The sequence below is a fragment of the Mangifera indica genome, chromosome 19 (assembly GCF_011075055.1).
Source record: "Mangifera indica cultivar Alphonso chromosome 19, CATAS_Mindica_2.1, whole genome shotgun sequence".
In the NCBI taxonomy this organism is placed as follows: domain Eukaryota; kingdom Viridiplantae; phylum Streptophyta; class Magnoliopsida; order Sapindales; family Anacardiaceae; genus Mangifera; species Mangifera indica.
In genome coordinates this window covers 8,305,790-8,416,241 of record NC_058155.1, presented here as the reverse complement: position 1 = coordinate 8,416,241, position 110,452 = coordinate 8,305,790, and the positions used below count along the sequence as shown (strand labels likewise).

Below are 110,452 nucleotides of genomic sequence, written 5' to 3'. Positions count from 1 at the left end.
AAGTCAAAAAATGGGGTCAGAAGAAAATGCAGTAAACATGTGATAAGTTAATATAAGCAGTAAGGCTAGCTTAAAATGGTAGAACTTTTTATCAGAACAGGGGAAGGTGAAGAAAAAGTTTCTCTGTGAAGCGTGAAAAACAGAGGGGCAGAACAGAACAGAAGGCATAAGTTATTTTAGGGTAATTACTGTAGTGGGACAAACACAGCACATGGGGTACCTACCTACTGGACCATTGGAAAAAAATAAAGTGCTTTTTTCCTTTAGCTGTAAATCATTTGATACATATTTCCTCCGCAAGCTTGAAAATTGCTGTGGTTTTAAATTATGCTTTCACAGTAGATCATTCTTTTTTAGGAATTATATGTAATGATATTATCAGAACTCATGAAATTAAAAATTAGTATTTCTTATTTTTTGTTTTAGAGCCGTTCGGTTAAAGAGAATAAAAGATTATCTTAATAATTTATTTTTTATTATTGATATTATTTTATTTAATTTATAAGTAATAAAAAATTAGGATAATTTTATATTATCAGTCGTAGTGTGACAAGTAATATAAGAGATAATAAGATTACTAATCTTAAATTTTTTATAATTTTATCTTTATTTATTAATTTTTTAAGATAAAAATATTTTTATTTTTAATTAATATAATAGGTAACATAATAATATTTTTAAATAATTATATCAATGATATTTAAGTAAAATAATATTTTTGTATTCTTTTATTAACTCTAACCAAACATAATAATTATTTATACTTATAAATATTTATTTAATATAATAATAATTTATACTCATTAATCTTTTAAGTAATCTATCTTTTTAATAATCTTTTATTTTTAATAATGAAACATTATTCAAACCAAATGATCTATAATATAGTTCTTTTAAACTTTTTACCATTCTTATGGATAAAAATACCCTTCATTTTCTTAGGTTTAACCCTAAGAAGATGTGCGATATAATAATTCAAAAAGGTGCATCAAGGATTAGTTGATTGTTCTAATTCTTTATGCTTGCCCAATCATCTCGCCATCGATATCATGGTTTCTGATTTGATTTAACCTTGTAAACATTTCATCCATGATGAAATTGAACAATTAGTTGTTTTAGGACATTGTCTTCGCAATGCCTCACCGAACTTGTAGCTTTGGCATGATTCAATAGTGGCATTGCCTTCTCTTCATATGCCCGTATGGTCAAGGGATCGATTGAAAGATGTTAGAGACTTATCTTAGTCCAATTGAAAATCAAGAACATAAACAATAAGATAGAAAAAGTGGTGCAACAAAATCCCCTAAAGACAACTAAAGTTAAATTAAGAGTTTGATAATGTCTCATCTATAAGGGTTTTATTCTTTCCAATTCTCTTACATCCGAATGAGAAATTCAAATAAAAAAGACAAAGCTAGAACAAGAATATAGGTAGTGTTAATCGTCATTTCGTACAATAAAATGAGTAATTAGATATCTTTTTAATGATAGATAAGAGATTAGTGATAAACCCAAAAAAGATAAAAAAGATTAATTCACTTTTATCAATTTTAAAAAATTAGTAATTTTATATCCTTTACATATAAAAAATAAGTAATATAATATATTAAAATAGCAAAATAATCATTAAAAATTTACACTAAGTCATCGAGAATATTTGGAGGCAGAGGAATGTTTACAAAATATACTGCAAGAATTTCTCCTCAACAGAGATGGGAAAGCCTATAATCCAGGAATTTTTGGTAAAAGTCTTGGCAACCTATGCTTACTGCTCACAGCAGAGGCCTAACTAGCCAGACATCAACCTGGAATATTCAAAATTTTGTTGACAGGAACTGTAAAAATGAAAAAGTGCACTATTCTGTTCAGATTAATGTAATATTTCCACACTAACATGATTGATGGCCATCATTTGTGGAAAGGTCGATTCATTGTAAATGATTTAGTGAAATAAGATTGTAAGGATTTTAACAGGAGAACACTGTTTGATTCCCCTTATAGATAAATTTTAAAAGAGGGTAATATTATACATATTTATTTTTAAATATATAAATTAATATATTAAAATATATTATTATGTAATTAAATATTATTTTATTTTTAATTTAAAATTATTATATTATTAAATAATATATATTAAATTTATATTTTTAAAATAAAATAAATATAAATAATTTTATTATTTAAAATATAATGACTCCATCCTTAACTCTTTATTGAATAATTCGAAAGTCGGCTTCATTGTATAGTTGTGTTTTGTGATAAGACAAAAAGTATTTAGTGTAAGTAAGAAAAAGGGCAACGCCATTAAATATAATTTCTCGTATTTGTTTTAGAAGAAAATGCGGTCTAATCAGAGACCATTTTCGTTGAAATGGATGAGATGATTATGATAAATCATTAAGGACTAATAAATAATTTAAAATGTGTTATTAGAGCCGGGTCGTATCTCATGAAAATACAAGTATGAAGTATGAAACCCCATCCAGTCCCAAATTTGCGCCATTGATAGAACCAATCACAAAAAATTTCAAAAACTAACTTTGCATCCAAATTAATAATGGGATCTTTAATGCCACTTGCTCAATTCCCTAAAGCCTAAACCGTAATAACAATGAATTTCGAGAATAATGTTATAAGAAAAATAATATTATATATATATATATATATATATATATATATATATATATATATATATATATATCTATTTTAAATACATAAATAAATATATACTTATATATATTATCACGTGATTGAATGTTATTTTATCTTTAATTCAAAATCATCTAATCACATAATGATACATAAAAATGTGTAATTATTTGTATACTTAAAATGAATACGTATAATTTTATTATTAAAAGAATAATTACATTATAATTAATATATATTTCAACTCAAATGGTTTTACTATAAAAAAAAATACCTTTAATCTAATGCATACATCATTTTAATTTTTGCTCATCTTTTTTAGATTTGTCAAGTTTTGGCATTTGATAGTTTTTTGAAATTTATGACAAATTAAAACTCATTTGTCAAACACTTAAAACTCATCTAACCCTTTCGCTGTATTTACAATCTCTAATGGTATTTATATAAATAACTTATTAACTTTTAGACAAGAATCTAAAAAATGGAAGGATTTCAATTATTTTCACAAAATCTAGCATTACTTATGTCTTGGATCTTCTTTATAATGTTTATACTTTGTATCATGGTATGTTTTATACTCTCCTAAATTTGAAACCTTTATGTGATCTCACTTTGTATTGTTGACTCTTTAATAGTTTAGTTTATTTAACTATCACTTGACCTAACATTTTTCTTTGTTGTTAGGTTAGTTTATATTTGTTTCACACACAGCTCGTTATTTGATTGTGCTTTAAATCCTTCATTATATTTAATGTATAATATGATATGACATTCGATCTTCATCCACTTTTTCTTTTCATCTATTTGCTTATTCATATGTTGATTAAGCTAGGACCATAACAAGTGTAATTCTTTCAGTGGTTATTGTATATTTTCTTTGGACATTGTTTGATTCCCTAGCATACTGGCAAACATATTATTTCACATTCTAGTTCTGAATTAAAGTATAAAGCTCTCGCTAATACCACTTATAAACTCATATGGTTGTTGTGGCTACTTGAGGTTATAGGAGTTCCACATGATGGTAGTACTCCATTTTCTTGTGACAACAAGAGTGCCATAGACATTGCTTACATCTTCCATGAGCATTCCAAATACATTGAGATTAATTATCACTCTATTATTGATCATATTTGAAAGGACCCCCTACATCTCTTTAAGATTTGATCATTGGATCAGATTACTAACATTTTTACAAAGCTTTTTCAACCTGCACAGTTATATCATCTTATCTCCAAACTCAGTCTAGTTTAAATACTACCATCTCGAGTTTGAGGGAATGTTAAGTTATAATGGTTAATTTACTGATTCGCTTGATTTAGTATTTTTTTTGTTCGTTACATAGTTTCCTTGTGTAGGATTTGCTCTTCTGTATATATTCATTATAACATGTTATAACTCATATCTACAAATACACTATTTTCTCAGGAACTCAAGCAATTTTTCGGTTATTTATACAAAAAGCATAGGGTGAAAAACATTTTTTTCCTTTTTTTTTTTTAAATCTTATTCAATTGGTGAACTCATTTTAAATAGAACGACGCATCAAAGACAGTAAAATGATGAGGAGGAAGTTTGTCTAGAGCGGAAAGTGACCGGACAAGAATAATTGGTGACAGTAATATTGAATTCAACCTCTAAATTGAAAATGAAAACAACTTGCTCATTTCCCATTTTCAATTTTCCACTATTCCTTCAAAGCAATGTTGATACGAAAATGGAAAATGTGTAATACTAAACGTGAACCCAAGGCAGCATATATAAATCATGGCTATAAGATTTTGAAATCTCACAACCAAGAAATGAAGAAATTAAACATGCTCAACCACCTATCCATTATAGACTAGAGAACAGCTATACAGGCTATATCCTCATTATTATCTCCCTCTAGAATAGGTTGAAATCCGAAAATATAATATATTTCACCGAATAATAATAAAAACAGACTCTCCCAGTATAACTTAAGTAGCAATAATGAGGATTTCATATTAAAAAAAAAAGGTATAAATTCAAATTTTTTAAATAACATTTTAACATGAAACTCTTAATTTACTTATGATAGTAATTATACGACCGATTACTCCTTGAAAGAGCAATTTAGCTCAACTGGGGTTCTTTGACTTAAAAAAAAAAAACCCAAACAATTCATTATTGTTATCTTTTTATTTGATTTAAAAGTTATAACTTGAGATCAATTGTTACATATTAATTTGCAGGGTATAGGAGATCATGGTGCCCCCAAGTATCATCACATACGATGTTTGAGTTGGATCGACTTCACAACTACTGTATCAAATAAATAAAAAAATTAATTTTGAAATATCGTGGAAATGCTAGGAATCTCCATTCTTTATTACTCAAACTATTTTTTAGAGTCTACACACCTTTCAGGTTGGAAGGTGCAACAATCTATGGACAAGTCTAAAACAGTGACTGCAATGTCAAAGTTTCACCTGGCTCTGCTGTACCCAACATTACTTCTATCAATTCATTTCATTACTTCTTCTACAATCTTGTAAACTCGTATTTGGAGAACAGAGAACAATCACAAAATTATGTCACCAAGAAATTAATTGGCATTGTTTAACAATTGCTGCAACATATGAAAATCTTAGCTCAAAATGCAATGCATTATTCTCCAGTAAAGATGATCTATTCTATGTCGTCTCAGCTATAGAAGGACAGTACACAATGTCCATCAATTACAATATCTTCAAACAAAATTAGTAACATAAACATCACACTACAAATTTGGCTGCAGAGGGTTTGGATTCTTCATTAACTGCTTCCCCTAGCACACCAAAAGGATTGAAATCAACTACAGATTGAAATTAAACCACAAAATGTTCTATTTTATTCAGCTTTGTTTGTTCAGCTAACAAAAATCCATTGTACTCAGTGACATAGCATTTCCCTGATGAGATTTTAAACCCTAAAAGAAATTATATAATATTTAATCCATTACAGAATCTACACACAGGTTACCTAGAATGATTGTGGATTGAAGTTCAGATTTTGTTACTGAAATTATTACTATTTTTTTGTTAGAAAAATTAAAGATTGATGTTGGAGATTACCAGTAGAGGGTGTTGGGGCTTCGCCGTAGATGGATTTGAGTGTGGCAAGTGGAACCAAGAGGGATTCAGAGGCGGCTTCAGCGAAGAGTTGTTGTTTCCAATCCCACATGGTCTTCTTGATGGCTTTGTTGGCGTTCACCAGCGACTCCTTTTCCGATTCAAGAGCTTTTATGTCTTTTTGCTGATTCACCGATCTCACGGTTATGGCCAGAAGCGACACAGCCAGGAAAGTGTTAACTACGGCGTCGCTGTTTACTGCTTTGATCGCTAAATTCGAGAGTTTGTTTGCAAATTCCATTGAATCTCGAGAGTTGGAGGCTTTGACTTTGAATAAGGGTTTTGTAAAAGGAAGAGGAAGAGCTATTGTCTTGTTTTGCCAAAGGTGACGATGAAGAACCCGGTGATGGACTTATGGGCTTCGAGCCCAATTTATGATTAGATGTGAACCTAGTTAAACAATTGTCTTCGATTTCCTTGAGAAAAAGAAAAAGAGTGTCTCAGTTTTGATTATTACCTCATAAAATTTATACAAATTGCATGTAATAACTGTAGGTATTTATTTTGAGTATACAAATAAGTATATATTTTATGTGTATTTTTATATAATTGAATGATTTTAAATCAATGATAATTTATATAGTTGTTTGTATATAAATGTAGATATTGAAACTCATATTATTTGTTAAGTTCTAATTTACTATACTTATATACCACTCAATTTACTCACTTGTTAAGGTTTAATCTAAAAACATTTTGAATTGGTACGTTGTTACTTATATTCAGGAACAAGTTGGACTGTTATAACGATTTGAACTGTTAGGCTCATTGTTTGAAAGTTGGATTATTAGGCCCAATATCTGATTTGTGCTCTAAATTTATGTCATAAATATATTGAATCTATAAGTGTGAAGATTGAAAATTGTATTACATAAAATCAATTAGGTTATTTTAAAGTTCAATGTCTTATATATATACTATTTACTTATGTTATTTTTATTAGGCGTGAGACTTTAATCTGTAACACGGGTGCCCCTTCAGCTGCTTCAGAGCTTGCTATTTCTGTCAATCAAAGTTGTGTAAAAAAATTCAGCCCATTGTTTGTGGGTTCTTAAAATCTTGTCTTATGGACAAAGATGCTACATGGGGTGTGCTCAGAGACTTGTATCATGAACTTATGTTTAAAATTTTTCGATGTGCTCCCCAAGTGCTTCTTGTCTTCTTCCCAAACTTGATTCAAGTATTATCTGTATGGCTTCTCTCTTTACTGTTTTCAGCTTTTGTGTCTTGTTTGCTAATTAGCATGGATTGAGCATTGTGGGTCTTAGGTTCTTCTTTTCAAACTACTGCTTTTTGTGCTCTTTTTCCTGTCCAAAGAATTGTGTCCCTGTGTGTGTGTTCGTTAAAATTCATGGATGTTGATCAGGCTGATACCCAGATAAAAGCACTTAATTTAATTGGAGAACTCTTTGCCCAACCAAAAAATGGTGTTGCAGAAAGAAACATCTTTTTTGTAGGGTTCAAGAAAAAGGTTCTTTGACAAATCTCCCGAAGTCAGGACAAGAGTTCTGCAACGTATATGTCTGTATGTATGTATATGTGTGTGTTAATTTGTGGTAATAAATAATTATAATCGAATCAGATTGCTCTTTTGGATAAGGACTGACCCCATAACCACTAAAACAGATAACATAAAAATTTAATTTTGAAATATAGTCGAAGAGGATTTGAATTCATGTTTACTTATATATGAAATATTTTCTATTATCACTAAAATTATTCATGTCTTGTGCAACTATTTTGCTGATCAATTTGGGGCAAATCCCATGATCAATTATTTTATTGAGCAACTATTTTGTTCTGCAACTAGGGGTGTGTGTGGTTTAGTTTGGTGAATTTGAGAGTTTTTTCAAATCAAACTAAAAAAAAATTGTTTGAAAAATTTTTAAGCGGAATAAACCATTTTAAGTTTCAAACCAAACTGAAAAAATACGATTTGAGTTGGTTTTGATTACGGTTTAAAACAATTAAAATCATTAACTTCTAAATATGTATTATTTAATAAAATTAATAAAATTATAGTTTTTTTCAAACATAATATAAATATGTAAAATAAACATGTAAAAATTTGACAAAATAAATATAAAAAAATTGTACACTTAATTATTTATTAAAATTTTTTATCAAATATAAGTATATATTTGTACTTTAAAAAAATACAATTTACAATTTAGTTCAATTTAAAAATCACTCAAATCGCAACCAAACTTAAAATTATTTTTTAAAAATTTATCAACCAAAATTAAACTATTTTATAAACTAAACCATAAATTTTATATAATTCGATCTAATTTTATAATTTGAATCAAATTATATCTTCCTTTGTTTCATTTGCTTTCTACAAATAATGTCGTAATGGTATGTCGATAAATTTCAAGGTTTCTTTGTATGAAGGTCATTCCGGAATCAGAATAATTTCATTTGATGTGATTAATAAAATTTAGTCAATCCCTCCAAATTTTGATATTTTAATTAATAAAATCCTCTTATAAAAATTAAAGAAAAATGTTTGTTTATTAGGCTGAAAATTTTGTTGAAATGGCATTATCCAGAAAACATGACAACTTCCTGGGCACGGTTCATGAACCGATGGTTTCGGTTTGAAACTACTAATTCACGATTCAAAAAAATAAAAACTCTGAACCAAAATTGTAATATGATGATTTGTAATCGGTTTGAAACCGATGGTTTTGATTTATGACCTTGATTTGAAATCGATAGTTTCGATTCGAAATTAACATTAAACAATCAATTTTAATACATGATCTTGATTTAATTTTTAAATTATTAATTACAATAATTGAAAATTAAAAGAAAGACTTTGACTTAATTTTTCAATTAAGCTTCCTACGTATCTTCTTGGTGTTTAGAAAAATCAAACCCTATATAGTTCTTTTACTTTTGCATATCTAATAGTTGATAGTATCCATTTACTTTATCATTCACTTTCACTATCTTAATTATTATTTCTCGTCATCAAACTATTCGTAGTTAAATCAAGTGATTCTTCATTGAAGTCCACTTTTATATGTTGTTGGCATAATTTGACTCTTATCCAATGATCCACGCATACTTAGGTTTCAATAGATTCAGAAGTCAAACTTGATTGCCTCTCATCCAATATATTACCCTCTTGACTAAAAATTTGTTCTACTGCGATAGTTGATATTGGTGCTGTCAATATTTGTTTAACAATAGCTGCTAATGTTGAAAAAGTTGATGCATGTCGACTCTACCATTTTAAAATTAGAAAGTTTTTACCTATATTATTGTTACTAAACTAAAAAATAGTAGTTAAATAAATATCAAGCTTTGAGGTAGAGTTTCATGTTTCTCTTGGTCTTTTACCTTTTTGCATCATAATACGATCATTATAACTCATATTTTGGGTTGATGATAGGGCAATAGGTGGTAGAGAGGAGAAGAACCACCTTGATTACCATAAATTAATAAATATTTAGTGTAAATTTTTTTAATTAAATTCAAAATGTTAGTGATAGTTAATGGAATATTAACTTCATCCTCACATTCTAATTGCAAAAATTCATAATATAATGTCAAATAATCTGTAACACCATCTAATTTAAATTTAGGATAAAAAATAAGCAACAAAAAAAATTTTTGAAATTGTTCTATAGTAAATTAATCATTTTGTTTTCATTAAAAAAATAATTTTTTATAAAATAATATCTTGTTTAGCTTCTTGTAAAATCCAATAATATTAACAGTTTCATTTAAAGACAAATAAGAAGTGGGATAATAAACTCCACTTAAAGTATAAGTTACATTATTAAAATTTCTTAATACATTTAAAATTATTTTACAAATATCCTAATGTTGTGGATATAATGTAACTTGTGGCACATATTGTGCAATAAATTAGCATAATAAATCTCTATAATCAAAAAACTCATTAAGTAATTCATATATTGAATTCCAACGAGTCGACACGTCTTTAAGAAATCTTTTTGGTCTTCTATTACGTTGTTTACAAAATTTACTTCATTCTTTCATAGTTTGGGATGTGTTCATAAAAATGAAATTACTGTTTTTATTAGTCTAATATAATTATTAAGACAATGTAAATCATCTTGTACACATAAATTTAATACATGACATGCATATCTAATGTGAAAAAATCTACCACCTAAATTAGGTTTGTAACTTTTAATTAAATCATTTACTGAGACAGTATTTGAACGTACATTATCAAATGAAATTGAAAAAATTTTATAAAGTAATTTATATTTTTCTAATATTTCTTTAATTATTCTATAAATATTATCAGCCGTATGTCGGTCATCAAACACCCTAAATGCTAAAATTTTTTTTTGTAATTGAAAATTGTCATCTATCAAATGACAAATTATACTCATATAAGAGTGAACTTGTCAATAAGACTTCAAATATCACTACATATAGATACACGTCTATCAAAATTTGTAAAAAATTGAATTAATTTTTTTTTGTTTTTTATATAAACTAAATAATGTTTTTTTTAATGTGTTTCTTGGAATAGTTTTATGTGCATAATTTAATGCGGTTTTATAATAATTATTAAAACCTAAATTTTCACCAAAACTAAATACTAATTATTTATTGTTACAATTTTTATAAATTCTTTTTTACTTTTATTATCACTATACATAAATAAAGATTTGTGTGTAGAACTATACCCGGTTATTTGTGTTTAACCTCGACTTTGCCCCTTTTTTTCGGATGCTTTGACTCTAAGTGCCTTTTGAACGTTCCATATCCACTTCCTTGTTTGAATTTATAAATTTGTCTATAATAATTACAAACAACTTCGAAATTACCATCTTCTTTTTGTATTTTCTTGAAATGAATCTTGAAAATATCGGATATAGGAATTTTTTGAGAGTGTTGTTCCATCTCCATCTATTGTTGATGTTGTTGTTGTTGCTTTACCTCTATATATTGACTTTCACTTTCTTGTGTTGAAAAATCATCTATAAATTGATTTTCATTCATATTTGATATATGTGAATATTGACCAAATCTCTTATTACCAGAAGAATTTATACTATTTACCATTTTTAATAATAAATAAAATTAATTATATAAATAAATTATATAATTAATTACGTAAGATAATAAAAAATAATAAATAAAATTAATTATAGAAATAAATTCTATAATTAATTATGAATTGTATAATAAAAATAGAAATTAGAATTAATAAAAAATTAAGAAAAAATTTAATTAAATTTGAGAGAATTTGATTGAAAGATTGAGAGAGTATTAAAAATTGAAAGAATAAGAATGAGAGTTTGAATGATTGAGTGAGAGAGTGGAAAGATTGAAATTTGATGGATATATATATAGGAAATTTTTTTTAAAAAAAATTTTAAAAAATTGGAGGTGAAAATGAAATTAAGAACTTTTGCAGGGGAGAGTGGTCCCTTGCAAAAGTTATGCGAAATGCAGGGGACCACTGTCCCCTCCAATGCAAAAGTTATGCGAAATGCAGGGGACCACTGTCCCCTCCAATGCAAAAGTTCTGCAAAATGCAAGTAGGGCCGGATTCGAACTGAGCCGAGCCGAGCTCGGGCTCGGCTTGACTTTTTAAGGGTCGGCTCGAGCTCGACTCGAGCCGAGTTCGGCTCGTTTTCAGGTCGGTTGGGTAATGGCTCGATTCGGCTCGTTTATTATATCAAAACGACACCGTTTTGTATATATATATAGATCAAAACGACGCTGTTTTGTATAAAAAATTTTTTAAAAAATATACCGAATCAATCCGAGCCAGCTCGGGCTCGGCTCGAGCTCGATCGAGCCGAGCTGAGCCCGACTCGTTTCGGGCTCGAACCGAGCCGAGCCGAGCTCGAGCTCGAGCTAGCTCGGCTCGAATCCAGCCCTAAATGCAAGGGACCACGGTCCCCTGCATATTTGAAAATTTATGTAGGACCGTTGGTCCATTTATTAAATTTAAAAAAATAAAAAAAATAAAAAAATTTAAATTTTTCGATTCAGTATAATAAATCATCAGTTTATATATCAGTTCATAAATTAGATGTGAAACGATGGTTTTATGGTTCAAAATTAAGTAAACCAAAATTAAATGCTTAAATTTGGTTTCGATTTTGATTCAGTTCAATTTTGAGTTTATCGGTTCTAATTTTATCCGAACAAGTTTCGATTCAGTTCACGGATCGAACTAGCCCATGGCCAGGTCTGATGACAGGGGCCAGCTTGTACAGCATTTGGGCCTCATGCACCAAATCACATCCACCATTTTCGGCACATGAATGTACGGTGTAGATTAAGAGTTGAAAACTCAAATAGTCCACGTGTGTGGTTCATACCTAAACAATTGTTTCCACCCATTTCATCAATTAAAAAAATGAAAAAAAAATTAAACGCTCAAGAGTGATCACATTTTCCCACCCTAAGTTTTGCAAAAAAACTTTTTCACCTTAAATTACATTTTTTAATCCAAAATTAAATTATATTAACCAACAATCATTGTAATTATTATATTATTCTTAATTGTTTCTTTTTTAGAATTTACATATTACACCTTAACAAAACATAAAATGGTGTAGCATCTAATCTCTAAGATAATACGCATTTTAGCTTGTAAGCGAGAGAAAAAAAACTCTTTTTCAAAGATTTTATATAAATTATAAACTTTTATATGAAATCTGAATAATTATCTTAGCATTGAAACAGGCTGATACAACCCATCAAGGCCTATCTTTTGGAGAGCCTTGGCATAATACGGTCTGTGATATAGCAAGATGTATCAAATTAGATATGATCATTCATCCATTTTGGATTTTAGATAAGAAAATAAAATTTCTGCCTTCATGGGGTGTAAAGCGGAACTTGACATGATCCACCAGAATTTGCCTTCTAGAAAACCTTGATATGACACGGCCTGTGGTATGGCTGGATACATTAAATTAGACAGGGCCGACACGGGCTTTGGATTTTAGGTAAGGAAATGTGATTTTTGCCTTTAAGGGGTGGAAAGGGGTTGTAGGCCAACCCTTGGGTGGAAACATGTAATTCAGCCAACGCTGAAAACTAGTCTTACTCAGAACCACTACCTGTATCTCCAAATCACTCCGCTCTCGATATTTCCGCCGAATTTTTAAAACCCCCCTCGTTTCAATCGCGAACTACCACTTTAACCCATCGAGTCTTTCGCTTCTTTCTTCTTCTTCTTGTAATGCTGATGACTTGAATTCGCTTTTGTTTCTCTTCAGGGCGCCGCATTGCTGATCTGGGTTCTTTGTTGCTGGTATTTTCCTATCACTTCAATTTTTTTTTCTTGAGATGGGTCTCTTTTCTTTTCTTTTTGGCTTTTTTGTTTCATAAATTGGTTGTGCATCTTTTCGGTAATGTGTGAGGCTGATCAAACTTCTGTATTAGTGCATACAGCACAGTTTTTTTCTTTGTGGGATTTATCATTCATGTGGTGGTTTTTGTTATGGTTTTTGTACTCTTCTCTTACTTGTGTTATGACTTTTGGTTGTTTTTACATTACGTTTTGGGGATCGATGTCGTGTAAAAAGCTTCTTCCTTTTGTTGGAAGAAGGTTAATTGCTTGTTAAGTTTTGACTGAAGTTGAATGCCTGAATATAAGAGGGGTTAAAGAAAGTCAATTCCTATAGTTGACTTAGGCGTATCTCGTGTTTGTGTTTCAGAGTTTTAGTAAAATTGAAAATTATCCTCAGAAATGAATTTCCTTTTGATGCTGATTTTAATGATGCGGTGGAAGAACAAAGAGTCGCAGAGATTGGTCTCGTTACTGTGTAAAATTTTTGATTGAGAGAAAGTTATGTTTTGCTACTTTTTCTTTTTGTTATACTTACGGACTGACTGAAATAAGCTGCATTTCTTTAGAAAGATGTTTGATTGAGAGAAAGTTACGACTTTCAACTTCTTCTTCGTCTTTCAGTTGCCGACTGATGAAACAAGCTGACTTCCTCTTTAGAAAGATAATCTGCCATGGCTATGAGTTTCAGACATTTACACCGGTTTACACTTAATATTAAAATTATTCTTCTTGAAAGCCTGATGTTTAATAGGGGTGTTCAAAATCGGTAAACTGAACTGGTTTATCAATTTTTTTAACTAAACCAAATTTTTCGTTTGAAAAAAATATGAACTGAAACCGAATTGATTTAAAGATTAGCTGATTTTGAGCTAAAATGAAAATACCAATTAAGCGAACTAAATTTTTGGTTAGCTGGTTTTTGAACCGAATTTTAAAAAATTATCTTATTTTATTATTTTTTCCAATTTTTTTGAAAATATGTTCAATATTTTATTTATTTTTTATTCAACTTTTTAAAAACCGGTTTTGAAAATATAATAAACCATTAATTGAATCAAAAAACCGGATTTTCTATATTTTTAAACCGATATACAAACCGGTTTTGAAAATAACTTATTTTTCGGTTCAGTTTGGTTATCGGATAATTTTGAACACCCTTATTGTCTAATAGTGTAGTGGCTGGTGTATATTATATAGATTTCAAGGTCAATAAATATAGTTAGTGTTTTGTAGTAAAAAGACTGAAAAAAAAAAAGTCTTACGACCTAGCCATTTTATCTCAAACTTAACTTGGTCTGCTCAGCTTAACTATAAAGCTTAAAATATTAGTTGACAATTTGGTTTCATCTAATAGTGTCTTTGCTAGACTCAATTACCATTTTTGCTGATCATCTTTTAATTAAAATGGTTGAATTTGATTCTGTTATTAGGATTTAAACTGGTATATTTTTCTGGGGCTAAACAATCTCTGAAGATGACTCCCTATGTTGTTGGAGTCCTTGTTCCTCTAGTTTTCACTGTTCTGTTTCGGAATTCCAAGAATTCAAAGAAACGAGGAGTGCCCATTGATGCTGGTGGAGAACCTGGTTATGCAATAAGAAACTCGCAGTTTCCTTCCCCTGTAATCTCAGCTTGGGAAGGTATTTTTACTCTTGCAGAACGATTTGAACTTTCATGCAAGCAACACTATAATAGGCGCTTGCTTGGAACTCGGAAATTAATTTCAAGGGAGAATGAAGTCACTGAAGATGGAAGATCCTTTGAGAAGCTTCATTTGGGAGAGTATGAGTGGCTAACTTATGGTGAAGCATTTGAAACTGTGTGCAACTTTGCTTCTGGCCTAGCTCAACTTGGGCACAGAAAGGAGGAAAGGGTCGCAATTTTTGCTGATACAAGAGCAGAATGGTTTCTTGCGTTGCAGGTATTACCTTATTTATCACTGAATATCATAAGTTGCAGAATTTTTTGAGAATTTGTTAATAATCAGTTCTACAGAGACACAACTTATTGTCCCATTTGCTTGCTGTGGTATCATGATATAATTGATGTGGTTTTCTTGTATTAGGGTTGCTTTAGACGCAGTGTCACTGTGGTGACTATTTATGCATCTTTGGGAGAGGAGGCTCTGTGTCATTCATTGAATGAGGTTCTTTTTTTTATCTCTTGCTCTATTTGTAAAAGAAGTGGTCAACAGAAGTGAATGCTCAAATCATTGCTTGTATACATGTTTGAACTGTTAGTTGTAATCTGAGGGAACAGATTTATGTCTTTGTTCTTTGCATACTTACATGTATTTTGTTTGAGCAACTGAGCCTGACTCACTACTTTGAACAACTACAGCATGGTTTATTAAAATTTCTTTAGCTCTTTTCCTTCTTGCTGGTTAATTATACTGACAGTCTTATTTAGATAGATTATGGCAATTTGAGGCTGATCTCTTAAAGTAATATTATATCATAGATTATGTATTAGGACCATCTATAAGTTATTTTGCAAACTTTCCTAAAGCAATAAAATTGTTTCATTTGCTTATAGTTTTTTGAATTGTGAATTTTTATCTTTTGTTTAGGTTTCAACATTCCTGTTTCGATGCATAGATCTTGGTCTTTAGCTAGCTAATGACACTAGTGCATGGTTATTTGGTAGGTAAAGCAATTTCAGTTTAGTTTAATCTAAGAATTAAAAATTAAAAAAAAAATTGTGCCGGTAAAATTTGTTTTTTTTGTATGGTTGGCAATTTCCTCAATTTTAGCATTCCATATGTTTTCCTTCATATTATGAAAGTACAATTTTTCTTCCCCACATTCTGATTTCTCTTGTTTAAATTAGAGCTATCATGTCTAGATTACTATTTTTTCCTGCTTGTTGGAACATTTAATTAAATGAAAATGGAAAGAAAATTACCTTATAGACCATTGGAGTTAGCATGGAGGCCTTTTATTTGTGTTACTGCTATCCAATGTCTAATTTTACTTTTCATTCTTTTTCTTTAGACACAGGTTACAACCGTTATTTGTGGGAGCAAAGAATTGAAAAAGCTTGTAGATATAAGTGGACAGCTTGACACTGTGAAGCGTTTGATATGTATGGATGTTGACATTCCATCTAATGTCTCATCAGTTGAGCAAAGTGGTCAGTGGAAGATGATTTCATTTGCTGATGTATTGAGTCTTGGCAGAGAAAATCCTATCGATGCTGAGTTACCTGCTCCATCTGATATTGCGGTTATAATGTATACAAGCGGGAGTACTGGATTGCCTAAGGTTAAGCAATTTTATATTTTATGAATCTTGTACTTTCTCATAAGCTTGAGTCTTTTAACTGGTTTCTAATTGATTTCTCAATCATTGACTAATTTCTAGATCGGATAGACTAGTTTGGTTTTGCTGCTTTAATCCAATCTCAAGCTTGTGCAATCATTTTATTCCAATCCATTCTCTTTTAGAACTCCAAATTCTTGGAACTGAATCGTTATCCAAGTGCAAACTGTATCATTCATTTATGACAAATATTTATAGTAATTGTGAATGATAAATTTAGTTTTTCTGTCATATGTCTGGCTTATAACCTCCATTAATATTGGAATAGTTCTTGTCATTTTGGATTTTTTACAGCTAGCTACAATTTTTTCTGAGATGTTTGAATTTTATGATATTTTTTTTCGGTTGAATGAGATTGAATTTCTATTGAATCAACCACATCCATGAAACCAATTTTGTGCAGGGTGTGATGATGACACATGCCAATGTCCTATCTGTATTTTCTGCGGTCATGACACTTGTCCCTAACCTTGCAAACAAGGATGTTTATATGGCATACCTTCCTCTGGCTCACATCCTTGAATTAGCAGCTGAGGTATATAGCATTTAGTACAATTTGTGGGTCTTTCTTCCATTCATTTTCATAAAAGTTAATCTGTTTTTTTATTTCTTTGTGAGTTAACTTTTTCTAACTTTGTGTATTGCAGAATGTAATTTCTGCTGTTGGAAGTGCCATAGGATATGGTACCCCTTTGACTCTTACTGATACATCAAACAAAATAAAGAGAGGAACAAAGGGGGATGCTACTGTATTAAAGCCAACTCTTATGGCAGCTGTCCCTGCAATACTTGACCGTGTTCGAGATGGCGTGCGGAAGAATGTTAGTTACTATCTTGATTGATATATATTTGTTTGTGTTATCCTGATTACTGAACAAGGTCTCGTGCATTGATGCTGAAATATGTCAAACACTTCAGGTAGATGCAAAAGGTGGACTTGCCAAGAAATTGTTTGACTTGGCATATTCTCGTAGGATGTCTGCAATAAATTGTAGTTGGTTTGGATTTTGGGGCCTGGAAAAGCTTCTGTGGAACTTTCTTGTGTTTAGAAAGGTTCGAGCAATTCTTGGAGGTCGGGTGCGGTTTGTGCTTTCAGGAGGTGCTCCACTTTCTGGTGATACTCAAAGATTCATTAACATTTGTCTTGGGTACGTGTGCCTAGAGTATATTTTATCTGATCTTTACTAAGGTTATGAGCACACATGAGTTTTGTCGTGCCATGCTTATATACTTGAAACTTACATATCCATCATCTAAATTTGACTGTGATATAAAAGCACTGAAGTGCTACTAAGTCCTGATGATTATTAGGTTCAAGGAGGACTAGACTGTTCTTTACAAGACAATGATTTAAGTTTGTTATTTGCCCTCTTAACACATTACAATTTAATACTTGTGGATATTCATTTTTAGTTTTAGAAGATGTCTATTTTTGATTTTATGTTGCACTTAGTTACTTAATTCCCTATAAATGTCTTTATATTCCTCCTAAAAGAAGTATTAACTTCAACTTTGAATTTGATTCAATTAATCTGTAAAATTAGAAGTTGATGCAAATAGTCATTGGGGCAGAAGGTAGTGTTTGGCTCGTGCTTGCTCACCTACCTTAGAGCTCAAGCTCGAGCTTGAGACAAGAATGGATGATTTGAGTTCAACTTGAAAAATTATTATACACCCTTTAATTTTTAAAATATTATACGCAAACCCCATAATTTATGTATTTATCAATCACCCCCAATATTCAAAGTCAAGGAGCAGACTTTTAGAAGTGTAAATACAAGATTTGAAGCTATTACAACTATATTGATATTTTGCTCAAGCCAAATCGTGAGTTTGCGAGCTCACTGAGTTAGCCAACTTCAAGCTCAAGCTCAGCTTGAGAGCCAACCTCGAGCAACTTGACTCGTTTATGCCCTTAGTTCTTTTAGATGTTAATATAGAAAACAGTGCCTAGACAAACAGACCTCTGCAGCCACTACTTGGCTCTGTTTTATGCTACAATGTTGCTGATCATGGAGCTAGTCCATTAGTCTATTCCCTTATTTGTTTTATTGTAATGGATAATGAGGTTTAATTTGCCAATATTATTGATCTTTGCAACTCTCCTGGAGCGGTTTGTAGGTGTATAAGTTTTAGTTTTTGATAGAGAATTAGGTTGAAGCTTGTTAGAGCCAGGGATTTAGGTGACCTGCAAGGGAAGGTAATAGGAAGCACAGGTGGCACACATGGGAAGTTATGAAAACATAGAAACATGGAAAGAATAAGAGGAGGATTAAGGATGGAGAGAAGGAAACATGGAACATGACGAAAACATGCATGGGCAGTTATAAAATGAGCAAGTATAAAAGAGAGATTGGGGAAGAAGAGATGAGAGAAGAAATTGGCGTTTGCTTGGGCAGCTTTTGGCTGATTAAGGGAGAGAGTTGGCTTCTCAAATGCTAGATAAGAGCAGTGTCCTTCGCTGGGGTGGTGTTGTATTTGGTCAGGGAATATTTCGTGATTGTCAAATGTAGTTTATTACACTTACTTTCCTTGTTGACTCTATTGGTTGATTGTTCCAATTAGTTGTTTATAGAGTTTGTCGGGTTCCTTACAATGCCATGGTGATCAGTGACCTGTTACTATATAATTAGATTAATGTGAGGAGATTCCAGGCTTGAGGACACTTTGAAATGGATGTGTTAAGGTGAAAACTTATAGCATAAGGTTAGCAAACCTGGTTGTGGCCCATAACTCCTCAATTCAAGCTATTTAGATGTATATCTTAATCAACAGGACACATTGGTACTTGGACAGAATTAGGCAAAAACTTTCAATTATGATAGTGCATTAATTTAGGATACATTGGTACTTGGACAGTGCTGTAATAGTTAGTGAACATATATCTTCTGGAGCATAATTTCTCGTTTATTTTCATTCTAATATTTGTAAGCCTAACATAATTGATGCTATATTCCAGTGCTCCAATATGCCAAGGATATGGTCTTACCGAGACTTGTGCTGGTGGTACCTTCTCTGAGGTTGATGATATGTCTGTTGGTCGCGCTGGTGCTCCGCTTGCTTGCTCATTTATTAAGGTACGAAAGTAACTGATAATCCTTCCTCTGGGCATTTTATGGGAAAGTGATGGACAAATATTATGCACTTTTCCTGGGGAACTTTGCTAAGAGTACTTCATTCATTTATTCCTGTTCTATGTTATTGTTTCAACTTCATGTGGACAATTTCATGCACAAAGTACACCACAGCACCTCTTTCCTCATTTCTCTGCTTCTCCTTATCTTTATGTGCCTTTGCATGCACATGCACACTTGTTCCCCCTTGGATGTGTTTTCCTGTATGTAAGTACATATACTTGTGCTGAACCTTTCAGTTTCTCCTTGCTCTCTTTATCTAACCTTTAAAAAATCATCTACTGTAGTCAAACTTGATTTATTTTCTTCACTTGAGACTCACTAGCTAGTGCTTCTTTAATGAGATTTTCTCTTTTAATATGATTTATTGTACTTGCAGTTTGATCATCTCATTGTGATTGTTTATCAGTGGTTCTATTTTCAGTCATAATTATATAAGGTCTTACTTTTTCAGCTAGTAAATTGGTCTGAAGGTGGTTATTTAACTACTGATTTGCCAATGCCCCGTGGAGAAATAGTAATTGGTGGTCCAAATGTCACAGTCGGATATTTCAAAAATGAAGAGAAAACAAAGGAAGTGTACAAGGTCTGAGTTTCATAAATATTGACTAACTGCTATGGAAAGAAATTTGGGAGTTTCCAATATGACAATCTTTTATGTGGTTGAAGGTCGATGAGAGAGGAATGAGGTGGTTCTATACAGGTGATATAGGGCAGTTCCATGCTGATGGTTGCCTTGAGATAATTGACCGCAAGAAAGACATAGTCAAGCTTCAGCATGGAGAATATGTCTCCTTAGGAAAGGTAAAAGTATTGCTTTTAGAACATGTGTCATCAAATGAGCTTAAGGACTAATATGATTTGTCCTGCAGGTTGAGGCTGCTATCATAGTGAGTCCATACGTGGACAACATAATGTTGTATGCCGATCCATTTCATAGTTACTGTGTTGCTCTCGTGGTGGCTGCTCAGGCTGCTCTGGAAGCTTGGGCTGCCAAGCAAGGGATTAGTTTTAATGATTTTGCTGCATTGTGTGAAAAAGAAGAATCAGTGAAGGAAGTGCATGCATCTCTCGTAAAGGTAAACTTTTAGGAATTCATATTTAACATGATGGCAAGGAGTCTTATTTTTCAAGTTTTAAAAGTGTCTTCATGTGCTCTTATGTTCTTGTGAACTCTTCTCATCATTTATATGGCACAAAACACTTAAAAAAGCACTTGTAGCACGCTGTTGAGAGCTCATATTATTGAACACATTAAGTTGTTTTGTCGAAATGCCCGGCTGAGCGGCAGCCATGGTCATATTATTGAACAATTTTGAATACTCTCTCTTAAGCTTTTGAGTACAGTATGTAAAATCTGAAAGACGTTATTTGCTTCAGTTGTAATAACCTCTGATATTTTGGTTATTTCATGATTTACAGGCAGGTAAGAATGCACGTTTGGAGAAGTTTGAGATCCCAGCGAAGATCAAATTGCTTTCTGAGCCATGGACTCCCGAATCAGGTTTGGTCACCGCAGCTCTTAAGCTTAAAAGAGAGAATATTAGGAAGGCATTTGGCGACGACCTTGCAAGATTATATGGATGATAACAATACTCGGTTCTGTTTCAAACTCTGCCCGGGTGCTACTTACCTTCAATCATCTCAAATCTTTCTCTTGCTCTGTGTTTTTGAAGTTGATTTCCCTTATTAATCTTACTTGTAGGTTTCCCATCACAAGCCTACACATTTTCCTTTGACTGCTTCCACTTTGACCTTGTTTAGGCAATATGAAATTAATTAGGTGAAATTTGGTTCCACATAAGTCATATTTTTTCTCTCCCTATCTTACTGTCTACTGAAATTATATTAAGTCAAACATTTATGTCATGGCCAAAAATAAGCCTATGCTATTTCTTATGGACCAAGGCTTGTCATTCAATTTCCCTTGACTTACTGGCACCTATTAAATTAAACCATGCTAAATAGAATTACAAGTTCAAAGGCGACACCTAATTGCTTTAACTAGTGACATTTTAACTAACTATATTCATAATTCAATAGAAGAAGTTTCTAGGCAACATTGAAGTCTTAAGCCCAATTTGAAAACCTATCAAACACCTCATGTTTGTCAATTATCTTGTAAGGTGATTGATTTTGCCCCAAAAGGACCGGTGCCCATTTATAAAAAATTCTTAAATTAAGGAGCTAAATTGATGGAAATGTTGGTTGAGCTTGGAGAAGACTACAAATACAAACCCACAAAGGCTACACAATTCTTTTGGTCCATGATGTGAACTTGACTTGAAGCCAACCAAAATGGAAAAACCCCATTCTTCTTCCCATGTGTTCATTAGTTTGTTTGTTTCAATCACTTTACACCTTTTTATTATGTAGTTTCATTGACACTCTAAAAAAGCATTTCTCTTCTACCTTTTCATTCTTTTTCTCCCAATGTATGATTGATTTATATTTTAAGAAATTCTATTTAAATTATTTGGAAAAAGGGATTAAATTGGATATCCCCTGAACTAGATCAAGAAAATCTAATCCAATTTGAGAAAACTGATTTGACTATAGAGTTAACAGCAAAATGGCTCAAGTGGGCTGTGAAACTTTTGTATAAATTTTCTAAATCCACCTATAAATTATAGAAATTTAAAAATAAACCTCAAGTGAAGGATATATATCAGAATTGTTGTAAAATGGTATGAATATGGCTTGACAAAGAAGAAAATTTAAGAGGAGCCTTGATTTTGAAGCACCAAAATAATAATAATAATAATAAATGTGCTTCAAGAAGCAGTTTGGAAACCCCAGAACCACAGGATTGATGCCAAGCATTATAGCTGTGCTTTGTGTTACATCAATGGTCTACCCTTGTGAGTTTTTTATATTTCAAAATCAAGTGGGGGGTCACATTTTTTTCTTGAAACCCCACATTTACAATTTTCATGCCTAACACTGTGCCCAACCCTTTTCTTATAATTAAAATTATAGTTCAAAATCAACTTGGAATCACAAATTTTCCATCACCCTTTTGAGAATTCCAACACTTCTTCTTTTCTTAATTGGGATTATGTTTGCCTTATTTAAGGTGCTAATTATATCTACATTTAACCTAATTTCACTCTAATGCTGTTACAACAACATCAACCAAAATCAACAATACCCACACTTCATTTTCTGGTAGGATGCATATTTGTGAAGGAGGTAAAGGGCATCATGTGGACATCAACATCACTTGACCCATCTTCAATTTTTTTTTTTTAACCAAATCTCAAATATAAAAAGATTATTATATGTGTACTATATTACTTATACATTATAAAGTAATTCGTTTTAATTTACAACTTTTTTAGTATACAATAATAAAACTCTTATCATATTATTATAATATGATAAAAATAATATGGAATAATCACTAAGAGATAATTTGACTAATAAAAACTATAAAATTCTCGTACAAGTTTAAGAGAAAACATAAATTAAAGATTCATTTGTACTAGAGTAAAATGAGACTCGTAAATTACCTAATTTGTGAGTTACCCAAACCAGCATTAGACTCACGACTTTACAAGCCCGGTGTGGTCGGTAAGATAAAATGTCCCTAAATTGCAATCTTAAACAAGAATGACCATACTCAACTGTTGAGTCTTCCAAACTGAGATGTTTAACTGGTAGGTCATCTTTGTGTTTCTCTCTAGAATTACTAGTCAAATTGCTTTGCACCATTTGGATATATATATGGTTATATATTGGAACAAGTATCAACTCATTTCTCTTCTCTCTCCTTTTTGAGTTCACATGTTTCCCCAAAGATTTCTTCTGGCTCTCTTCTTCTAAACACATGCACCCCCTTCACAATAACATGAATAACATCCATGGGTATGGAGAAGACAGCAATTCTGGCTGTTATTTTCATCCCAAAGAGGTTGTTGTTGGAGTTTGTGCACTTTGCTTGAAGGAAAAGCTTCTTGTTTTGGCCGCAAAGCAAGGCCACACCTACCACCACCACCACCATTACCATTCTTCTTCTTCGGCAAAAACAAGTCATCATCGTAATTCCAGTTCTAACAAAATTAATGCCTCCGACAACAAGAAACCTCCCATTAATCTTTCCAAAATCTTTGCTTTGGGATCTTTTCTCAATCGCTTCGAATTTGGCCATTATAAATCTGATGTTCCTGATGACCATGATGCATGTAGCAGCAGTCAAGAAGGTAAATTTATTTTATGTTATTTTTGTATTTTTTTTAATTATGATTTGGTTGTTTTTCTGGAAAGAATAACATTTATGGTGTTCTTCACCTTAATTTAAATAAATAAATCAAACTTCACGTGTGTGTTTGTTGCTATGTACAGAAGACTTCACGGCTATTATTATTGTTTGTGTTATGACAAAAGAGAAATAGAATCTTTTCTTCTCTGTAATTATTTGGATTATTTTGCATTAGCTTATTGTTTTATGAGAAAGATGTACAGTAATAAAGAGGGTAGATGGGAAAGATAACAAAATCTTATCCTAGATAGCTTGGGTGGCAATCGAAAATGTTTCATATATAAGATTACATAGGTTCAAAACCCCTACGACGTTTTAAGATTAAACTTTTGACTCATCTAACCCAGTAATTAAGCAACATTAATTTTTCTATTTATAGCATAATTAAGCCATGAAAATGAAAAAGAAAAACATTATGTTTATGATGTCAAATCTTGTTAATCATGTTTCTAAACCCTGAACAAGTGGTTTTTATGCATTCTAAACAAATTGATTAATGTCTTTTTGCCTTTTGTGATAAATAAATTGGGTCTTGCAGACTCATTCATCTCAATGAAATTTGAAGACAGTGGGGTGGCCTCATGGGAGAAGGCAAACACAGTCTCAAATAAGGTTTCACTGGAGCATTGCAGCATGTACTGGAATAACCAAAACATGAACACCAAAGAATCCGTTGTTCATAACGAGAAGAGTGTGATAGAACATGCAAAGGTGCCACGTGGCTCGTCGTCGCTGAGGTGGCAAAAGCGAATTGGGCACTTGTTGCAGCTAGTGAAGTGGAAGAGATCAAACAAGAGGAATGTGCCTCATGTAGATCATGGAGTCAAGGTGAGGAAAGGGTGGATAAGAAGCCTCACAAAGAGAGCACCAAATAATAAAGCACCAGGGACTGTATAGAGAAAGGAACAATAGGCTCAAAATTCTTACCATTATTGAGATGGTAAGAGTCAAAATTGCTCTATTGAAAGTGGGTTTTTTTTTTTTTTTCTTCTAATTAAAAAATATGATGGGATCCTTGTATTTTTCTGTTTCAATTTTTTATTATATAAACAGAAAAGGGTGTAAAAGAGTTGTTCCAATTGTGTTTATGGGTTTCAGAATTTGCATAGTTAGTGGCAAGCATACAGATCTAACAATCATTAGAAAGATGAGAGTCCTATTATTCATCTCCCCATTCTAAAACTTACTCAAACTCAAAGACCCCATTTTAGGGGCACTTGGTGGAAATAGTGGGGCATATTTAAGGGCCCAAAATTATATAGATGTAGCTGTTGGTGGGAGAATATCCTGTTTCTTCTTCGAATTTTTTCCTTTAAATTTATTTTAAAGAATTTGAATAAAGTGAGGAAAATGAAATCAGAGAGTTGTTTCACATTATTTATTTTTCTACATTAATTTTTTTAACAGTTGTATCATATTGATTTAATATATCTTAAAATATATATATTTTTTATTTATATTATATCATATATCATATAATATTGATAACTATATATATTATGGTCGTGGCAAAGACAAGTTGTCCGAATTGGTTTGCCCATGCCTCCCGCCATAAGGGATCTTTAATTCTCCAATAGGACCACAATGGGTGGGTGTTGAAAATAAAAAAAGGTCTTAAATGAAGTGGACGAAAATGATAGGACATAAATAATCTTGACCCAATGTAACATGCTAGAGAAGCATAGACCTCATTTGTTCATAGCTCTAATTTGCTTCCATTGACTACACACATGACAGCACTTAATCAAATGAATAGACTCTTCTCCACAAGAAAAGTATTTGTCCATTTAATAATATAAAACAATGTTAGACTCCAAAGTTAATAAAATTGGTAAAGCTGCAAGATTCTTCAGACGAAGAATTGAGTTCAAGCTAATTAGTGAAATCTTGAATTATGGATTTAATTATTGTACCTCAAATTTTACCTATTGAATGAAGTCTGATGAGGTTTCTCAACCATTAAAAATATATATATATAGTTTTATTGAATAATATAATTATGTCGGTATTTGAATTTGTTTGCCATCAATTTTTATTGCAACAAAAAAAAAATCCCATATATATAAACAATTCTACATTCATAGTTTAATTTATTAATTCACATCTATAAAATCACATTTTCGTCTTAACAATTTCTGACTTTCTTTAGTTATAATTTTCAAGGTTTAGGTGTAATTTTAGAAATTTATTAGATTTGTGTTGACCCAAACCTGAACACAAGTCAGTCAACTCACAAATTTCTATATATTTGCATAAGAAGGTTAACTATGACTTGGTGGGTTTGATTAATTAGCATATAATTTTACATTAATTAACCCTTGATTTTGATTTAAAGTTCACAAAAGTTTCATATATTTGTGATGTAGCTACAGCCGTAATTGTTGACTTGGAACTAAAGTATGAAATTTCATCGCAGCTCCGAGCTCTCTGATAGAGTCTGCATGTTCACTTTGTTTCATAGCTAGTCTTTCATGACATTTGTTTAAGGTATACTCTTCATATTTTTGTACTAATTTTTATTTATAAATTTCTTAATTAAAAAAAAAAAAGCTCATTAACCATCCAAAAATGAGGAGTATGTATGGAAGGAAGTGTTTATCAAAAGCAAGAAAACATATTTGGAATCAAATATATATATTTTTTATATATAATTTGAGTTTATTATATGATTGAATATTATTTTATTTTTTAATTTAAAATTATTTAATTATATAATGATATATTATCTGTATATATAAATTATATAAAAAATATATATACACATAATTTTATTGATTTCGAATAATGGAATTATTGATGCTCGGGGAAGGAGGACCTCCTTCTCTTTTGATGTTGGTCACAACAATAAAGGAAAGCAGCTTTTATTTTTGCTTTGGTTGGAAGTGCTTCTCTTGGAAGCTGAAGCTGAAGCTGATGAATAAGTCAAACAACTTTAAAGGACACATTACTTTCTTCCACCTCCACCGCATAAAGAAAGAAAAATGCCATCCTGAATTTTCCATAATTTTTATCAAAACTGATGCCTTTCAGACTTTTAAACTCTTTGGTAGGTCTCTGTTTGCCTAAAGCTATCTACCCAAAGCCTGCTAAAAATTCTCCTTTTTCCCTTCTTCTTCTCATCTTGCTTTTAATTTCTTAAACAATCCACATGATAATATCCTCATTGTTATTTCATTTCTTCATTTTAATAATTGAATACATTTCTCAAGTCTCTGCTCTTTTCCCATTTCCAGCTGAGGGATTTAAGTGCTTTTTAATATTTTTTATTTTTATTATCCCTTCATTTTATTTCTTGTTTAGAGGAATCTTCTGCCTTTTGCCTTTGCTTTTATATTTCTTATTCAAAAGATTAAAACAGAAAAAAAAAAATCTTTCACATGTTGAGAATCAACAAATATTGCTCCCAGCTATTTTCTAGATTTCTTTCAACAAAAATATTGGATTTATTTCTTATTACTAAATTACATAGATTGAAACTCGTCAATATAGTTATCAATAACTTAAGATATACGATACGTATCATACGATATAATATAAATAGAAAATAATATATATCTTACTGTATATCGAATTAATATGATACAGTAAATATATCATATAATACAATATATAATATCGATACAAAACGATATATTTTTTAAGAACAATGAAGATATAATAAGGGTGTATATAAAAAATTTTTAAATTTTAAAAGTGTTTTTGATATTTTTCAAAATAATAATTATCATAACGTGTTAATTAATTTTATATTATTATATTAATATTTTATTATATTATTTTTCAAAAAATGTATCTTAAAAAATGATAGGATACGCTATATATGACATAAAAAATTTTATTCTCAATACATGACATGATATGTGATTCGACTATCACGCAATCAACCCAATTTGAGTCTTCTTCTTCACTTGTATGCACAGTCACGACACAAATTGGACATGTGAGAAAGTAGACAAGACTGGTTCACCTTCTATGTTTCTCTGGCTCTCACCATCTTCCTTTTAACTTGAGAACTCTCCTCCGATTTGAACTGTCTTTTACAATACATTTATCTATTCCTTTAATAATTATTTCACCTTAATCCCAACCCTAATCCTAATCCCTAATCCAACTCAAGACAATGAGAAAAACGAAGAAAATAATTAATTAATTAATGGTTTTGGTACACTTCATTCTTCTATCTTCTTTGAAATGTTTCAAACTTTTTTCACATGACCATATTTAATGCGAGATTCTTTTGTTACATGCCATTTTCAAGCTGACAGGTGGATCCCAAAATGCTCCACTTTGACTAATCTGATTAAGAACAAATTACTTATTAATTATTCATGGCAAAACGTCTGTTATCCGTCCTATTTTTGTTTGAATGACAAGTTTATCCTTGAACTTTTAAAAAAACACTTTCTCATGTTTCTTTTCATTTTTCTGGCAATTTTAATAGTAAAAGGGCATTTAAGTAATTTTACCATTTAATTTTAAATCTTAAGCATAATTATGTTATTTATTTTTTTGGTTTTTTATATTTTTTTCTTCTTTAGTAAAATAACTTTTCTCATCTTTACTATCAACAACACAAACTCTCTCATCACCATTAATGACTTTGTCACCTCTCTTCTCTTAGTGCTCATCATCTTGTGTCTCTTCCATGCTTTCTCTCCTAATATGGTCGTTGAGCTGGATTGTTAGTAATTTTTAAGGAACTCACAAGTCTCCACATTAGGATTCTTTACGACTAAGACAAAAACCCAATCGACTATATATTTTTGGCACACAAAGTCACAATTTTTCTTAGCCAAGACTCTAGAGTTCAAAAAGATTCTTCTTGGAAGACAATCCAACTACGAGAATTCATCTTAAACCTTGCCTATTGGATAGATTTGAATTGAGGAGGGGGTTATGATTGATAGATTGAATTGAGGAAGGCTTTGATTGAAAGATTAAGTTGACAGAGGTAAAGGAGAGTTGAAGACGCAGGGGGTTTGGTCGTTAAAGACTTTGATTGAGAGATTGAATTGAGGGAGATACTTTGATTGAAAAGACTGAGTTGAGAGAGGTGAATGAGAGTTTATAGTCAATTCTAAAAACCAATGATTGTTGAGTTTGACTATTATGGCACGACTAGTTCACAATATGATGAAATTTGGCTTTAGAATTTTAATTTGATGATTCATTCTTTATATATCCGTTTCACTTGTTCTCTGGAATTATCATAAATACTTAATTTATATTTTTAAGTTCGATCATTGAAAATGTTCAATAAAAAAGTGGGTTATTGATAAAGAATCAATTCAAACTTGTGCAGATATAGATGTGTATTTTTCTTTCTCCAATACTTTCATTTGGTCAACAATCAACTACAATTCTTTATAGTTCTCCAATACTTGTACAGGGTTGACAAAGTTAAGCCGTCTCAAGGGAATTAAATAGTCAAATCTTCAAATGTTACTCAGTTATAGCTTACATATTAATCAATATAGGTAGAACCTTGACCACGAACTATGGTTAAGGAGACGTTACTGAAATCATGAAAACTAATTGGGAGATTGAATGAAAAATGAAGGAAATAACAAGGTTTTCAGGTGAGGAGAAGATTGGTGAAGTTGAGAGAGATGAGTTATTATGGCAAAATGTGTAAAAGGTGGGTATATAAGTCATTTAACCTATCACACCAATATTCAAACTTAAAAAAAATCAACTACTAAATGTATTTTCATCTTTTTAGTATTTATCTTAAAATTTAATGAAATTTACTGATAAAACTTGATGAAACATGGGAAAGGATTGGTTTTAAAGGTCAAGGGTGGGAAAATGTCTTTTTTTAAGTTTAGGGCAGGGGAGTTAACTCAGTAAAAACAAGGTGGTAAAGTGCCATTCTGGGTTAATTGATCTACACGCTGCCTAGCTAGGTGTTCAAAATTCAAAATCCCTATAAATTGTTTCTGATTAGTTTTAATTTGAAGGGGTTGGACCACAACTATGTTAGGTTATGGATTAGATTGATGTTGAGTCAAATTAGTTATAAGCCAAAATGTTTAATAATTTTTTAATTCAAAATTTGGTGGGAAAAAAATTATGGATAAATATAATAAAAATATATACATAAATAATAATGAGTAATTATATAATTAATTATTGATTTTTTTAATTTTCAATTATTTAATTATTATTTATATATAAAATTATATAAATAACTCTACTTTATAAATAATGATTATATCTTGGTTTGATCAATCATATAATCTTGATTTCATCATTTAATTACTGATTTAGGGCAACTATCGAGACTAGCAATTAACCGATTAGAAAGCTGTCATAATTGACCTTTTGTTGTCATTTTAATGCATGACTGTATTTGTTTCCAAATCTGCCACACTTCCCAATTGAAAATTAGTAATGAAAATTAAGCAGGCCAATCCAACCCAATGGGCTCTCAGTGATCCAAATTCTGAGATAAAACCCAATGACACAACCCAAACAAACTTTGCTGCTGCCTCCGTTATCTGAATAATATTTTATATCATAATTTGCACGAACAGAGGAGTGTCCGCACAAGCATTTCAATGTTTTATGATTATTAAGTATTTTATAATATACTAATGTAATTAATATATATAAAATATATATATATCTTTAAATATATCGAATTAATATAATAGAATAAATATATTATATAATAAAGTATATATCCTGTTTCAATTCATATTATTAGTATAAATTGATATATTTTAAGAGTGATTTGTGATATTTTTTATTATAATAATTTTATTATTTTATTTTTTAAAAGATTACGACAATGGTGCCATTAACTACATCACTCTTGCACTTCTACTTCCCGCGATAACAAGAAGGAGATACAGGCGGAAGCTGAAATCCTGCGCTTCCTCACCGTCTTCCAGAATTAGTTTGCATATTGCAAGCAATGTTTAGTGTTGGATTAAAATTTAATTAGGCGAGGTTAAATGCCGGATTTTCAGTTGTGGGCTTAGTGTTTCCGTACTGTCTGCGTGGGCTTAATGTTTTCATAGTTTTAGTACATGTGTGGTACCTAAGCTTCCCACATTACACAGGGATGAGAAAAAAACCAAACAGAAACTGGAATTATAGGTACCTAACTGCTGGTTTCGATTTCATCCAAAACCAGTTTATCGTAAGTAGGTTCCAATTCCGATTTTGTGAAAGCAGTTGATTTCACAAATGAGAGAGAATACTCATGATTTTGTATTCAGCAAGAGTATCCATGGCATAACTGAACATGCCAAAAGAGGATTTGATAACCATGGTGGTAGTATCTACCATGATTACAATTTGTAAATAATGAGTAAAATATGTTACCTGTAAAAGTTAGTATCTGAAAATTAATTCTGTATGGAATAAAATTGAGGAGCTAACTCAATCAACCACATATAATCAATTCTAGTAACCAAAAAAAAAAAAAAAGGTTTCTGGTAGGAAACAATCTTGTAGGTTATAGGTTTCGGTTTTTATTGTTACAAACCGATCAATTTTGGTTTTAGTTGTATAAGTTTTTACAAAGTATCCAAATTTACTTACCCCTAATATTATATGAGCGAGACTTGATCTCATAAGTTTAAAGTTTTATAACACCAACAAAAATATATTTTCTCGTAAAATTTTGAAATGATATGTTTCTAAGAAGGTTGTTGCAAGAGACACCCATGAGATGATCAATGTCCATAGTAAGGTGCACCCATAGAGAGGTGTCATGCAAACAGTATATGCACCAACAGAGAGATGTTATTAGAATCCTATCATGTGCACTTACAGTAAATGTATTCCCATTAAGATGAGTTCAATTATATTGTGAATACAATAACTTATGGTCAAGGTGTCACATTCTTGCTCAACCTAGTCCAATCGGTACAATTAAGTAAAGTTTTCAGATAAAAATGTTTTCATGAAAAAACTTTCACCAAAAATTATAAATGAATTTTACATAAATTACATTCTATGTCATCCAAGTCTCAGTTCATATGTGTACCCAAAATGACCAAAATTGAAATTGAGGCATATAAGTTTAGAAGGTGGAAAGGAATGAAGAGAAATGAAATGTATAATCTAGTGTCCTGTACTTACTGAGTGATTATCATTCACTTCTTACCCTTAATATTTTGCAGATAAACATGTGCAGATAATGATTATGTAGAGACAAGTAGGAGAATGCAGATAACATACTGTGGAGTTATTGATGAGCTATGCTGTGTTTTTGATACTCATGTTATGTTATGATTTAGTTATGCTACACATGTCATTTTAGATTGTGACATCTTTTGTAAGCTATCCCTAATTTGGATTTTAATAACATGAGATTGTTTCAAGAATTATGAAGGTTTTTTTTTTTCCATAAAATATGATATTTAAGTTCTAATCATGCATAAGTCAAGTTGATAGTTACTCTATCCTAGGGATAATACTTTTAGAGATGAGTACTACGATAATATATACTTTAACTTAGGCTACCACTATCATAATATTCCATGGTATCATAGTTTCTAGTAAATGTTAGGGTGGTTTGCACTGCAAACTAAAAGCCTAAAATATTATTAAAATGGGAGGCAAATCCAAATTTTGACTTGAAAGAATTGTCTCACTTGCCTATCCCTTGAGTAGTTGAGCCGGGTAGCAATATAGTTAGTACTATACTTGGCAGCAGCCAAAGAGAGAATGGAAATGACCAGAGAGGTTGAAGCATAAACTGCTGCAAAAGCTAATTGTTGCATTTAACTCAATCCAAAAATATCACTCTTTCTTACATTCAAATTTGGAAATGCTCACTGACTTAGGCAAACCATTCAACTCCCTTCAAAATTCCACTTCGCTTTGCTTTTGATTTAGTTTCTGATACTTCCATATACAGGTCTTGTAGATAAATACAGAGAGAAAAAGAAGTACACTTGAAACACCTATACAAAAAATAATCACACGGAAAACTCTTAGTGTAGTTGTTGCTGACTGACATTTGAAATATCATACCTGATGAAGAAGACTATGGTACTTCATATCATGAGAATAGTGAGGTGCCAGATCCATCGGCTGAGGAAGGCTGTAAGGCTCGTATTCTAACATTATATTTTCTCTGACCAGAACCATAATTACCCGAGGATGAATTAGATTCATCTGGCACAGGTGGGTAAACTAAGGTTTTGTCATCGTAAGCATTTCCAATATGGTTACCACACTTTCGGCAAAGAAGTTTGGTTCTGTGGCGGAAAAAACCCCATGTGTTTTTGGAAAGGTAGGGAATGCATTGCAGCTCATCAACCTGTGTGAATCTGCTCTCATCTATGCTTACAAATGATATGATCCCTCGCTTCATAGATTTTCCATATTTTGAACCAATTGTTGAGATGTTTCGATTAGAGGAGCTAAGGTTTAGCTCATAGCCGCAAGAACCACAGCTGCACAAAAGAATGCTGTCATGTTCTATCTTCTGAAATATATTCAAGATTAAAGAATTACAGACAGAAAAAATCCCACAATGTTGGAATACCAATAGACTTTTTACTCACAATATTATTTATTTCTAGAACTTATTTTAGATTGTTATATTCTTCTTGACATTTGTAGCTCAGTCTATCAATCATTCAAACCACGGTGAAGAATTGCAGCTGATCTAATTCTCACCCGTTCCACAACAAAATAATTATTAAGGAATCATAATCACAAGATAATAAACACATCAAATTATGAGTTTAGAGACAATGCAAGAAGACTTGGAATAAAGTTCTGACATTTATTGCCTTCCTCATAAGCAATGTCAAAATATTTATTTAAGGACACCAATTTAAACAGAAAAAAAAATATTCACTCAGATAGAAGGAAACTTGGAAGTTAGAACAAACTGTGCTCAATTCCATGTGTTTCTAAGGTCCATCTCACTACAGGATTCTATTTTCCCACTTGCCCTTAGTTTATAACATCCAAACAAAGGAAAGAAGAAAGCCAAGAATAAGAAAACATTGTACATATCTCAAAATAGAGATATATTGAGTAATAGGTCCCAGTTAAAAAATCAATTATTGAGATAAACTTGCATTGATTAGGAAACATTTAGCAAGATTATTTGAATGTTTGAATGATCAACTTGTTTACTTTTTTTTAATCACAACTATCAAGGCAAGTAGTTTGGCACTATCAAAATAAATGATTTGGATTATATGATAGCAAAATTCCAATAGCAGCCCTCCTAGATTAGTTGCAATACAGATGTTGAGAAACAATTTAAGAAAGAGTAATAACGGCATTTGAAAAAGAAAAAAGAAACTTTATACAGGAGAAAAGGGATGCATTTGGACATAACTAAATCAATGCCCTTAGTCTGGCTGACAAGAGAAAAACAATGTCCTTAGGGCACTCAATTGCAAAGAGCCTAGCCAGCAGTCATTGCATTCATCGACAACATCAATTTGGTATTATAGCTAGACATTTCTGCCATATTGAATCTTCCCAGTGTTTTAAATATAGTTATTAACCCATGGTGTTTTAAATGCAAAATACCACCCTAAATGAATGAAACTTGGGAAACATTAGACTAGTTCACTTTCACTGATATAGCTTGTATGTAACATGTAAATTGCCCAATGTACAATAATTTTGACTAGTCAGATGTAAACTAGCCATTCAAAACCCAATGGCCTAAAAAATGCTCAGAATTAGTGTAAAATAGGCACTTTATTGAAGCCATAGAAAAACCATGTATGGCATCATGAACAAAAGCTATGATACCAAATGTTCCCATTAGTTCTGTATAGCACATGGAGTTGCCAATTCATCATGCATGGGTAATCAATAAAACAGACTCCGTCAAATGAACCAATCTAATGATATCTTCAAACATCCATTTTAAATTTTCACTAAAGTAGCTGTGGCTACCATTTCTTGCACTGACCCCACATCAAAAAAAACACATGAATTTAAAAATGTCTACAGATAAGTTCAGTTTTATACAATTCCTCCTCATCATCCAAACAAGCCTCAAAGTTAATTCAGCTTAAGAGTATTAGATTGCAAACACCTTTAAAGTATTATGGAATCCCGAAGACACATCCACAAAAGCATGAGATAGTTATATCAATACCATATAAAAATCAGTACAGTTCAACTACAGCTAATTAATCATTTACTACAATCATCGAGAATATACATCAACCAAAACTAAAGCAGTTAGCTCCATTGACCTAATCCAAACTTAAAGCTTTACTTAATTATGCTAATCTTTGATCATTCCTATTTAAACCAATTAAAAAAGAAAATCCATACCATAAATTCCAGTCTAAAATTAAAAAGAAAAAGAAAAAGAAGAAACTTGTATACATAAAGAAAAAGAGAGAGGACCTGTAGCTAACATGTCTCTGAGAAGCCGACGAAGAGAAGGAGTGATGATGATTTTCATTAACAATCGCTGATGATTTATCCATTACTTCGCAGAAATCAACGGCTCTGATTGAGACAGTTACTTTGAAAAGTAACGGAACTGAAAGTACATATAAACTAATCTTAAGAGTCTGACGACGAACCTGTCCCGCCTGAATTGGGTCGCTCAAACGCCGTGCAAGTTCAAGGCTTAGATGTACCAAACTGTAACAGTTGGAAGATTCGGTTGACGGGGAGAGAACTTCGAGGAGAAGGAAAAAGCTAAAGCTAAGAGGAGACCATGTTATGTATCGGGTGGTCCTCTCTGTCCCTTTCTTTGTCATTTCGCATGGGCTATAACAGAGACAAGAAAGTTTTTAATGAATTAATTAGAGATTTTCTTTTCCTACCTAATGTTTGGCTTTAAAAACTTTTCCACCCATTAACTAAGGTTAAATTCAAATAGAATTTATTTGAGTTTGAGCTTAAACGAGTCTAAAATAAATTCGACTCAAGTGAGATCAAGCTCAAGCCCTAGAGTTCAGTATTTTTGAATTTGAGCTTTAGGAGTGTTCAACTTGTAAAACTCACGAGTTTGAAATTTTTGATATGAATTGACTAAATAATATTATTTTAACCAATATATATCAAAACATCATCGTTTCAGTATAAAGTCGAGCTCAAAGCTCGAACTCATGCTGAACTTGAGTTCAATTTCCCTCAAATAAGCTGAGTTTGAACATTTTTGACATGAGCTCGATGAATTCGAACTCGAACTTTAGCTTGACCTATTAAAAGGAGTCAAGCTCGAGCTTCAATAAGCTTAAATTCGGTTCGGTTCAGTTCGAATCTAACCGTACCACTAACTACATAAAACCACATTTTTTATCTCAAAATTTAACTTGGTTAAAAGAAATTTGATTATACATGGTACAAAGTGTTATTTTAATTTCTCTGATGCTTTAAGGCTATAAAGTTGCCACATATATAAAAGGTAAGAAAATGACCTTACAGAGCAGCTTGAATGATGAAGCAAAAGAAACTTTTGTGAAAAGTTAGGGTTCGTCTAGTGTAATCTCTATCTCATATGAAAACCCTAGACTAATAAACTTGAAATCAAATAGTCAGTTATTAGTAAAATCCTAAATTATCTAATATAGTAATTATGAATCTAGTTATTATACTTTATATTTTACTTGTTCGATAAAATCAGATAGGGTTCGCTAGTTAAAAAAAAAAGAAGAAGTGAAATTTAGATAAAATATGCCTAGATTTTGCACACAAACGAGGCGTTAATTCCTATGATAAAATATGTCTTAAAATCTTGTAAATTAACTCCTATGCTACAAGGTAGAACTCCTTTTTCATTGACCTCATAGGTATGACACTTTCAAGATTTGATTAATGGGTGACAAGCTAGAGGTGCCATGACCAACACACCACCTACCTGCCAATCATCTAGGAATGTGGGATAGAGGTGTTACTTGATTGAATTGTAATATAATTTGTAGAAAATTGTTTTATGAATTCAATAATTGATACAAAGAGATAAATATTAAAAGAAGAAATAAAGATAAGAAAAACATAAGCAATAGGAGGTAGATAAGAAATAGCAATACGACAATAGAACTAATCTCTTCGCTTTGCAATCCGAAAACAATGAAAAGAACTTCATATGGTAATATATCTTATTTCATTTTGTGTTTATAAGACAAAACAATAGTGTGTTATCAAATCAAGAAATAATTATCAATATAATTATCTTGTTGTTGTACATATTGACTAAATTAGGAATAAATCTCTAAATCGGTATTTAAATTAGATACACTAAGATAGAGAATATGCATTTAACTCCACCACTCTATCTTTCATATTATAAAAGACCACCACATAAGTAGGGGAAGGAAATAGAGATGACAATTTAAATCTGAATTTAGGGTCTTCAATCCTTTCTAATAGAAACAAAGAAAGGGACGAAAAACATCTCTGCAATCGGGGACGAGTCAAGGACAAGGATACATGTGTCCCCTCCACACCCCGCCCTTGTCCCTGTTCCTATCCCCGACCTTTTATATCAATATTTTTGCTTAAAACACTAATATATCTTTATAGTTTTAGACTATTTATATTTTTTAAATTTATTTATATTTTTGTTGTACATATTAAAGTTGTCAATATATGATATTTGTAATATTTGAAATAGTGAGTTGGTTTTAATTTTAGTTAATTTTATTATTTAATATATTTATGTTATATTTAGAGGGAGAGAAGGATATTTTTTCCCACAAGGACAAGACGTGGAGAAGATTTTTCTTCACAAGGAAAAGATAGAGAATCGTTTTTATCCTCGTAACAAGAATCAACCAAAGATGAGGATGGGGATTGAAATCTCCTACCCGCCTCTTCTGGTTGTCATCCCTAGAAGGAAGACAAGAAGGCGTTGAAAATAAAGATCCAAGAGAGAAATTTTTCACCTCACTAAAAATTCAAGATGTATTATTTCTTTCTTGTAATCGCTATACAAACTCCATCTAACCATATTCCCTAGAGCTAAATAACGTAATCATGCAATAAGTTTCTAAGTAGTGAACTAAACTATGTTAAAATTTTTTTTCATCTTCATTAATCTCTTTCATTAATATAATGGATAGTAGCTATTTTTGCCTAAAACTCAAAATTATGTATTTTAGTTTATGATAAAAAATCTCATCAAAACTCTAAAATGTAGTTCCTTCGTAATAAATTTAAAAACTTACAAATCAATTCAGGTAATATTGGTTTCTTTCTCATTTTCATTGAACAACTCATGGAGCTTACTCATTACCTCTATCCATATAGATCAAGATCATTTAATCATTATTTTGTTAGGTTTTGGCCTAGTGAAATGATTTACAAATTCAATAGGTGAAAAATTATTTTCCCACCATGCTTGGGGCAGAAAAGAAATCACTCATAATTAATTAAAGCAAAGTTATTAATTAAGATGCAAAATTTTAAATAATTTATTAATTAGCATTAATATGTTATTTGTCATTATTCTGTTTCCCTTTTTCAGAAAGTTAAATCTAAGCAAGGGTTCAATATTTCTTGATTGATTGACTTATAACTCGAGTAATATTATATGTATATATATTTTAGATATAATTTAAATATATAAATAATATATTATTATATAATTAAATATTATTTTATCTTTAATTAAAATTAATCTAATTATATAATATATATTTAAAATATATTAAAAAAAAATGTACATACTTCTATTTTATAACTTTTGTCCTCTCATTGATAAAGTTAAAAAAATTTGCACCTTAATAATAATTAAGTAACAGATGAAGGTCATGATGTTGTGTTTATTTTACACACGTAATCTCATTTTACTAATGAGGGTGGTTGGTTGCCCATCAAACAACTTTTGCAAAAGCTTGGAGGAGTATCATTACTTAAATTATTCGGTTTCGTGTCAATAATTAAAGGGTGACTTTGGAGATTTGACATTTTTTAAAATCAATTTATTTTAATATTAATTTTTATTATAGTGATTTTTTGTTCAGGATAAAGATTCCATTCGATTTAATCTTCCACAATCATTAAAACATGTCTATTGTAAGAACGAAATGAAATAAAAAATGTTGACCCATTCTATAGTCAATTTAAGGATAAATATATGATATATTTACTGACTATTTGCCAATTCCTTTATTTGAGTATGAGCTCTAAGGTAAATTTAATAATTAGTTTGTTCTGGGGGGTATACGATCCGATTTAATGTGGATTAAGAAGGTTTTTTAACTAAATAATAAAACGATTTAAAAAATTTCAAACCAAATCAAATTAAAAAAAAAGGATTTAATATAAAATTTGATTTAAACCTATTAAAAATTATTTATTTTTAAATAAGTTGTATTTAATCATTAATAATTGAATTATAGTTTTTTAAAAGATGAAATAAAAAAAATGTAAAATAGATATATCATATACATATAAAAAAATAATACACTTAATTGTTTATTAAAAATTTTGTCAAATATGATTTTTATATATATATATTTAAAAATTACAGTTTATAGTTTAGTTTGGTTTAAAAACTATAGAAATCGTAATCTAAACTGTAAACCATTTTTTCTGAAATTTATTAAACAAAATCAAACTATTTTATAAACTAAACTAAAACAAATTACTATTTTTGAATGATTCGATCTGATTTATAGTTTAAACCGAATAATACACCTTCCTAGTTTGTTTTGTTAGTGGTAATACATTTTCTAAAATAGAGTTAAACATGAGAGAGTAAAAAACAGAGTATAGGATTTTACATAAATAAAATGCAAGTTTGTTTATGTAAACATAATCAGCGCTTAAAGACTATCTATTCTGCCTCTTCGTCAGTGACAAATTTACCTGTTCCAGGATTCAATGCAGCAATGAAGAAGAAGACAACGTTAAACAACACAAGGGGTTCAAGTTCATTAACAGGAATTCCAGTCTCAATGTTGAGTTGAGCTAGAGCTCCCTTCCCCGTTATGATTTCTCCGATCAAAGAAAATGCAATGCCCAACTGAGCCAATCTTCCTACAAACAGCTCATTCGCCTTTGTGAATCCGAACAAGGGACCTAATTGTTCCACATAATTAAAACAATGTCACACTAAAAAGTAAAGTATCATTATACGATTGCGTTGTATGATTAATGTATCTATTTATGTACTAAAAAATATGTCTATATAGTTTTATTATTTGTTTATTACCTCCTTCTTTGAGACCCAATGCAGCTCTGAAGCTTTTTCCAGGAGGAATCACAGGTCCAGTGGCTGGTTCATCGTCAACAAATTTTCCACGGTCTCCCAAGGCTCCAATGGCTCCAAGCAGGGTGAAAAGGATGAAAAATAATAGAAGGGGTTCAGCTTCATAGATTGGAATTCCTGTCTCTAGATTTAATTGAGCTAGAATCCCCTTTCCTGTTATTCCCTCTCCCAACAAAGAAGCCTAAATACATTCGGAAAAAAAAAAAAAAAAAGCTTAGGACTCACAAATTTTGCAATTTCCGTTTAATCATCTTATCTTTCTTGCAACATAATACTACATTAGATCTTGGGATATTTGTATTTTTAGTAAAACTATACATACTTATTTTAAATACGTAAATAGATATACATTTAATATATATCATCAAATAATTAAGTTATTTTAAATTATGAATAAAATAACACACAATTCATATAATAACACATAAATATATATCTATTTATATATTTAAAATGAGTACACATAACATTTGCTATTATATTTTTGCAACAAAAAGGGTCATTCTCCATACCATATTACTCACACTATTTTCTAGATTTAAATCATAAACAATCTACTAATACAAGCTTTAATGGAATATCAAATTGCAAGAAAAAGTGTCAAGTGAATTAAGAGCAATTTGGTAGGTAGAACTCACAGCAAAGCCAATCATGGCAACACGACCCACAAAGAGCTCATTTTGCTTTGTAAAACCGATCCCTCCAGAGGTGCCAAAGATACCATCTTCAACCTGAGGTTTTGGCTTCGCCACAGCCTGCAATCATACACAATTAAAAATCACATCAAAACAAATTAACTTTACACCAAGAAGAGATCGACCAACAAAGCCTTAACCTTCGTGGGAGGGGCCTTGGTTTTTGATTTGAAGAGAGCAAAAGCAGTGAATGGTTTAGACGAAAAAGCAACAGAAGCATTATCAGACAGGGGGTTAAACAGAAGATGGGAAAATGGTTTCGGCCTTAATCTCTGAGTTTGGAATGCGAGTAAAGGATCGCCCTTTGTGGAAACACCAGGCATGAACAACATAGTTTGAGCCATAAGTAACTGCTAGACTTTCTTCACCTTAATTTTTATTCTCTAGGTTTCTTTTAAAGGCCTATTTTAAGCAGAGAGAAATGTGTGCATTAAATTGAAGAAGAAGCCCGGATACGATATTATGGGCACATAGAGCGTCCACGTCTGTGTACTTTGTGATGCTCAAGATAATGTTTCTTGCCTCAAGTTTTAGGGGTGTGATTTCGTTCAAATTGTAAGACAGAAATAGAACTATTTAAAAGTTATGATTTAATTTAAGTGGGTTTGTAAAATTGTTTAATTTAAGTTAATAAAATTTTAAAAAATAATTTTCAATTTGAGAGATTAAAATCGAACCGAATTATAAATTATATTTTATGTTCTTTTTTGACAGAATTTTTTAATAAGTAATTAGTTATACAACTTATATTTTTATATTTATTTTGTTATATATATATATATATATATGTTTATATTAATTCTAGAAAATTATAATTCAATTAATTTTATTAAATAATATATATTTAAAATTAATAATTTTAATAGATTCAATCATAATTTAAATCAAATAAAATTATGTTTTTTCAATTTAATTTTATTTGATTTAAAATTTAAAATAGTTTAATTTAATTTAAAAAATTTTCAAACATTTTATTTCAGTTTAGCTTAAAAAGAGAAAACCCTATTGAACGATAATAAATCAAACTATACACACACGAATGAAGTTTTATGTATATGTGTTGTAAAATTAAGTAGCATTTAGCAGTATAATAAATATGTGTATTCAATATTGGTACATAATTTATGTATATAAATAATTTATTATTATATAATTGAGTGATCATAAATTAAAAATAAAATAATATTTAATTATAAAATAATATATTATTTATATATATAAATTATACACAAAAAAAATAATACACACAATATTACCCTTAAAAATAAATCTTACTGGTTAAAGCTTAATTATGGCTGAGTGAGGCGTTGTGAAGAAGCAATGAATGTTAACAAAAGACACGTGTCAAATGCAATCTCCTGTCCTAGGTCCCACTCCAAGTAATGAGGAGTCGACCGACTTGCTCTTACTCGGTTTTTTTAATAATGACACGTGTTCAGTTTCTTTGACTAGAATACAAGTTGGTGATAAGGATATCTAGGTTGGCAAGTCATAATTTGACACCTCGACCATAAACATCCACATAAAATTCCTTATTGCCGTTCCTCAGATTTGGCCAGTGAACTTGTTTAGTAACGAGACATTCTGGTCTCTGATGTTTGCTGATGAGATACAAGGACTCAAACGTCATTAAAGTATTTTAAAGGGTTATGGGATGTTAGGAAAAACTTTAAGGATAAATTCTAAAAATTATCCGCATCAACATTTAACAGAGTGATACATTATTATTGCATATCCAAGCCAACTTTTGTTTATGACTTTCAGTGGGCTTGGGCTCTAACCTTTGGGTTTCAGAATAGAAGACAAGCCCAGTATAATCGCAACTAAGAGGAGTTTCAAATCCTATTAAAGGTTGTTGATGTATTTTAAAAGTTTTTTTGAATCAAACTAAAAAAGAGTTAAGAAATTTTCTAAATCAAACCAAATTAAAAAATATGATTTGAATTATAGTTTAAATTTATTAAAACCATTCATTTCTAAATATATATAATTTAATAAAATTAATTGATTATAATTTTATAGAGCATAATATAAATATGTAAAATTAATATAAAACATATATAAATACATATAACAAAATAAAAAAATAAATATAAAAAAATTATATACCTAATTGTTTATTAGAAAATTATGTTATATATATGTGTGTGTATTAAAAAAAATACAGTTTACATTTTGCTCTGATTTGAAAATCGCTAAAACTGAAACAAAAATTGAAAATTGTTTTTAAAAATTTATCAACCAAAATCAAACAATTATATAAACAAAATTATAATTTTTAAATGATTTTATCTAATTGTATAGTTTGAATTAAGTTATGCACACCTCTAAATCTAATTTAATTCAATAAATAATACTATATATATAAATAATGAGTATAAACTTATAAATAAATAATAATATATGCTTATATAATTAGTTATCATTTAATTATTTAAATATATGATAATATATTATATTTATATATAAATTTATATTTATTATTTATATGTATAATTTTATTATAATTTAATAAAAATATTTTATTTTGGTGCGTAAAGTGGAATTATTTTGTCAAATGTAATCGAATTCAGTTTAATTTCAATGTAAAATGAAATTGATTTTCAATTATTAAAATAATCTTGATTGGATCCTAGTCTACATCAACATGAAGTGTTCTTCCCGTTGGAAATAATAATAAATTCCAACTAAGCCTATGGCAAACTAGTTCAATAGGCTAGCACATAAAATTATGAACAAAAAAATAGAACTGAACGATAAGTCTTCTGTAAAGGGCCCAGCACTCCGACACGTGGTTCAATAATGAACAAATGATTGAATACATGGCATTGCCTCCTAATCTTCTTTCCCTTTCTCATTCTGCGATGGTAATTAAAAATGTTGTGAATGACATGTCCCACCCAAGGTTTAGCCTAAAAATCATTTTTCACCCTTAGTTAGCATAAATAATATTTTTACCCAAAAATATAACATAAATAACAATTTCCCATATAAAATTAAATTTTATTAATGAAATAATAGTATCGAGAAGTGAAATTACTATTTTATTTCTACTTTTTTATTTTTCAAAATTATTAAATAATTTTAAATTAATAAAAATTAAAAATGACATTTTCAATATTCATATTGTATAAGGTCTTAGTTGATTTTTTTTTCTTTTTTCTTATAGATACAAGTGTTTATTGTACAATCGCATATTAAGAAATAAAATATAATTTTTAAAAATATCAAAGGTTTTATGAAATTTTTGATAGGGTTATTTGAATTTTAAAAAAAGTGTGGAGGTCTATTATAAATTTTTGAAATATTGTTTGTAGGGCTGGATTCGAGCCGAGCCGAGCTCGGCTCGCAGCCAGCTCGGGCTCGGCTCGAGTTCGACTCGAGCCGAATTCGGCTCGGCTCGAGTTCGGCTCGTTTTCAGTTCGGCTCGGTAACGGCTCGGCTCGGCTCGTTTTTTATATCAAAACGACATCGTTTTGTATATATATAAAAATCAAAACGACGCCGTTTTGTATAAAAATTTTTTTAAAAAATATACCGAGCCAACCCGAGCCAGCTCGGGCTCGGCTCGAGCTCGATCGAACCGAACTGAGCCCGGCTCGTTTCGGGCTCGAATCCAGCCCTAATTGTTTGCGCCCTAATATAACAATATTTTTTAAGAGTTAAATTGTTATATTTAAAATATTTGAGTTTGATAAAAAAATTGTTATATTTTATTTTTAAAATTAATAAATAATAAAATTATTATTTTACCCTTACCCTATATATATATTTTTTGAGTTTCAATTTGGGTAAAAGAGCGTTATTTATGCAAACTAAGGGTAGAAAGGTGTTCGTAAACCAAATCTTGTGTGGGAATATGTTATTCACCCTTTAAAATGCCTGAGACGGAAATTCGATTTAAAGTAACGTCTTTTTGTGCCTTTTTTAATTCCCAGAAACATCTGACTTCTTTTAAAATTTCAATTCAAACAGGCATATCATACGCCCGCTCCTTAATATTAACAAAGGAAACAATAAAAATATTCAACCATATTCGTAGCCAGGCAAATAAATCCAGCGCACCTTTTGACTTTTCTTTTTTCATTTTAAATATATTTATATAATAAATAAATAAATCCAAATTCAATAATTTTGGTGACACCATTTTCCACTGCTTGTTAATTTGAAATTATTGCAGATTCTGTAATTTGATGCCTAAAATGGTAGGTTAGGTTTATAACCCACAACGCAAGATTTGATTAAAGCAAACGAGATTTAAGGTCTCTTGTTTTAGAAGAAACTGGAATTCATAAATGATTTGACATTGAATCATTTAAATATGACATGAATAGAGGAAGGTAGGAGCAACCCTAGGCCGTCTGGGTGCAAGCAACGTTAATTGCAAGAAAAAGTTTGTAAGGCTGGAAAAGATAATTCCCGCTCAAGGATAGGTGAAAATTCAAATTCACGTTTGATAATTTTAAAATTTTATTAATTTTATTTAGTTAAAAATATTAAAAAATAAACATTTATTTTATTTTCTTCTTTAACTGTAAATTTTAATATTTTTTCTAAGAATAATATTAATATTTTTAACTAAATAATATTTTTATTTTTATTTTTATTAATAAATTTTAATAAAAAATAAATATTAGGTGGAAATAAGTCTTCTAGACTTTGTTTAATTATTATGTGAAAAAAAAAAAGGAATAACTCAGAATTAGTTTGGATTACCCATGCTAAAATTATTACAACCGTACGTGAAATAATTATCTTATTACGGACAAAATTAAATTGTTAATTCTTGAATGGATTTAACATGCTACCAGGAAATTTTAAATTAAAAAAAAAAAAAAATCGGAAAGTAGGGGAAGATATTTGAGTTTTTGCTGGGCCCCAATATAATAAAGGCACTGAGCCTCCACCAGCCTTTGCTGCCTCCGCATTAGATCACTTGTATTCCAATCCTGTATGACCATTCCCATAATAGTAACAATGGCAGGTTAAAAATAAATAAGGGCAAAGGACTATTGCCCACCCAAGCTTTAGCTTAATTTTAAAAGGTATTTATGATAATTTAATTTAAATATTTATTTATAAATTAATTTTTATTATAATTTTTTTTTAAATAATGAAAAATCATTATTTTATTACTAGAGCTTAAAAAGTTATATCATTTTATCTCTATAGGTTGAAAAACTACTAATTTTTTTTATAATTAAATTTTAAAAACTTATCATTTTCTTTTTAAGGTTTGAAAAATCTTTTCCAGTCAATAAATTCGATAGTCGTTGGTGGTCAGAACAACAGGAAGATGACATCTAGATGACTTTTCATCGTCTTTAGATCAACATTTTGTCATTGATTTAAACAACAAAAAAGCAAAGGACATTATCTAGATTAACGACACTTTTCGATGAAGTATTGTCCAAATCAACAATGTTTCGTCACCTAGAAGTGTCATCCATCTAGAGATGACGCTTTGTCTAGATGATAAAACATTATGATTTTACGTCTAGATGATGAAAACGTTTTGTTGTTTAGAGATTATCCTTTTGTAGTTTCAATAATTTATAATTTGTCAGATTTGTTGGTTGAAAAATCTTTTTAAACCCTAAAAAAGGAAATAGTAACTTTTAAAATTAATTTTAAAAAAAAATTATTAATTTTTTAAATTATATAAATAAAAATGATATAATTTTTTTAAAATTTTAAAATAAAATAATAATTTTATTATTATTTTTAAAATTAAATTATAAATAAATATTTAAAAATTTAAATTAACACAAGAGTTATTAAAATTAAACTAAAACTTACGCGGAAAATACTGGTTTGCCCAATAAATAAATAGGCTCGTTTTCATTTCCACGGCGGGGGAGCTTCCAATGCGTTGTGAACCGTTCGATGAAAGCATTGGTTTGGCACACTACTCAACTCACACCTAATAATAACGTCCATATCATAAGATTCCTCTACTATGTCAGTGAAGCCAAGGAACACAAAAAGTTAAATAAATAAATAAATCTAGGCCGGAGACTTAGTCCACCCTCCCCTAATTTCTTAAATCTTAAATATTTATTTATAAATTTTAAAAATTAATAATTTTTTATATTAAATTTTAAAAAATAATTTTTTCTTTGAAATTTATTTTTCATTTTTTGACGTTTTCTCCCTCTTAGTGATTTCTTTCCCTCTAACAATCTCTGTATTGATTTAAGTCATATCTTTTTGATGATTTTTCCAAACAAAGACAAAAGATCTTAATTTGAGTTTATTTTAAAATTAAGTTAAATTTAAATTAGAAAAATTTTAATTTGATTTGACTTACAAATTAGATGAATAATTTAATTTGATTTAAATTTAACTCGTAACTTGATTCTAATTAGATTAAATAATTATTAAAATAATATTATTTCAACATAAATCATAAATTTAAATTATAAATTTGAGTTTTAAATATAAATTATAAACTTTAATTAAATTATTTTTCATTTAAAGTGGATTTAAATCATCTTTAATTACAACTCAACAAATTTAAAATAAATGTCAATAAAATTATTTTTTAATTTAAAGTGAAACTTCAGCTAAACTTATTTGAAAAGGAAAGCCTGAGACAGCCACGGAAATAAGGGAACTCAAAACGAGAGAGAGAGAGATTTTGTCTGAAAATTCAAAATACCATTAATGGAGGTACAGTAATTAGTAATCTAATCCTTGCATCGGCGGGAATAAGAACAACTCTACTGCAAGAGCTTTTTCAAACAAACAAAAATGATAAATTAATTATAATATTTTAAACAACAAAAAGCTGAAAAGTTCATTCATTCTCTTTGAGTTCGCAGCTTCACATTCAGAGTCACATGCTGTACCCTTTTTAAATATTTTCAAAAACTACATACAGGAGCATTGTCAAAAGTAAAGAAAACAAGAGTAACAGAAACCCACATTATCTGATTGATTATACATCACCTGACATTCCACAGATATTTGCAGAGTTAATTTATTGTTGTTGTTATTTATAACAATTTTTGAAGCTGAAAACGTCTTTTGGTTTCATTTATTTCTTTTCCCCATCCTCTCCATGGGTTTGTTACGGCCTCCAGTCAAAGGTATTTGATCTGGGTCTATATATAAGAGTCCTGTATCTTCTGTTTTAAATGAAGCGTAAAAAGTTTTGAGCTTTATAGCTTTGATGGTACACCCATATCTGGGATGCTTTCATTAATCTTCTGCTACTGTTTCATAGACTGATTTAATTTTCACAAAATTGGATTCGTGTTTTTATGAAATGGGTAGTTCCCGTATTGTGTTTCAAGTAATGGGTATCCATTGATTTCACAGCTGAATGTTGTTTCAGGTAGCTTTCGATGGGTATTTTTTTTTTTGGTGTTATTGAGGCTTGAAATTCCTTGTTTTGGTTCAAATACGCGGCTGTAGATTTGTTTCTGCCCTATGTTCTTTTTTTTCAAAATGCTATATTTGGCTCTGTGAAAAGGACTATCCGTTGTTGAGTTGTTTAGCAAATTTTTTAGGTTTGAAGCAAAGCTGAGAAAATGATAAGCCAACTCATCCTTTTGTTTAATGTTTGAGATAGTTGAAGAGGTTCCTTGCTCTGTTTTATATAAGTGAAATGGCTAATATGACGTACAAACAGCGAGGAAATTTTGTTTCTTCTCTTCTTCTGCAACTTCAAAGTTAATTTAAGATGGGTTACTGGTGGAGTAATGGTTTGCTGATTCTTTGGCAGATGAACAATATGTGATGTGCTAATTGTTGTTGGACTACAAGACAGCGCAATGGAAAAGCGAAAATGGTTATGGAAGAGGAAGTCTTCTGAGAGAAGTCCTGGCGAAACGGAGAGTTCAGGGTCGATTTCTTCACATTCGGAGAGATTCTCCGATGACCAGGTGAGTAATTGACACCTCTTCATTCCGAATTTATTGATCACTGCAAGAAAAAAAAATTGAGACGTTGTTCTTCAAGACTTTGACCAAACTATCCGAGGTTTTAATACCTTAGAGATTGCAGTTAAATTTCCTTCAAAAAAGTTGTATTTCAAGTAAATTTTAGAGATATTGCATGTATTCCTTTATTTCTTAGTCAATTCCATGATTTTGACCATATTGGTGGACTATGCATAATGTCCATGTTCTGTTTTGAAGTCATTTGATTCTTTCAAAAACTTCCTTCACTGACCTCTCATGATCTTTTTTTCATAAATATTTTCATGGGGATGTAAACACTTGTTTTCGCATGCTTGTTTATCAGTTGTTAGATCATCTAAACTTTTGCAGTTCTTTCACCATAATCTGGGAACTGGTTACTTATCTCCACACAAGCAAAGTTTTTGCTGTTTTGATGTAATGACAGTTTTGTGTGGATCTCAGTAAGTCTACACATATCTGTGGACCAAAATTATGTTTTTTGAGTTGCAATTCTGTTGAAAGTTTCCCTCCCTGGTTCGTTCTCTTTCTCATAGAGAATTTAGATTGCCTATTTCTGTGAGGGCAAATGGATAAAGAGAAGAACACAGATATATCCTAGGATATGTTGAAACCTTCTCGGGAAATCTATGCTTGAAAGGGAGTCGTTTCAGTGAAAAGTGAAGGTTCTTTGTCTTCTGTTGGATGCCTGATTAGATAGTCAAATTCCTTCATAAGAGGTAGAGAAATCACAATGGATTTCCCATGGACACCATTGTTTCAAAATATCTCTTATAATCTCTACTCTAACTTTAGTTATATTCCTTCTTTTCCTCTAATTAAGACAACTAAATTGTTGTTGAATAGTCTAGTCCCTTCATGATCTTGTCATTTTTCTGATTTCATGAATTTATTGAATGTTAATTGTATTAATTTTGTCTTTTTTCAAAATGCTGAAGCAGGAAGCTTTGAAGGCATCTCCTAATCACAGTTCTCAATCTCCTGAAGTCACATCAAAAGCTGTATCTGTTGGAGAAGATATTAATGATAGTGTTAGGACTCTAACAGAAAAGTTATCTGCTGCTCTGGTGAATGTTAGTGCCAAAGAGGAGTTGGTGAAGCAGCATGCCAAAGTTGCAGAAGAAGCTATTGCAGGTATTAGTGATGTTGTAACTCGGGCAGAGATCTCTTCTACTTTTCATGGTGTTCTATTGCTCAATAATGGACTATTGTTTACACTTAAGGATTGCTAATGTCCTTAACAATTAAACCTGAGAGCCCATACTAAATGGAATTCCAGCGAGGCATTATGATGTTGCATTGTTCTAAGTTTCTTTTTAATTATATTCCTAATCTCATCATATCCTATAAATTGTCATCATTTAATTTTTAGGCTGGGAAAAGGCTGAAAATGAAGTGGTTGTCTTAAAGCAGAAACTTGAGGCTGCAGTACAGCAGAACTCAACACTGGAAGCTAGGGTGAGCCATCTTGATGGGGCCCTCAAGGAATGTGTTAGGCAACTAAGACAAGGAAGAGAAGAGCAGGAGCAAAAGATCCAAGAAGCTGTTGAGAAGAAAACCCGTGAGTGGGAGGCCATGAAACTTGAACTGGAGAGCCAGCTTCTTGAGCTCCAGAGCAAAGCAGAATCTGTTAAATCTGAACCTCCTGTCCAGAATGATCCTGATCTTTCCCACATGCTTGAACTTTTGAAAAAAGAGAACTCAGCCCTCAAAAATGAGCTCCTTTCTCAAACTGAGGAGTTAGAAATCAGAGCAATTGAAAGAGACTTGAGTGCCCAAGTTGCTGAAACCGCCAGCAAGCAACATTTAGAGAGCATAAAGAAGGTTGCCAAGCTTGAGGCTGAGTGCAGGAAGTTAAAAGCAATGGCTTGTAGATCTTCATCAACTAATGACCTTAAATCTGGTGCTGCCTCCTCAATTTGTGTTGAATCGCTTGTGGATAGTCAATCAGAATTTGGGGAACGGCTAAACTTGGTGGAGTTTGATACCCACAAAATAAGTGGCTCTGAAGTGAATAAGTCTGAGCTAAGTTGTTCTGACTCATGGGCATCAGCCCTAATTGTGGAGCTTGATCAGTTTAAAACTTGTAATAGAAATCTCCCTGCCTGTTCAATGGAAATTGATCTAATGGATGATTTTCTTGAGATGGAGCGACTTGCTGCAATGCATAATAATGGAAGTGGAAATAATTTAGAATCAGAAGCTGTTACCAAGCAATCTATTGATGCAGAAAGTTTGTTAAGAGCTGAACTTGAAGCAATGATTCACCGAACTGCTGAACTGGAAGAAAAAGTAGAAAAGATGATGGCTGAGAAAGGTGCATTAGAAGAAATAATTGAAAAGATGGAAGCAGAGAAAGGTATACTGGAAGAAAAAATTGAATATAAGGAAGCAGAGAAAGGTGAACTGCTAGAAAAAATGGAAAAGTTGGAAGCAGAAAAAGGTGAACTGGAAGGAGAAATGGAAAAGATGGAAGCAGAGAAAGCTGTACAGGAAGAAGCGATGGAAAAGATGGAAGCAGAGAAAGGCGTACTGGAAGAAGAAATGGAAAAGGTGGAAGCAGAGAAAGGCATACTGGAAGAAGAAATGGAAAAGATGGAAGCAGAGAAAGGTGAAATGGAATTAAAACTGGAAAAGATGGAAGCAGAGAAAGGTGAAATGGAATTAAAACTGGAAAAGATGGAATCAGAGAAAGGTGAATTGGAAGAGCATATTAAAAAAATGAAAGTAGAGAAAGCTGAACTGGAATTGTCTCTAACAAAAAGTGAAGATTGTGTTGAGGCATCAGAGCTTCTGTTGCGGGAGAATAAAATGAAGTTGGAGGAGCTTGAAAGGCAGATAAATTTGACAAATGAATCGAAGCAGGCCATTGAGTCTAAATTTGTCAATACCGAAGTGGAGGTTCAAACATTGTCAGCAAAGATTGACTCATTAGAAGACGAGGTTGAAAAGGAGAGGGCTTTGTCTGCACAGATTACAGTAAAGTGTCAGAAATTGGAAGAAGAGCTGTGGAGAACGAAACAGGAAGTTGAGCTCCAACAAATTGCAAAGTCGAACACTGAAGTAAAGATAAAACAGGTATCATCAGGGACTTTATCTACACTGTTTCTTTATGCACATTTAACTGACGATGTGAAATTGTACACTACATATAAATGATATTTGATTTGCTTATGACAGGAGGACCTAGATGTGGCTTCTGGGAAACTCGCTGAGTGCCAGAAAACAATAGCATCTCTAGGGAAGCAGCTAAAGTCTCTGGCAACATTGGAAGACTTCCTGATTGATACTGCAAGCATACCCAAATTCCCTAGGGAAGGATTATCGGTTCCTAAAGCTGGTGGAGAACCATGGAAGTTACATTCAAATGAAACATTTTCACCCAAAAGAGAACTTACTGCCTCAAGTATAGCTGCCAAGATTACTGTTCCTTCATTAAACAATAGTGATGGTAAAACACCACCCTCTATATTGTCATCTACTTCATCTGCTGTGTCATCAAATCATGTCAATCATGATAAGAACCGGAATGGGTTTGCCAAGTTCTTCTCTCGGACTAAGAATGGAATACAACTAGAACTCTAGCCATGATAAAAGTGAAAAGGATTTATCAACTGTAAACCAGGGAATTTGTGTCATTTAGATATGCTGATTAAATACTTTTTAGTCAGCTGATATTGTTCTTATTTTATTTTCTTCATTTATGCATGAAAAGTGGTCCATAAATCAAAACTTTTCAAGCTTATAGTATGGTTAGAGCCATTTTCATTGCTTCATTTATTAATGTTGATTGATAAACGGCAGATGGTGAACATTTTGAGAGTGTTTTGGACATGTTGAAAGTGTTGCTGTTTTCAATTTCATTTTATGGTATTTGATTTGGCTGAACATATTGGACTATTTACAAAGGCTCTCAAATAGATGGAAAAAGATTGTGAAAAAAAGAAAGGAGGATCTGAAGATGGAATGATGTTTGTTGGTTTTTAAATCGTGATGTCTCTGTACAGTGCAAACTGGGAAGCATTTGAATCCTTAGTTCCCATTTGAAAGTGGAAATAAAAAATGTAAAGTAGATGTTTGTTTCAAGGATGTAAGCTCTCATTTCACTGACCAAAAGTGGCAACTTACCACGTGCTCGTTGCAGGAACCGAAAACGTGGTGGGGTGAGAGAGGCTCGAACTCTCGACCTCAGGATCACTCTTAATAGCTATGAGACCTACGCGCTAGCCAACTGCGCCACCACCCCGCTTGTCAAATCCACGTAATATGTAAATAATTAAATTTTTTACTTGGTTCTTGTAAATACTTTGATTTGATCTTTTGTCTCATTTCTCGGTGGTACATAAAATTAACCCTGGTTTGGCTCTTGGTCGGACCCCCGCTTACATTTGTCTTTTTGCAGGGAAAAAAGTTTTTCACTATTCCTAATCAATGAATCCACCCTAACCTTTTTTGGCCATATCTTTGTTTTTTTTTTTTTAAACGAAAAACATATCCGAATTAGATAGTTTTTTATTATATTGGACAAATCAAACCTTAAATATAATAATTAATCTCCCAATCATTGTTTTAAATAAATAAAAATTTTAATTTTAAAATATCCTAAAAGAGATTTAAACCTATATCATCTTATATATAGAATCTAAACTCCTTCATTGCCACTCTCAAACAACTCCTTGCAGGCCATTTCTATTAGCATGGATTAAACAATGAATCCACCCTGATCCTTAGAATTGGTTATCATTGCAGGATAGACAGCACTCATTACATTTTCAATTTACTAAGTAGAGGGTCGTTGCATCCTCCAGGCATCTTAGATAGCAACTGCCTGCTTAAAATTTTGCCTGAAAGAAAAATATAAAAGATAATTTGGTATGTAATGAAGGTCAAAAGCTAGCAATAAGAGGTGTGAGCTTAAGTAATACAATTTTGTTGTCAAGACAGGATTTACAATATATTTTTCGCCATCTGTATAAACTAAATTGTCTGAAATAAATCAATATATTCATGGGTAATGACTTCTTGTTATTATACAGAGCACTATTCCTTTCACCATAAGCTGAAGTGTTCTTCCTTTACAAAAACAATGAAAAAAATGGAATATCTATGATACAATTACTAACTCTTTTTTGGGGCCTTGATTGTATCAGTCAATCAGCATGATGATTATTCATCTGTGCTGGTGTTTTCTCCTTCCTGAAAGCCTTGAAGAGATCAATGGCAAGGAAAAAATTAAGCAAGTTCATGCCAAACATCCCAAACAAAGCAAGTGGCAACTCGATGCCCTTTTCAAACTTGGAAGCATCTTTAATCAGCTTGACAGTGATCAGAACATGAGATGCAAACCTCGCAAGAACAAACATGGTCCAATTGAGAATCCACTCCACCCTAACAATTCTACTCTTGGCATCACGAATCCCGGCCATCCGTCTTACTTTCCTCACATGTAAAAATATGGAATGTAGCTGTATCAACCAAACAAGTTCATCATCAGTACAATACATAACTGGCAGCTGATGCAAGAACAAAAAGCGGGATTTAAACAAGCAGAAAGAGGGTTTTGGAGAGGGGAAAAGATAAAACTGTAGATGGAAACAACTTTGGGAAGATACTGATACATACCTCACAAATGAGAGTAAGAATAAGGTAGTTGATAGTAATATTTCGGTATAAAGCAAGAGTGAAGCAAATCAGCAGCAACAGATGATGCACAAGGATGGAAGGAATCAATCCACTGTATAACCGGTAGTGCAGCATATCCCACTGATCATATGCAAAGTAACCACAGGAGAAGCATAAAGCCGGGTATGCCCATGGCCAAGTACCACCAACCAACTGTGAGTGCTCAAACATTGTTTGTGAACCATTTCTTACCCATTGATTAACTAAAATCAATACCACTGCAGAGGAAATGGAAGCATTTTTTAATTAACAGGCAACAAGAGTTGAGATGAACTACTTGACAGAAAAATGAGAAAAAAGATAAGAGTAAAAGATTTGAGCCAGCCTTCAAAGAAATTACTTATAGAACAAATCACTTAAACAACCTTAATAATTGTCTTAAACTGCCTAAGGTTGAAAGATCTTTTTTTCCTTTTAATGCCATGCTTTTGTCCTCAAATTGGCAAAATTTCATTCCAGTATCATGTGCTTGGCTTAGAAATTCATCGTATATCAAAGACCAGTAACCGATTTATATCTAATAAAACATGTTCTTGCTAGATTAGATCAACACAATCATCCGCTCGTCAAGTTCTTCTTAAGTATAATTTCAAACACAGGTTTAAAAAAACTCACACTCATCAACTAAATCTTCCCTAGTGTAACTTCAAATAATTCAATTCTCAACTTCATGTCAATGATAACAACAAGAATATCAAGTGCAAGAACTTCATCACCAACAACAAAGCCAAGAATTAACAAAAATTCACATTTCCTCAGCCACAAAGATAACTTAATTACCACAATGACCACTTAAATGAATAATAATAGCCACATCTTTTTAACTTGAGCTAAAATAATTAATTATCAACACAACCATCTCAGGAATGAAAAACAAAAACAAAAAAATTATAGTGTATATTGAAGAGCAAAAGTAATTGTAACCTGAAACGGAAGTGACAGTAGAATGAAGAAGAGAGACAGCGGTATTAACAAAGAGAGGGTCCCGAGAGACCGCAAATCTGACAACCCAGTTGGAAAATTGGAAAAAGAAAGCACCATAGACGATCCAAAGCAGCTCTTTGCGCTTGTTGAACACTATTTCGAACAAAACGGAGACCATCCACAGAAGCAGAGTGGCAAAAAAGAAGACACCAGCCTTGTTGTTATGACTTTGATTATAGCTCGTTCTTGCCATTGAAAAACCTCTCCAAACTAACCAAAATTAAGAAAGGTAACACCTGATAGTTAATTGTGGCTTTTATTCGAATCTGTTGGGATGGGATGGCAGTTATGGTCTGCACTCTGAAGACGAGCGTTGGAAGATGGATTTATTTTTTCTTATTTTGACCTTTGGTCTGTCAGCCACCCGTAAAGTTATACCCACCCGTGAAGAATGATGGATCCGACCCGAATGCATGAGTATCCGTTTTGCTCCGGAGGAAAATTATATTTCTTAAGAAAAGCATAACTCAAAAGATAATATTTGTTTATTCTTTTCTTGCAGCTTAAAATTGCTCAAAGATGATATTTATGTTAAACGTTACCGTTTTCTAAAAACAATATTTGAACATAATAACTGTAAAAATGTGTTTAATAGTTTATTTTATATAAATATGAAATATTGTGGTGTAATAGACTATCATAATATATAAATTTTTTTTATAATGAATGTTTTTAATATCATAGTTATTTATGGGATTTTCTGTTGTTTTTATTGTGTTAGAAAATAAAAATAATGTGAATAAGTATTACATATTTTTACAAAATGAAATAGAATAAAAAACTTGAATAATGTTATGTGTATCTATTTTTAGTATATAAATATATGTATACATAGATGTATCATTATATAACTGAATATTACTTTATCGTTAAATTAAAATCATTAAATCTATGATATCATATCTATGTGTGAATATATTTATATATCAAAGGTATGTATTTATAATTTATTGTAATTGGATGACCAAAATACTATAAAGGAATTGAAATTATTTAGTACGCAAATTTTAGTTTTGATTCGTACCTGAAATTGATTAACCTAACATAGGTTTCGATTTTAATTTTTGTAAACACCTTTAATTAATATTCCTTATTGACAAGGTCTTGTACTTCAACACCATCAAATAGGAAGCACAAAAACATTGGGAGGGATGGTTTCCAAGTTTTTGAAAGATTTTAGAAACGAAAACGCCCTGACATGTTGGGAATGTTTCAAAAAATATATAAAATTGAATTAGAAAAATAGAACATTTTTCTTCTCAAATTTGAATTCCCTACCTTGCAATATATGTTATATTTTCTAATTATGTCAGAGTAATGATATATATACATATTTTTACATATAGATAAATATATCATCATATGAGTAAATAATTTTAAATTAAAGGTAAAATAATATCAAATCACATAATAATATATTATTTATATATTTATTTTATATATCAAAAGTGTATACACATAATTATATTGTTTTGTTAAACCCCCTTTTACCAACCTCTAAGGAGCGTTTGGTTTAAGTATACAAAAATTATTTAATAATTTATCTTTTATTACTAACATTATTTTAATTGATTTATTGGAATATAAAATATTCTAATACTAATGTTGATGCGTTGATGTAGTATATAATATAAAATATAATTTGATTACCAACTCCACTTACATATTAAAAACTTATTATGATAATCTTGATTTTATTATAATTTTATCTGAACTTATTAATATTTTAGATAAAAATACTTTTATTTTCAGTTAATGTATCAAATAAAATGAAAATTATTTTAAAATAATTATATTAAAAGACGTTTAAATAAAAAAAATAATTTAGTATTAATTTTTTAATTAAACCAAACACAATAATTATTTATATTTATTAATTTTTATTAAATACAATAATAATTTATTTTCAATAATTTTTTTAATAACCTATTTTTGTACTAATTTTTCATGATAAAAAGGTTAGGATGTTGGTGTGTGGAGGTGGTAGGGCATGGGATGGCAGGCCAGCTCTCCATTTCTTCTTGCTTGACATTCAATTCCTCTTGTATGTGTCTACATATTTAGGCAAATGTAAAATTCCCCATGAATGAATGTCTGATTTTATTTATTTTTTATTAAATTTTTATATTTAAGTTTATTTTTGTATTTATATATATAATAATAAAACTAAATAAATATATTTTTAATACACAATTTAAATATATAAATAATATATCATTATGTGATTAAAAAATTTTAAATTAAAGATAAAATAACACCTAATCATATAATGACATATTATTTGTATATAAAATTATGTATAAAAAATATATATACATATCATTACTCATAGATGTGTTTATGTTAAAATACTTATAATGTTTAATTTTAATTAATTTAATAATTAAATGTAATATTTGTTTGAATTCTTTTATTTAAATTTTTATATATAAATAAATATTTATAATATTATATAACATAATGAAATCCATAACATCAATAAAATGTGTACAATCTGAAAATACAAAGCATGGACATGAATTGAAACATGACAATCACTAGTCCCTCTTCATGCATTGTCTCAACCAATAGACTCATTACTTCCCCACAACCACTCATAATTCATCTCTTACTTACAAAATAATATAAAAGGTTGTTTATATATGAAAACATTGAATAAGTAGGCAATTTTAAGTCTCTTAATCTTCTTAAAAGAAAACATGTCATCTGGAAGAGCCTCGTTACCATCTAAAGCTCTAGAATACTCTTGATGAACTAAGATAGTATGAATTTTACTTTTTCACATATTAAAGTCACATTTCCCATCAAATCTTTGGATATTAATCTTTGTTTGACCCATTGTTTCAAGCATAATAATAGATATGTTTTTTTCTAAAAACAAAGAAACCAAGATAACAAAGAAAACAAGAAATAACAAAATACTTAAAAAGGAAATATCCAAAATGGCTATGATACCATTTGTTGGTTTCTTAAAAGATCTATATATTCAAATTCTAGTAATTATAACATGCAAAAAATTATTTAAAGCTTAAAGAAATATTGCATAAAGGATATTTTCTCAGTTTGAATTTTTTAAACGAAATCCTACATCTAAGATATAAGAGATCTTCTAATTGAATATATTAGAAAAACAAAATATTACAAATTATAGTATAAAAAAACATTAAGTTTTCTCACAATACAACAAATCCTAACAGAAAAGAATAAGTATACAATTAGTAGAATTTTATCTTGTTGAAATTTTAGCACAAGATTTACCAAATCAAACAACATCATAAGATATTAACAAGAATCAAAACACAATAATATTTACTTAGTTTAGATTTCGTAAATGAAATCTTACATCTAAGACAACAGTATTCCTCTAATAAATCCACTAATATAACATCTAAGTATAATGTTTGTACAATAGTTTATTCAAATTGATAGGAGGATTAATAAAACATTAACCTTAACAGAGAAGGAATTAGTAAAAAGAAGCTAAAAATTTCTCACAAAACAAACTAAAATCAACAAATCAAGAAAACAGACAAAACCCTAACAACACCCGCAAAGACGACTAAACTCAAAAGATAAGAGTTTATTGAATGTGCAACAAGCAAAATAACCAGGGTAAAACGCTACTTTTATGTGTTTGGTTAAAATTATCATAACCAAGAACGTCCATGACTTATTCACAATATTATAAGACTGTCATTAAAGCCAAAGACTCATTTACCCTTAAACTACTTAAGACAATACACTCAACATATCAAATTCCATTGACTCAAATAACTCTAGTATTTTTATACTCAAGGTTAGAAAAATATCCAAGCTATCACATGACTATTTTTGATCATGCTAGGAAATGAAATATCAACCTCACTTTATTGAATTGCAATTATGCCCTTCAATTAAAAGTTTGAGACACACAAATCTCACATGTGTTGGATAGTGGAATTAAGGTCACCCTTCCAAATATATTTTGCATCATTATGATTTGTTAGTTGTACCTTCTTTAGTTTTGGTGTGCTTAAACCTCCATGAGAAAAAATCTTCAAATTGGGGCATTGACTCACAATCACTTGTTTTAAGCATGGAAATCGGAAAGCATAATTGGCATAGTAGAAACATGTGAAGCTTTTCAAACAATGAAGCTCCAATGTTTTCAGTTGATTGAAAACAATCTACTCTTCTGTTGTCTCTATCTCAAACTCAGTTGTCATAACCTTTGTCAGCAACTCGCATTCTATGATTTTGATTGTTTTGATTTGGACAAGAGTTTTTGCTGCTGAGCATCCTAGTACACTTGCCAATCCATTACAACAGTAGACTTCCAAATGCTTTATGTTTTTGAAGCAAATGTATGAGGATGACATTAAATATGTCAAACGATGACATCTGAATACTCTCAAAGTTTGAAGATTCCGGAGAAATGTTTCCATTTGGGATTCTTGTTTCCTTGCATATCCTTCATGTGGGAGCATTTCTTGGAAAGTACAATCACATAGACCAAGTTTTTCCAGATTGTGCGATTTTTGAAGGAGATCAAACTGAAATCCGATAGAATCATCATCAAAGCTACTCAGCACAAGAAATTTAATTTTCCAAAAGCTTCTTGGGGGAACACGATCAAGACATAAGGATGTTACGTTATTGGGATTTAAACCCAATAATTCCAAATTAGGTATGACCTGAAAATCGATGAACAAGTAAAAACATGTGACCAATAAGCAGTAGTCTGTTTCATTAGTTACTTTATATAAAATCGTAAGTGACTGCAATGAACAATTAGAAAAGCTATGAAATGAAAAAATACGAGGCATAATATCCTATCTACTTTTAAAGAAGAAAGGTGAAACTTTAAACCACTTATCTTTTTCCAATTAATTATATATATGTTTTAAATAAATATAATATTGCAATTTTATTGTAAGCATGACAAACTGCATTCCACAATAAATGAACAGAGACGAATTATTTTTCATGACAAATTTCCACTCGAATGGTTTAACGAGAAGAGAAAAATTTTATACAAATTAAACTTAATGACTATGCCGCAGTCTTTGGCGGCAATAGGAGAAGTCATACCTTTTCAAACGAAAATAGGGCAGGTTGGCTCTCTCCATCGTAAGCATGTACTTTTATCTTCTTACAAAAGTACACCAACAATTCCTTAAGCATTGGCCACTCTGCTGTATAGGACCCCATGTAGAAATGTTTGAGCTCTGGTAAATTGTCCAGCTTGAGCCGCGTTAATTGAGGAAAAAAAAATTTTGGAGTCCCATCTACTTCCTGCTCGGCAACAATAGCCTCCAAACCGCAAGAGAATAGCCAAAGGTTTTTGAGTTGCAAAAGACTAGTAGCTGTAGAAACTGGAAACAGACTTTTTATATTCCAACAGTTCCCAACAGTTAATGTTTCTAGATTCTGAAAGGTAAGAAGTCCTTGAGCACTATTAGATGGAACAATAGTCACCAAATTTTCACAGAATTCAACTCTCACTTCTTTTAATTTGCAAAAAGAATTTCCACGGAGTTGGTTGCGCCAGATCAACTTCAATTTACCCAAGTGTAAGAGTATCATCTCCTCCAACCTTGGAAACACAACCTGCAAATTAACATAAATTAAAATGAAAAAACATATCACTTTCAACTATGCATACATAACAAGTGAATTTCTAATTAGCGTAGATAACAGTAATAATATAGTAAATACAAAGGATAATAAAATGCAAAAACAAAAAAAAAAAAAAAGAGAAAAAGAGTTTCAAATAAACAAACCTTTTCACAGAAGAGAGGTGCAATATGGTCTGGTTGGTGCTTCATATCAGCAAAAACGAATGTCTCAATCTCTGGACATCTGGCTACTATAATACTTTTCAAGGATGGACAAGCCAAACTATTAATTCCTGAACAAAATCTGGTCAAGTTTGGCAACGACTCAAGACTAACGGAGTTGAGTTGTGGGATAAAAAAATTATCAATCTCTGCATCATTTCCCCCCTCTTTCCTGATGATTTCTTCTATCAAAGCACAATTTTTAACTTTTATATCTTGGAGTTGAACAAGGCTTTGGATGACGGACGGTGTAAATATATATCTCAATCCATTACAATCGTGCACTTTAAGAGACTTCAAATTCTTCAAGTTTAAAACATCTTGATGACTTCTCTTTGAAATATGTCCATCAACATTTAGCGGACTATCTGTATCAAACACTTGTGTCGATGAATCACAACTCCTTCGAGTATTTCAAGATTTTTGAAGTTGTTTAACACACGAGATGGAATTGCACTTGATGATTCCAAAAATGCGTCCAAAACCAGCGACTTTAAATTATAAAATAAGCCATCTGGAACTTCAGATTTAAAAATTTTTTCTTCGAATTCAGGGAATTTGGAGAGTTCCAGATCCTTTATGTTGCCGAAACCGACCTATCAAACACAAAATATTGGGTTAGCGTGTGTTAAAAGAGACCAAAGTGTAAAATAAAAAAAAGAGGAATTTTAAGCTTAAAGATATGAATTAATATCTTGGTCCTTCAAATTTTTAACATTTATAAAAAAAGAAAATTGTGAATAAACACCATATTTGTAAACATGTGTTGGATAGTGGAATTAAGGTCATCTTTTCAAAAAGACTCTATCTTGATCTTCTTTGTTCGCTGTACTTTGTTTAATTTTGGTGTGTTTAAACCTCCTTGAGAAAAAGTCTTTATATTGGGGCATTGACTCACAATTATTTGTTCTAAGCATGGGAATCAAAATGCGTAATTGGCAAAGCAAAAACATGTGAGACTTTTTAAACAATAAAGTTTCAACATTTTCAACTGGTTAAAAACAATCTCCTCTTTTGTTGTATTTACCTCAGTCACTATAACTTTTATCACTGATTCACTTTTGATTATTGAGATTGTTGTGAGATGGACAAGAGTTGTTATCGCTGAGCATGCTAATATATTTTTCAATCCATTACAATGGTAAACTACTAAATTCTTAATGTTCTTGAAGCAGATGACTGAGGATGGCATCAAATATTCCAAACAATCGCATCTCCATACTTTTAGAGTTTCAAGAATTTGGAGAAAGGTTTCCATTTGGGAATTGTGTTTCCTTGTATATCCTTCATTCGGCGAAAGTTCTTGGAATGTACAATCAACTAGTTCAAGTGTTTCCAAATGGTGCAATTTTTTAAGGAGACCAAACTGTAATCCTTCTGAATGATCATCAAACCTATGCAGTGCAAGATATTTAATTTTCCTAAAGCTCCAAGCTGGAATACGGTCGAGACATGAGGACGTTATGTAATCAGCATTTAAACGCAATGATTCCAAATTGGGTATAACCTGAAAATCGATGAACAAATAAATACAAGTGACCAACAAGCAACAGTTTGTTTCATTAGTTACTTTACATGAAATCATAAGCAACTGCAATTAACAATTAGAAAAACTATGAAATGAAAAAAAACAAATTCCCATATATTTAATATTTACACTTCTCCACCTTCATATGTCAAAATGCAATTAATTTCATCCAAAAAGATTGGATTTCAAGTGCAAGAGAGTAAATATTTAAATTCTTTAATATTTCAAAATTAAAATCTGAATTTAAATTATATAATAATTGTGGGATTAATTATTATAATTGAAATTTTATCTGTTTAATGTAATCTATTTACCCTTTAAAAATCCGACTATGAAATTGGCAATAGCGGGCAAGGAAATAAAACAATCTCTATTTCTTCCTATATATTAATTTTTTCAGTTTCTCTTTTCAATTCTTAAGCTTTCCGATCTTAATCTCTTCGCGTTCACAGGGAGTGTACTCACTCCATGAATGATTTTTTTTTGGAAATAATTAAAAAAAAAGAAAAAGTTGTTCTTGGTTCAATCTTGTCACTTCATTTCTGGGTGTTAAATTCCTTTTGCATTCTGATAATTCTTGGTTCATGTTTTTGTTTAAGTTGTTCTTCTGGATTCTTATAGTTTGATGCAAAATTGTTGCATTTTTTTTATTTTTTTTAATTTTAAATGAGATCATGTTTTGGCTGAGAGAATGTGATTTACCTATTTAACAGAGAGAAAACTTTTTTAAGTAAATCACTACATATATGAATTAAAAGTAGTGTTATATATATAATTTTATACACAAACAATAACATGTTATTAAATAATTAGATAGTTTTAAATTAAAATTAAATAACACTCAATCATATGATGTATACTATTGTTTGTATATAAAATTAAATATATTATTAGATAGTTTTCTTACATGTAGTACATGTTGATGTTGTTTCTCATCACCAACCAATATACACCATTTAGAATGTTGTATAAGATAGAGTATAATAGCAATCATCAGAGCCTAAAAAGATTTGGGTAAGTCTATTTAGGTGTTTGGAAATTCTTTGAGAAGTTTGTGTGTAATGCCCAAATTATGCAAAGGAAATGTTATTTTCTTAAATTCTTAAATGTCAGGAGAATCGGTGTAGGCATCTGCTATGAAGCTTCCTCCATAGTGTGACTCGACCCTCTATCTTCGACTGCATCAACTTCTATTTCAACAAACGATCCTGATTTTTCAACTTTTTCGATTGAAGTCGAAGTTACATTCGCGCTTGTGCTGCTTGCTCTGGCTTTCACTCATTCTGGAGTAGTGTTTTCGTTCAATGAAAGAAAAGGTGTATGCGAAATTTATTATTTTCTTGCGAAACAAACGGAGATGATGGGAAATGTGATTTGATGCAGGGGAATTGATTTTAATTTGGACGGGAGTTAGAAAGGCCTTTGGATTTGGTAAGAAAGTTGGTGGGAGATTTGATTTTGATTCAGAAATAAAAATTTTAAATTTTATTATTTTATAATAATTTACCTTAAAAATTAGATTTTCATTATTTTATAAATGGTTTATTTTACACTTGTATTTATATATATGTATTTAAATTTTTAAAATTTAGCAGACGAACCTGTGTTAATACCTCAAACCTTGGGTGGGGAAAAGTCTTTATGGACTACTTTTCATGATAAAAGATTTTTCAAATCAACCTCATCCTAAAATAAAATAAAAAAATCCTACTTCCTTTAATCAGAAAGTTGGCGTAGGGAGGCGGTGGGGGTATCATAAGATCACAGGCTAGCTCTCCGTTTCTTCTTGCTTGACCTTCAATTCCTCTTGCATGTGTCTACATATTCAAGTATCTGTAAAATTCTCCACGAATATGAATATCTGATTTTATTTATTTTTTATTAAATTTTTATACTTAAGTTTATTTCGGTATCTTTGTAGATATATTTATGTCAAATTACTTATCACATTTTATTTTAAATTAATTTAATAATTAACATAAAAAATCGCATATGTGCGAAAACATTAAGTATACAATTTAAGTCTCTCAATCTTCTTAAAAGAAAACATGTCATCTAAAAGTGCCTTTTCACCACCTAGAGCCTTAACTTATTCTTGATGAACTAAGTTAGCGTAAATTTTACTTCACATATTAAAGTTACATTTTCCATCAAATCTTTCGATATTAATCCTTGTTTGACCTATTGTTTCAATCATAATAATATATATGTTCTTTTCTAAAAGCAAAGAAACCAAGATAACAAAAAAAACAAGAAATGACATAATACCGAAAAAAGAAAATATTCAAAATGGTTATGGTACCATTTGTTGGTTTCTTTAAAGATCAATAAATTCATATTCTAGTAATCACAACATGCAAAAAGTTATTTAAATCATAAAGAAATATTGCACAAAGGATATTTACTCAATTCAAATTTTTTAAACCAAGTCTTACATCCAAGACATAGGAGATCTTTTACTCAAATCTACTAGAAAAACAAAATATTACATTTTACAGTATAACAAAACATAAAGTTTTCTCACAATGCAAGAAATCTTATTAGAGAAAAACAAGTAAACAATTGGTAGAATTCTATCTTGTTGAAATTTTAGCGCAAGATTTATCGAATCGAACAACATTAATAATATAATGACAAAATCAAAACGCAATAGTATTTACTTGGTTCGGATTTCATAAATGAAATCCTACATCCAAGGCAAAGATATTTCTCTAGTCAATCCACTAAAATAATGTTCCAGTACAAAGCTTATAAAATAGTTTATCTAAATTGACAAGATTAATAAATCATTAACCCTAACAAAAAAGAAACTAGTAAAAATAAGCCAGAAATTTCTCACCAGAAAAACCAAAATCAACAAACTAAGAAATCAAACAAAACCCTAATAACACCTAGAGAGACAACTAAACTCAAATGAGAAGATCTTATCAAATGTGCAAAAAGCAAAATAACCAGGGTAAAACCCTACTTTTATATGCTTTGTTAAAAATATCATACCCAAGAATGCCTATGACTTATTCACAATATTACAAGACTATCAATAAAGCCAAAAAGACTCATTTACCCTCAAATTGTTTAAGAAAACACATTTAACATATCAAATTCCACTGACTCAAATAACTCTGGTTCTTTTATAATCAAGGATAGAAAAATATCTAAGCCACCAAATGACTGTTTTTAACCCTACCAGGAAATGAAATGTCAACCTTGCTTTAATGAATTACGATTATGCCCTTCAGGTAAAAGTTTAAGACACACAAATCCCACACATGTGTTGGATAGTGGAATTAAGGTCACCCTTCCAAATATATTCTGCATCAATAATCTCTGTTAGTTGTACCTTCTTTAGTTTTGGTGTGCTTAAACCTCCATGAGAAAAAATCTTCAAATTGGGACATTGACTCACAATCACTTTTTCTAAGCATGGGAATCGAAAAGTGTAATTGGCAGAGCAAAAGGATGTGAGGCTTTTCAAGCAATGAAGCTCCAACATTTCCAGTTGGTTGAAAACAATCTCCTCTTTTGTTGTCTCTATCTTAGACTCAGTTGTTATAACCTCTGTAACCAATTCACATTCTTTGATTCTGATTGTTCTGATTTGGACAAGAGTTTTTGCTACTGAGCATGCTAGTATATTTGCCAATCCATTACAACAGTTGACTTTTAAATGCTTTATGTTTTTGAAACAAATGTATGAGGATGACATCAAAGATGTTAAACGATGACATTTGTCTACCCACAAAGTGTGAAGATTTTGGAGAAACGTTTTCATCTGACAATTTTGTTTCCTTGTACATCCTTCATATGGGAGTAGTTCTTGGAATGTACAATCATATAGATAGAGTCTTTCCAAATTGTGCAATTTTTGAAGGAGACCAAACTGAAATCCTACTGAATAATCATCCAAGCTTTGCAGTCCAAGAAATTTAAGTTTCCCAAAGCTCTTAGCTGGAATACGGTCAAGACATGAGGATGTTTCGTTATCGGCATTTAAACCCAATGTTTCCAAATTGGGTATGACCTGAAAATCGATGAACAAGTAAATACAAATGACCAACAAGTAGCAGTCTGTTTCATTAGTAACTTTAAATGAAATCATAAGTGCATGCAATTAACAATTTGAAAAGCTATGAAATGAAAAAATACGAGGCAAAAAATCCTATCTACTTTTAAAGAAGAAAGGTGACACTTCCACCCATTTATCTTTTTTAAATTAATTATATATATGTTTTAAATAAATATAATTTGCAATTTGTCTGTAAACATGACAAATTGCCACTCTATTAATAATTAACAAAGACAAATTATTTTTCATTGAAACATGACAAATTTCAACTCGACTAATTTAAAGAGAAAAGAAAAAACTTAAACAAATTAAACTTAAATGACTATGCTGCAGTTTTCAGGGGCAACAGGAGAAGTCATACCTTTTCAAACCAAAATAAGGCAGGTTGGCCCTTTCCCTCTAAAGCATATACTTTTATCTTCGTACAACCGTACACAAGCAATTCCTTAAGCATTGGCCACTCTGCTGTATAGGACCCCATGTAGAAATATTTGAGCTCTGGTAACCCAGAAAGTTTAAGCCGCGTTAATTGAGGAAACAAAAATCTTGGAGTCCCATCTACTTCCTGCTTGCCAACAATTTCCTCCAAACCGCAATAGCGTAGCGTCAGTCGTTTGAGTTGCAAAAGACTAGTAGCTATGGAAACTGGAAACAGACTTTTTATATTCCAACAGTTATCAATAGTTAATGTTTCCAGATTCTGAAAGGTAAGAAGTCCTTGAGTACTATGAGATGGAACAATAGTCACCAAATTTTCACAGAATTTAACTCTCACTTCTTTTAATTTGCAAAAAGAATCTCCATGGAGTTGGTTGTTCCATATCAACTGCAACTTACTCAAGTGTAAAAGTATCATCTGCTCCAACCTTGGAAAAGCAACCTACAAATTAACATAAATTAAAATAGAAAACATATCACTTTCAACTATGCATACAAAACAAGTAAATTTCTAACTAGCGTAGATAACAGTAATAATATCATAATTACAATGGATAATAAAATGCGAAAAAAGTTATTCTGAGAAAAAGAGTTTCAATTAATCAAACCTTTTCACAGAAGAGAGGTGTAATATGGTCTGATTGGTGCTTCATATCAGCAAAAACGAATGTCTCAATCTCTGGACAGCTGGCTACTCTAATACCTTTCAAGGATGGACAAGCCAAACTATTAATTCCCGAACAGAATCTCGTCAAGTTTGGCAATGATTCAAGACTAATGGACTTGAGTTGTGGGATAAAAATTTTATCAGTCTCTGCATCATTTTCTCCTTCTTTCCTGATGATTTCTTCTATCAAAGCACAATTTTTAACTTCTATATCTTGGAGTTGAACAAGGCCTAGGATGACGGACGGTGTAAATATATATCTCAATCCATTACAATCATGCACTTTAAGAGACTTCAAATTCTTCAAGTTTAAAACATCTTGATGACTTCTCTTTGAAGCATGTCCATCAACATTTAGCGGACTTTCTGTATCAAACAGCTGTGTCAACGAATCACGACTTCTTACTTCAAGTATTTCAAGATTTTTTAAGCCGCTTAACACACGAGATGGAATTGCACTTGATGATTCCAAAAATGCGTCCACTACCAGTGACTTTAAGTTACAGAATAAGCCATCCGAAACTTTAGATTTCCAAATTTTTTCTTCTAATTCGGGGAATTCAGAGAGTTTTAGATTCTCCATGTTGCTGAAACCGAGCTACGATACACAAAATAATGGGTTAGCATGTGTTAAAAAATACCAAAGTGTAAAAGAAAAAAATATTTTAAACTTAAAGATATGAACTAATATCAAGGTTCTTGAAATTTTAAACATTTGTAAAAAGAATTTGTGAATAAATACCATATTTGTAAATATGTGTTGGATAGTAGAATTAAGATCATCCTTCCAAAAAGACTCTTTTTTTATTGTCTTCGTTAGTTGCACCTTTTTTAATTTTGGTGTGCTTAAACCTCCTTGAGAAAAAGTCTTCATATTGGGGCATTGACTCACAGTGACTTGTTCTAAGCATGGGAATTGGAAAACGTAATTGGCCGAGCAGAAGCATGTGAGACTTTTCAAACAATGAAGCTCCAACGTTTTTAACTGGTTGAAAACAATCTCTTTTTCTATTGTTTCTATCTCATACTTAGTTGTTATAACCTCTGTTACCAATTCGCAATCTTCGATTTTGATTGTTGTGATTTGGACAAGAGTTCTCGCTACTGAGCATGCTAATATTTTTGCCAATCCATTACACCTGTAGACTTCAAAATGTTTTATGTTTTTGAACCAAACGTGTGAGGATGACATCAAATGTCTCAAATGATGACAATTCCATATTCTCAGAGTTTGAAGATTTTGGAGAAATGTTTCTATCTGTGAACTTTGTTTCCTTAAATATCCTTCATACGGGAGTATTTCTTGGAATGTACAATCATATAGACCGAGTGTTTCCAAATTTTGCAATTTTTTAAGCAGATCAGACTGAAATCCAACCGAATAATCATCAAAGCTTTGCAGTCCAAGAAATTTAAGTTTCCCAAACCTCCTAGCGGGAATATGGTCGAGACACGAGGATGTTACGTCATCGGCATTTAAACCCAATTTTTCCAAATTGGGTACGAGCTGAAAATGGATGAACAAGTAAATACAAGTGACCAACATATAGCAGTCTGTTTCATTATTTACTTTTAAAAAAGAAAGGTGACACTTTTAACCATTTATCTTTTTACAATTAATTATATATATGCTTTTTAATAAATATAATTTTGCAATCTGACTGTAAATATGACAACTTACAACTCCATTATTAATTAACGAAAATTATTTTTCATTGAGACATGACAAATTTCCACCGGACTGATTTAAAGAGAAAGAAAAACTTGAACAAATTAAACGTAATGACTATGCTGCAGTTTTAAGTGTCAATCGGAGAAGTCATACCTTTTCAAATGAAAATAGGGCAGGTTGGCTCTCTCCATCTAAAGCATATACTTTTATCTTCCTACATTGGTACACAAGCAATTCCTTAAGCATTGGCCACTCTGCTGTATAGGAGCCCATGTAGAAATGTTTGAGCTCTGGTAAATTGGCAAGATAGAGCCTCGTTAATTGAGGAAACAAAAATTTTGGAGTCCCATCTACTTCCTGCTCACCAACAATTATCTCCAAACCACAAGAGAGTAGCGCAAGTATTTTGAGTTGCAAAAGACTAGTAGCTGTGGAAACTGGAAACAGACTTTTTAAATTCCAACAGTTCTTAACAGTTAATCTTTCTAGATTCTGAAAGGTAAGAAGTCCTTGAGTACTATTAGGTGGAACAATAGTCACCAAATTTTCACAGAATTCAACTCTCACTTCTTTTAATTTGCAAAAGGAGTCTCCACGGAGTTGATTGTGCCAAATCAACTGTAAGTTGTCCAAGTGTAAGAGTATCAGCTTCTCCAAGCTTGGCAAATCAGCCTACAAAAAAGGCAACGTCTCTAATAATAATTATACTGATAATGATAATTACAATTATAGTTTTAAGACAATTATTGATAATTAATTGCATATAATGGTCACACTAATAGCTATAAAGAATGTTAAAAGTTTGAAATTGACAGGCCACGAAAATTTCAATAAGAAATTAGTTCACCTTGTCATCAAACAGCGGCTCTATATTAGTAGTAAGAATGTTCTCCAAGCTCACTTCTACACTAGAAGAATTGGGGAAGAATGTCTTTAAACTAGAGCAACTCTCAATGTGAAGTTCATTCAAGGTAGGGAATTGAACTAGATTTCCAGTACCAAATCTTGTGAGTTTTGGAAGCCCTTGTAACTTCAAGTAGAATAGTTTAGGAAAATTCATTTGAATTATCTTATCTGCTCCTAATTCTCCTGACTCAAATATCACCGCTTCCATTGACTTGCAGTTGCATATTACAAGCTTTTGGAGTTGCACAAAACTTTTGACCATAGAAGATGAAAACAGAAACTTCAAACCGTTACACTCTTCCACTGTTAAGCTTTTTAAGCACTGAATATAGGAAGACGTTGGTTGGAGCAGATTAACCCATATGTTCTCAATCTTAATTGTGGACAGTTTCAAGTTCTCCAATCTTGGTAACACAACCTGTAGACACAAATATTATTCCTCCATAAACAACTTATATATTAAAAGAAAATAAATGAAAAAAAAAAAAAGGCAAAAAGATACATGCCTCCAAGCCAAAACTTATGAACTGCGGTAGGCCTTGTAGTACTACGGAGTGCAATTGTTTAAACTCAATCTTACAAACCTTTTTGTTTTCATCAGCATGGTCTTCACTTTCTTCACTAAAAATCTCCTCCAGCGTCTTGCAATTAGTTACATTGATTTCTTCAAGCAGCAGTATGTTTTTGGCCATGGAGGATGAGAAGAGATACCTCAACTTGTCACAATCAGCTACTTCTATTATTCTTAATTGGCCGAAAGACTTTGCATTATCTAGGCCGCAACATATCTTCTCCATATCACTTAGGTTAATAAGAAACATTGACTCTAAGATTGGAAAAACATCATTAGGATGAGTGTACTCCATTGAGTTGACAATATACAAAATTTCAGAACTGTTTTGTACCGAAAGATGCTTTAATTCAGGGAAACCTTCTCTGTCAAGTTCCCAAGGCATATCCTTAACACCATCCAGCTGATCTAGATAGAGGTATTTTGCTTTCTCCATCAAAATTTCGATCCCATGCCTCATATGAGGCCTTCCATTGAATTTCAGTTTCAATGTTCTTGAGGTTTCATATGCATAAGACCAGTCCCATACATCTCCAATATGTACTTCATACTTGTCTAAGTTCACTGGAATAAAATCTTGCTGTATCATCTGCACATTCGGGATTTGTATGCATAAAGTGTTCAATTGAGGCAATGCCTTCAACTCTGCAAGACTAGCGTTATTTTGTCCTTCAACTTCCCATCGATCAAAGCTATTATATATATATAGCTCTTCTAATTGAGACAAGCTGGCTATGACATTTGGTGGGATTACTTTAAGCTTTGGACACTCGCTCAATTGTAATAACTTAAGTCCCGTCAGATGTTTAAATCTTTCAGGCAACTGTTCAAAATCACAACCTACAAATTCAAGAGTCTCTATTTTCCTTAGCTCTCCCATAATTGTTATATCCCCCAATGAGCAATTCAAGAGACACAATCCTTTAAGGTTTGTTAGGGAAACAAATGACGGTGGTGGAGGTAATAAATGAACTCCTTTCAATTCTAGTACTTTGAGTTCTTTCATTTCTTCGAAAAAGTGGTCTGGGATTTGTAAACAAAGATCTTCTACAGTATAATAACTAAATAACTTTAGTTTTGGAAACTCTGTCCTTTCAGGAAGCTCATGAATGTCTGTAAAAGACAGAGAAATTGCTATCGAGTCTTTGTACATTCTCCCCATCAACACCTCTTTAATGCCCTTGAAATCTCTAATATCAAACATACATTTCTCTTTGGCAATTGATGCAACAATAGTATGAATGACATCATGCATTTTGACTATCCCCTTATCGATAACTTTCAACAACAAACATGAATCTCGGAGATAATCAATCAGCGAATTCATTCTATTGCTTCCATCATTAATTGAGTAAACATTTTCAAACAAACCCAACCCCATACATCTTGAAAAGAAGTAAGAGACATGTGTATCATTATATAGAGCACAAAGTAGAAGTAGTGATTTGGCTTCTTCACTGTTCAACAATTTGTAACTCAATTCAATAGTTGAGTATAAAGTGTTATCCATTTCTGGAACGCATCTATGATTGTAACTTTTTAACTGATGTAAGGCATCATTCCAGACATAATCACTTTTTCCTTTCAAAGCATTTGCAATTGTTGTAATCGCAAGTGGCAACCCTGCACATTTTTCTACTATTTCCGCTGCTATACTGTGTTTTTCTGATAAATCACCAACAATTTTCCCAAACAAACTCCTTGCATCATTAGTAGCTAAAGGCTCAACCAATATATTCTTTTGAGTTTTCATTTGATTTAAGACAGCTAACGTTCTAGCTGTTAACAATATTGCGCACCGCTCTTGCTCATCATTGCTTTCTTTCCTGTGTTCCATCATGCTACCTTTATTATCATAGCTTAAAGGAATTCCAACTTCCTTCAGGTCAAGCTTCTTCCAGATATTATCTACTATTACAAGGATTCTCTTGGAAATCTTTAACCTGTGGCGTAATTTATCAGCTCTTAAAGATAGCGTTTCCTGGTCCTTAAATACCATGCCCAATTGACCAGCAATCTCGGCTTGAATTTGTTTAAGATCTGGAGTTTGTGTTACCTCAGCAATCACCACCTCATCAAATAACTTATCTTCCTTGGCCTTCCAAGCAACTTTTTTCACCAGTGTGGTTTTACCCACACCACCCATCCCTTGCACGCCAATCATATTAACAGTAGAATCTTTCAATGCATCCATAAGATCCTGGAAGTTTGACTCTCTTGAGTCAAAGTGTTCGTACTCCATACCGACGAATATGGATTCCGTCCTCCGCAGAAGGGGTGGGTGTGAAATTCTATTGAAGTTTCCTTTTTCCAAGACCTTGGCACCTGCCTCCGCGACCTCCCCTGCTTCTTTGCTGAGCCTGAAACGTTTAATCAAATCAGGACACAACCCTTTGAAACAGCGCTTCTTTGCTTTATCTTCATCATCAACGAGCTTTGCTACCCGTTCCATGAACTCTTCCACACTCTTCAGCCACTCGGTAACTTCATTATAAATCTGTTCACCTTGCCTTTCAGCCATTTCTACATCTTCTTTCACATCTTCTCTTCTAATTTCAAGCTCCTTAACTTGCTCCTTCAGCTTCTTCATGTAGCTCCGGTACTTAAACACATAGTTAATATGCCGACAACCGAATTCACACACTGTCTCTGTGACTCTCTCCGCAGCTTTGGAAGCAGCAGCAGTAGCCAGTTCGGCCATTACGTATCTCTTGCAATTTACTTTTTATCTTTTCCTTCTTTTTGGTTGAAGAAGTAAAGCCACTGACAAACTCTCAATGAACAAAATCTAGCGACCAGAGAACTTCAGGAGTAATTCTTGGATAATTAAAACTAGAAATATGAGAAACAATAAGATCAAAACATAATTTAGGAGAACTCTTTTTTTTTTTTAAAACAATAAGATGAACAAAGTGTTTTTTTTTTTTTTTTAATTTTTTTGGTTTAAAGCTGAATATACAAGAGAGAAAGCTTTAAGGAAACAGAGAAGAAAAAGGAAAAACACAGATAGCAAAGAACTGCAGGAGAGTAATTTTTGGATAATTAAAATAAGGGTCAAAAAGGCTTTTTATTTATTTATTTATTTTGGGTGGGGGGTTTAAAGAAGTAACTCTAGCTAAGCAAGTATAAAAGAGAAAAGGCTGAATGATAAAAAATCTAGCTTCAAGCAGACAGATAATTGATAGAAATAGGAGGAATAAAAATCAAAGCAAAGCTAATAAAATACCAGAAAATTAAGAGAGTGAAAACGAAAACAATAGGAGGAAGTGATTATGGAAGGCTTAGAACAAGTGCACCTGAATCGCTATCTTTCTGACACTTGTTTTGGAGAACCGGAGAGCTGTAATGGCTTTTCTTCTGCTTGAGGAAGATTGACCCAACAATTATTAAAGTGTTTGACTGCAAACGAGAAAGAAAGCGCGTGGTCCCCACTAAGCTCAATCGTTGTCGCCCTCAATAATGCAGAGAAAGCGTGTGATCCCCACTAAGGTCAATCATGTTTACGCTCTCAATAATGCGATATCTGTGCATGGAACAAATTAAAGAGTTAAAGAATGAGACCAAATTGATATTCAAAATACTAACTCTTCGTTCACAATCTATCAATAAAACAGTATTTATACATTGCAACATACGTTGGTACGTGCAGAGACTATAATAATAATTAATCATAGTATTTCTCTTATAAAAAGCCCCCTATTTTGCTGTCCACCGACTCCACCCCTCGTCATTGCCTGGTAACTTTTGCTAATTCTATTTTTTTTTTTATTAAAAATAAAATAATGATAATTTAATAAATTTATGTTTAATATTTACACTTCCACACCTTTATCTGTCAAAATGCAATCAACTTCGACTAAAAAAAAATAGATTTCAAGTATAAAAAAAAAATATATTCAAAGCTTATAATATTTTAAAATTAAAGTTTTGATTTAAATGAGACAATGATCGTGGGTTGATTATTGAAATCAGAATTTTATTTATTCGATATAGTTAATTTACCTCTTAAAAATTAGACTATGATAATAATGATTAGAGCTTGAAAAGAGTTAAATAAGCCTATTAGGCCTCCCCCCAATTCTTCCCGTCTTCAAAATTAAACCTTGGTTTTGAATTTAAATGGATTGTTTATACATATATTAACTATATTTCCACTGATGTGTTGTTAACATCTTTATTGGAAGACCTTTGTGGAGTAAGATACCTACAACTATGATATTCTCATTAATTTGTAATTTTGTGTAAAAATATTACAATTGTTCCTAGAGGTATCAGCAAGTCATGCCTAGACCCACTACAGTGCAACCTTAGTAGATCGGGCTAACCTATTAATAGATGAAGGCTCATAACATGACTCAACACTAATTGGACCGTATTGTGTCAAACCCTTGACAAGTTGGTCTTAATGCATTTGGTAGGCAATTCACAAAATAAAATTTTCTATTTTCAAAATATGTAAAATTAATTGTACATTTTTATTACTTGCATTCCTATTCAAACTAACAAAACTTTATGTTACAAAAAAAAAGGTTTTAACAAAAGAAATTTTTTTATATTCCTATCGTTAATACATTTAATGATAGTCAATGATAAGGTATTTCTCGTTATATTTAACGATGAGAAATATACTTTTAATAATAGAAAATATACTTTTAACGACTATTTTCTTATCATTAAAGTCATGAATTTCTTTGATTTTAACGAGTAAATAAATAATTGGTTACTAAAATCATAAAAAAGAATTACTTATAATAATAGGATATTATCCTTTTGTTATTGATACTCTCACTAATATTTTTTGTAGTACTAGAATTTTACTAAAAATATCTCACTTATAATTGAGATAAGAGCAATATTATATACACACTTTGGTACACAAATTAGATACACAAAAATATGTTATAATATATACATTTTATCTTTAATTTAAAATAATTCAATTATATAATAATATATATTTTGTATACATAAATTATTTATGCCATTGTTATATTATATAAAAAAACATAAATCAAACATAATAGAAAACATTAATTATGAAATTTTAAAGTATCAAAATATCAACGTTTGATTTTCTTTTTTAAGTTATCTTCAATATCACATTCTTTATCAATTTCCTCGTATTTTATATGAAAAAAATGTTCAAACTATTGAAACAATTGTCAAAGTGTTTGACTGCAAGCGAGAAAAAAAGCGTGTATTCCCCGCTGAGCTCAATAATGCAAAGAAAGCGCGTATTCCCCACTAAACTCAATCATGTTTCAATAATGCAACTTTTCATCACCAAATGACGTAGGCAATTTTGAGTCTCCTATAAATTAAACTAAAGTAACATTGATGTGTAATATCTGTGCAAAAAGCAAGTTAAAGAGTTAAAGAATGAGATCAATTTTTTTAACAATATTTATCAATAAAATAATATTTATATATTGACCAAAAAACTTGTTTTCATCCTAGGTATAGTGAAATTTTAAGATGATGGTCTCTAATTTTTTAAAACTTAAATACCCACCTATAAAAAAAATTCTATTAAAAAACTCTGTTAAAGTTAAGAATAAAAACGGTTATTTAATTAAAAAAAATTTTAAACATAAAATTCATCAGATTTTCTCTCCTAAGTGTTAAAAATTAATAACTGCATCCCTATTTAAAGTTTTTAAACTGTGAAAAGTAGCATTCCTCCCCTCTCCCCCAAACTTAGGGTTTTCTTCCTTTTCACTCTAACCAATGCTTTCAACCTTAATTTGTAGAGAAAAGTTTGACTATCCCTGCCTAAGCCATGACATTGTTTGGATTCTAGATGAAACGTCGTCGAGTGACTCTTCATTTGGATGTCGTTATTCAAATGAAAATTATCCGAATTTTCTGATGGAAGTCGTCTAGATTTTTAGACTATTTTCTTCAATCTATGCCTTGGGAGGAGAGGGAGGAAGGCTGGGAGGGAAGACAACTAACTGTCAAAGAGGGCAGATTATCGCTGGAGAAAAGAGAAAAAAACTCAAGAGAAAAATTATCACTTTTCAAACTTTTAAGAAAAATCTTAGTAAGAAATTATTAGATTTTCAATTTGAGAGGAAAAATGTGATAAAAGTTTAGTTTTTAAATTTTTTTAATTAAATAATGGTTTGATCTCTAATCCCAGATGAGATTTATAATTAAAATTATCTCATCAATGAGTATTTGAATTTTTTAAAGTTTGTAGTAAGACTCTATTTTTAACTAAACGTTGGGTGGGAATAAGTCCTTTGGCCTTATATGCGGAGACTATAATAATAATTTATCATAGTATTTTTTCTTATAAAAGGCCCCCTATTTCGCAGACCATCGACTCCACCCGTTGTCATTGCCAGGTAACTTTTGCTAATTCTATTTTTTTAAAAAACTTTTATTAAAAATTAAATAATAATAATTTAATAAATTCCCGTATATTTAATATTTACACTTCTCCACCTTCATCTGTCAAAATGCAATTAATTTCATCCAAGAAGATTGGATTTCAAGTACATAAGTGTAAATATTTAAAATTCTATAATATTTCAAAATTAAAGTCTTAATTTAAATTATATAATAATTATGGGATTGATTATTATAATTGAAGTTTTATCTATTTAATGTGATCTATTTACCCCTTAAAAATCCGGCTATGGAATTGGCAATAGTGGACAGGAAAATAAAACAATTTCTATTTCTTCCTATATATTAATTTTCTCTATTTCTCTTTTCGGTTCTTAAGCTTTCCGATCTTAATCTCTTCGCGTTCGTGGAGAGTGTACTCACCCCATGAATGATTTTTTTTTTTGTGGATTTTCTTTTTTTCTGAAAATAATAGAAAAAAAGAAAAAGTTGTTTTTGGTTCAATCTTGTTACTTCATTTCTGGGTGTTAAATTCCTTTTGCACACTTACAAGGTTTCTCTTACCGTATTTATAGTGAGTTATTTTTTTCTATTGAATATATAAAAATGAATTTGTTTCAATTATTTATCATATTTTTTCTTTAGAAAATGATAAAATTTTCAAATTCATATTAAATATTATCTCAAAAAATAATCAAAATTATTAAACTCATTTAATTTCAAATTTATTTTAGTATGAATGAAATAAATACAATAATTGTAAAAATATAAAAGCAAATGAAAAGAAATTGAAATAGATATAGGAAATGTTTATTTATATATATATATATTAATGATATTTACACGTATTACTGATATTTACACTTATACGTTGTTAGCGTCTTTATTGGGTGACTTTTGTGCATAAGATATCTATATCAATTGTGTTCTCACTAATTTGTGATTTTATACAAAAATATATAGTTGTTCGTAGAGGTGTCAATAGGTGATGTCTAAGCTTGCTATAGTGCAGTCCTAACAAGGTGAGTCAAACCACTAGCAGATGAAGGTTCACACATGACTCAACGCTAATTGAATTGTATTGTATCAAGCCCTTGACAAGCCAATCTCAATGCTTTTGGCGAGCTTGTTCACAAAATAAAATTTTCTATTTTCAAAATATGTAAAATTATTTATATAGTTTTATTACCTACATTCTTATTCAAATTAAATAAAACTCTAAAATTTTATTGAAAAAACTTTACTTATGGTAGAGATAAGAACAATACTATGTATATACATTTTTTGTATAAAATTTAGATATATAAATGATGTATTATCATGTAATTGAGTGTTATTTTATTTTTAATTCAAAATTATCTAATTATATAATGACATAGCATTTGTATACATAAATTATATATATCATTGTTACATGATACAAAAATAGCATAAATCAAATATAATATATAATATTAATCATAAAATTTTAAAGTATTAAAATATCAACTGTGATACTTTTTTAGTCATTTTCAACATCACATTTTTTTTTATCAATTTCATTATATTTTAAATTAAAAAAAAAGTCAAATAATTGAAATGAATTTATTTTTGTAGGGTCAAAAATAAATGAAAATATCTCACTATAAATATTGTAAAAGAGACCTTATATGAATAAGTAATAGTAAAATTAGACCTTTCGTTCTCATATATCATTTATAAAATGTCTTGGTTTAAAAAATCTATATAAAATAGCAAATAAAACAAAAGAGAATAATGTCATTGTCCACTTTTATTTAATCTGTTACTCTATTTGAATTTTTTAAATCATGAAATCTTTGTAATAGTATATGAAAATGAGAGTTTTGAATTCACTCTTGTTTGTTCTTATAAGATTTCTCTTATCATGTTTACATTGAGTCATTTTTTTTCTATTGAACATATATAAATGAATTCATTTTAATTATTAATTATATTTTTCCTTTAAAAAACGATAAATTTTTTAAATTCATATTAAACATCATTTCAAAAATTAATCAAAATAATTAAACTTATTTGATTTCAATTTTTTTTTATGAATGAAATAAATATAATAACTGGGAAAATATAGAAACAAATGAAAAGAATTTGAAATAGATATAGGAAATGTTTAATTAAAAAAAAAAAAAGCCAGTGGCTGTTGGGATGCTAGCCAGTAGCCGTTTGGGTGTAGAACCACTACACCCAATTTAAATTTTTTTTTTTGAAGTGTTAAAGTAACGGGCCATGTTAGTCTGACTCACCATGAGCCAAGTCTTAGGCCCACGCATGCCTCCTGTAATTCTCTCACTTGATAGGATGACCATTCAGTGACATATGAATTGGCCTATGACTTGTTTTTATAGCAGCCCAAAATTTTTCAAATTTGTGTTCGTATAATTGTGTTGGAACTGATAATTTTTACAAATACGAGAATGAAAAAATGACATAAAAATTATATAAATATAATATAATAAATAATTAAAAATATGTTTATAAAAAAATAATTATAAAATTTTAATATTAAATATATATACGAGTTTAGTATGATATATCGTCAATAATACATTTATAAAAATATGATAATATTAATCATAATTCTAAAAATAGATCTCTTTAGTAAAATCAATATAATAATTTAAATATAAAATATATAATTGATTATTAAATCAAATATAATATAATATATAATTAAAATTCTTTCATCACAATAAATATATCGTTTTATGAATTTTTTATCAAATATAAAATATGTAATTAACTAGTAAACAAACTTTAAATTATCATTTTATAAATTTTTTGTCAAATTATTATTAAAATATTATGATTTGTTAATATTTGAGTTAAAAAAATTAAACATGTATGAAAGATCCATAAAATATCTTCATAGTGTCATTAAAAATGTAAAATATACAATACAGATTTAGATAATAAAAATTTGAATTTTTTATTTTATATAATTGTGGTATTATAGTAATTAATTGAAAATATAAAAATATTATCATAGTTTACAAATTTATAAAAAAATAAAAACTTTTAAAATAACAAAAATATATATTTAATATGAAAAACATATAAAATATGCATTTGGTATGTTATAAATTTAAAAATTCAAAATAACATATTTAAATGCGAATTAAACAGAAACACTAATAATTCATGCCTTTAGTTATATTTTTACCACATAAAAGCATCTAAGCAGATTCCAATTCATACCCAACCAATTGCAATTTAAGCCATCAATCACATTCACCATCAGAATCTTCAATTTCATCAAAAATTAAGTGGCGGATAAGATTTTTTTCCATAAATAAAAAAAAGAGAACACCGCTCAAAACCCAGTTTCAAAGTCCAACAAAACGATGGGCAAAGATTTCTCAATAATCCGAGGTGGCAAGAATTCAGATATCGGGGACCCGCAAGTTTGGAGATACTCCGAGGGAGCATGTGGATGTCCAACAAGACACGTGTTCGACGACGTGTCCAAGCTTGTCCACGTGGCAACGATGGCAGGCCAACTGCGATCGCGGGCAACACCCACCAACCTCCCATCAGCAAATTTGCTTGCATTTATTCGTTCTTCCTCGCACTGTTCAAAAGCCATGAGCACTGTTGCTACTGCTGCTGTTCTGTCTCTTCCAATCTCGCTGTGTAGACCATCCAAGATTAACACTAAAAAGGCTTTTACTTTGTCTTTTTTGATTGGTTTGTTTACATGGGTAGTTTTTATTCTTGGAGAAGAACGTAGTTTTGGTGGTTAATTTGTTAGTTGAATTCGCTGCTTGTTTGAGGTGTTCAACGTTAAAAAGATGTATGTTTATTTTTATTTGTTTGTGGCTTTTTGGTAATTTTTTTTAATCTGGGTAGTTTGGAGAGGAACTTAGTTTGGGCGGCCAATATGATAGTTGAATTCGCTGCTTGCTTTTTGGTGTTGAAAGTCAAAAGGTTCGAATTTGATTTGTTTATATGATAGGTTTATCTAGGTTCCTGGTAGATTTGTTGGAATGTAACTAGATCATAGTATAATGGAGTCTTGATAGGTTTACTAGCTGGTTTTTATTTGGCCATTTGTTGAATCTGGACCAAGGTTAAGCTTATTGAATAGTTGTTTCAGTTGTGGCTTTGAAGTAGCACAACATTGGAAACGTATGAATCCCTCTTTTTGCTCTTGCTTTTGTTCTATTGAGTTATATGCATTATTGCGAGACCTAAAGAACAATGCCCTGCTTATGTTTTTGAGCAAATCATGCATTTATCAAAAAGAGAAAGGAGCTTTCATAATTTTATTAGCTTAAAGTATACCATAATAAGAGAAATCTCTATGTTTGCTGATAGAGTTCCTATGCGGTTACTGGTAATAACATTTTTTGTTTGCTTATATTGAAATTGGTGCGGGTTTATAGTGCGTTCAAGGAGAATTCAGGGTATTAGCTGTAATTGGGGAGGACAGTGGCTTAGTGGATAAGAAGAATGGATGGAGCACACTCTTGGATGCGGAGGATCCAAGGTCCAAAGTCCCTCAATGTAAAGGAAAGTTTTGCATGTGAACCAAGCACTTGAAGTTGCTAGGTACGGTATTCAGTACTGCGATTGGAAGGCTCGACAAGATGTGCCCACAATTATGCTTCTCCATGAGCAGGTCTCTGCTATTCCTGGCCTTTCTTGACTAATTACAGTTTTCTATTTCTGTTTGATTCTTAACATTGTGCGGGCATTATATTTCTTTATCATCGAAAATTATGGATATGAGCATTACATCTGAATGATCTAGAGAAACAAAAGTAGTATATTTTCAGAACGAGAATAACAGTGATAGCTGGGCTGATTTTGTCCTGGCACTATAATGAACATTTGGGAGATCTGATTGCTTCCTTGAGATGACATGCACTTTTATTGAAAATGATGTAGGTTGTTAAAGTTCTAAATCCTTTAGCATGTGATTACAAGTCCATTGGCACAATGAAGAAAGAGCTTGCTGAGTTGCAAGAAGAACTATCTCTGGCTCATAATCAGGTCTTGAAAGTTAGCAGTTGTTGATATACCATGTGACTTAAATATACTCTCTATTAATCTAAATTCTGTGATTTGGGCAGGTTGAAATTCTTGCAATTTATTAATCAAGACCTAGATGAAACAATTAAAGGCTATAATACACCCAATATATATGGAATTAATAACTGCCATCTCATAGCCAATATTCCATGAACAAAAACAGGTTCATATATCTGAAGCAAGGGCTGCCACTGCTTTCGATAAACTAGTTCACATGGAAGCATTGGTTAATGATAGGCTGTTTCAAGATAGTAACACCTTAGACTCTGATCAAAGTTGCTCATCTGCTTGTACTTCTACGCAATCGCTGGATACCATTACAGCAAAGTTGCCCTAAAAAAGCTTGAATGTCTCCGGTCTAGTTCAATCATATCATCCCCAATTGAAAAACTTCTGGTATCAAGTTGTTTCTCCTCCAATCTCAAGGATGATACCATGGTAAGTCCTTCAAAATTATGATTTTAAGGGAATTAAATACTTGATCTACAATTTTCATATCCTAAAATTACCAAGATTGTCTTCTAGTGAACTGAAGCAAGTTGAATAACTGGGGTTCTACTGTCTTTGTTTTATTTCATTAAAATTTTAATTGTTACAGCAGCTGTGTTACTTCAATATCAAATAAATTGATGTGCTTTAACAAATTTCATACTTGATGCTTTTGAATGGGGGCAGAGTGGTTGTGATGTATTGTCCAAAACTTTTACCTGCGGATATTTTGACATATATCTTACCATCTCTGTTTCAGATTCCAACTGAATGTTTTGGGGAACCGTGGGTTATCTTTCGTGGCAAAGATAAGAAACCTGGTTGTGTCCAGGATTCATGTGCACATAGAGCATGCCCTCTTCACCTTGGTTCACTAAATGAGGGTCGCATTCAATGTCCATACCATGGTTAGTTAGAACTATTCAAGATACTTGAATATTATGCACGGTTATTATTATGGACTTTATGTGTCTATAGTGACTGATACTGCTAGAAAATGAATATTGCTGACTCTTGAATATATATATATATGTTAAAACATTTTATATTCTGAAAGAACAAGAAGAAACCATCCAAGAAGAAATACAATCATATCAGCTTCTGTTATCCTCTTTTACAAATCAAATTGCACTAAATCAATCCTGTTTAAGGTGGCTAGTAATGTGGTATTATTTGTATAAAAAGACTTGGGCGTCGACTCAGAGTGAGTCTTCTTCTAGGCTGTTATATTAAAATATTGTGATTAATTATATCATTATCCATATACAGTTATTGACTAGTTGTTCGTATAGATACACACTTTTGTGAATGTAAATGGACATATATATATATATGAGATATATGATATATTATTTTGAATTAAAGATAAAATAATATTCAATCAAATAATAACATAATATATATATATCTATTTATATTCTCAAAAGTATATATACATAACATTGTTCTTTTATTAATCCATATCATATGACATTGTAGTTCCATTGTTATCTCTTTTACTTTGTCCATTATTAATATGACATGTTAATTTTTTATTTTATTTTTTTGTTATCAGAGGGTGAGAATTGGGCAAATAGGATGCTGCATTTCAAGCCAATTTTCACCATCTTAGATACTATTCAGGTTAAATCATAACATTTCAAATGCAATCTAGTTAAGATCGTACCTAATCAATATTGCTTTGTTTTTTTTTTTTCAATTAAAGAAAAAAATCTAAGTGGCTAATTCCTAAGTTGGTGAAGGAAATTGATTTGTTTGTATCTTGGGATGAAATTATTATTGACTGTATAATATATATTTTGTAAAAGTAATTTTATATGCAATTATAATAAATATCAATGATGAAAAATCACCAAGTTATAAGGTGATTTTGAATTATAAAAAAAATAAAATTTAATTATATGATAACATATTATTATTAATACCAAAATTATCCAAACTGCCAAAATATAGTTTTGCCAAAGTGGGAAATAGTTTTTATAAAACTTTGGCAAGTGGAAATATATTTTTCAACCAACTAAATTGTTTTTTTTTCAAAAAGTCCCCTATTCTACTGTTAATCCTTGTTCAGCACATGGAAAATATAATGGACAGTCATTGCCAGGTAACTTTGGCTAATTCTAATTTTTTAAAATAAACTTATTAAAATTAAATAATAATAATTTAATAAATTCCCGTATAATTAATATTTACACTTTTTTACATTTACATTTTCTATATTTTTTAGAAATATAAATTCGAGCAAAAGTTCAAATTCCATCAGAGAGTATTTCAAGAGTAAACTCTCGATTTATCTAATATTATGAGTATGAGATTAATCATTGAAATGGAGATTTAATCAATTTTGTATACTCAGTTTGTTCTAAAAAAAAGGTTATACTCAAATAAAATTTCCTCTTTAAACAAAAAAAGAAAAACAGTTGGAGTGTGGTTAACTGTGGAAACCAGAGGAAGTACTAATGTATAATCAATAGGTTTCTGAAGAGCTGGTAAGTAAACATGGTTAGAAATATAAGCAGCTTCTAGGAAGCCACCTTCCAGCTACAAGAACAAATCCTCTTAAAGGCCGACTAACGAATTGGTAATAATAGTGGCCAAGCAGATAAAACAACTTCTATTTCTTTCTAATTAGTTTCTCTGTTTACTAATTTGTCATCTTCTCCTTGTTTTTCCTTTTTCTTCCTCTCTTTCTTTATTTTATATATAAATTTTTGGGGGAAAAGACCTCCCCCAATCCTCTATGTTAGGTTTTATTTATGATTTTGAATTTAAATGGATTTATTTATTTTATGTACACATGTCAAATGGGTCAGGTCAACTTACAATCTGACAGAATCACCAAATTTTAGCCTAGTCCAACCCAACCTGATATTGTGTACAATTTATTGAAAAAATAAAAAATAAATAATAATAATTATAATATATCAAAAAATTAACAAAAAAGGCTTGGTCCTAAGTATATAAGGCCGGATTGCAAGCGTTATGTATATTGTTTTGAAATACTCTTATCTTTTTTACTCTATCCATTATTAATATGCCACATGCTGGGCAAACAACACATATGATATGGTGAAATTCGATCAAAATGCAATACAAGCCAATTTTTTGCAATTTAGATGTTATTCAAGTTAAATCGAACCATTTCAAGTACAATTTAATCGAGATTATATCTAATCAATATTGTTTTGATTATATCAATTTTTTTAATTAATTCCTAAGGGAAGGATATATGATTTCTTTATGTGTTAGAATGTAATTGATATTAATTGTATCATATATATTTTTTAAGAGTACTGTTATATGTAATTAAAATAAGTATAAATTTAGATATTAATAGAGACGGATCCAAATTTGGATTTGAAAATTTTAAATTACCCTCTTTGTATAAAAAGTGAGTATTATTCATTTAGTTTTGAAAAATGATTAGTATAATATAATTAAAGTACCAAAAGAATTATTAAAATTTCACACTGCCCTTTCTTAAATTTTACCATTTCTTAATTAATCATTTATATATTTACTTTTATTCAATTTTGACCCTTCTGTATTATATCTCTAAGTCTATCATTGAATATCAACGATAATAAATCATTAAGTTATTAGATAATTTTAGATTATAAGAAAAAAGAACTCAATTATATAATGATATATTATTATTAATACTAAAATTAATATATATTATAGATACACATAATATTACTTATGTCTATTTCATATTTTTGTATTGTCTATGCTTGTTATCAGCCAAGTGTAAATATCTGTATCCAAGAAGTGGATTCCAAACATAAAAGTGTAAATGTTAAATCTCCGTTAATAATATTTTAATATTAAATTTTTTATTTTTAATATAATAATTCTAAAATTGGCCATTAGAAATAAAATTTTAATTATTTGATGAGATCGATCACTTTAAAAGAGGATCCAATTCAAGTAAATTTTATCGTTAAAAAATAATAAAAAAATGCTCAAGTTTATTTGGAGCGTTGGTAACCAAAAATCCAATCGACTTAGCCCTCGGGGGCTGTGGAAACCAGAGGAACCAGCAGTCTTCATCGGCTGTAGTCCAAGCCAATAAAATAATTTCTATTTCTCTCTAAATAGTTTCTCTATTTCTCTTTTCACTTCTTGAGTTTTTCGATCCTCATCTCTTTGCTTTCACAGGTAGTGCTCTCATTCTTGGAAGGAAGAAAAAGATGAAAGTGATAGAGGAAGAAAGAGGGTGAAAGTGGTGAATTTAATATGCAAAAAGCTATTTTAAAATTTTGCTAATTAGTAGTGATACGATAATTTTAAAAAATAAAATAATTATAAATAATACCAAAACTTAACTTTTTAACGCATTGTTGTGATTTTTTATAACTGAGTTTATGTTTTGAATGATAGAATATGACTTATGAATTTAATGGTGGGAAAAAGTTTTTAAGTAAATGATTACATATACAAATTAAATGCAATATATATTGATGCAATCATCATAACCAATTAGTTTACACAATTTAGAGATTGCATAAGATAGATTATAATATTATTTCAAGGGTAAATTTTTTATTTACGTCTTTATTGGATGACATAAGATATCTGTATTCATAGTCTATTTACTAATTTATTATTTTCTTTTTGTTTTTTTTTTTTTTAGCTAAAGAACTTATTCCCACCTAACTATTACACTTTTCTCAAGTTTCTACTATTTATCTTTTAAAAACTAAAATATTCTTATATTTGTTAAATTTTACTATTAAGATTAAAGAAAAAATATATTATTTAGCTAAAAATATAAAAAAAACAAAAAATTTATCATATATTTTTTTTAGATTTAAAAATGTAATAATTTTATCTTATCTTGTTTTAAAATGTTACTTTTTTTTTTAATTTAGTGTTTTCATCTTTTTTTCATTCATCACACCTCCAAATTTTAAAAATTTCAGTTTGCCTCCTTATCAATTATATATTACTCCTCTCTCGGTCCCTATCTAGGGTCTTCAACTTCAGACTTATTTAAATTTATGTTATGTAATGATTAACATAGTTACCGGATAATTATTGTGACATACGGTTCGACCAATGACTTTTTTTATATTTTTAGAAGCCGAGATTCCCAAATTTGTGCCCAGCCACCCATAAGTTTGTTAGCATATTCCAATTCATATCTAACCTGTTGCAATTTAAGCCATCAATCCCACTCACCATCAAAGTCAACAATTTGATCAAAAATTAAGTGACGGATAAGACTTTTTCCATCTAAATTAAAAAAAAAAAACTGCTCAAAAACTTCTTTCAAAGTCCTACAAAGCGATGGAAGAAGATATCTCAATAAACTGAGGCGGCAAGAATTCAGATATCTAGGACCCGCAAGTTTGGTGGTACTCCCTCCCCGACCGAGGGCTTATGTGGATGTCCAACAAGACACTTGTGCCACCGAAGTGTCCATGCTTGTCCATGTGGTATACGATGGCAGGCCAACTGTGATCGCGGGCTACACCATCCTCTCATAAGCAAATTTGCTTATATTCTTTTTTTGAAAAATTAAAATTTTTACCCTTATTTGGTCCTACGTATACATTGATACCACACTTTTTACATTCCAAACATTTTTATTATTTTATATGATAGGATGTCTAAATTATCCTTATCTTTAACTTTGAGAAACTAAAATAAAGTTTACAGTATTTCTTGCTTTTAATGCACTATAGAGAGAGAAAACATATATAGATATTTAGTATCAGTATTTGAAACAAGATTTATATATATGTGTTAGATAAGATCAAGTGAATTTAAAATTGTTGAGTTTAAATTTTTTTAGATTAAATGTATAAAAATTGTAAATTCAATTGATCTTATCTACCAAAATTTTGGTTGGCGTCAATCTCATATTAAAGCAGCACATGAAAAGATAATCCAAAAAACCATCCATGAAGAGCATGCACTGAAGTACTTGATATTGAATATACAAAGAATACATCAATATATATATTCCAAGAATCAAAATAAAAATAAATTGAATATTCACGTGGGCTTGCAAGGAATAATTTTAAAATTTTCAAAAGCTTGCAGGGAATAACTTAACTTGCAGAGGAGAGATACTACAAATTGAAGGGGTTGGCACAGCTTTTTCGCCAACCCCTTTATTTTTTATTTAAATAAATTTTTTATTTTGACTTTATTTAATTTTTATTTAAATAAATATATATATTTTGTTATAAATATTTATATACTATGGCAGTAACTATTGATAAACAGTAACTTTCGAAAAAGAATAATAACTTTTGAAAACTTTTTAAATTTAAATTTTTGTATTTTATAATCATTAATATATTAAATATAAAATAATTAAAATAATATGAAATAACAATATTAAAAATAACGGGAAATTGAGTGAGATGGAAGGAGAAAAAACAATGCGGGGGTTTGGCGCCAACCCCTGCTTCCTTAAGATGATACACACTTCTGACACATGATTACATATCCATTGGCACAATGAGGAAAGAGCTTGCTGAGTTGCAAGAAGAACTATCTCTGGCTCATAATAAGGTCTGGAAAGTCAACAATTGCTGATATATCATGTGACTTAAATGTACTTTAACAATTTCTATTAATCTGAATTCTGTGACTTGGGTAGATTGAAATTCTTTCCGTTTTATTAATCAAACCCACATGTGACAATTAAAGGTTAAAAAGACACCCAATATATTTGGAATTTATAACTGCCATCTCATAGCCAATTTTCCGTGAAGAAAAACAGGTTCATATATCTGAAGCAAGGGTTGCCACTGCTTTGGATAAACTAACTCACATGGAAACATTGGTTAATGATAGGCTGTTACAAGATAGAAACACCTCAGAATCTGATCAAAGTTGCTCTTCTCCTTATACTTCTACGCAATCGCTGGATACCATTAAAGCAAAGTTGCCTCGGAAAAGCTTGAATGTCTTCGGTCCAGTTCAATCTTATCGTCCCCAATTGAAAAACTTCTGGTATCCTGTTGCTTTCTCCTCCAATCTCAAGGATGATACTACGGTAAATCCTTCACAATTATGATTTTAAGTGAAAGAAATACTTGATCTGCAAATTTCATGTCCTAAAACTACCAAGATTGTCGACCTCCATGTATAGTGCTATCAACCGTTGGGATATCAAAACCGTGGCTTTTATTCGAATCTGTTGGGATGGGGTGGTAGTTATGGTGAGAAGACTAGCGTTGGCAGATGGATTTTTTTTTTCTGATTTCGACCTTTGGTCTGTTAGTCACCCGTAAAGTTATACCCACCCGTGAATTATGATGGATCCGACCCGAATGCATGAGTATCCGTTTTGATCCCGATCAAAATTATATTTCTTAAGAAAAGCATAACTCAAAAGATAATATTTGTTTATTCTTTTTTTGCAGCGAAAAGAGGCTCAGAGATAAAATTTATGTTTTATGTTTTCCGTTTTCGAAAAACAGTATTTGAAAATAATAACAGTAAACATGCGTTTAATATTATTTTTTATAATAAATATAAAATATTGTGGTATAATAGACAATCATAATATATAAATTTTATAGTTTTAAAAAATTGGATTGGATCAATCGATCCAATCAGTTAAATTGTTAATTACTATTCAAACTGATTGAAAAATATATCAAATTAAGTGTGACTCGGTCAATATTAAAAATTGAATTTCTTTTTTAAGAATTCATTACAAAAACTTGAACCAAAATTTTTATTTATTATATTTGAATATATACACCATCAAACTAAACTTATTTAACGTTAAGTAAATCAAATTATATAATTAGTTATAAATTGTACAAAATTTTTTTAATATTATTTTTAAATAGTTAACCGATCTAATCATTGATTAATTGATCCAATCATGGATTGAACCGGACTATCTTTTTCATTGGATCAATATTTGATCTGGGTCTAAAAACATTTATAAATTTTTTTTATATTTTATGTTTTTAATAACTTAGTTATGAGATTTTTGGCTGTTTTAATTGTATTAAAAAATAAAAATAATGTGAATAAGTATTACATATTTTTACAGGATGAAATAGAATAAAAACTTTGGGTGATCAACAAATCGCGAAGGAATTGAAATCATTTAATATTCAAATTTTAGTTTTGGTTTTTATTTGAAACCAATTAACCTAGGGTTGTGGTAAATTATCCAGGGGTTATTGAAAAACATTCAATTAATATTCCTCGTTAACAAAGTCTTGTACTCCAACTCCAAAATAGAAATTTTGAGTGCTTAAGATTGTTGTCAACTAAGAAGCATGAAATCATTAGTAGGGGATGGCTTCCAGGTTTTTGAAAGATTTCAGATATGGAAACACTCCAACACTTGTACAATCAATACATGTTGGCAATGTTTCTAAAAAATATGTAAAATTTTGAAGTGTGTTTTTGTTTGAGAAACACGTTTCTTCAAATTAAAAAAGAAAACTAGAGTATTTTTCTTCTCCAATATATGTTATTTTTTCTAATTATGCCACACATTTTCTTTTACAATTTCTTGGATTACCACTTCTTTCAAGATATTTTCTTTGAATTTCACAAGTATCTTGTTAAACTGCTTTTTACCAATTTTTTTAGTAACGTTTGATTCAAGTACTCAAAAATTTCTTTAATACTTTATTTTTTTATTATTGATATTACTTTTGTTTGATTTACTAAATAATAAAAATGATGTGACGGTTAATATCAGGAATCATTTGATTACCATCTTTATATGGTATTAAAAAATTACTAGGTTAATCTTATTTTATTATAATTCTATCCGAATTTATTAATTTTTAGAATAAAAATACTTTAATTTTCACTTAATATAACAATAAACATGAAGAATATTTTAGAATAATCATACTTAAAGATATTTAAGTAAAAAATAATTTAGTATTATTTTATTAAGTCAAACAAAACACAATAATTTTTTACATATATTTTTATCAAATATAGTAATAATTTATACTCAATAATATTTTAAGTAATTTAGTTTTATTTGATGTATTAACAAAATTCCACTTGCTAAATTTTGACCCAAATATCTACTTACTATTAGTTTAGAGTTTAAATAACTGATTTATCCTTTTTGGTATTAAATAAAATACCCTTATCAATTAATTTAGTTAAAAGTATTGATTTCAACTATTTAATTTAGTAACTGAATTTAAATTACTGATTTACCCTTAATAATGTAATGTCCAAATTATATAAAGGGACTCAGCATTCTGTTATTTTCTTAAATTCATTATCCCAAGTGATTTTTCAAATCAAGTGAGCAGAACAACAGGTGAAACAAGCTAACAAGAACACAACAGTAGCATGTAAATGCTTCTGTGCATAATCTGCTGCTAAACGACCTTCATGTCCATCATATATTGCAAAATGCGCACATCTACAAATTTAAACATTATATATTTACTTATCACAACAAAACCAAACTATATGCAGTATAATGAAAAAAAAAAAAAAATCGGTGTAGGCATCTGCTATGAAGCGTCCTCCATAGTGGGACTCGACCCTCTATCTTCGACTGCATCAACTTCTATTTCAATAAACGATCCTGATTTTTCAACTTTTCAGATTGAAGTCGAAGTTACATTTGCGCTTGTGCTGCTGGCTCTGGCTTTCACTCATTCTGGAATAGTGTTTCGTTCAATGAAAGAAAAGGTGTATGCGAGATTTATTATTTTCTCTTGAAACAAACGGAGATGATGGGAAATGTGGTGTTTTAACGCAGCGGAATTGATTTTAATATGGACGAGAGTTAGAATAGGCCTTTGGATTTGGTAAGAAAGTTGGTGGGAGATTTGATTTTGATTCAGAAATAAAAATTTAAAATTTTGAAAGGTAATGAGATTTGTATTATAATAATATACATTGAAAATTAGATTTTTATTATTGCACAAATTATCTATTTTACTCTTACTCCTAATAAAAATTATTAACAATATCAATTTATAAATGAATATTTGAGTTTTTAAAATTTTGAAAATGAAATTTTGCCAATTCGTCAAACCTTGTGTGGGAATAAGTCTTTATGGCCTATTTTTTATGATAAAAGATTTTTCAACCTCACCCTTAATCTATAAAAAAGAAAAAAAAAATCCTACTTTCTTTGATCAGGAAGTTGGTGTAGAAAGGTGGTGTGGGTAACATAAGATAACAGGCGAACTCTCCATTTCTTCTTGCTTGACCTTCAATTCCTCTTGCATGTGTTTACATATTCAGACAGCTGTAAAATTCTTCACAAATATGAGTGTCTGATTTTATTTATTTTTTAATTAAATTTTTATACTTAAGTTTATTTTTGTTGGAGACTCAAATAAAGAATAAAGAAAAATAGTCTCACATCTAATAAATAGAACATAAGAAAGTAGTATATAAGTGTGTAGATTAGACTTTAACACAAGCCAATTGATTTTGTGTAATATGAGTTTCAATCTTCACACTTGTAAACTTAATTTATATTTCTGATACGGTATCAGAGTACGAGTCAAACGGGGGGATTAACAGTCTAAGTGTTTCTTGGATACAAGTGACAATGTATTCAATGAGGGTGTCGAAGACTCAAATAAAGAATAAAGAGAGAGAGTCTCACATCTAATAAATAGAACATAAGAAAGTGGTATATAAGTGTGTGGATTGACCTTAACACAAGCCAATTGGTTTTGTGTAATATGAGTTTCAATCTTCACACTTGTAAACCTAATTTATATTTTTGACAATTTTTGTATCTTTGTGGATATATTTATGTCAAATTACTCATCATGTTTTATTTTAAATTAATTTAATAATTAATATAAAAGATTACATGCGTGTGAAAATATTAAGCGGACAATTTCAAGTCTCCCAATCCTTTCAAAAGAAAACATGTCATTTGAAAGAGTCTCTTTACCACTTAGAGCCCTAACTTATTCTTGGTGAACTAAGTTAGCATGAATTTTACCTCACATATTAAAGTCACATTCCCCATCAAATCTTTCAATATAAATCCTTGTTTGACCTATTGTTTCAATCATAATAATATATAAGTTCTTTTCTTAAAGCAAAAGAAAATAAGAAATGACATAATACCATAAAAAGAAAATATCCAAAATGGTTTGTTGGTTTCTTTAAAGATCAATAAATTCATTTTCTAGTAATTACATCATGCAAAAAATTATTTAAATCATAAAGAAATATTACAATTTATGATATAAAAAAACATAAAATTTTCTTGTAATACAACAAACCCTAGTAGAGAAAAATAAGTAAATAATTGGTAGAATTCTATCTTATTGAAATTTTAGTGCAAGATTTGTTGAATCAAACAACTTTAATAAGATAATAACATGACAATATTTATTTGGTTTAGATTTTATAAATAAAATCTTACATCCAAGGTAGAGATATTTCTTTAGTCAATCTACTAATATAATGTCTAAGTACAAAGTTTTATACAATAGTTTATCCAAACTGATAAGATTAATAAACCATTAACTCAAGTAAAGAAGGAATTGGTAAAGAGAAGTAAGATATTTCTCACCAGACAAATCAGCATCAACAAACAAAAAAAATCAAACAAAACCCTAACAACACCTAGAGAGATGACTTAATTCAAAAGAGAAGAATTTATCGAATGCACAAAAAGCAAAATACATAAAATAAACGTTACTTTTATATGCCTGGTTAAAAATGTCATAATCGAGAATGCCCATGATTTATTCACAATATTACAAGACTGTCATTAAAGCCAAAAGGATTCATTTACCCTCAAAATGTTTTAAACAATACACTTAACATATCAAAATCCACTTACTCAAACAACTTTGATTTTTTAATACCTAAGGTTAGAAAAATATCTAAGCCACCAAATGACTATTTTTGACCCTACAAGGAAATGAAATATCAGCATTGCTTTATTGAATTACGATCATGCCCTTCAAATAAAAGTTTAAGACCTACAAATCCTACACATTTGTTGGATGGTGGAATTAAGGTCACCCTTCCAGATATATTCTGCATCAATAATCTCTGTTAGTTGTACCTTCTTTAGGTTTGGTGTGCTTAAACCTCCATGAGAAAAAATCTTCAAATTGGGGCATTGACTCACAATCACTTGTTCTAAGCATGGGAATCGAAAAGCATAATTCGCAGAGCAAAAGGATGTGAGGCTTTTCAAACAATGAAGCTCTAACTTTTCCAATTGGTTGAAAACAATCTCCTCTTTTGTTGTCTCTATCCCAGACTCAGTTGTTATAACCTCTGTTACCAACTCACATTCTCTAATTTTGACGGTTGTAATTTGGACAAGAGTTCTCGCTACTGAGCATGCTAGTATATTTGTCAATCCGTTACAACGTACAACTTTCAAATGCTTTATGTTTTTGAAGCAAATGTATGAGGATGACATCAAAGATGTTAAACGATGACATCTATCTATCCACAAACTTTGAAGATTTTGGAGAAATGTTTTCATCTGAGAATTTTGTTTCCTTGTACATCCTTCATATGGGAGTAGTTCTTGGAATGCACAATCATATAGATAGAGTGTTTCCAAATTGTGCAATTTTTGAAGGAGACCAAACTGAAATCCTACTGAATAATCATCCAAGCTTTGCAGTCCAAGAAATTTAAGTTTCCCAAAGCTCCTCGCTAGAATACGGTCAAGACATGAGGATGTTTCGTTATCGGCATTTAAACCCAATTTTTCCAAATTGGGTACGACCTGAAAATGGATGAACAAGTAAATAAAAGTAACCAACAAGCAGTAGTCTGTTTCATTAGTTACTTTAAATGAAATCAAAAGCGTATGAAATTAACAATGTGAAAAACTATGAAATGAAAAAATACGAGGCAAAAGATCCTATCTACTTTTGAAGAGGAAATGTGATACTTCTACCCATTTATTTTTTTTCAATTAACTATATATATGTTTTAAATAAATATAATTTACAATTTGACCGTAAACATGACAAATTGCCACTCTATTAATAATTAACAAAGATAAATTAATTTTCAATCAAACATAACAAATTTCCACTGGACTGATTTAAAGAGGAAAGAAAACACTTAAACAAATCAAACTTAAATGACCACGTTACAGTTTTTAGGGGCAACGGGATAAGTCGTACCTTTTCAAACCAAAATAGGGCAGGTTGGCTCTCTCCCCCTAAAGCATATACTTTTATCTTCTTACAACCGTACACAAACAATTCCTTAAGCATTGGCCACTCTGCTGTATAGGACCCCATGTAAAAATATTTGAGCTCTGGTAACCCAGAAAGTTTAAGCCGCGTTAATTGAGGAAACAAAAATCTTGGAGTCCTATCTACTTCCTGCTTGCCAACAATTTCCTCCAAACCGCAATAGCGTAGCGTGAGTTGTTTGAGTTGCAAAAGACCAGTAGCTATGGAAACTGGAAACACACTTTTTATATTCCGACAGTTATCAAGCAGAATCTCCTCCAACCTTGGAAAAGCAACCTACAAATTAACATAAATTAGAATAAAAAACATATCACTTTCAACTATGCATACATAACAAGTGAATTTCTAATTAGTGTAGATAACAGAAATAATATAATAATTACAATGGATAATAAAATGCGAAAAAAGTTATTCTGGGAACAAGTTTCAATTAATCAAACCTTTTCGCAGAAGAGAGGTGCAATATGGTCTGATTGGTGCTTCATATCAGCAAAAACGAATGTCTCAATCTCTGGACATCTGGCTACTCTAATACTTTTCAAGGATGGACAAGCCAAACTAATAATTCCTGAACAGAATCTTGTCAAGTTCGGCAATGACTCAAGACTAATGGAGTTGAGTTGTGGGATAAAACTTTTATCAATCTCTGCATCATTTTCTCCTTCTTTCCTGATGATTTCTTCCATCAAAGCACAATTTTTAACTTCTATATCTAGGAGTTGAACAAGGCCTAGGATGACGGACAGTGTAAATATATATCTCAATCCATTACAATCGTGCACTTTAAGAGACTTCAAATTCTTCAAGTTTAAAACATCTCGATGACTTCTCTTTGAACCATGTCCATCAACATTTAGCGGGCTTTCTGTATCAAACAGCCGTGTCAACGAATCATGACTTCTTACTTCAAGTATTTCAAGATTTTTTAAGCCGCTTAACACACGAGATGGAATTGCACTTGATGATTCCAAAAATGCGTCCAATACCAGTGACTTTAAGTTATAGAATAAGCCGTCCCGAACTTTAGATTTCCAAATGTTTTCTTCTAATTCGGGGAAATCAGAGAGTTTTAGATTCTCTACATTGCTGAAACCGAGCTACCAAACACAAAATAATGAGTTAGCATGTGCTAAAAGATACCAAAGTGTAAAAGAAAAAGAAAATTTTAAGCTTAAAGATATGAATTACTATTAAGGTTCCTGAGATTTCGAACAACTGTGAAAAGAATTTGTGAATAAATACCATATTTGTAAACATATGTTGGATAGTGGAATTAAGGTCATCTTTCCAAAAAGGTTCTGCATTGATTGTCTCTGTTAGTTGCACCTTCTTTAATTTTGGTGTGCTTAAACCTCCTTGAGAAAAAGTCTTCATATTGGGGCATTGACTCACAATCACTTGTTCTAAGCATGAGAATCGAAAAACGTAATTGGCAGAGCAAAAGGATGTAAGGCTTTTCAAACAATGAAGCACCAACGTTTCCAGTTGGTTGAAAACAATCTCCTCTTTTGTTGTCTCTATCCCAGACTCAGTTGCTATAACCTCTGTTACCAACTCACATTCTCTGATTTTGACTGTTGTGATTTGGACAAGAGTTCTCGCTACTGAACATGCTAATATATTTGCCAATCCGTTACAACGTTCAACTTCCAAATGCTTTATGTTTTTGAAGCAAATGTATGAGGATGACATCAAAGATGTTAAACGATGACATTTGTCTATCCATAAACTTCGAAGGTTTTGGAGAAATGTTTTCATCTGAGAATTTTGTTTCCTTGTACATCCTTCATATGGGGGTAGTTCTTGGAATGTACAATCATATAGATAGAGCGTTTCCAAATTGTGCAATTTTTGAAGTAGACTAAACTGAAATCCTCCTGAATAATCATCCAAGCTTTGCAGCCCAAGAGATTTAAGTTTCCCAAAGCTCCTAGCTGGAATACGGTCAAGACATGAGGATGTTTCGTTATCGGCATGTAAACCCAATATTTCCAAATTGGGTACGACCTGAAAATGGATGAACAAGTAAATACAAGTGACCAACAAGCAGCAGTCTGTTTCATTAGTTACTTTAAATGAAATCATATGCGTATGAAATTAACAATTTGAAAAGCTAAGAAATGAAAAAATATGAGGCAAAAGATCCTATCTACTTTTAAAGAGGAAAGGTGACACTTCTACCCATTTATCTTTTTTCAATTAATTATATATATGTTTTAAACAAATATAATTTGCAGTTTGACTGTAAACATGACAAATTGCCACTCTATTAATAATTAACAAAGATAAATTATTTTTCAATCAAATATGACAAATTTCCACTGGACTGATTTAAAGAGGAAAGAAAACACTTAAACAAATTAAACTTAAATGACTACGTTACAGTTTTTAGGGACAACAGGATAAGTCGTACCTTTTCAAACCAAAATAGGGCAGGTTGGTTCTTTCCCTCTAAAGCATATACATTTATCTTCTTACAATCGTACACAATCCATTCCTTAAGCATTGGCCACTCTGCTGTATAGGACCCCATGTAAAAATATTTGAGCTCTGGTAACCCAGAAAGTTTAAGCCGCGTTAATTGAGGAAACAAAAATCTTGGAGTCCCATCTACTTCCTGCTTGCCAACAATTTCCTCCAAACCGCAAAAGCATAGCGTGAGTTGTTTGAGTTGCAAAAGACTAGTAGCTATGGAAACTGGAAACACACTTTTTATATTCCAACAGTTATCAAGCAGAATCTCCTCCAACCTTGGAAAAGCAACCTGCAAATTAACATAAATTAGAATAAAAAACATATCACTTTCAACTATGCATACATAACAAGTGAATTTCTAATTAGCGTAGATAACAGAAATAATATAATAATTACAATGGATAATAAAATGCGAAAAAAGTTATTCTGGGAACGAGTTTCAATTAATCAAACCTTTTCGCAGAAGAGAGGTGCAATATGGTCTGATTGGTGCTTCATATCAGCAAAAACGAATGTCTCAATCTCTGGACATCCGGCTACTCTAATACGTTTCAAGGATGGACAAGCCAAACTATTAATTCCTGAACAGAATCTTGTCAAGTTCGGCAATGACTCAAGACTAATGGAGTTGAGTTGTGGGATAAAAATTTTATCAATCTCTGCATCATTTTCTCCTTCTTTCCTGATGATTTCTTCCATCAAAGCACAATTTTTAACTTCTATATCTTGGAGTTGAACAAGGCCTAGGATGACGGACAGTGTAAATATATATCTCAATCCATTACAATTGTGCACTTTAAGAGACTTCAAATTCTTCAAGTTTAAAACATCTCGATGACTTCTCTTTGAACCATGTCCATCAACATTTAGCGAGCTTTCTGTATCAAACAGCCGTGTCAACGAATCATGACTTCTTACTTCAAGTATTTCAAGATTTTTTAAGCCGCTTAACACACAAGATGGAATTGCACTTGATGATTCCAAAAATGCGTCCAATACCAGTGACTTTAAGTTATAGAATAAGCCGTCCGAAACTTTAGATTTCCAAATGTTTTCTTCTAATTTGGGGAATTCAGAGAGTTTTAGATTCTCTACATTGCTGAAACCCAGCTACCAAACACAAAATAATGAGTTAGCATGTGCTAAAAGATACCATAAGTGTAAAAGAAAAAAAATATTTTAAGCTTAAAGATATGAATTAATATTAAGGTTCCTGAGATTTCGAACAACTGTAAAAAGAATTTGTGAATAAATACCATATTTGTAAACATGTGTTGGATAGTGGAATTAAGGTCATCTTTCCAAAAAGGTTCTGCATTGATTGTCTCTGTTAGTTGCACCTTCTTTAATTTTGGTGTGCTTAAACCTCCTTGAGAAAAAGTCTTCATATTGGGGCATTGACTCACAATCACTTGTTCTAAGCATGGGAATCGAAAAACGTAATTGGCAGAGCAAAAGGATGTGAGGCTTTTCAAACAATGAAGCACCAACGTTTCCAGTTGATTGAAAACAATCTCCTCTTTTGTTGTCTCTATCCCAGACTCAGTTGCTATAACCTCTGTTACCAACTCACATTCTTTGATTTTGACGGTTGTGATTTGGACAAGAGTTCTCGCTACTGAGCATGCTAGTATATTTGTCAATCCGTTACAACGTTCAACTTCCAAATGCTTTATGTTTTTGAAGCAAATGTATGAGGATGACATCAAAGATGTTAAACAATGACATTCGTGTACTATCAAAGTTCGAAGATTTTGGAGAAACGTTTTTTTCTGAGAATTTTGTTGCCTTGTACATCCTGCATATGGGGGTAGTTCTTGGAATGTACAGTCATATAGACAGAGTGTTTCCAAATTGTGCAATTTTTGAAGTAGACTAAACTGAAATCCTCCTGAATAATCATCCAAGCTTTGCAGCCCAAGAGATTTAAGTTTCCCAAAGCTCCTAGCTGGAATACGGTCAAGACATGAGGATGTTTCGTTATCGGCATTTAAACCCAATATTTCCAAATTGGGTACGACCTGAAAATGGATGAACAAGTAAATACAAGTGACCAACAAGCAGCAGTCTGTTTCATTAGTTACTTTAAATGAAATCATATGCATATGAAATTAACAATTTGAAAAGCTAAGAAATGAAAAAATATGAGGCAAAAGATCCTATCTACTTTTAAAGAGGAAAGGTGACACTTCTGCCCATTTATCCATTTTCAATTAATTATATATATGTTTTAAACAAATATAATTTGCAGTTTGACTGTAAACATGACAAATTGCCACTCTATTAATAATTAACAAAGATAAATTATTTTTCAATCAAACATGACAAATTTCCACTGAACTGATTTAAAGAGGAAAGAAAACACTTAAACAAATTAAACTTAAATGACTACGTTACAGTTTTTAGGGACAACAGGATAAGTCGTACCTTTTCAAACCAAAATAGGGCAGGTTGGTTCTTTCCCTCTAAAGCATATACATTTATCTTCTTACAACCGTACACAAGCAATTCCTTAAGCATTGGCCACTCTGCTGTATAGGACCCCATGTAAAAATATTTGAGCTCTGGTAACCCAGAAAGTTTAAGCCGCGTTAATTGAGGAAACAAAAATCTTGGAGTCCCATCTACTTCCTGTTTGCCAACAATTTCCTCCAAACCGCAAAAGCATAGCGTGAGTTGTTTGAGTTGCAAAAGACTAGTAGCTATGGAAACTGGAAACACACTTTTTATATTCCAACAGTTTTCAACAGTTAAGGTTTCTAGATTCTGAAAGGTAAGAAGTCCTTGAGTACTACTAGATGGAACAATAGTCACCAAATTTTTACAGAGTTCAACTCTCACTTCTTTTAATTTGCAAAAGGAGTCTCCACGGAGTTGATTGTGCCAGATCAACTGTAAGTTATCCATGTGTAAGAGTATCAGCTTCTCCAAGCCTGGCAAATCAGCCTACAAAAAGGGCAACGAATCTAATAATAATTATATTGATAATGATAATTATAATTATAGTTTTAAGACAAGTAATGGTAATTAAATGCATATAATGGTCACAATAATAGCTATAAAGAATGTTAAAAGTTTGACATTGAAAGGCCACGAAAATTTCAATAGGAAATTAATTCACCTTGTCATCAAATAGGGGCTCTATATTAGTAGTAAGAATGTTCTCCAAGCTTACTTCTACACTAGAAGAATTGGGGAAGAATGCCTTTAAACTAGAGCAACCCTCCATGTGAAGTTCAGTCAAGGTAGGGAATTGAACTAGATTTTCAATGCCAAATCTTGTGAGTTTTGGAAGCCCTTGTAGCTTCAAGTAGAATAGTTTAGGAAAATTCAATTGAATCATCTTATCTGCTCCTTCTAATTCTCCTGACTCAAATATCACTGCTTCCATTGACTTGCAGTTGCATATCACAAGCCTTTGGAGTTGCACAAAACTTTTGACCATAGAAGATGAAAACAGAAACTTCAAACCGTTACACTCTTCCACTGTTAAGCTTTTTAAGCACTGAATATAGGAAGACGTTGCTTGGAGTAGATTAACCCATATGTTCTCAATCTTAATGGAGGACAGTTTCAAGTTCTCCAATCTTGGTAACACAACCTGTAGACACAAATATTATTCCTCCATAAACAACTTATATATTAAAAGAAAATAAATGGAAAAAAAAAAAAAAAGCAAAGAGATACATACCTCCAAGCCAAATCTTATGAGCTGCGGTAGGCCTTGTAGTACCACTGAGTGCAATTGTTTAAACTCAATCTTACAAACCTTTTTGTTTTCATCAGCATGGTGTTCACTGTCTTCACCAAAAATCTCCTTTAGCATCTTGCAATTAGTTACATCGATTTCTTCAAGCAGCAGTATGTTTTTGGCCATGGAGGATGAGAAGAGATACCTCAAATTGTCACAATCAGCTACTTTTAATATTCTTAATTGGCTGAAAGATTTTTCACTACCTAGGCCGCAACATATCTTCTCCATATGACCTAGATTAATAAGAAACATTGATTCTAAGATTGGAAAGGCATCATCAGAATGAATGCACTCCATCGAGTTGACAATATACAAAATTTCAGAACCATTTCGTACAGAGAGATGCTTTAATTCTGGGAAACCTTCTCTGTCAAGTTCCCAAAGTATATCCTTAACACCATCCAGCTGATCTAGATAGAGATATTTTGCTTTCTCCATCAAAATTTCGATCCCATACCTCATATGACTGCTTCCATTGAACTTTAGCCTCAAAGTTCTCGAGGTTTCATATTCATAAGACCAGTCCCATACATCTCCAATATGTACTTTATACTTTTCTAAGTTCACTGGAATAAAGTCTTGTTGTATCATCTGCACAGTCGGAATATGTATGCATAAAGTGTTCAATTGAGGCAATTCCTTCAACTCTGCAAGACTGGCATTATTTTGTCCTTCAACTTCCCATCGATCAAAGCTATTAATTATATATAGCTCTTCTAATCGATACAAGCTGGCTATGACATTTGGTGAGATTACTTTAAGCTTTGGACAATTGCACAATTGTAATAACTTAAGTCCCGTCAGTTGTTTAAATCTTTCTGGCAACTGTTCAAAATCACAACTTAGAAATTCAAGAGTCTCTAATTTCCTTAGCTCGCCCAACATTGTTATATCTCCTAAAGAGCAACTCTCTAGGCACAATCTTTTAAGGTTTGTTAGGCAAACAAATGATGGTGGTGGCAGTAATAAATGAACTCCTCCCAATTCTAGTACTTTGAGTTCTTTCATTCCTTCGAAAAAGTGGTCTAGGATTCGTAAACAAGATCTTTTTTAATATGGTAAGTAAATAACTTAAGTTTTGGACACTCTACCCTTTCAGGAAGCTCATGAATGTCTCTATTAGACAGAGAAATTGCAATCGAATCTTTGTACATTCTGTTCATCAACACCTCTTTAATGCCCTCGACATCTCGAATATCAAACATATATTTCTCTTTGGCAATTGATACAACAACAGTATGAACGACATCATGCATTTTGACCATCTCATTATCGTTACCTTTCAACAACAAACACGAATCTCGGAGATAATCAATCAATGACTTTATTCTATTCCTTCCATCATTAACTGAGTAAACATTTTCAAACAAACCCAACCCCATACCTCTTAACAAGAAGTGAGCGACATGGGTATCATTATATAGAGCACAAAGTAGAAGTATCCGTTTGGCTTCTTCACTGTTCAACAATTTGTAACTCAATTCAATAGTTGAGTATAAAGTGTTATCCATTTCTGGAACGCATCTATGATTACAACTTTTTAACTGATGCAGGGCATCCTTCCAGACATAATCACTTTTTCCTTTCAAAGCATTTGCAATTGTTGTAATCGCAAGTGGTAACCCTGCACATTTTTCTACTATTTCCGCTGCTATACTGTGTTTTTCTGATAAATCACCAACAATTTTCCCAAACAAACTCCTTGCATCATTAGTAGCTAAAGGCTCAACCGATATATTCTTTTGAGTTTTCATTTGATTTAAGACAGCTAACGTTCTAGCTGTTAACAATATTGCGCACCGCTCTTGCTCATCATTGCTTTCTTTCCTGTGTTCCGTCATGCTACCTTTATTATCATAGCTTAAAGGAATTCCAACATCCATCAGGTCAAGCTTCTTCCAGATATTATCTACTATTACAAGGATTCTCTTGGACTTCTTCAACCCCTGACGTAATTGATCAGCTCTTCCAAATGGACTGTCCTGGTCCCTAAATATCATGCCCAATTGACCAGCAATGTCGGCTTGAATTTTTTTAAGATCGGGAGTTTGTGTTACCTCAGTAATCACCACCTCATCAAATAACTTATCTTCCTTAGCCTTCCAAGCAACTTTTTTGACCAGTGTGGTTTTACCCACACCACCCATCCCGTGCACTCCAATCATATTAACAGTAGAATCTTTCAATGCATCCATAATTTCCTGGAAATTTGACTCTCTTGAGTCAAAGTGTTCGTACTCCTTACCGACGAATATGGATTCCGTCCTCCGTAGAAGGGGTGGGTGCGAAATTCTACTGAATTTTACTTTTTCCAAGACCCTGGCACCTGCCTCCGCGACCTCCTCTGCTTCTTTGCTGAGCCTGTAACGTTTAATCAAATCAGGACAAAACCCTTTGAAACAGCGCTTCTTTGCTTTATCTTCATCATCAACGAGCTTTGCTACCCGTTCCATGAACTCTTCCACACTCTTCAGCCACTCGGTAACTTCATTATAAATCTGTTCACCTTGTCTTTTAGCCATTTCTACATCTTCTTTCACATCTTCTCTTCTAATTTCAAGCTCCTTAACTTGCTCCTTCAGCTTCTTCATGTAGCTCCGGTACTTAAACATATAGTTAATCTGCCGACAACCAAATTCACACACTGTCTCTGTAACTCTCTCTGCTGCTGTTTCCAAAGCAGCAGCAGTAGCCAGTTCAGCCATTACGTATTTCTTGCAATTTACTTTTTATCTTTTCCTTCTTTTTGGTTTGAAGAAGTAAAGACACTGACAAACTCTCAATGAACAAAATCTAGCGACCAGAGAACTACAGGAGTAATTGTTGGATAATTAAAACTAGGAATATGAGAAACAATAAGATCAAAACGTAATTTAGGAGAAGGCTGTTTTTTTTTTTTGGCAATAAGATAAAAAATGGTTTTTTTTTTGTATTTTGGATTTTTTTTTTTTTTTTGGTTGGGTTTAAAGCTGAATATATAAGAGAAAAAGCTCTAAGCAAACGGAGAAGAAAAAGGAAAAATACAGACAACAAAGAACTGCAGGAGAGTAATTTTTGGATAATTAAGACAAGGGAAAAAGGCTTTTTATGTTTTTTTTTTTTTAATTTTTTGCGTTGTGGTGGTGGTTTAAAAGAAGTAACTCTTGCTAGGCAAATATAAAAAGAGAAAAAGCTGAATGATAAAAAATCTAGCTTCAAGCAAAAAGGTAAATGATAAAATAGGAGGAATAATAATTAAAGCAAAGCTAATTAAATACCAGAAGATTAAGAGAGTGAACAAGAAAACAACAGGAAGTGATTATGGAAGGCTTAAAACAAGTGCACCTGAATCGCTATGTTTCTGAGACTTGTTTTGGAGAACCAGAGAGCTGTAATGGCTTTTCTTCTGCTTGAGGAAGATTGAACCAACAATTATTAAAGTGTTTGACTGCAAGCGAGAAAGAAAGAGTGCGTTCCCACGGTCACAGAATGAGAAAAAAAAATCTTTAATTTGAGTTAGCTCCATGCATCGATATAATAATATTTCTAAATGAACTGAATTTGACCAACTTTTACATATTTTTAGTTTTTCCACGTTCCAACAATATTAGATAATAATTATTTTTTATATATTAATGTATCTACTATTTTTAAATAATATTTAATTAATAATAAAATAATATTTAATCATATAATACTATAATATTATTTATAAATAAATTTAGATTTGTTATTTGTATATATAATATTACTAACTTAAAATATCAGTTTAAAATATAAAACTTAATACCTGAATGGCTTTCACTGTTTCAATTCTATTCTATCATGAAAGAAGTTGCGGAAATCATAATAAAGTACAATCTTTGTCCTTGCACAACTCACCCGTCTTTACAGTGATTAAAATTTATGTTAAATTATAATTATATTATATTTTTAAAGGTAATGAAAATGATAAAATAATAATATTTGATGACCATAATAAAGATGAAGGGCGATTGGAGTCTCTATTAAAATTTTAATTAAATTAACAATAAAATGTATAATTAATGTTTTTGCCTATGTATTGGACTATGAGTTGTTTTTAATCTTTTTTTAAGTTTTTTTATTTTACTAAATTTAAATTTATTTTCAAAGAAACTGATATACTTGATTGTTATTAATAATTATACAAAATTACTTTTAATAAATTCTATATGATTTATGTTTAAAAAATATATTAAATAATTAATATTATTTTAAAAATTTATAATAATTTAATATTAAATTAATTTTATTGATTAAATCAATCAAACCATGATCTAACGAGATACCGATCCCATAATTAAAACCTTAGCAATTTTGAATGGCGGATCTTGGTGACTTGGATAATCGGCAGAGATGCTTTTAGTTTAAACAAATATATATATTCAGGGGGCAGGCCAGGGAATCTCGCAGCAGCATAACATACTTTTCGGGGGCGTTTGGTTTGGGTAATGTTTGATTATTAAAATAGAAAGATTACCTTGAAGATAGATTACTTAGAAGATTACTGAATATAAATGATTACTATGTTTGATAAAATTTGATAGATATAAATAATTATTGTGTTTGGTTAAAAGTAATAAAAGATTACTAGTAAAATATTTTATTTAAATCCCTTTAAATATAATTATTTTGAAATATTTTTTATATTATTTGTCATATTAATTAAAAATAAATTTATTTTTATCTCAAAAAAATTAATAAATAATAATTTTTCTATAATAAACTCAAGATTATCCCAGTAATCTTTAAATACCTAAGGTAAAGGTGATAATCAGATTACCACATATATTACCTGTCACGTCAGTATTGGTAATAGAAGATTACTGTAATATTTTATTACTGACAAACCAAACAAGGGAATAAAAGATAGATTACCAAGGTAATCTTAAAAACCTTTAACCAAACGCACCCTTCAAATTTTGATAAAATATTATCCTGATGGCAAGTGGGAATATCAGTCCCCCAGTTTTCCAAACCAAATTGTATTAAAATAATAATACCGCATTAGGTGGCTAATAATACCTTTTATAGCCAAGTTGTAATAAAATAATATAGAACTTTACTTTTTGTGATCGTTTTATAAAATAAATTATTAATTTTAATATAATCATTTTCAAATTAATTTATTAATTACTTTTAAATTACAACTTTGAATAATAAGTGATTAAGAAAATATATAATAAAAACGTATTCAATAGTTTTTTGTCCCCCATTTTCGTTTAACTTTCCATTTTATAAATGAAAAGTGGGGAACCGGCCGCTTGAATGTATTTCTTCTTTTATTTATGTTTAAACTATTCCTTTTCTTTTAGAATATAAAATATTTACCTTTTCATTTGTAATTTATAAGAAGATAATAATATGATTGAAATATTCATCTTTATATTTTACAAACAGAACAATAACATAATTTAAACATTCACGATTTGCATTTAACAAATATAATAACAATATATTTAAACATTAATAGTATTGAAATATATTTAAGCAGGTCATACTAATAACATGATATGTATATAATACAAGAAACTCAAGAAGATTTGAAATATGAAACATGGAAATATAATAAATTGAGGCGACGGAAATCACTTTTCTCACAAAACTCAAAACACCACAAAAAAATCTTCCAACCTTATACAAAAGGTTATGTAAAATGTGTGGGGTGGGAGGCCTATTTATCTAGTATTCCCACTGCCTCAATTGATTTCTTCAAAGCGAGAAACCTATTATGATAATTGGCCAAATGATTATTTTTCATCCAAGTTTTGATGAAATGATAAATATATACTAATAACAGATAAAAATTTTAAATACCCATCATAGTTTTAATCTATTAAGATACATTCATAAAATTTCTGTTAGGATTAAGGGATAAAATCATTATTTATTAGTAATATTAAAATAATTAAAATTATATTTTATTTTTCTTTTTTAGTTTGGAAGACTAATAATTTTTATATGAATTAAGTTTTAAAAAATTTACTTTTCCCCTATAAGATACCAAACCTAAAATCTAACTATTTTCTTTGACAAATGGTGGCCCAACGATGAACACACAAGATGGAGTTGTCTAAGGACAATGATAGTCTAGCAACATATCTGTTGATCGCCAATGGTATCATAATGAATATCAATGATAAAGAATTATTAAGTTATTAGATAATTTTAAATTATTAAAAAAAATAATATTTAGTTATATGATAATATATTATTATTAGTACCAAAATTATTCAAACTGCCAAAATATAGTTTTGCCAAAAGTGGGAAATAGTTTTATCAAACTTTGGCAAGTGGAAATATATTTTTCAACCAAATAAATTGTTTTTTTTTTTTTTGCAAAAAGTCCACTATTCTGCTGTTAATCCTTGTTCGGGACATGGAAAATATAATGGACAGCCATTGCCAGGTAACTTTGGCTAATTCTAATTTTTTAAAATAAACTTATTAAAATTAAATAATAATAATTTAATATATTCCCGTATAATTAATATTTACACTTTTTTACATTTACGTTTTCTATATTTTTTAGAATTATGGTTCATATCTGTTTTGGTGTTTCAGCATTATCTATGCTTCTTGGGCCTGGGGCACATAGGTGATAAGCTCCACGTTTATCCGTCAAGTGCAATTAATTTCTTCCAAGGAATGGATTCGAGCAAAAATTCAAATTCCGTTTGAGAGTATTTTAAAAGTAAACTCTTGATTTATATAATATCATGATTGTGACATTAATCACTGGAATTGAGATATCACTTGTTTAGTATAATTAGTCTGCTTTGAAAAGTGATTTACTCAAATAAAATTTCCTCCTTAAACAAATAAATAAATAAAGTTTGTTTGGATTGTGGGTAACTAAAAATCCCATGGACTTACCTACTCCTCAGGGGCCTGTGGAAACCAGGGGAAGCACTAATGGATAATCAATAGGTTTTTGAAGGGCTGGTAAGTAAACCTAGTTAGAAATATGAGGAGCTTCTGGGAAGCCACCTTCCAGCCACAAGAACAAGTCCTCTTAAAGGCCGACTAACGAATTGGTAATACTGGCCAAGCAGGTAAAACAATTTCTATTTCTTTCTAAATAGTTTCTCTGTTTATCTCCTTCTTTATTTTATATATAAATTTTTGGAGGAAAAGACCTCCCCCAAAACCAATTCTCTATCTTAGGTTTTATCATGATTTTGAATTTAAATAGATTTTATTTATTTTATGTACACATGTCAAATAAGTCAAGTCGTCCTGCAGCTTGACCGAATCACAAAATTTTAGTTTAGTCTAACCCAACTTGATAATGTACATAATTTATTTAAAAATAAATAAATAAATAAAATAATAATTATAATATAAAAAATATTTTTTAAAAAAATTAACAAAAAAGGCTTGGTTCTACATATACAAGGTCGGATCGCAAGCCTTATGTATATTGTTTTAAAATATTCTTATCTTTTTTACTCTGTCCATTATTAACATGCCACATCAATTTTTTATTTTTTGTTATCATATGGTGAGAACTGGGCAAACAACACATGATATGGCGAAATTCGATCAAAATGCAATTCAAGTTAACTCAAACCATTTCAAGTACAATCAAATTGAGATTGTATTTAATCAATATTGTTTTGATTATATAAAATTTTTTAATTAAAAATAAATATCTAAGTGATTAATTCTTGAGTGAAGGATATATAATTTGTTTATATGTTAGAATGTAATTGATATTAATGGTATAATATATATTATTTAAGGGTAATGGTATATATAATTATAGTAAGTATAAATTTGAATATCAATAGAGACAGATCCAAACTTGGATTTAAAAATTTTAAATTAACCCCTTTGTATGAAAAAAAAAGTATACCTTGTTTAGTCTTAAAAATTGACTAGTATAATATAATTAAAATATCAAAATAATCTTTAAAATTTCACACTGTCCTTTTTTAGATTTTATAATTTCTTAATTAATCATTTATATATTTACTTATATTCAATTTTAACCCTTCTATGTTGTATCTCTAGGCTTACTATAGTGCAGTCTAACAATGTGGGCTGAACCACTAGCAAATGAAGGCTCACACATGGCTCAACGCCAATTGGATTGTGTTGTATTGAGCTCTTGATAGGCCGACCTCAATGCTTTCGGCTAGCTAGTTCACAAAATAAAATTTTCTATTTTCAAAATATGTCAAATTAATCATATAGTTTTATTACTTACATTCTTATTTAAATTAAATGAAACTCTAGAATTTTATTGAAAAAACTTCACTTATGGTAGAGATAAGAGCAATACTATATGTGTAACATCCCTGATCCAATAACTCGGTCTACTGTCAAGATATTGTCCACTTTGGACATACAGTCTATCATGGGTTTGCTTCTGGACTTTACAACCCAAAACGCGTTTTAACAGTTAAGGAGCTCATAGGCTATTTAACCAGTCAAATTCTCCTACCACTAACCAATGTGGGATATATAGACAGACTCAACATCTCTCTCATGCTTTGTCGATGTGGGATTCACCTAAGAGTATCACATACACCCCCCCTTACGGGACTCAGCGTCCTCGCTAAGGTTTGTCCCACCATCGTTCAAGAGGATACGCGGAGCTGCTCTGATACCATTTGTAACATCCCTGGTCCAATAACCCGACTCACTGTCAAGATATTGTCCACTTTAGATATACAGTCCATCATGGGTTGCAAAGCCTAGAAGCAAACCCATGA

The 110,452-nt window shown here is 30.7% G+C and overlaps 11 protein-coding genes, 1 non-coding gene and 1 pseudogene across 19 annotated transcripts; 5 read left to right on the top strand and 8 right to left on the bottom strand.

The window, feature by feature from the left end:
- Window positions 1-5,178: 5,178 nt before the first annotated feature.
- On the bottom strand, window positions 5,179-6,140 carry LOC123203000. The gene is made up of 2 exons (XM_044619158.1): window positions 5,730-6,140; window positions 5,179-5,443 (listed from the first exon to the last, which is right to left on the bottom strand). The coding sequence occupies exons 1-2, from the start codon at window positions 6,025-6,027 to the stop codon at window positions 5,391-5,393; spliced, it is 351 nt and encodes a 116-aa protein (XP_044475093.1). The 5' UTR covers window positions 6,028-6,140; the 3' UTR covers window positions 5,179-5,390.
- Window positions 6,141-12,726: 6,586 nt separating this feature from the next.
- On the top strand, window positions 12,727-21,345 carry LOC123203545 (long chain acyl-CoA synthetase 9, chloroplastic-like). Of its 2 annotated transcripts, none has more exons than XM_044619944.1 (13): window positions 12,727-12,745; window positions 13,019-13,053; window positions 14,523-15,013; window positions 15,158-15,238; window positions 16,086-16,355; window positions 16,816-16,947; window positions 17,060-17,233; window positions 17,331-17,560; window positions 19,372-19,489; window positions 20,001-20,132; window positions 20,216-20,350; window positions 20,419-20,625; window positions 20,969-21,345. In XM_044619944.1, the coding sequence occupies exons 3-13, from the start codon at window positions 14,567-14,569 to the stop codon at window positions 21,131-21,133; spliced, it is 2,091 nt and encodes a 696-aa protein (XP_044475879.1). In that variant the 5' UTR covers window positions 12,727-12,745; window positions 13,019-13,053; window positions 14,523-14,566; the 3' UTR covers window positions 21,134-21,345. The 2 variants fall into 2 exon arrangements, with proteins under 2 accessions (XP_044475879.1, XP_044475878.1); XM_044619943.1 differs by lacking the exon at window positions 12,727-12,745 and adding an exon at window positions 12,806-12,926.
- Window positions 21,346-23,225: 1,880 nt separating this feature from the next.
- Window positions 23,226-24,886, top strand: LOC123202767. The gene is made up of 2 exons (XM_044618885.1): window positions 23,226-23,748; window positions 24,346-24,886. The coding sequence occupies exons 1-2, from the start codon at window positions 23,376-23,378 to the stop codon at window positions 24,702-24,704; spliced, it is 732 nt and encodes a 243-aa protein (XP_044474820.1). The 5' UTR covers window positions 23,226-23,375; the 3' UTR covers window positions 24,705-24,886.
- Window positions 24,887-32,508: 7,622 nt separating this feature from the next.
- On the bottom strand, window positions 32,509-35,554 carry LOC123202704 (uncharacterized protein At4g08330, chloroplastic-like). Its single transcript, XM_044618743.1, has 2 exons — window positions 35,160-35,554; window positions 32,509-33,223 (listed from the first exon to the last, which is right to left on the bottom strand). The coding sequence occupies exons 1-2, from the start codon at window positions 35,519-35,521 to the stop codon at window positions 32,827-32,829; spliced, it is 759 nt and encodes a 252-aa protein (XP_044474678.1). The 5' UTR covers window positions 35,522-35,554; the 3' UTR covers window positions 32,509-32,826.
- A 3,914-nt stretch (window positions 35,555-39,468) lies between these two features.
- On the bottom strand, window positions 39,469-41,113 carry LOC123203369 (photosystem II 22 kDa protein, chloroplastic-like). Its single transcript, XM_044619722.1, has 4 exons — window positions 40,817-41,113; window positions 40,620-40,736; window positions 39,925-40,162; window positions 39,469-39,791 (listed from the first exon to the last, which is right to left on the bottom strand). The coding sequence occupies exons 1-4, from the start codon at window positions 41,018-41,020 to the stop codon at window positions 39,547-39,549; spliced, it is 804 nt and encodes a 267-aa protein (XP_044475657.1). The 5' UTR covers window positions 41,021-41,113; the 3' UTR covers window positions 39,469-39,546.
- A 6,391-nt stretch (window positions 41,114-47,504) lies between these two features.
- Window positions 47,505-52,490, top strand: LOC123203368 (filament-like plant protein 1). Of its 4 annotated transcripts, none has more exons than XM_044619718.1 (5): window positions 47,505-47,767; window positions 48,406-48,565; window positions 49,540-49,735; window positions 49,974-51,679; window positions 51,782-52,490. In XM_044619718.1, the coding sequence occupies exons 2-5, from the start codon at window positions 48,455-48,457 to the stop codon at window positions 52,184-52,186; spliced, it is 2,418 nt and encodes an 805-aa protein (XP_044475653.1). In that variant the 5' UTR covers window positions 47,505-47,767; window positions 48,406-48,454; the 3' UTR covers window positions 52,187-52,490. The 4 variants fall into 4 exon arrangements, with proteins under 4 accessions (XP_044475653.1, XP_044475655.1, XP_044475656.1 ...); XM_044619720.1 differs by having other exon boundaries at window positions 47,506-47,767; window positions 49,543-49,735; XM_044619721.1 differs by lacking the exon at window positions 47,505-47,767 and adding an exon at window positions 47,836-48,015 and having other exon boundaries at window positions 49,543-49,735.
- Window positions 52,491-52,760: 270 nt separating this feature from the next.
- On the bottom strand, window positions 52,761-52,847 carry TRNAM-CAU. The gene is given in 2 exon segments: window positions 52,761-52,796; window positions 52,810-52,847. It is a non-coding gene; the product is annotated as a tRNA-Met (tRNA).
- Window positions 52,848-53,583: 736 nt separating this feature from the next.
- Window positions 53,584-55,604, bottom strand: LOC123203367 (TLC domain-containing protein 2-like). The gene is made up of 3 exons (XM_044619717.1): window positions 55,208-55,604; window positions 54,224-54,501; window positions 53,584-54,066 (listed from the first exon to the last, which is right to left on the bottom strand). Exons 1-3 carry the CDS (start codon window positions 55,458-55,460, stop codon window positions 53,752-53,754), a joined length of 846 nt encoding a protein of 281 aa, XP_044475652.1. The 5' UTR covers window positions 55,461-55,604; the 3' UTR covers window positions 53,584-53,751.
- A 3,223-nt stretch (window positions 55,605-58,827) lies between these two features.
- On the bottom strand, window positions 58,828-99,435 carry LOC123203366. 3 transcript variants are annotated; one of them, XM_044619716.1, is made up of 4 exons: window positions 99,235-99,435; window positions 61,030-61,682; window positions 60,338-60,856; window positions 58,828-59,940 (listed from the first exon to the last, which is right to left on the bottom strand). In XM_044619716.1, the coding sequence occupies exons 2-4, from the start codon at window positions 61,072-61,074 to the stop codon at window positions 59,434-59,436; spliced, it is 1,071 nt and encodes a 356-aa protein (XP_044475651.1). In that variant the 5' UTR covers window positions 61,075-61,682; window positions 99,235-99,435; the 3' UTR covers window positions 58,828-59,433. The 3 variants fall into 3 exon arrangements, with proteins under 3 accessions (XP_044475651.1, XP_044475650.1, XP_044475649.1); XM_044619715.1 differs by lacking the exon at window positions 99,235-99,435 and adding an exon at window positions 61,835-61,910; XM_044619714.1 differs by lacking the exon at window positions 99,235-99,435 and having other exon boundaries at window positions 61,030-61,904.
- LOC123203365 lies at window positions 65,476-74,390 on the bottom strand. Of its 2 annotated transcripts, none has more exons than XM_044619712.1 (7): window positions 70,948-74,390; window positions 70,305-70,781; window positions 69,611-70,129; window positions 68,528-69,292; window positions 67,727-68,383; window positions 67,042-67,560; window positions 65,476-66,635 (listed from the first exon to the last, which is right to left on the bottom strand). In XM_044619712.1, exons 1-7 carry the CDS (start codon window positions 73,633-73,635, stop codon window positions 65,862-65,864), a joined length of 6,399 nt encoding a protein of 2,132 aa, XP_044475647.1. In that variant the 5' UTR covers window positions 73,636-74,390; the 3' UTR covers window positions 65,476-65,861. The 2 variants fall into 2 exon arrangements, with proteins under 2 accessions (XP_044475647.1, XP_044475646.1); XM_044619711.1 differs by having other exon boundaries at window positions 65,477-66,635; window positions 70,870-74,388.
- LOC123202896 lies at window positions 80,648-83,366 on the top strand (annotated as a pseudogene).
- On the top strand, window positions 88,794-92,012 carry LOC123202895 (chlorophyllide a oxygenase, chloroplastic-like). Its single transcript, XM_044619047.1, has 3 exons — window positions 88,794-88,853; window positions 89,065-89,340; window positions 91,896-92,012. The coding sequence occupies exons 1-3, from the start codon at window positions 88,800-88,802 to the stop codon at window positions 92,010-92,012; spliced, it is 447 nt and encodes a 148-aa protein (XP_044474982.1). The 5' UTR covers window positions 88,794-88,799.
- LOC123202894 lies at window positions 94,249-104,437 on the bottom strand. Its single transcript, XM_044619046.1, has 11 exons — window positions 102,824-104,437; window positions 101,670-102,557; window positions 101,100-101,579; window positions 100,406-100,924; window positions 99,235-99,999; window positions 98,432-99,088; window positions 97,917-98,267; window positions 96,746-97,510; window positions 95,944-96,600; window positions 95,429-95,779; window positions 94,249-95,022 (listed from the first exon to the last, which is right to left on the bottom strand). The coding sequence occupies exons 1-11, from the start codon at window positions 104,435-104,437 to the stop codon at window positions 94,249-94,251; spliced, it is 7,821 nt and encodes a 2,606-aa protein (XP_044474981.1).
- Between the last annotated feature and the right edge of the window lie 6,015 nt (window positions 104,438-110,452).

Excerpts from the sequence above, each read along its gene's own strand:
- LOC123202895 (XM_044619047.1), top strand. The coding sequence starts at position 88,800 with ATGAGGAAAGAGCTTGCTGAGTTGCAAGAAGAACTATCTCTGGCTCAT. Across the intron at positions 88,854-89,064 it reads TATCTCTGGCTCATAATAAG|GTTCATATATCTGAAGCAAG; the intron begins GTCTGGAAAGTC and ends GAAGAAAAACAG. Across the intron at positions 89,341-91,895 it reads ATCTCAAGGATGATACTACG|ATTGAAGTCGAAGTTACATT; the intron begins GTAAATCCTTCA and ends TCAACTTTTCAG.
- LOC123203365 (XM_044619711.1), bottom strand. The coding sequence starts at position 73,635 with ATGGCCGAACTGGCTACTGCTGCTGCTTCCAAAGCTGCGGAGAGAGTC. Across the intron at positions 70,782-70,869 it reads TCATAAGTTTTGGCTTGGAG|GTTGTGTTACCAAGATTGGA; the intron begins GCATGTATCTTT and ends TTGTGTCTACAG. Across the intron at positions 66,636-67,041 it reads CCTTATTTTGGTTTGAAAAG|GTCATACCCAATTTGGAAAC; the intron begins GTATGACTTCTC and ends ATCGATTTTCAG.
- LOC123202767 (XM_044618885.1), top strand. The coding sequence starts at position 23,376 with ATGCACCCCCTTCACAATAACATGAATAACATCCATGGGTATGGAGAA. Across the intron at positions 23,749-24,345 it reads ATGTAGCAGCAGTCAAGAAG|ACTCATTCATCTCAATGAAA; the intron begins GTAAATTTATTT and ends TGGGTCTTGCAG.
- LOC123203366 (XM_044619716.1), bottom strand. The coding sequence starts at position 61,074 with ATGAAGCACCAACCAGACCATATTGCACCTCTCTTCTGTGAAAAG. Across the intron at positions 60,857-61,029 it reads CACCTCTCTTCTGTGAAAAG|GTTGTGTTTCCAAGGTTGGA; the intron begins GTTTGTTTATTT and ends GTTAATTTGCAG. Across the intron at positions 59,941-60,337 it reads CCCTATTTTCGTTTGAAAAG|GTCATACCTAATTTGGAATT; the intron begins GTATGACTTCTC and ends ATCGATTTTCAG.
- LOC123203000 (XM_044619158.1), bottom strand. The coding sequence starts at position 6,027 with ATGGAATTTGCAAACAAACTCTCGAATTTAGCGATCAAAGCAGTAAAC. Across the intron at positions 5,444-5,729 it reads AGCCCCAACACCCTCTACTG|GGGAAGCAGTTAATGAAGAA; the intron begins GTAATCTCCAAC and ends TTGGTGTGCTAG.
- LOC123203545 (XM_044619944.1), top strand. The coding sequence starts at position 14,567 with ATGACTCCCTATGTTGTTGGAGTCCTTGTTCCTCTAGTTTTCACTGTT. Across the intron at positions 17,234-17,330 it reads GAGATGGCGTGCGGAAGAAT|GTAGATGCAAAAGGTGGACT; the intron begins GTTAGTTACTAT and ends CAAACACTTCAG. Across the intron at positions 20,351-20,418 it reads AATATGTCTCCTTAGGAAAG|GTTGAGGCTGCTATCATAGT; the intron begins GTAAAAGTATTG and ends TTTGTCCTGCAG.
- LOC123202894 (XM_044619046.1), bottom strand. The coding sequence starts at position 104,437 with ATGGCTGAACTGGCTACTGCTGCTGCTTTGGAAACAGCAGCAGAGAGA. Across the intron at positions 96,601-96,745 it reads AACATATGTTTACAAATATG|CTCGGTTTCAGCAATGTAGA; the intron begins GTATTTATTCAC and ends TGTGTTTGGTAG. Across the intron at positions 95,023-95,428 it reads CCCTATTTTGGTTTGAAAAG|GTCGTACCCAATTTGGAAAA; the intron begins GTACGACTTATC and ends ATCCATTTTCAG.
- LOC123202704 (XM_044618743.1), bottom strand. The coding sequence starts at position 35,521 with ATGACAAAGAAAGGGACAGAGAGGACCACCCGATACATAACATGGTCT. Across the intron at positions 33,224-35,159 it reads CAGAGACATGTTAGCTACAG|CTGTGGTTCTTGCGGCTATG; the intron begins GTCCTCTCTCTT and ends TCTTTTGTGCAG.
- LOC123203369 (XM_044619722.1), bottom strand. The coding sequence starts at position 41,020 with ATGGCTCAAACTATGTTGTTCATGCCTGGTGTTTCCACAAAGGGCGAT. Across the intron at positions 40,163-40,619 it reads TTGCCATGATTGGCTTTGCT|GCTTCTTTGTTGGGAGAGGG; the intron begins GTGAGTTCTACC and ends GAATGTATTTAG. Across the intron at positions 39,792-39,924 it reads ATTGGGTCTCAAAGAAGGAG|GTCCCTTGTTCGGATTCACA; the intron begins GTAATAAACAAA and ends TGGAACAATTAG.
- LOC123203367 (XM_044619717.1), bottom strand. The coding sequence starts at position 55,460 with ATGGCAAGAACGAGCTATAATCAAAGTCATAACAACAAGGCTGGTGTC. Across the intron at positions 54,502-55,207 it reads TACTGTCACTTCCGTTTCAG|TGGTATTGATTTTAGTTAAT; the intron begins GTTACAATTACT and ends TTTCCTCTGCAG. Across the intron at positions 54,067-54,223 it reads TTCTTACTCTCATTTGTGAG|CTACATTCCATATTTTTACA; the intron begins GTATGTATCAGT and ends TGGTTGATACAG.
- LOC123203368 (XM_044619718.1), top strand. The coding sequence starts at position 48,455 with ATGGAAAAGCGAAAATGGTTATGGAAGAGGAAGTCTTCTGAGAGAAGT. Across the intron at positions 48,566-49,539 it reads AGAGATTCTCCGATGACCAG|CAGGAAGCTTTGAAGGCATC; the intron begins GTGAGTAATTGA and ends AAAATGCTGAAG. Across the intron at positions 51,680-51,781 it reads CTGAAGTAAAGATAAAACAG|GAGGACCTAGATGTGGCTTC; the intron begins GTATCATCAGGG and ends TGCTTATGACAG.